The 144179-nt window shown below is 37.5% G+C and overlaps 3 protein-coding genes across 7 annotated transcripts in view; 2 read left to right on the top strand and 1 right to left on the bottom strand.

The window, feature by feature from the left end:
* Window positions 1-51032, top strand: part of CNOT2 (CCR4-NOT transcription complex subunit 2) — a gene marked incomplete at both ends in the record, with an annotated part of 67971 nt that extends 16939 nt beyond the window's left edge. The window contains 14 exons of one of the 5 annotated variants that reach the window (XM_084255805.1): window positions 10828-10950; window positions 20070-20136; window positions 29224-29371; window positions 30076-30258; window positions 32500-32579; window positions 35046-35171; window positions 37009-37133; window positions 38092-38212; window positions 38303-38459; window positions 40793-40854; window positions 40943-40992; window positions 43079-43179; window positions 44839-44983; window positions 50946-51032. In XM_084255805.1, the coding sequence (XP_084111931.1) occupies window positions 10828-10950; window positions 20070-20136; window positions 29224-29371; window positions 30076-30258; window positions 32500-32579; window positions 35046-35171; window positions 37009-37133; window positions 38092-38212; window positions 38303-38459; window positions 40793-40854; window positions 40943-40992; window positions 43079-43179; window positions 44839-44983; window positions 50946-51032 (1575 nt within the window). The remainder of the gene's footprint in view (window positions 1-10827; window positions 10951-20069; window positions 20137-29223; window positions 29372-30075; window positions 30259-32499; window positions 32580-35045; window positions 35172-37008; window positions 37134-38091; window positions 38213-38302; window positions 38460-40792; window positions 40855-40942; window positions 40993-43078; window positions 43180-44838; window positions 44984-50945) is intronic. The other 4 variants (XM_084255802.1, XM_084255801.1, XM_084255803.1 and 1 more) reach the window with 4 other exon arrangements.
* Window positions 51033-63987: 12955 nt separating this feature from the next.
* KCNMB4 (potassium calcium-activated channel subfamily M regulatory beta subunit 4) lies at window positions 63988-114232 on the top strand (the record flags this gene model as incomplete). Its single annotated transcript, XM_084255982.1, has 3 exons — window positions 63988-64323; window positions 87029-87156; window positions 114064-114232. The coding sequence occupies 3 exons, from the start codon at window positions 63988-63990 to the stop codon at window positions 114230-114232; spliced, it is 633 nt and encodes a 210-aa protein (XP_084112108.1).
* A 26671-nt stretch (window positions 114233-140903) lies between these two features.
* The window catches only part of PTPRB (protein tyrosine phosphatase receptor type B), a gene marked incomplete at its 3' end in the record, with an annotated part of 93565 nt that continues 90289 nt past the window's right edge, over window positions 140904-144179 (bottom strand). The window contains exons 24-26 of the mRNA XM_084255981.1: window positions 142776-142937; window positions 142345-142465; window positions 140904-140926 (exon numbers count right to left, since the gene is read on the bottom strand). Coding sequence (XP_084112107.1) covers window positions 140904-140926; window positions 142345-142465; window positions 142776-142937 — 306 coding nt within the window. The remainder of the gene's footprint in view (window positions 140927-142344; window positions 142466-142775; window positions 142938-144179) is intronic.

Genomic DNA, 144179 nt, shown 5'->3' with positions numbered 1-144179 from the left:
ATGTAAGTGTTTGAAATGCAGTATCTAGCACATTACATAGAAGATGGTCACTGAATGTTTTTATTGAATTAAATTATATGGCAAGGTGTTTATTAGTATTTGAAGGTCCTGTGTTTCCTTACTGAGGGATATTTTTCATTTTTAACTGCTTCATATAACTTAGTTCAGAATTCTAACAGTCCTATAAAACATTTGCCACCTTCAATAATATTTATGTTATTGGATAGACATTATCATAAAATCACTTAAGCATCTATTTTTATTTGCTTTAGTATTCCTTATAGTCATAATCTAGTTTTTCTGAATCAGTAACTTTATATTTATAAAACAAGAACTCACATTATTTAAGTCCTATAACTGGATTGATTTGTTTAAAATACTGTTATCTAGTATGGTTAAAATTATTTTAATTGAGGACTCTTTGTTTTTATCAGAGTAAAATGCTTTTAAAAAATTAATTTCCTCCCAGTGAAATACACCTATGCCAAAAGGTATCCCTGATTTTTTACAGACTCACCGTTCCACTTTTAGAAATTTAAATATCCATGTAGTCCAGTAGTCATTCTGCTATTTGATGTTATCAATATGTACAAGAACCTTACATGAAATGTTGAATTCTTAGGAGAACAAAGAAAACAGAAGTGGCCAGGCAAAGAATTTTAACAGTGTCTTAGATATTTTCGTGTGGCCAGGTTAGCCCTATTTGTACATTTTCTAGAAAAGTATGTAAGTTTATAAAAAGCTCTGTCCCTCCCCAACTACTTTCTTGATTAGTATTTTGAATCAGTCTGAGAGAGAAGATTGTGGGGCTGAGAAATAATCGGGATGTAAGCAGGGATTCGTAATGTTGAAAATGGACATTCGTATCTTTATAGCATGATTTCCTCATTTTTCAAAGAGCAGAAGAATCCCATTGTTTTTCGTGTTCTGGTTGGACTCCTTTCTTATTGTTTGCTGGAGTTTGAACTTCAGAGCTATGGTTATCAACCCTGCTGTAGTATCTCAGGGGAACTCCTAGTGTGGGGCTGGTACCATGGCTCAACCTCCAACCTTTCCTTCTTAACTTCAGCCTCCAGCTCTGATTTTTCTAATCCCCAGAGTAGCAAATGTTGAAAGTTGTACAGGTAAGTTTGGTGGGAAAGGCTGAGGAACAAATGCTACTGTCATTAGTATTTCAGAGGTAGATGTTGGGCCATTTACCAGCGAGTGATTTTGTTTGTTAAAAAATAAATTTCTTATTAATTCTTTTTCTCCTAAGCTATCTCGTTATTAAGTAAAGGAGTCCGTGCTCTAAGAAATGATTTTGCTTCTCGTAAGATATGAAACAGGGAATACCTTAAACTAAATAAACCATTAATATTTTAATGCGGAAGAACGTTGTTAAGTTTTATTTTTAACTTCGTGTGGTACTACAGTGTTTAGCAGGATCAGAAAATTCATTTTCAGAAGAAGCTTAGAAAAAGAAACATTATATCATAGACTAAAATTTTGACTTGTGTGACTTCTCTTAGAAGGAGACATGTTTTAGTTTCCCTCACTAGCTTTAGATCTGCCATTTTTCTCTTTCCCAACATTTTAGGGAAGTACCTATGTTTTTAATTTCTGCAGGAATAAAAATTTCAAACATCTCTTTCTGTGAAGTATAACAAGAAAGACTGGAACATTTCTACCAATATCTAGATTTGAAGTTAACAGAAGTAAGTATAGAAGCAGTGTAGAAGGGCCTCCCTGGTGGCACAAGGGGTTAAGCACCGCACTATGAAGCAATCCGCAGCCTCTGTACCATGAATTCGATCCCCAGCTGGCCAGGGATCAGCCCACATGGTGCAGCAGACCTCTCCTATCTCGCCTTCTGCTCCCCTCAGCAGTGTAGTGTATTTCTGTCAGTCTGCCTGTTCTGTTCCCCACTCTGTCTCTGGTGAATCCTCTCACCCCCCACATCTCTGGCCTGTACCCCAGCTCTTGTTTGCAAAAATAAATAAATCTTAATAAATAAATAAATGAAAGTTTTTTTAAATAAAGTGTAGAAGGCACAGTATCTTATACGAAGTTCATCAAATATTTATTGAATTAATAAGTTCACCAAATTCTTATGTGTATATGAGTAACAGAGGGGAGAGTTGAGTGAGAGAGAGAGAGAGAGAGTGTGTGTGTGTGTGTGTGTAAAATTTCAACATTTCTGGCATTTTCTGCCTGTCTTCTTTCTGCCTAAATATGATCAAACATTATGTTTTTTTCCTTAATTCATTATTTTTAAAAATAATTGTTAGCAGAATAGCCCTGGGTCTGCACTACTTTGCTTATTAATATTATCCTCTTACACTGTCATTTCTCAGCTTTAAAAATTTAGCTCTCCCTAATCTATCTTGCATAGTTCTTATTCATGATTTCTAGATTCTTTTGCACATAAATGATACTCAGAATTATACCCAGGAAAAATAAACTAATATGACATATGATGCTATCATTTCATCAGAGAATGTGTGTTAGGCTTAGAGCGATTGGAACACCAAGTCCCTGTTATTTGGGGTCTTAAAATAGGTTCTTAAAATATAGAATCCTCAGCAATTTATCTTTCCTCTCTCAAATTTTGTTTTGTTTTTGTTTTTAATTTACTGATAACTCTGTATAGATAGCCCCCAGCCGTAATCCAGTTTATTCTGCAGTTCCTTCCTCCCTCTTTATTAGATGGGTTAACTTTTTATCCTCCCCCACCTTTAAGGATTGGTTTTATTTCACCCTTATTTTTAAATTTCCTTTGTGACTGGAGGATTTGTTTTGTATTTTATCTAAACTTAAAGCTTTTTACTATTAGATGTCCCTTCACTTGTGTTTTATAAATTTGCATCTTAATATTTGAAGATAAAATGCTGCTTATTTTAATTTTAGACCCTATTGGCTGAATTCTTAACTTTAGATTATTGCTCATAAGGCATACCAACTCTGGTTGGTTCTTTAGTTGGGTATATGATTGTATGTGTGCTTTTTTCTAAAATGGATTAGCACATTCTGAATGATTATGAGTTTTAATTATATGACACTACACTTTTTAAAGTTTATATGTTGGTGGTTTAGATTTTAATATATAAAGCATATTGATAAGGTGATTTTTAGATTTTGGAAAACCACAAAGTCTGTTTCTTCAGGCTGCAGCATACCTGATGTACTCTCACTAGATCAGAGTAAAGTGATAGGGGCATTTAGAGGCTATGGTAACACTCAGAGAACTCATAGGTTTTCTTGGGTCTCATATAAAGGGATGGTTTTGGGGATATCATCTGAGTAAAGCAGCTGCAGGAACCAGATTTTAGTGAAAGGTTTTTGGATTAGGCTGAGTGATTTGGTCTTCTCTGTGTTCTTCATTTTCTGAGCTGTAGGTTATCCTATTTGTTTGTTTGTTTAATAATGCTGTTTTAAAAATATTCCTGTAGCCACTGAAAAGACTTGGCCAGAATATTTATCTGCTCTGCAAAACACTGCCTGTGGATATGTTCATATAGGCTTCTATTAATAGTTTTCTCCTGAATCACATTTCACAGGAACACATGTTTTCTGAGCTTTTGTTTACCTGTTAACTGTTTTCAGTATTCACGAAGGATTTTATTACTTGTTTATCAGACATTATACACTGGCTAAAAATATGAAATCAATTACTTTTTATTTTCATGCTATCAATTCAAGTGGATGAATTAGAAATTCTACCTTCAAAATTTATCTAAACCCTCTATTTCTTAGAATCCTCCTAAGTAGATTCATGAACTATTCAATATACATTTATCATATTAGAAATATCAAGCCAATAGGCCTCCCTGGTTGCCTAAAGGTTAAGTCTCAGCGTTACCACAGAGAAGGCCTGAGTTCAATCCCTGGCCAGGGAGCTACCCCACATGGCACAGGAGACCTGTCCTGTCTCACCCACTGCTCTCCACTCTTTCTCTGGTGAATCCTTCCCCCCACCCCCGTCTCTCTCTCTAGCACCCACACACACACCCCTCTGTCCTGCACACTCCAGTTCTATGCAAAAATAAAATCTTAAAAAAAAAAATTAAGCCACTGTCTCTTCTAGAACTATAGGACTTCAGGAGTTATTTTTTTTTTTTTTTTAAGATTTATTTATACAAGAACCAGGGTACAGGCCAGATGCACGGGAGGGTGAAAGGATTCACCAGAGACAGAGTGGGGAACAGAACAGGCAGACTGACGAAATTCACTGCTGAGGGGAGTAGCGGACGAGACAGGAGAGGTCTGCCTCACCATGTGGGACTCTCCCAGCTGGCCGGGATTGAACCGGTGCTGCAGAGGCTGCAGACAGCTTCACAGAGCAGCGCTCAACCACCTGCGCCACCAGAGAGGCCTTTTTTTTTTTTTTTCAAAGATTTATTTATGCATACAAGAACTGGGGTGTAGGCCAGAGGTGTGGGGGGTTGCAGAGACAGTGGGGAATAGAACAGGCAGATTGACTGAAATACACTGCTGAGGGGAGTAGCAGGAGAGAGAGGAGAAGTCTGCTGTGCCATGTAAGGTTACCTCCCTGGCTGGGCATCAGTTAGCTTCATAGTGCTGAGACTTAACCCCTTGCGCCAAGTTACATGTTTCTTATTTGAGAAAATGAAGATTATTTGTTCTCCTAAGGGTTTCCAGGTATTAAGGTTTTTTGTTTGTTTTGAGAAACTAGGTTTGGTTTTGGTTTTGTTGTTGTATTCATTACATGTGCAGTTTTCTCCTTTATTTAAGCCTCCTTATTTATGTGTTTTCCAGGAGTGAAATAAAATTAGGATTGTTTGTAACAGTTGTGATGCAGGTTTGGAGCTCAGATTCCTGTTACCAAAAAAGGCAGCTAAAACAGAAATTCCTTGGGTTATAAATATTTCTAGGTTGTTGATGTGAAATTGTTGATTTTATAATGAGAAAACATGTTTCAAGCATGTTAGCAGTAAAACTCCTTGCTACTTTAGAGAGAAAATCCATAAGAATTTTAACCCAGTTTCTAGATTTATCTACATATTTAATCCTGCAGTGTCTGCTTCAGTAGCTTATAAAGAAAGTCAGAGTTTTGTTACAATCATCCAAATTCTTTGAATGACTACATTGTGTTCACTAAATTTAAAAAGAACTTAAAAATAAGATGTATATAATTTTTAAATATTTATTTCTACTTCTCTAAAGTATTCCCTTGATAACTACTTTTTAAGTGGCATAACTGTTCTATTTAACATAATTTTATCTAAAACAACTACTGTCCATTTGCTAAAGACTGACTTTCGTTTTTTACACCTCTGCTCAACCCCTTCCCATAATTCTGCTGAAGAGCTCTTTTTACCCCTTACTACTGCTCCTTTATGAAGCTTACCGTTTGGAGAGAACATAGACATTAAACTATTAGTATATATGTGTGATAAGATAATATAGGGGGTAAAAGGGGAAACTCTAGTAGGTTATCTGCATTCAGAGCCTATCTCTGTCACTTACAGATACATAATCTTGGGCAAATTATCACTAGGTATATGAACTTGGGCAAGCAACCTAGTATCTTTGGTTGTCAGTTTTCTCATCTGAAAATGAGTATTACATTCAGTAAATTATGTAATTATTATTAAGTAAATTATGAGCATTACAATGTCTGGGTACTTGTGGAGAGAGTCATGGTCAGAGAAATACTTAAGGCCTTGTAATTGTACCCTATTTGCAAGCATTTCAGTCACAAGTGCCATGATGAAATTTTTGTTTTATAAATTTACTCTGGCTGATGTAGATTTATGAGGAATAAGAGTAGATTGATTCCTGTTTCAAGGATACTGGAAATTCTTTTGCTGAATAATGACAGATGGGAAAATATGATTTTAATATAAATATTTAGCGTTCGTTTGATCAGTCTGAGTTTTAATTGCTTAAGATCACAGGGGTTATGAGTGGTATTTTTCAGAGATTATCATGATTATGAGCAATATGAACAACACAAACTATGCTGAGGCATAAGGCAATATGAACAACACAAACTAAGTGGAGGCATAAGGTTTGTGTTAGATTTTGAGATAATTATTGCTGCAAGGTTATGTAAAGTCACAATCTCTGGTGTCTTGGTCTATATCCTCTAGGTAGAGCAAATTAACAAAAGATCTGAAAATAAGAGATTGACAAAGTCAGTATAGTGGTGGTTAATATGACACCGCAATAAAAGTGTTAGTTGAAGTCTAGTTAGTTCTTCACCTAGATTTTGTACTTGCTTTCACTCCCTACTCTTGCTCTCATAATCTGACATTGCTAGCTTAGCCTCCTTTGTCTTATCACTACCACCTATTAGACATTCTCCATATTAGCTATATTAAAAGCTATATTGTTTACTGTACTTCCTCACTTCTGAGCCCTTGTACATGCTGTCTCTTAAGTCAAAATTTGCTTCCTCCTCCCATCCCACACACTTTCTTTTTTATCAAGGCTTTTTTCAAACATTTCTTTTATAATAAAATCTTTCAGTCTTCCTCCCTCTAAGTTAGGTATTCCCTTATTTGTATTCCCAGAGCATCTGTATAGACTTTTGTATTGTCATTGTTTTTTTTACAGGTTTTTCCTAAGCTATACTGAGTTGTTTTTTGTTTTTTTTTTTTAAACTTGAGACTAATACTTCTTCAGCCTTTGTCTTTATTAGTACAACTTTTGGCATAATTCATAGATTATACTCTTACTATGTTCATTAAAATATGAAGAGAGACTAGTTAGTAGACTGAAAAAAAATCTAGGCTAGAACTTAGATGATAGAAGGTATTGAAAAAGCAGTTGTGAAAGCCACTGTGAGGGATAGAACAAAGAAAGAGAAGTAACTCAGGAAATAATTTTTAAATATTATGGATTAGTTTATTCATTTGTGCCTCTCAAGTAGAAATATTAGAACCTTGAGTGGTGCCTTGAGTGGCTTTGGACTTTATTCTGTGTAAATGGAAAATAGAGGGTTTGAGGCGGTTTAAAAGTGACAGTTTGGCATACACGCACACACACACACAGATTTTAATGACTATAGTTACTCTGTGAGGAATGGACAAAACAGGTAAGAGAGGAAAAGGTTGATGAGAGATGACCATGGATCATTTAGAACCTTGACTTAAGATTGGAGATAGATTTTTAAATTAACCTACATTTGTTTACAAACAGGAAAACTATCACTCTGCCCTGGGATGTGTTTTTTTCCCCTGGGAAATAGGACTTCATGCCTGGCCTAGCATTTACTAACATTATAGACAATATATGGCCTTGCTGAAGGAAATTTGTGAAAAATTAAATAGTTTGAATATGATCTTAGTTTATTTTTAACCTTTCCCTATTTATCTTTTCAGGTATACATACATATTTTTAAGCACCAGTTATAAACTGTTGTCATTTTCTTTCCCAGACCATTTATAAAGCACCAAGCCTTCCTTATCCCTTCTGTTTTCAATCCCACCTGGACTTCTCTGAAGTTGTTTGCTATGATGATCTCAAGTTGAAATTCTGCAAATGCTTTGTCTCTGATAATTATTATTTACTGCATTTAACTTGGAAATACTATAAATATTGAGAGTATCATGCCTTAGGAATTCCTAGCCTGTTCAAATTAAACAATGAAGAATTATGCTGAGAAAATTCAGCCTAATTAGTTCCTCCATTCTGCTTGTCAGCGTATACTACTTTATTTTGAGGCCAACTCTTTTTAGGGTCAGATTGATTGAAAAGATTATTAGTGTAAGCTAACCTATATATGTATATTTTCTGCTTTGTTTTGTGGAATCAAAGGAAAGATGAAGTGCGTTGATTAAATTATTTAGATCTTACTCAAAAAAGGCTTAAGACACATTGCTTTTGGTACATGCCTGTTCATATTCCTTTGTGGTATAATCTCAGTTTTTATTTCTCATTATAATCATTACAATCATTACAATCTCATTGCAATCATCTGGTATAATTGTTGAGAGATAAGATAGTTAACAAAGTTGATCTATACATTTGATATGTGTACCTGAAAAATTGTACATACCAAAGAATTCAGTGAGTTTTGTTTGTAATTGTGAAATACTTTTATTTTTAAATTCATTTTTTAAATTTCCATTTACCAAATTGACTTTAATATATACAACATAATCAGTAAATTTTGATATAGTGTTGACATACCCTCTTTGAAATGATAAAAATTGATTTCTCCGTTTCTTTGATTCTTTCTCTTATCCAGGAGGCAATTTGAATACCTTTCCCTTTCATATCAAGCATTCATTTGTGTCATCTGTCCTTCAAATACATCTTTTACTCCTGTCATTACCACAGGGTAGTCTGATCCATGGTCATCTCTCATCAACCTTTTCCTCTCTTACCTGTTTTGTCCATTCCTCACAGAGTAACTATAGTCATTAAAATATGCATATGTGTGTGTGTGTGTGTGTGTGTATGCCAAACTGTCACTTTTAAACTGCCTCAAACCCTCTATTTTCCATTTCACATAGAATAAAGTCCAAAGCCACTCAAGGCACCACTCAAGGCCACTCAAGGCACCATAGGACTTGGGCCCCACCACTATCTCTGACTTCAGTTCTACCATTCTCTACTAAGTTCATGTTGCTTTAACCATACTACCCAGGATCTTGCTGTTCTCTACTGAATTTTCTTCCTACACAGGCCTTTGCATGGTTGGTCCTCTTTCTTCTTTGCTTGATTGTTACTTCCTACTTTCACCCCTTCTGACTATTCTAAAATATTTTCATGTCCTGTTCCATCAATCTATATGGAATGAAGGACAGCCCATTTAAAACTAGCTTTTGTAAAAAACTGATTATGTTATCTGTTTTTCTTTCAGATTCTGCCATGTGTCAGAGAATTCTGTTTCATTCCAGTATCCATCCCTTGATGCTCTTTCATTTGGATAGCAGCATATTTAGTTTTTTGGGGTGTTGTGGGGTTTTTTCTCTTCTGAAGTCACATAAGAATTAGCACTTTCACTGATGTCTAATTTCTGTGTTGAAGCACACAAAACAAAAACAAAATTCTGCATATTTGTATTCTCTCTGACACAAAACAGTGAATCTGGGAAAATCTGGTATTGATGGAAGAGTAACATTTCTGTTTTCCTTTCAGGCATTTCTTATGTTTAGTTTTGCTTTCAAAACAGTAAAATCTTCTTTGTACAGTATTAGCAAGAACTTTTTTATTCTATGCAGTTTCAGTTTTGGAATTCTATGAGTTATTAATTGGTTTTGATGATAAATGTTATACAAGAACTGTCAAAAGAGAAGTGTACTTTGTATCCATTTGAGTTAATTTATGTGTACAAAATTTAATGCGAAATACCCTGGTATTCTCTTGAAATTTTATTACATTCTTTAAGTTTCATGCTAGTTTTCTCATGTCTGTCTAGTTTAGAATTAGAACTCAGTAGTCAAAGACAATTTAAATGAATCCTTAACTTTTGCAAAACAAACTTAAAAAATCTCAGATATAGAGTCTTAACTTGCAGGCCAGAAAGTGCTTTTTCGCACCCTTTTGTGAAATAAAACTCACTAAAAATACTTTCTTCCCTAGTAGGAACTTTTTAGGGGCCTTGATGGATAGGGATGTGGAATGCTAATCCTGTGATTGCATTCAGAATTATAGAATAACTTCATGAGATTCCCTAGGGAGGCCACTGCCCAAAGAAAATTGTGTTCTTACCAATTAATAGACCCTTCAAAAAAATATTTCATACCTAAAGAGACTAATATCTTCAAAACTTAGCAAAGTTGTGGTTAAGATGTCCTCAGACCATTGTTCCGATTTAACTGAATGGCTTCTTCTCAGACCTCAATAGGAAGCATAGTTTGCATTTCCTATAAATTTAACAGAGGCCTTAAGATAGAGTAATTAAAATAGCCTGAAACAGACTTGCACATAAAATTTGGCCTTTAAAGCCTGCAAAATCAGTTCATCAAATCTGCTGATAAGCAGTGGTCACTACAGTGTTTCATTTTAAAATGAGAAGTAAAACAAATTTTGTATTTATAATCAAAGAAAATACCTTTCGTCATTTATGAGTGTACCAGATTGATGTTAAACTTGATGTGAGTTTCCTCCCAAAATTGTGTGTGTGTTCAAGTCTTTACAAATCTTTTAGGGGGAAAACACAATGATCTTCAACAACTTCAGTCGGTACATAGTTTTGGAAACTGTAGAGGTCACCTAAAAAAAATAAATAAATAAAAATTAGCACAGATTTAGTATTTATCTTGGTGATTGCTCAAAATTACTAGTGTTACATATGAAAAAAACTTAATAAACAAGTGTAAGCAGGTTATATACACAAGGGAGGTCATAAATTTACACCTTTATCCTTTTGTTTTATGAGTGGGAACATGTGAAAATTTCCAGTATGGCATTTTGCAGCAACTCTAGTAGTGCTTTATCTCAGTAAACTTAGAAAAAGAGATAATTTAAAAAGTAGATATAGTGATAACAAAAGCACTAATGTTGAAGATGCATGTGAACATTTTGCATAATTAATCTGAGGAAAAAAATCTTTGCTTGGAGAAGTTATATTTGAAATTATATTTGAAATTATATTTGCTGTTTTTTAAAAGCGACTTTCAGTTTTTTTTAAAGTAAGTGGAATTATTGCATGAGATAGGCTTTAACTTTCTCCTCTTTTAGAACCTGGAAAAAACATATATTATAGTTCTGTAAAAGTGAGAATTACAGCTTTCTCATGTGCCCCATCAGCCCTTAGTTGATTCTTTATCACAGAAATACTCCTTTATTTTCTCTATTTCACACAGAAGTAAGGTAAAGTCTCACGTTTCCCAAAATGTTACGTTTGATAAATGTAATGTTTTTGTTTAGGTGACAAACAGCATGTTTGGTGCTTCAAGAAAGAAGTTTGTAGAGGGGGTCGACGGTGACTACCATGATGAAAACATGTACTACAGCCAGTCTTCTATGTTTCCACATCGGTCAGAAAAAGATGTAAGTTAATCAGTTGCATTGTATTTACTCAGCAGTTTATGTTTATTTCCTTTGGGTTTTCTGAAATGCAGTATGTGAACTGCTGAGTGTCCCATCTTTAGTTTAATGACTGTGCAAACAAAGATGATGAGCTTATATTCTAATTGGACACAAAAACCCCATGATTCACAAGTTGGGATATGGAAATCCTGTAGGGTAAGAAGTCCTCAAAGACATGAAGTAAACATGGTATTATTTTTAAAGCATTCATTGTTTTTTAATTTGTTTAGTAATTTGTTGTTTTTAATTTAAAACAAAATGTACACATAGTATAGAAAACAGACTTATACAGATGTAAAGATACAATGGCACATATAAATGAACCTTTAATTTTGTTTTGTAACCTAACTGTAATCCTAGACCTCAGGTAGAAAGAACATTTTTCTCTTCAACCATAGGGATGCTACAATAGACAAATTATTCAACAACTATATACAAAATAATGGAAAGTGATATATTATAGAAGCATGAATCAGTGCTTTGGAAGGCTAGTTCTATAATCCTATTAGAATGAAAGGTATTTAGGATCTAGTCAAGTCATAATAAGTTGATAAAATATTTTTAAATAACTTCAGTTATTTTAAATGTGGTAAGCTACTTTCAAATAATGCACTATATATTATAGTTAAACCAGTTGCATTCTTGCACTTTATACTTGCCCAGCCTTTTTTCTCTCTCCAGCCTTTACAGATACACTGTTTGTAATTTCTCTATCTCTATCTATATGGCAATATATTCTAGTTATTAACGTAATGAGATTTTTGCTGATGTTTAAAATACTTATCCAATCCTAAGATATATAACAAACACCCTCATTTTTTTCCATCAAAGTTGATTATTAGTAAATCACTTTCTGTGTCCTTTTAGAATTTTATTATTTTTTCATAGCAAATTGGCTTAACAAGGTTTAAGTTAGGATTTTGGTGGGCTAGGCTTTCCCTTCCTATTCCTATTATTTTCTATATTAGTGTCAGTATCATTTATTTTTACTTGAAGATTATGTCAGTTGCATCATTTGGACTCTTTAAATTACGTGTATGATGGCTTTTTTTTTAACAATTAAAATGCAGTTGAATAGTTCATTGAATAATGTATAATTTTCTGTTGTTTTACTGCTCTTCTGTTTGCTATTTGATATAAATCATAATTGAATTATTCCTTACATAATATAAATGCTTAGATATTGATCTTATAGTTAAAGAATTTAGGGTGTCTTTCCAGTACCTCACTGCAGAAACTAGTAATGGTATATCAACTATCAAACTAATCTATGTATTACTGTGATTCTGTAGTGTTAATTAAGTTTGAAGAAGAAATGGTGGTGGAATGTTGCTTACTGATGAAAAAGCATTCTTATTCAGGAAATACGAAGCTTTCACACTGAAATCTGGAGTAAACTATGTACAGAGATTTTAGTCAGATACTGTCTTCTAGAGAGCAGGAATACTACGTATTAGTGACTTTTAGTCAGCATTATTACAAATGCTCACACACATACATGTTATCATTCCAGTTTTGTTGTTTGTTACACAAATAATTCAGAATAGTTTGCTTCACAAAACCTTTTTTAAAAATGAAGAAGGTAATGAGGCCTAGATATTAAGAAATGGGACTCTAAATGAGTATAGTTACGTTTTTGGGTCTTGACTTTGCATGTTAGCACTTCAGATAGCAAGAAGACTTAATTTTCTCATCTATGGATTAGAATTATATAGTAGTAACTTACAAATTTATGCTGTTGCTATACTTTTTTTATTGCAAAATAGCACAGGGGTATTATACAATTTTAGAAAATATGTGTGAAAAGAGTAAAATAGCCCTAGTGTTGTCAACCAAAAATAATAATTATTATTTACACTGTTTCTAAGATAGTGGTTTTAGTCTTAAATATTTTATTTTAAAAATACATTATTATTTAAAACTCTGGGGTGGGCCTCCCCGGTGTCGCAGCGGTTGAGCGCTGGGTTGCAAAGCTGCCCGCAGCTTCTGTAGTGCTGTTTCTATCCCCGGCTGCCAGGCGAAGGTCCCACACAGTGTGCAGACCTCTCCTGCCGCCCGCTGCTCCGCTCAGCAGTGTACTTCGTTGCTCTGCCTTTTCTACTCTCCACTCTGGCTCTGGTGAATTCTTTCACCCTCCCGCGCCTCTGACTATACCCAGTGCTTGTATAAATAAAAAAATAAATCTTTAAAAATAAATAAATCTCTGGGGCATAATAAGATTTTCTCCTAGAATGTACTAATTTTTACTCTTATCAGCTCTCTCCGTGCTCTCAAGAATACCAATTATTGTCTTTGTAAATAGAAGAAATTTTTGCTAAATTTATAAGCCACACGTAAACACACAGAAGTGGTAGATCTTATCCATGTAGTTATTGGACATTTGTTATTTCTTCCTTCATGTATTACCTTTTTATCTTTGTATTGAATTTGAATTATCAGTCTTTTTTTTTAATGGTATCTGTTTTTGAGATCATACTTGAACTTTTCCCAACTACTTTCTTCTAGCACTTTTGTACTTCATTCTTGATATATAACTTGTGTCCATTGTATTTTATATATAACTTGTGTCCAAATGTATTTTGGTTTAAGGAATGAATTTATTATGCCCTTCCTTCTTTCCATGAGGTTATCCAGTTCTTAAGATCACAAGTCAGAAAACTTTTCTGTAAAGGATCAGGTAATGCCTTTTAATATGTAGGGTTTTATAGCTGTCATTTTTGTTATATTTTTCTGATTGGTTTTGTATGGATATGAAGAATATGTGTGTGTTTGTGTATTTTATAACCAACTTCCTTACTGAATTTTTATTAGTTTTTTAAATTTGGAATGTGGGCTCTAGGAATCCTACTTCATGAACTTATATCTTAGCTACATGATTTACTAGCTCTGTTGTCCTGGGCAAGATTTTTAGTATGTGTCTCAGTGTTCTCATCTGAGAACAATCCTAGTTGCCATAAATAACTGCTGCAGGTTAACACAAGCATGAAAGCTAGGTATGAATTCAAAATGGTTGCTGTTTTATCAAAATAAGGAAGTAGTCTGTGTTCACTACTTTTAAGACTTTTTAAAAAAGTATAGCATCACACTTCCATGTGACAAAAATAAATAATAGTATATGACTCATGGGTTATTGGATGGATTGAAGGAATAACTGCAAAACTTTCAGAAGCTCAGAAAGCAAATATAAATAAATGTTGTTATTAATGTGAAAATAAAGTGCAACATTATTATTCCATTGATTTTCTTCAACTTTTTTATATATATCACATGCAAATAATTTTCTTTTTGTCCTTTATAATATTTTTGAAGAGAAAAAATTTAAATATTTTTGGGGTAATTTTATATTTTTGTCTGTCTGCAAAATTAGAAAATAATCTTAAATTGTAATTTATGGTAAAGCACAACTGACCAGTGGTTGATTGAATCTTGAAGCCCCCTGTTAAAAAAATAAACCAAAAAAATCAGTTTCCCGATTTCTCCTGTTCATAGAACATAAAATGTAGTTTCTTTATCTTATGCATGGCTGTATAAATATTTGGGAAACTGGTTTATTTGAGACGTTTACTAGTTAAATTGACATGTATATGTCTTCTTTGGAATTCACTAATTTTGCTGACATTTCTATTTTGAAGTATAAAAGTAATTTGTAAGTATTATCTGTTACTTAAATGTATTCATGTGATTGAATAAATCATAGACAGTTTTAGTTTTTTTAAATGGTATTTTAATTGCTAACATTTTCTATTTCTAGTTTTATGAGTCTTTGTATACTTCATGGTTCTTAAGCATTATCATTTCAGAAGCAGCCTTGTGGGAGCTTCTTTTCCCTTGTTTTAATACAGGCTGTAAAGACATGGAAGTGTGACACTATACTTTCTAGAAAAGTCTTAAAAGTAGTGAACACAGACTACTTCCTTATTTTGATAAAACAGCAACCATTTTGAACTTATACCTAGCTTTCATGCTTATGTCAACCTGCAGCAGTTATGGCAACTAGGATTTCTCTCAGACCAATTAGTAAAATACTGTATTAAAATCTAGTATAAAATAAGGATATTTTTGATTACTACTGTCATTGTCATACTCATGACTAGTATACTGCAGTTATGCTGACTGACTGCAGCTCATTGAATTTGTTCTGTCACAGGACATTGGCACTTTCTGTTTTCAGATCTATAAATGGTTCTCTCTCACTAAATCTACTACAATATCTTACCTAAGTATGCTTCTCTCTAATATCACTTTTCCTAAGTATCCTTGTATATATACTGTCAGTACTAGTCCCACTATCATTCTAAATTCTTTCTTGCATTTTAGCAATACTAACACCTACCTCTATGTGAAAGTACATATTTATTGTTTAGGCATAAGCCTTTCTATAAATTTGTACTTTGATCTAAAATTCAGACACTATAATACAGTGCTCATTACTATACTTTTCTTCGGTCCCCGGCCGCCGGGTGAGGGTCCCACATGGCGCGCAGACCTCTCCTGCAGCCCGCTGCTCCCCTCAGCAGTGTACTTCGGTCCTTCTGCCTGTTCTGCTCCCTGCTCTGACTCTGGTGAATTCTCTCGCCCTCCCTTGCTATCTGATTTATAGGTTTTGTGACTTAGTCACTGTTTTTCTGCTACTTGTCTCTTCTTTTGGACATTTAAATATATTAATCTTCTCATAGTCTTTTCTTTTGTGCCTGTTTGCTGAATTCAGTGACTTTATTTTTTACTGTTTTTAATTTTAAGATGTTCTTCAGATTCTATCCAAATTTAGCATTTTCTCTCCCTTTGTCTCTTTTTCAAATTTGTAGATATGGTATAGTCAATCATACTTGTTCTGGAATAATAATAGAATGCTAGCAATTATATCATAGCCATATATTTAAGTATATTATACAATGAAATTTTAAAGAACATTTGAAAATTTATTTCATTTTTATTTTATTTTTTTAAGATTTATTTTTTATTTATACAAGAGCTGGGGAACAGGCCAGAGGCGTGGGAGGGTGAGAGGATTCACTAGAGACAGAACAGGCAAAAGTGGGGAGTGGGGAGCAGAACAGGCAAACAGACCAAAAGTACTCCTGAGAGGAGCAGTGGGCGAGACAGGAGAAGTCTGCTCCGTCATGTGGGAATCTCTGTGGCTGGCTGGGAATCAAACCTGCACTGCAGAGCCTGTGGACAGCTTCACAGTGCTGTGCTCAACCCTCTGCGCCACTGGGGAGGCCCTTTGTTTCATTTTTAAATGACTTTTGTGACTTTTGAATCTTTACTTAATAAAACTCTGTTGCATTTTGAAATCATTTATCTTTGTGTAGAAAATGTAGTTGATTTTAATGTTTCTTAAAAAAGGTTTTGTCATTGCAGGTGTATTTATGGGAGGGAGTAATTAAGAAAGGTATCACTATTAGCAGGAGCAGTATTGAATATTTAAAACTTGTGTGATGGCTTGCTAACAGGAGCCAGATTTGCCTTTTATAAGCTTTTAAAATAGACAAATTCTAAAAAAGATGTTAGCTTTTTATAATCCTGGATTTCAGGCTTGAATCTAGTAAAAACAGAAGTAATTTTAAAAACAGTTTCTAATTTGATTTCTTTGATATCTTATATATACATTAAACAAAAAATAAAAGGGTTCTTTGTTGCTTCAAGGAAATAACTTGATTCACCTTACTATTTCTTTTAATTATTTCTTGGTTTTTATTGTTTTACTGAAGTGCATGTTATAGGCTGAGAAATGAGGAAAAGTATAGTTATGATTTTTTAGACTGAAGTCATGATAAATAGGTTTTAACATTCTCCTGATTATGTAATACTTAGTGGTTTCCTACCAGTACCCCCCAAGAACATAAATTCTCTTTATTTTACCTCAATTTGTGATGATGAACTTTCTTTCTTAACTCCTTATGCAAAAATTTATTTAATTTTAGGGTACTCGTCAATAAATTCCCCAAAAGTTGAATAACCCTCTATGACTGCTGTTAATAAGAGCCAGATCTGCATTGGGAGGAAGATTGGCTTATTAGCAACTGCTGCTACCATTTGTTAAACACTTATGCTTACTGGGTGTCATATTTTACTTCATTTAATCTTCACTTTAGCTCTGAGGTAGGTAGTGATATTTCCATCTAATAGGAAGGAAACAGAGGCTAGACTGTCCTATATTTAAGTGGCAGAATCAGGATTCAAACCCACATTTTTTTCCTTACTCTCAAGCTGGATTATTTCTTATTAAGCTGCATTCCCTTCCTTAATGTATCTGTTGATCTAAAGTTCTCTGTTTTTCTAAGAAATTTACCTTTTGGTTATTACATTTCAGCATTTAAAAAAAATATATTTTTATTGTCTATTAATTGTAGTTGTACCAGCATGCATTTCTTGGGTATTTCTTTGCCTTCATAAATAACATTTCCCTCACTTTATTGTGTGTTAAATCCATTTTTAACACTGATGTAGTTCATGAGGCATGCTTTTGGAGTTTAAAATTACACAGTGTTAGGGATTGATTTGATAAGAAATTATATATTTGCATTTTGGACACATTTTAAGCAGTCATTTTAACATGTTTGTATAACTGACCAATGCTTTGTTTACATAGATGTTTTGAAAGTTATAGTCTATTAAACTTAATATTATAAACTACTTTCATATTCCTTTAATTCGGTGTTTACTAATCTTCATGTACCCACATCTAGAGAAAATGATAATATTTAGTATGTCATAATGGTAAATGGATGACCCCAGTGCTTTTGGTCTCAAGTACTTGGCCCTAGGCCTCAAGCCCCTCTGTGGTCATGCTGTGCCTTCCAGTATTGAAAGGGCTGGTATCTTGACACACCTATAATTCATTAATGACTGTGTAACCTTTGTGAAAAAATAGACTAAAGGTTCTGTTCTTTGGAGTTATGTATTAAATAAACATAAATTTCTGTGAAAACTAAGTTTAAGTGGTCCATTCTAAAATGATCACATTATGGATCATTCTAAATCATTGCTGGCCTTAGAAACAGCTATAATCGTTTGCTTTCATTTGTAGTTTGTCTTAAGAATTTTACGTAAACCTTTTACCTGCTATCACCAGTTAAAGTTCATTATGTATTACACATTTCCTTTGATCTTGCAATTTGGAAATGAACCTTTAATGTGTTTTAAATATTTCCAGTTATGTGGTAACGGTAAGGATGACTACACCTAGCAAAAGAATTTGATCAGGTATAAAATGCATATTCAGGTTAATTTTAGATTGCACACCCTCTGCATTTGAAAAGGAGTATTTTTGAATTTTGATGCTTTTTTTAAAAAATTAGAATTTGTTACTATATTTAAATGCTGCTGTTTTTAGGTAGGGTGTAACTGAGCCCTATCTTAGAAGAGTCTGAAGTATATCATTAGTTTCTAACTACTGTTTTATACAATTTTTTGGTGAATTTTAGAATAATTAAAACCACTCAAAATTTTGACTTCAAAACAGCTAAAATTAGTGTTGTATGAAATCTCTAATGTTTAAATATTTTTCCTCATGGTTTGATGTGGTCGTTGTTAGCATAGTTCTTCTCTGGAAACTGCAGATTAGCCTCTGATAGATAGTTCCCTGCCTGGTGCTTCTCCACCCACCTCCTTTTTCCCTGTTCTTTTCCATTTCAGCAGGACAACAAATACTGTTGCTCTACCACCAGAGTGCCTTTCCTTAATGATTTCACTTGTACTGTTCTAGATTAGTATCTAACCATTTCCATCTTTTCTGCTTTTGAAAGTGCCTTTTCAAAGCAGTTTGATAATGTCATTTTCTTGCTTAACTTTTTTTTCCTCTTCATTATCATAGTTGGTAGCCATCTTTGTATGGCATTTAAAAAGACCCTTTACCATCCAACCTCAGTATACTCTCTTTATTTTCCATTCTTCTATGCCCCAGTCTGCAGTGAAGTGAGCCTTATCTCTTTTCCCCAATTATCCTATTACCTAGTCACTCATATATCTTATTTTATTTGTGTTCTGATTCTATCACTAACTTAAATCACACTTGAACTGTGTTTTTTCAGCCTGAAATACTTGTTATCTGTACCTACATCAGATATTACTGCCCTGCAGAGTACTTCTGTTACCTCTCCCTTATTTAGAATTGTCTTCATCCCGTGATGTTTTCTGTTTTCTATAGAGCATGTACTGTATTGCATCTTAGAATGAATTAGGTACATAACTCATTCTGTTATTCCACAATAGCCTTCCACTTCCATTATAACTCTCTTTATGACATACATGGTCCATGCTGTATTTAAGGTGTTTCGATGATTATTATAAGACACAGAATATACAAACACGTACCAGTATTCACAGAGTTCCATTTACTCACCTTAAATATCTACTATGTGCATATACTACCACATTCCATGCTAGTCTCTATGAGGAAATATGAATATAGCTTATTCCAGGAATGTTACATGCCTTCAAACAATTTATGTTCTAGTAGGAAAAAATGATATTGATGCATTAAGTTTAAAAGCAATTGCTGTAAAATTATCTGATAAATAGTATAAATAGTAATGTATATTTTTGTCAGTATTTTTGACTTGTTCTTTGGTATTGTATTTTCTTTCCATTTATTGCATGGTTATGAATATGATTAAGAGATTTATCTACCCATTTGATACACATCTGTTCTTATAAAATACAGAACTTTCTATCTAGGTGATTTTATTTTTAGTTTAATAAAATGACTAGAATTTTAATGTATTATCTTAGAAACAAATCACTTATGTATTTATATAGACTGGCTTTTTAAGATACTGTCTTCTTGTTTTTGTTAGCCTCGTTTCATTTTTTCACAGAAGTAGTAGTGTTCCTGTAGTTTCATTTATAGTAATATGAAAAAACTTCTGTAGTAATTAAAAGTTCATTCCAATCCACACAGATACTTTCATTCAATCTTGGTATTAGGAAATAGCGACTTTATTATATGTTTGTTTTATGTTTTTCTGAACAATGAGAAGTGTAGGTTTGACTCACATGGTATGTACAGATTTGTAAAGTGTAAATGCAATGTTCTATGTACTTTCTTTTATGCTCTAATATAATTAATTTGTTTCTAGATGCTGGCATCACCATCTACATCAGGTCAGCTGTCTCAGTTTGGGGCAAGTTTATACGGGCAACAAAGTAAGAATTTTGTATTTATTCTGGAATACTTTATTTAAAGAAAAAAAACTACCAAATAAAGAAAAAATAGTGCCGCCCTTGTGGGTATATCCTAGGATTTAAAAGGAAAGATAATTAAATTTTCAGTTTTCTTTATTTCACTTGCCATAACAAAACCTCATTATTTCAGTCCTTTCTAATTTATCATTTGTTGTTATTTGGATATAGGATCGATTGAAATTTGTTTCTGCATCTTATGTTCATTTGCAGTATTCTTGAAGAAGAATTTGCTAAACAAATTAAAAATAGACATCCTTTCTGCTTTTGCAAGAGGAAGTTACAGGTTTTTTTGTTGGGGAGAACCGATTGATTAATTTGTCTATTTTTGTTTCTTGGCCTTTTTTATTGTAAAGCTCATTACTTAGCAGTTTGTGAAACATTCTTTGTTTAGCAAATATTTCTTCCTTTCCCTTAGCTCAATCCTGGCACAAAATTTATGTTTTGACTCACAGATCAAAGCTTTTTCTATATGAAAGATTTATTTCTTTTAAAGTATTGAAATACTTTTATAGCGCTTAGCACAGTGCCTGGCGCATAGTAAGCGCTCAATAAATGTTACCCACTATCATAAAATTTTTATAAAACTAAATTATAAAATCTTGCTATTTTTGTCAAATTAATTTTCCCAATTATATAAGATTTTATCATCTCTGTTAATGTCAGAGACTGCTGATCTCTCATCTCTATTAATGGGAAGGGGAGTGTTAAAAGGGATGTAAATTCCCATTAAAGATTACAGAATAATTGGGTAAACTGGAGATGACAACTTTAATGATTGTCTTAACCAGCTTCAAATGAAAATCACTTATTTGATTTGAAATGCTTTACCAGTATAATAAAAGGCAAAGTTTTGGCAGGTATCAGACTAGTTTGTCATACCATTTTACTCTTCAAAATAATTTTGAAATTTCGTAGAGGGAAGAAACTTAATTTGTTAGAAAGACATAATTTCCATCTACTTTTTTCTCTCCATCTTTTGTATGTGGCCTTCCTCTTTTGATATGGAACACAATTTTGTTAATATGTAATTAGTAAATTATTAATTGCCTATGGATATTAGCAGTTTTCCTCTAGTTAAGTCAAAAACCTTTTAAAACCATTTTTATTACATAAAGGTGTTATATTTTATCCACAATGTTCATACTACTTGTTGAGTAAATTTTATTAGCTAGCTTTTACCTTTCTGATAAGCCCTTCCCATGGAAATATTAATTATTTTAAAGCTACCTTTTACTTCTATAGCATAACTGCAAAGAGTTTATCTTTTAAAACACGCAATTTATCACAGCGGAAAGTAGATATAGAATGAAGGGAAATTGTATTTGAGAAGGTAAGGTTATTTGATGAAAAAGAATGACAGTTATCTTACAACATAATTAGCTGTATGGATTTTTAAAATCTGACCTAATTTTTTTTAGTCCCAAATGTGAAATTGTATTGGTCTAAGATAAGAAATGGAATGGGTTTGAAATAGTTATTTTATTAATATGATAGACATTTTTCGACCTTTTAATTTTATAAGTGAGTGTGCTGATTAAGATCATACAAAGATAAATACAAAAATAAATGAGCAAAGTTATTTTCATTAGAAAAAGTATTTTAAAGTATTTATTAGTTTAAAAAAAACCATGATAAATATTTCCTTTTGAGTTCAGCATATAGAATGGCTATATTCCTGCAGCATTGGTGAACCAGTCCTTTTATGTATGGCTCACTCTTTCAATTGACATTGTAGTATTAGCCTACAGAAAAACTGAACCTTAGAGCAACTGAAACTGAAATATCTCAAGACTGGGTACAATATTTCCTTTCCAGGATACAAACTAGAAGCCTACAGTTAGTGAAAAAAGAGATTGGATTCCCAGTTTTTCTGTGTTAGAATAGATCTGAGAGGGCCAGGTAGTTTATTTAGCTATAAGTAGTCTGAACACTCACCCTGTCAGAGAGAACACCAGCTGCTGTGTGGAATAAGTTATATTGATAAAACTTGAAGAGCTCACTTTAATAAAGAATGGGGAGATAAAATAAGATGGGAGTAGATTAGTGATAATATTCTTATGGCAGCTGTTTTTAATTGTGCATTGTGTTTGAAAGTTCAATAAGAATTTGTACCATTAGAATGGATGTGTACTATCTGTTGTGTTCTTGATGACTTGGAGAGGTGAGAAGTGGAGAAGGAAAGAGTGCCTTCTCCAAAACTGAGACTCAACTGAGATTAAACAAGGGAGGGAATTCCTCTTGGAATGGATACAGAGCTGCTTAAACCTACATTTTGCCAGGTTTGAATAGAAGTGATGGGGTTTTCATAAGGGTACCCAGAAAATACTGGACTGGTGCTGTTTTGTAAGATCACAGATTCTAGTATAGTATGATTGTATCCAAATACATAAGTAACTTCTCACTCAAGGGTTCATCTGTATAAGATGCACCAGGTGAAAACTATAAAAACCAGTGAATGGAATTTTGTATTCAAGTTACCTGATATTCTTTACTTGTATGGCTTGAATATGTGCATAAGTGTAAAGGTATACTTTACAGGTATATAGACCCCTGGGTTCCAGAAGCTGTCTATAAGTTGGAATGAACAGGGAACCAGGAATTAATTTCTGTTGAATAGTCAGTGCATTGAAATTAAGTGGGTGTGTAGTTGTAATTACTTTTTCTTACTTACCAACAAATATAGTGTCTTGGAGGAGGAAAAGGAAAATATAATTATTGGATGCTTCCTATGTGCTTAGTATTTTATAGTCACATAAGCTAAATAGTTGTCTGGATTAATCCGTTCATATTTGTATCAGAAATTCTCAGAGGAGTTAAGTCTCTGCCTGGGAAAGGAAATATACTTACCTTTCTGGGATCCAAACTCCTTGGTGAGAGCAGTGTCAGAGTCTCATCCTTTCAGCAGCATCCCTTAGTGTCCTGTTTTAAGAACAACTTTGTGAAGACTATTTGTTTGGTGGTATACCTGAGCAAAGGTGGGTAGTTCAGAAGTGATACTAGTGATGGTGTAGTTATCCATATGGCTCAATTTGGCAGTGTCAGGAAATTGTAGGACCATCTTACAAATGCATGAATTAATATTGAATACTCTGGGAGATGTTGCTCTGAAGAAGCACACATTGTAGTTAGGGAGATCAAGATATTTTTATATATAAAATATTAAATAACACTCTACATTGCTAGTGCATAGATCAAAAGGTTGAATGTTGAATAGTACAGGCAAACTTTTATACTCTAGAGAGAAAAACATGGTAAGCTATTATGGTAAAATAAAGCTTCAAAAAAGAAGTAGAAGTGGAATTTAACAGCTACTGAGTGCCTTCTATACATAGTATAACAAGGTAGATATTGTAGATATGTTCTAGAAGACATCACTCACTCTCATGCCACCTTGGTACAGTGTAAATTCTACTGTTATGTTACTGCTCTTGCTTTTATTGCATGTCTTTCATTGCCTTTGTAACCTCAGTACTCTGTTCATGATAGGCACTCAGTAAATGTTTATTGACTATATGATAAGTAAAATACATGTAGTGTAGTAGGATAAGATACACAAGGCATAGGTGAAGTAGTACAGAATTGTCTGGGTATTTCAAAGGCAAGGCTATGTTACATGTCTTGGAGGATTTACATGAGGTTATTTTTGACATTGGCCTTCAAGAGACTATGGTAAGTTTGTTTTAGTAGGGGGAACAACATTCACAGCATGGAATAGGTTTTGGGAGTGGTTCAGCTCATCAGGGCGAAGGAAACCTACTAGGATATTGCTGGTTTCAGCCAGAATTCTGCAGAATTCTGAAGAATAATGTATCTCATAATCTTAGATATTTTTCCAAGTTCAGGAACATAGCTATAGCAAGCATACAATAAATCTGTGAATTTTGAATTGAGAAAAGCAGTTTCAAGTACCTACCCATGAGTAACGTATTATTCCAAGATCTAAGACATTTGGGATAGTTTGGAAATAGAGCTAATATTTTTGGTGATGTGCAGGACATGAAAGAAAGAGAGGGAGCAAGGATTTTGGTTTGTTTTTTTTTTTAAGGTTTGAGGCCTGCATTTCCTTGTGAATGGGTACACTAATCTATAATGGAGGAAATTTATTTTATTTATTTGGTTATTTATAATCCTCCCCTTATAATGGAGGAAATTTAGGTTAAAGATGTACAAAGTTTATGTAGGTGATTGACACAGCTGCTCCACAGCTAGATTTGCAATTCTTGCAGAGGTCAGTGAAATACTATATGGGACATTCAGCTGGTTTTAGCGTAGCAGCTTCTTACAATTCATAATTTTGAAGATAGTTAGCGCTATCCATGCTTCTTACCTCATACCCAGAAGCAAGTCTGCTCCTCCAGTGACCTCATTTCATGAAATTTATGAAATGAGGGGGTTTTTTTGCTGGGGTTTTTTTCCTGACTGAACTGGTCAGAAATTTTTTTTGCCCACCAAGCTCATCACCACTATTGAAAACCTGGCTAAATATCTTTCATTGTTTATTTCATGTTCTTTCTCCTCCAGGAAACCTTTTCTGGCCCCAAGGCCATCTACTTTCATGTCTGAGTTCAATATATATATATATAGGGTGTGTGTGTGTGTGTGTGTGTGTGTGTGTGTGTGTGTAGAGGGGGAGAGAGAGAGAGAGTGTGTGTGTGTATACATATATACACACATATGTATCTTTTGTAGAAAAAAGTATTCTAGGTGGACTGAAGGTTATGAGTAAAGGTGCAGAGGCAGATTGGGGGAGGGAGAAAAAAGGAAGATTTTAAGTAAAATATGTAATATGTAAAAACAGTGTGTTGGGGTGGGTGAAATATTAAGATTAGAAGATTCAGATACCAATTATGTCTTAATAAAGATGGGGAAAAATAAAATAAAGATTATCAGACACTTTGGGGTCCTGACAAAACATTATGGACTAAATTGGAGTTGGATTTTAATGCTGTAGGATAGTGGCTTTCATTCCTGACTCTGGAAAACTTCAGCTCTGGGAATACCTGGAGAGTTTTTAAAAATCTCACTGCCCATGAATTACTCAGATACAAAGGAAGTCATAATTCTGCATATGGGGCCCAAATATTACAGTTCCCCAAATGACACAAAAGTTAGCAACTAGTAAGAAGTAGAAAGTGATTGGTTGGGGAAAAAAAATAGAAATAGAAGTCAAGAAATTGGATCATTATTTTTATTTTTCAGTAATTGTTATTTAATGCCTGATGTTAAGTCTTCCTCTGTAATTTAATTGTATGACCTTCCATTGGTAACTTAGTTGGATGATCTCTGGAGATTTTTGTATTTCCAAAATCCTTTGATTGTAGTGAAGGAAATTGCATAGTGAAATAATGTTACAGGGAAGATTAACCAGCAAGTACAGGACAGATTGGAGGTAAGATGATTTGATTTATTCTTTGTTGGTGTGGGCAGGATAGTGAATTCCTAGGGGAAACTAGTTGCTTTGGGAATGAAAAGGGGGACACTTTAAACACTGTTGCATCAGTTAAAGATTTTCTTTCTTAGAAAAGATTTTAGGAGATTTAAGTATGAGTATTCAGGGATTTGGTTGCTATGATTAAATTTTTTCTTAAAATTTTCTTATTAATACATATTTTTACTGAAAGATTGAAGGGCATATTTTGCCACAGGTGTTTAAAGAATGTGCTATTAAATCAGTTGTGTGGTGGAAATAATTCATTAAAGCATTTCTTTGCATTTTCCAATATATTGGAAATCTTTTCCTATGATTGTTTCTAATTATACTAGTGAAGAATAAAGTTCTCGGGCCTCCCCGGTGGCGCAGCGGTTGAGCGCTGGGTTGCGAAGCTGCCCGCAGCCTCTGCAGCGCCGGTTCAATCCCTGGCTGCTCCCCGGCCACTGGCGGAGGGTCCCGCATGGCGCGCAGACCTCTCCTGCTGCCCACTGCTCCCCTCAGCAGTGTACTTCGGTCCTTCTGCCTGCTCTGCTCCCCGCTCTGGCTCTGGTGAATTCTCGCACCTTCCTGTGCTTCTGACTGTACCCAGTGCTTGTATAAATAAATAAATGATTCTTTAAAAAAAAAATAAAAAGAATAAATTTCTCCTTCTGATCCTACGCAATTGTACTAGTTTGATTAAAATAACACATTTAATGACTCCAGTGTATTTTGTTTTCTAAAGAATAAATCTGCATATTTTCCTATTCAGTAATAATCTTTATGTTCTAAAAGAATTAGTTTGTAAATTACATTTAAAATAACCTGATGATTATTATCAAGTATTCCGAGGCCAGTCATCCACTTTGAAATTCATGTACTACTCTCCACTCTTGTCTTTCAATACCTACTATTTTAACAAAGTGCAACTCAAATCTTCTGAATTTATTAGCTGTTTTTATGAAGTAAATAATGTTGAAGGAAAATAAATACAAAATCTTTGTTCTTCATGCTGTCTTCCTCTACTCTCTGGACTGTAATTAGTTCAAATATGCCAATCCGTAATTGACCAAATAAATAGCCTTCTTTGTTCTTGTTTTCTTCTCCAAAAAATTTTGTGCCAATATTCAGAGAATCTCCAATTTCTAAAGTATTACAGAAATTACAATTTTTTTGTAATATAGCACAGTATTATGTGTTATATATATATGTTTATGAAGTAAATGTCTTGCAATGAGTCTTTTGTAGTATTTATAGATTATTAGAAAGGAGCCAAAGATACAAGATTTTTGGAAATGTTTGTCTATAATGGTGAAGATGTAGAAAGAGTGCAGAGGAAAGGGAAAATAGATCTAGAAGAATAAAAACTTGACAATATAGAGAAAGAGAAAGAAAATGGAAGAGAACAAGAGGTGGAGGTTTAAGAAAAGTGAAGAAAAGTAAACATCTTCGAAAGAGAAATAGCGAGAAAGAAAATAGAATAAAGAATTGTTATAATTCAGTAGGCACCCACATGGGTACTAATTGTTATGTTGGAGTCCCATTGTGCTACTGTTAAGACACTAGAAGTTAAGAGATCTAAAGTCTAGTCTTGTTTCTTTATATATCACCTTGGAAAAATCAGTTAACTTATCTGAGACACAGATTCCTCATCTGTAAAATGCAAACATTGAATTAGGTGATCTTTAAGATCCCTTTCAACTCAAATTGTGTAGTATTTCTTGGTGGTCAGTAATGATAAGAAACACATTTCTGTGGAGAAATTTGCAGTTATAGCTTACTTTAAGACAGCATGTTTTGGGAGAAGGACGGATGTAAGCTCCCTTGGGTTAGATCCATTTTTGTCTGTTTTTCACTACTGTGTTCCCAGCAGCTAGCACAGTGCTTTAACACATAGTAGGCACTCAGTAAATGATTGTTGAATGAGTGTTGTTAAAAGTGTCACTTTGGTCGTTTATTAGGGGAGCACCTAGATGGCCTGTAGAAAAAGAGAGAAGGAAAAAACAGATTTCTTCTGAAGAAATCTTAAATATGAGCTGATATATAATCTCTTGTTCTCCTTATTTTGTCCCACATTCAATGAAAGTGGCCACAGCTAAGGGGCAAGCTCATGGTCACAATACTTGTAATAACTAGAATATACATTAATGTTGTGTCAAAACATGACAACATATAGTCTATGCCAGTTCCCTTTGAGTGACTTAAAGAAAAGCGGAACCAAGCTCAGATCTTTATGAAAAATGAAGAGTACACTTGGAATATAGTAGCTATCTAAATTTCAACTGGGTTCCTTGGCTTTATTCAATTGAGAAGGAAATCTAGACTGAGTAGTGAGTATGCTAGATTGTAGTAGTTACATATCAGTGTACTCTTTGTGATTCACTGGTATCCCTAGGTTTGAAGGTATTACAATGACATGCCAAAAGGTAAATTTTGCAAAGATATGTAAAGGAAAACATACATAGCACTTACAGTACTATAATGTTTTGAAAGTTACAGTTTCAAAGTTTTCAGGTGTTTGAAATTCTTGGATCCAAAATTAGACCCAAAAGCAGGGGAAATGTCACCATAAATTCCTAGCTCAAGTCATCTACTTTTTCATTAGCTCTCCATGTTCTCACTTTTATTTAATCTCTAGTTCAGAATAAATTTGGTTGACTGATGTGCCATTCTACAGCAGATGATAAAGTGCTAGAAGTTGCGGGTTAGAAAACTGAAGGCATAGAGACATTCATAGGCAGATAGAATGATAATATAAGTGACAACTGAACATCCTTACTTTGAGGATAAAAGGGGGGAAAAGAAATATCTAGAACACTAGCTATCTACGACAATTATTCTGGATCATCTAAAATATAGTAGTTTATTGTTTTATGATATATTTGTTAGTAATTAAAAGCAAAAAGTATGTCAAATTTTTGAAGTAAGTTAATCCCTGTGGTTAATTTTTTTTTAATTGCTTTGTGTCAGAATGGTATATCTCAGTAGTCTTAAAAAATGCATCTATTGAAACACATCTATCCCTTTATGTGACCCCAGGAGTACGAGACAAATAGAGGGTCATTGTACTTTGAAATCCTTTTAAATATTTGAAATGTTTGTCTTTTAGATCTACATCAGGTTGAGTTTTTAGTACTTGCTGACATTTTATGTTAGATTTATAAATATTAATGTTGAGGTTTATGAATGTATAAATAGTAATAAAGAGATTTTTTTCTTAACTATTTTAAAAAAGGATCATATAAAAATTAGAGCTATTTCAGTAAAACAGGGTTAAATGTCTGTGTACCTCAGTTAAGATTTAAAACATAAAAATACAAGATTATAAATTTAGATAATATTTATACAATGATTTTATTGAAATAATTCATCTAACTTTTTATAGTCATTGACAGTGTAAAACAAATATGAAGATAGAAATAGGAAGGCGATACTCATAATATTAAATTTCAGACTAATGTATGTTTTTGTTAAAATCAGTATTCCCTTTGAAGTGAATTGAATATGAATATATCTCTAAAATTTTTATATTAAAAATCAGGTCATTTAAAACTGTTTTAAATTGCCAGTTCCAGAAGATGGATAACAATTTCATTCCTGATGGCAATGAATTTCCTTCTTCTGAATTTTTTTAATAGGTGCACTAGGCCTTCCAATGAGGGGGATGAGCAACAATACCCCTCAGTTAAATCGCAGCTTATCACAAGGCACTCAGTTACCGAGCCACGTCACGCCAACAACAGGGGTACCAACAATGTCACTTCACACGCCTCCATCTCCAAGCAGGTATTTATTGATGGACCAGAATATTTTCAGAATGTATCGTTGTAGAATAAGCAGACTTTTTAGTTTTTCAATAAGGTAATTATTTGATTTTTCTGGTTCAGTGCCTTTCACTGAGGAAAAGAAAGTTACGCCCTATGCTTATTTCATTGCAAACTGATAAGTATAGTGCAAGACATGTTTATCCTGCAGCTAGTACTGGTTGTCAGCTGGGTGGGTATGAAGGGTTAATCACCACATGGGGATCTCTTTGAAAGCCAGCTCCTTCTTCAAGGGAGGGTGTGCAATGTAAAATTACTCCTCAGGTATTTCTGATCATTGCTCTCTTACCCACACATCCATTGCTTTAGCAGAGTAAAAGAAAACAGATTATATAAATGATGCATATTAATAGGAAGATACAATGACATACATTTGGAATGAGAATATAAATACATGTATGAAATTTGTATTTTTCATCCAGTCACATTATTTCTTTCATCTTAGATATCACCTTTATATTAGTCTCACTGTAATTTGCCCTTTCTTGTTGATTTAATTTTTCTTTTCAAAGAACTAGAATGACTAAACAAAAGAAGTACATAAATAACCATGCAATTTGAAAATATACTTGAGCAATTTCTAAGATTAGACCAATTGATTATTTATAGAGAATTTTAATGAGTGATTATAGAGAGCTTATTTAGTATACTGGACTTCTCTTTCAGGGGTATTTTGCCTATGAATCCTAGGAATATGATGAACCACTCCCAGGTTGGTCAGGGCATTGGAATTCCTAGCAGGACAAATAGCATGAGCAGTTCAGGGTTAGGTAGCCCCAACAGAAGCTCGCCAAGCATAATATGTATGCCAAAGCAGCAGCCTTCTCGACAGCCTTTTACTGTGAACAGGTAAGATGCTTATTGATACTGTGTATAATTGTCTTTTTTGGGTATTGTAAAATTTACTTTTTCATATTCAGCACTCTGTTTCTTGAGTCTTAGCTTCTTCTGTTTCATAAGCGTGTTTCATCATATAATTACAACCAAAGATTTTCTGTTTCACATCACAACTTGAACATCCCTAAACTAAAGATTCGTTTTTTGGAAAACCATTTCGATTTTTAAAAGCATATCAAAACTTTTCATTGTTCTTAGAAAAGGATTGTTGTTATGATGCCATCAGGCAGAATTTTGTTAGTATGTCTTGCCTCTTATATTAAGTGAGGTTGGTCACCTGTGTGGTAAGATTTCCAGACTTAGTAGGACTGGAGACGTTTGATTATTACTGCCGTTACTTCTCTTATGGTTAGGTACCTTTTCAGCCAAAATTGAGTTTTGTGCTTTGGAGATTTAACGACTAAAATCCAAATACATCTACAGTGTTTGAAGAGTGATATATCCTAGGATTTAAAACAAAATTAACTGTTGTGCTTTTTCACTCCTTTTGTACTCCATTGCATACACTGCTATGCAAATAATAGCAATATGAAGATCACTTATCTACTTCTTTAGAATTTTTAAGCAGTTTAGATATTTTATGAGATTTATCTACAATAAAGACTTTCTTATTAAAATCTTAAGCTTTTTTGCCAATTTTTTTTTTTCTAATGGGGAACTTTGGGAGAAAAGGGACCTTGATCTAGTTACTATCAAACCTGTTTAAATTACTTTCTTCTATGTAGTACTTGTAAAATCTGATTAAAATGGGCTGTTAGCACATTTCTTCATCTCATTAACTCCTATTCTTTTGTTTAGATTTATGAGCATATCTTTTATAATTCTACCGCTTTTTAAATTTTTTTAAATGTTGTTTGTAAAGGGTCATCAAAATTCTCATCTCCTTGATAACTTCTTAATCATATAATACTTCTTGGGCTTTATCACAGTTTTTCTGCATTCTTCTAGTATTGTTCATTGAATGTATATTAAAAAATTTGCCTTTCCATGTTTTTCAAATTTTAATTGTTTTTGAAAAATACTTTGCTTATAAATTGTCAATGAAACACAGGTTTCTAAATTCCTGCTTATTATTGTTGACAAGTTGTATTATAAAATGTTTTCATATCTTCGTATTTCTTTAATGTTTGAGGGTACACCTATATCACCAGCAATTCCAACATGCTATTAATAAGCAAAAGTTTCCATTGGCTTTCCTATCCTTCTTTAGAGTATTGTTGTTTCACTGGCTACATATTTTATGAAAATATTGTTTGACCATAGTTAACAGATATAGGTATAAATCCCTATTTTCAGTTTTATCCTACTCATAAAACTGATAACACTTTTATCAAATTATTTGATGTTAAAGATGTACACTTTAATTGTAGAGTTGAAATTAACAGTTCTTTTTGATTTTCTTAATTACTCCTGGTCTTTTTAAAGTTCAGTCCTAGTACCCTCCCCCACCCCTGTTTAGGCTTGTGCACAAAAAGGGGGGTGGGGAATTCAGTACTAATTGTGCATTAATTTAATCAAGGGCACTGAACAGAGATTTTTTTTTTTTCCTTTTAACTAGCTGAAAGATTGTGTTTAGATAGGAATATGCTTTGGAACACTTAATTCATTTAATTTAGCATCATTTAAAGAAAAGAACCATTTAATTCAGGTCAACTAAATATTGAGGGTCTATTGTATCCTCCTGATTTTAAAGGTAGAAGATGCAAAGATGAGTATGACATGGACTTCATCCATGAAGAGTTTATATTCTAGTAGGGATAGTCACATTCTGCATAAAAAATTATTTGTGAAAAGAATAATAGCACACTGCACCATTAGTCAAGGCAAAACAAATATTCAAGAAGACTAGTCTTCCACTAAACTGTGTGTTTTGAAGTTAGTTACTTCTTCCAGTATATTCAGTAGTAAGTTGGCTCTCCAAGTACAGAAGAGGTACCCTTAATCTTATATATACATTCTTTGATTTTGTTTTTTTAATTAATCTGTTTAAGATGTTTTGGTTCTCAGTTGCTCATGGAAGGACTTTTAAGGGAGTTTTTTTTTTTATGAAAATAAAGATTAAAATTAAAATTAGTACTTGTTTTTAAACATTGCTGTTTTGTATGAGAAGATCAAAAGTATACACTTTTGTTTTTCTTCATCTGTAAGTTAGTGTTCTTACTGTATATCTAAAATTATTTTCTATGTACCCAGTATGTCTGGATTTGGAATGAACAGGAATCAGGCATTTGGAATGAATAACTCCTTATCAAGTAACATTTTTAATGGAACAGGTAAGCTTATTCTGGAGCTAGCACCCTATTAAAAATACAGTAGAGCTTTAAAATATAAAGCAATTCAACCTACTGGTCTTAAAATATAGAAATTTTTTTTATGTTAAATGGTAGAATTTGATTTAGTGAAAATTTGACAGGAGTAGGACTAATTTGGTGAATAGTTGAAAGATATTTAAATATTTTTTGCATTTGGCGAGGTAATGGCATGGTGTTAAAACATCAAGATCATTTCCTTTAACAAGTACAGAGAGGCTAAATATTACCTTAATCTGTATTTATGCCTCAATCTTTTTGCTTCAAGAGCTTTTCCTATCTCAGTCCTCTCACTGTGAGAACTACATTCTAAAGGAGGTTAGTTGGTATAACATTCTGACTATAAAGACCCAGATTGAAGAAATCTTTAAATTTATATGGAATATTTCCCATTTTTTCTTACTAGTTTGAAATTGATTTTGGCGTTAACCTGTATGAATTTTTCATCCAGATTTATGTGTAAAATTCAAGTTTTAACATGGACTACCAATTTTGATACTGACAATAGAGTCCTTGCCATCTGTTGGTTTATTTCTTTTTTCAACTGCTTCAGACAGAAGAGAACAGGAAGCTTTGTTGCTATTCTGCTTCTCTCCAGGCCCTTTTTGAAAAATGAAATAAAGGATTTTTGATCATAGGAACAAAAATGAGTAAGATTGTTGAGAGAGAAATATACGTAGAGGGAGTGGAAAGTGAAAGAACGAACAGCAATATGAAGCATATGTAGAAGCAGAAGAGAAGATTCAATAATAAAGTGTTATTTGTGGCTCTGGGCTTTTAATTTTTAAATGTTAATATGTATTTAGTAGTGTAGAGTGATGAGATTCTGAAATTCTAAATTTCAGCATTTGAAAATAACAGTTTTGTGATCAAGAAGTTAAAATAAACTGAATACTATATTCCATTGTTTCTACAAAACACATTTTCCATGTTTTATTTCTGAAATTAGGCTGCATATCTTAATTGGCAAGTTGTTTTCCTAAATGGGACATAAAATAACAGTGAGTTTGACAATGCCAGCTTATATTTTCATTTAGTTTATACATATCCATAAACTCAGAATTATTTTTCATTCATTTTTAACTAAGTATATTTTATACTAGGAAAATTTGTTCCTAGGTCTCTTCATAAAAATATAAATGTGGAGATTTTGTCAACTTTTAGGGAAAAATATATTCTCAAATATTATATGACAATTTAAAATTCCATCATAGAGGACTCTGAACATGTGTTTTAATACATATATTCAGTTTATAATTATAATCAGATAATTTGAATTACTTTGTAAATTAAACCACTGAATTGTTAATTTCTATTTTATTGTCTTGTTTATATCATAATAGTTTAATTCAAAATTCATAAACCAATGTTTTTAAACAATGAATATTAGTAATTTTATCTTTTACACTTCAGTTGTCACCTGACTTGGAATGTTAATAGAGTGTATTGTTTTTCTATCAACATGTTAATAAGTTTCTTTTTGAGATTCTTCCCATTGTGAAACTTCAAACAAAGGAAAAACTAACTGTAAAAAAAAAAGTAAAATAAATTGAAAAGTTGTAAAACACTAGATGAAACAAAGATTAAAAAAATTAGTATAGGCTAAAAGTAAGGTAGAAAATGAAGTTCTTCGAAATTTAAGAATACAAGTAGTGAGAATAATAGAATAATAAAAGTTGAGAAGAAATCAATAGAATGATTAAAATTGGCAAAGTTGAAAACAGGATTATTTTTAACTTTTAAAAGGAAGCAGGCTTACCTTTTAAATTTAAAATAAACAAAAATAAATTGTGTTTAATAAATACTTATTGAGCGCCTACTATGTAATAGGTAATATAGACTTTTGGGCTTTGTATCACATTCCCATACTTAACCATTTGCCAGACATGGGAACCACATGTATACCCTACCTATTCTGTCCTACTTACCCCCCTCAATTACAAAACACGGAAAGAAATATAAAATGCGTGCATGCACATGTACATATTTGTATGTGGGGCTAATAAACCATAGGATAGCAGGTTTTAGGGCTTCTGCTTTTTCCTGTTCCTCAGCTACACAACAGAAGCTCCAAGCATTCAATATAGATCTTGTGTTTTGATACAGGGAAAAGAACAGCTACCTTACAACAATCTCCCTCTTGTTAACTATTAGTTATAACTTTAAATTACCATCTTTCACAGGGGATGTAGTCTGTAGTGTTTAGAATTTTGGATTTTTATTATATTGGTTACATATTGCTTTGCTGAACTGTTCATAAAATTCTTTCACATGAAGTAAATCCACAAGAATTTATCAAGTACTTACACATATACCTACTACTGTGCTTTGCATTATGAACTGTCATTTCAACTTACATCATGGTTGGTCTATATGATCTCTTTAAAATATTTGTAGAATCAATAACTCGTATGCTTTCTTATTATTTAGATGGAAGTGAAAATGTGACAGGATTGGACCTTTCAGATTTTCCAGCATTAGCAGACCGAAACAGAAGGGAAGGAAGTGGTAACCCAACTCCATTAATAAACCCCTTGGCTGGAAGAGCTCCTTATGGTAATTAAGCTTTATAATGATGACCATCAGAAACTTTCCATTTCCAGATATAACATAATGCATGTGTGTGCATTCATGTGTGTGTGTTTTCTAATCAGATCGGTATAATTTTGTCAGAGTTAATAATATGCAAAGTGATTTTTTTTTTCTCCCAGAATACCATGATAACAAAATTAAGTGAGAAATTTTACTTTGCACAGAAACCTCAAAAGGAGGTCTTCCTTGGTATGCAGAAGTGTTTTTTTTTGTTTTTGTTTTTGTTTTTTTGGGCTATCTCTGCTTTAATATACCTTAAGTGGGTATTTTTTGTTCTGCCATTTCTTCTCAATTTATCACACATTTTGATAAAAGAACACATTCCTAGGGGTTAATAATGACTGACTATACAGTGAAGGTTTTTTTTTTTTTTTTTTTTTAAGTAAACTTCCATACTGACATTTGAGTTAGATAATTCCTTGTGACTTGATGGGGGGTGGGGGTATGGGGAGGTGTTGTCTGAGCATTATAGAATGTTGAGCAACATCCGATGTTTAACAGCCTCTGCCTGCTAGAGGTCAGTAGTACTCCCTATCCTACTCCCCTGCTCCCCTTGTGACAACCACAAATGATTCTGAACATTGGTCTTTTTTTCCATCAGAGGAAAAAAAATTGCCTTGTGCTGAGAACCACTGCTTGTGGGTGGTGCATAGTTCATGTAGACTTTTGTTTACCATTAATACTTTTGTTCACTATCTTTAATAACTAAGAGATTTGGCTAATAGAGCCTAAGTGAAAAGATAGGGGCAGCATGAAATGCATGCAGTAACAATTTAGAAATGAAAATTATGTAACAGCAATGTAACCTAGCTATATTTTAATTTTTTTATCCTTTGCACTTAGTTGTTTCCTGTTAGGAGAATTAGTCGAGACCAGTAGTAGAAACAATGCGCATAGAAGAATCATCTCACCCTTTATCTAAAATAACTTTTTCCCATTTCAACCAAGAAGGACTTTCCATGGCCTTCAGAATGTGAATACTAATAATAATATATGAAAAGGGAAAAATTTATTACTCATGTACTAAAATTTCCAAATCAGTCTTCCAAAAATAACAAAAAATGATCTGCCCTGGAAGTTGAGTACCTAGCTACTTGATTCTCAGTTCAGACTCTAATGTTGTTAACCTTTCCTCATAGGTCCATTTTTTCATCCCTTTAATCATTCCCGTTGCTCTCCTTGGACCATCTCTAGTTTCTCCATATCGTACTTGAATTGTGGAGCCCCAAACTGGATATTGTTCTCCAATAAGGGCCTGACTAATGCCAAGTATAGTGGGAGAATTACTTCCCAGTTCTTGCATGTCTTACATCTATTACATGGAGTCCAAGAAAATCAGAAATAATATGGAGTTGTTTTATAATTGATTGCAATTTGCTCACTCTGTAAGTCACTTTCAAGTAGAATACTGACATGTTCTTTTAAAATTTATTTTGTTCATTTGTATTTGACAATTAACTAGTATTTATTTATATTAGCTGGTCAAATATTAAATCAAGTTTTAAACCAAAAATGTTAATTTTTACCAATGTCAAATTATATTTTAAAGCATCTATGTATGACATTAGATTAGCATTGTAGGATTACCACTTATTTCCCTTGTATTATCTTGCATATTGAGTTATTAATCAGCATGTAAAATTTAGTTCTTCATAGTCATCCTGAATACTAATTTTTGAAGTGTGCTTTCATAGCATAATAAGAAAAACCTTTTGGTGTCTTGTAAGAAAAGTTAACTATAGTTTGTAGCAAAACATCATAAATATCAATTACAATTCTCTGGATTATTTTCATTACGTAGTTGGAATGGTAACAAAACCAGCAAATGAGCAATCCCAGGACTTCTCAATACACAACGAAGATTTTCCAGCATTACCTGGTTCCAGTTACAAAGATCCAACATCAAGTAATGATGACAGTAAATCTGTAAGTAACTGAAAATTACGTATGTGAGTGATGTAGTTTTTCCCTTCAGATTTCTCTTATATTAACAGTTTTATAGACGTATTAAGGATTTACTAAATACTATTAGAAAATTGTTTATCTTGAATATCTTGTAATAATCTAACTTCTGAAGAATGTGGAAAACCTTTATAACGTAGAAGATAGCCTATTTTTTTCCTATTTCATATAGGTTTGCAAATTTCTGTTGAACTTCTCAGAGATAATTTAGACTTTTATTGTAGTCCCTGTCAGCTGGATCCCATGAAGTTTGATATTATAGCCTTCTAAGGAGCTGTGTTTTTCTTGAGTAAGTTTTCTCCTTGAAGAATCTTTATACACATTTTTATTCCTGTGTTGATTCAGCCAACTCAGCTTCCTCTTTCTGCCTTAACGAATGTATTTATTTCTTCCACATTTCACTGAAAATAACTTTTTGTGTGTGTGATGAGATTTTGTATATTGTTAAAATAATTGATGAAGAAGATTATTGGGTAAGAATTAAATTTGAATTTTAAAAGTTCACATATTCTAACTCACCTTGGAGGTTTTTATGAAGCTATTTTAGGTAATGTACTGTATTTAGTTTCTCTTCCAAATAAAAGTATTGAGAAGTGGTCAAACTTTCAGTGTATCCCAAAGCATAAAGTCCTGGGAAAGAAAGAGACCCACAGACAAATTTTTTTTTTTCCTGTTACTGAAGACTGAGCTAGATAAAAGCATATACCATACATTTCTTGTCCTTTAAATATTCGAATGTGAATAATACAGGATTTATTTGTATGCTATGGGAGAGTTGTGGAATCAAAAATTTCATGTAGAACTTAAACAGGTAATACTTTACTATCAATTCAAATAAAATAATTAAAAGGTACTAATATGTGAACTTGAATTTTTTACACTTAACAAGTATTAATGTCACATTTAATCTTTTTCATGTTAGAATTTGAATACATCTGGCAAGACAACTTCAAGTACAGATGGACCCAAATTCCCCGGAGATAAAAGTTCGACAACACAAAATAATAACCAGCAGAAGAAAGGGATCCAGGTGTTACCTGATGGTGGGACTTTATGACTATGTAAAACATGTTGTAAAATGTATTTTCTTTACTTTTTCCGCAAAGATAAAAATGACTTTGTCCTTTATCCAGGTCGGGTTACTAACATTCCTCAAGGGATGGTGACGGACCAATTTGGGATGATTGGCCTATTAACATTTATCAGAGCAGCAGAGACAGACCCAGGAATGGTACATCTTGCATTAGGAAGTGATTTAACAACATTAGGCCTCAATCTGAATTCTCCTGAGTAAGTATTTTTCTTTCCTTCCAAATTTGTGTATAATACCTACCAGTTTTTAATTTCATGTTTTCAATTTGTGTCACCATTCATTGTTACTGTTACCTACTGATTCTTTGAATTACTTCTCGTGTTAGCTCTTGAACCAGTGCCACTTAATATTTTTCCTCTTATAATTTGGTAGTATTAATATACACATGTCTGATCCTTGGCATCTTGTATCATAACTCAGCTACTCTCTTCTTTAGTCATCCCTTTGACCTTACCTTTACTAGTAACTGCAGTTCTCTGTAATTTTGAATCTGTTACTCATGTCACTTCCTATTTTCCATCTTTCTCCCAGTAACTCTTGTAATTATTTGGCTCCACTGAGACTTTTAGTCCATTGATTCTTGTACCTTTTCACTGTTCCTCAGCCTGCCTCTTTTCCTGTGATGAACTCACTTCTTTCTTATACAGTTAAATTATTAAATTATAATTGCTCATTTACATCTCTGACTATTTTGTCCCTCTCTTGCTTTGTCATTCCTGTTTAATAAAAACCACAACCCTGGTTATATCTGCCTGTTCCATTCTTTACCTATGCTCCTGAGCCTGGCTAGAGAAAAGCAGTTTCAGTGCCTGATCTCATGATATAGGAACCTCAGATATGTTCCCTTAATTCTGCCAAGTTACCATACCTGGCATGCCTGCTCCATTCACTCTTTTGCCGTCCTGTGCAACTGTTTTACTCTTGCCTCTTCAAACCTCGCCTACTCCTTTTTTCCCGTCCTTATTCTCAGATGATGATGTTACTAAATATTTGTACTTTGCTAAGAAAGATGGACCTAAATCAAAAAGAGAATGTCTTTGTAGTCCTGCCATCAAATGTAGCTACCTACTACCATCTGCACCCACCATATTCTTAACTTAAACCCTGTTACCATAGTTAATCAAATACTTTGTACTTAACATTCCCCTCTTGATGATATGTTTACTCTTTGTTGGATCATTTCTATTAGCATACAAATAAGCCATGACTTCTTCCATGTTAGCAAAATACCTTCCCTTGATCTAACTTCTATGAGTTACTGCTATCATGACTCCCCTTCCCATTTCTTTATTCTCTTTGAAGTAAAATTCTTCAAAAAAGAGTCATCTTGGTATCCAGTTTGTCTTTTCCCATTCTTTGTTGAACTCATTTTGGTTAGGAAATTGCCACATCCCCATCCCCTCCAGTAAAACTTCTCATCAAGATCGCTGAATGACCTCTTTGTTATTAAAGTCACTATTCACTTCTAGAAATACATAGTCCTTGACCAGTGAGGAGCTTTTTACATAAGTGAATCATTGTTTTTTTGCTTCTTAATACTTTAATCTGTGATCACCCTCATTTGAATCATCCTCTTTCCTGAATTATTTCATTAATCATTCACCAGATATCCCTGGTTCTCCCTATGTCCCTTAAAAACTCATTGTGTGTAGCAGCCTGGACCGTCTTTTTTGAATAAACTAATTCTTAGCTCAACACCCAGTAAGGATGAGAGGCTTGATAAAATTAAAGCCCCCCCAAATCTTTACAGACCTGCAAGGTCTTGCATGATCTGTGTGTCTATGCTTACCCTCTCCTCAATAGTAAATTCTGTTCCAACTTTACAAGCCTTCTTGCTATACCTCAAACATGTTCCTTCTATTTCTGCCTTAGTTTCTGCAGTAGGTCCTTCAACCTAAAATAATCTCTTGGCAAATAATTGATATCATTATATCCTTCACACCGTTCACATCTCATTTCTTCAATGAGATGTAATTTTCTACCCATTATTTAATTGTGCAGCCAGCTTCACCTCCCCACCCTTTCACTAACATGGATTTTTTGTTTTTTATATATATGTGTGTATATGTGTTTGTATGTTTTATGCTAATTGTTTTTATCTGCCTCCCTCCAATCTACTTTTCCTCAGCCAGAAAGTAAGTTTCATGTTGCTGATGATCTTTCCTTTGTTTCCCAAGGTACCCCATCACCTAGAACTGTGACACACATGAAATAGGCACTAGTAAATAGTTGGTGAATTTGAACCTTTATTTTTAATTGCTAGTTTTTTCCTGGCCATATAATTGGGAATGTAAATTTGTGTGGGGGCATGAATATAAAGCATTCTGAGTTGAATAGTATATTATTTAACCTTGTTTTAGTTTCCTGCTATATAAGTCATAGTAGATACAAGAAAGGAAATTAGAAGTAAATAAGCTCATTTATATTTGAAATAGCTGGGTTTTTTTTTTTTTTTTCTGATTTCTTAAAATAAAATTGGAAATCTCTTTTCTACTTTGGACTTCAGAGTATTTTTTTCCCCCTTATTTAGAAATCTCTACCCCAAATTCGCATCACCCTGGGCATCTTCACCTTGTCGACCTCAAGATATAGGTAGGATAATCTATTTGTGTTTATACCCTTTTAAAGATATTTGTAACTGAGAATCAGTTAATAAGGCTTTTTTCATTTTATTATCCAGACTTCCATGTTCCATCTGAATACTTAACGAACATTCACATTAGGGATAAGGTGAGTGTAGTTTATTATTCTATTAAGTCAGCATGACTTTATTTTTCAGGTATTGTGTTTCAGTTAGACAGTTAATATTTTTGAAATAATAATCAGTGGTCTTGGGTATGTTTTCATATGTCCATTCAGCTAGATGTAACAATTTTATTTCTATTTTTGTTAGTAATTATAACATTTTGATGATATCCTGGGTTATATTTTTAAAATTTTCAGAACAAAAAATGTTAGGACTGGCAGACAGATAATGATAAAAGGGTACAACTATAACTACAGTTGATGGGAATAAACTAACTTGGATAATTTGATATATTTCCTATTGATATTCTCATTTTTATGCCCTTATCAATTAGATTTTTCTTTGCAAACATTACAGTGTTTTTAATGGAAATAAATATAAAGGTATTTAAAAACTAAGACCTTCAGCTTTTTTTCATTTTTTTTTTTCCATTTTTGAAATACCTGAATTTCTAGTTATAAAGTAACTGTTAGCACATTGCTGCTTTTATCTATTGTCTTTTTCATTTTTTTTAAAGATTTATTTATTCATGCATACAAGAACTGGGGTGCAGGCCAGAGGTGCGGGGGGTGAGAGGATTCACCAGAGACAGAGTAGGGAACAGAACAGGTGGATTGACTGAAATATACTGCTGAGGGGAACAGCAGGCGAGACAGGAGAGGTCTGCTGTGCCATTTGGATCACCTCTGTGGCCGGGGATATAACTTCCATTGCAGTAGTTGCAGATTGCTTCATAGTGCTGACCCCTAACCCTTAGCGCCACCAGGGAGGGCCTTATTTTCTTTTTAATCTAAGAAATAAAAGGGTAAATGCTTTTTAGGTTTAGGGGAAAGAAGTAAGAAATTTTGGTCTTGTGACAGGATAAAATTTAGTACAACATACATGTTTATATTATACATATATTTATAAATGTATATGATATAAATATATATAAATGATCATGTTCTGTGTCTGTACCATACAGTTGTGTAGTCAAATGGATGTTGAGGTTGTAAACAGGCAAATAAAAAGATACCCTTCTCAATAAACCTTTTAATACTTGAGTAGACAGAAGACAACAAGTATGAGATAGAGCAGGCTAGTTTTTTCTGTTTATAATTGTGTGACTTTTTGCCACCTCCACTACAGAACTCTTTTGTTGTAATTACCTAGTATTCTAGAACCTATTTTTTACGGCAATTTAAGCTATTCCAATTTAAGAGAATTTGTTGAAATTGGAACTGTTGCCTGACGGGGATAATATGAATGAAGGGAAAAATTACAAAGAATGTGTAACAGTCAAATAAACATTGAGAATACAGGATTAGGTAAAAAGATGAAAGTGTTTTTTTTATTTTGTTGAGCTTTTAAAAGTTTATCTTAGCATGAGAATCTAAGACTGTTGAACTCTAGTTTTGTAGTCTGGTGGGTATTTATGTTTCTGTTTTGTGGAAGAAAGTGTGAATAGTCATCTTTTAGTCATTCATTTGAACAAAATGAAGAGCTGTCCCATTATGATATTTGTACTTAGCATCTGTGATTTATTAAAAAGGCTTAATGAACTAATTCATGATTCACTGTCAGATATAGATTCTATTAACATTTCTTATAAATCTAAGTCTCAGTCACTCTATACTAAGGTACCTTCATAAACATTGACTTAATTTTATGTATGTTCTTACTAACCCTCATAAATTTCACTGTGCACATTTTATAATTAAAATTCAGAGACATTAAATAACATGGTCATGGCCACTTTAATAAATAATGCACCTAAGGCTTATAGAATATAAATTCTTCACCTTTGAGCAGAGGATTCCCTATTATTGCCACATTGGGTATTAATACATCCCTAAAGTTAGACAGTTAGCATTTGATCGTCTTAGAAGTTTTTAGCTTTTTTCTCTGTTAGTATATAAGTGTACCAGAAGTAATTATTAAGTGGTTTTAGTAGTTTAATTGATGAATTTACTTTAGAAGTACCTGTGTAATCATGTTGATAGCAGTGTCTGCTACTTCAGTGGTAGCAGTTATATGTTAGGACTTTAAAACTTGTTTTACATTTCAGAATAATGTATTTCTCTTTTTCAGCTGGCTGCAATAAAACTTGGCCGATACGGAGAAGACCTTCTCTTCTATCTCTATTACATGAATGGAGGAGACGTATTACAACTTTTAGCTGCAGTAGAGCTGTATGTTCAAAGTATTTTCAAACACTTTTGTATTATAGTGGCTCTTGTTTATTCTGAAAACGTCTTTATTTAAATGATGGATGTAGTTTTTGGCTTTTGTTTTTAAACTGGAAATAGTTCAAGAAGTTTAAAGTTGTTTTATATTTAGTGAAATATTTTCAGTTTAGGTTGAATCCATGGCTTCATAATCACTGTATATATAAAAAGAACTTGAAACTTAACCCTAAATTTGTAAGGTAAAAAATCTACTTATGGGTTTGGTGAATCTAATAACATGGAAGTACAAGATATGTTTCATAACTGTGGCTCATCTTACTCCTGTGGAACCACATATGTTAATGACAGTGAATTTCATCATTTAATAAACATCTATTGAGTATTATATGGGCAAGACACTGTGCATTTTTGTTGTGTGTTGATAAAATAAAGTCTGCTTTCATTATCAGAAGCCTATCAGCCAATTTAAATTAATATAAGAAGTTGGTCCACTGGATGTTTCTTTTCTGAGCATTTCTGTTTTTATGTGATGCTCTAAGAATAAAAGTTTTATGTCATTTCTCAAATGTCCAGTCAGTAACATATTTTGTTACCAATAGGCTATTTTATTAATCTTGTTTACTGTAGAATGAATTGTTACTGAAAATTTATGACATTATGATTGGAAGACCTTTTTACCTATTTATTTTCATAATCCTAATAACATTTCTATAAATGACCTTGAATCAGGTACTTTAAAATGTAAAGCTTACTGTAACAATAATAAATTGTTTTTTATTTCTCAGTTGAGAATTTGTTTTTTTCCCATGTTTTCTCTTCATTTTTATAAGATAGCAATTGTTATCTGTTCTTTTTATAATTACAAGTAAATAAATTCATTCAGTCATTCATCCATCCATCACTGGCAGTTCTGTTTCATATATTATTTATGTCTAAAATTTACCTCACTGTATTCAATAGGAAGGAATGTGTTTCCTGGAGGTTCAGTCTAACAGATTTTTTTTTTTTGGTGGCACGTTACCTCCTTTGGATGTTACTTTCCCAGTTTACAAGTGTTATAAATCCTCAATGATTCTTGCATGAATTCTAATGGCTATCTTTTTAGCTTTGAAGAATTTAGGATCATTGAGATATGAATAAAAATAAAACTTTCGATGAAGAATTTTCAAAATGAATGTTTTCAACAGTTATAAAATTATATGACTTGAAATAGTTAATTCAAATAGAATACATATTTAGTACTTACAAAATAATACAAATAGTTGGGGGTTTTGTTTGTTTAATAGATAACTCAATTTTTATTGAATGTTAAGAAGAACAAGAAAGGACTGAAGTTTCTGAAACACAGTGTATTTTTATTTTGTCTTAATTTTTTATCACATTGCTCATAGAGCTTTTAAGATCTCATTTTGCTTGCATAAAAAGTTTCTTCCATTAAAGATGTGTGTATTAAAGTGTGGTTGTGGGCAAATTAAGAAACTATCTTCCTATATTTATTTCACTGGGGTTGTATTTCATAACAATAAAATTCAGGATAAAGAAGCATTCAGATTTGTGTATTTTATGGGTAATTATCTTCTGAGAAAAGTTTTACAAAATGTAGAAAATGTTTTATGTGAGCCACAGGAAAAATTAATTGTCTTTTTCTCTTAAAAATTGAAGTTTTAACCGTGATTGGAGATACCACAAAGAAGAACGAGTATGGATTACCAGGGCACCAGGCATGGAGCCAACAATGAAAACCAATACATATGAGAGGGGAACATATTACTTCTTTGACTGTCTTAACTGGAGGAAAGTAGCTAAGGTATATTTTTTTCCATGTGTAAATGTATAAATCTAGACTTTGAAAAGACATGTCCTCTTTTTTGTTTATATGTACCCAATACATCCATTCCAATGATGTGCCAGATATTTTGCTTAAGTCTTTTGTCTCCACCTCCTTGTCTTGATTTAAACTCTAGGAGAATATCCACAAACGGTTCATTTCACCAATAATTAAGAAAATGGTTGAACTTGGTAAGAGATTTTGTAATTTTTCACAAGCCTTGGTCATATTTGAAATGTTTTTGTGTCTTCTCAGTTGTAAAATAAAGATACCCCCTCTTGCAATTCCAATCATGTATTCTTATATTATTGTTACTTTAAATTAAGCAAATTAATGAGATTTTTCCTAAAACCATCATTTAAGTATATACTGACTCCTTCAAACATTGGCATTCACCACAGGAAAGATATCTCAGTTTTTAGATATAATTGATAAACGGAAAAAAATTGCAAGTGTTAACTATAATCGTTTCTATGATTAGTATGCTAAGTAAGAGAAATGTGAAAACAGTTGATTGTTTTGGTTTGTTTTAGCTTGTAAATTTTCCTGACAAAAACATCTTTCTAACTGTCCCATGTGTAAAATTTTCATTAGTGTCAATACATAGTTAACATCTGTATTCAGTACTTTAATGTATGTTGTACTTACCCAGTAGAGACTATAACCCACATTATCTAATTTTCTTACTTCAGGTTTTTCTGAATGCCTCTTCCATTAATGATTCTTAGGATTAAAAAGTAAAAAATTTTTTTTGTTTGTTTTAAATAAATTTAAAAATGAGAGAAATACTTGATAGTTCATTGCATAATTTTTTAGTTGTTGGTTTGAGCTTTTTCATTCTGTTGGATCAGCTTTAATAAACTGGATTAAATGGTAAACTACTTTAAGACAGGGCAGAATAAATACTAGATATTTATCATAAAACAGTTTATAGCAAATGAAGATATCACATAAAACAACATAGGAAAACAACAAACACCACAGCTAGACATATCAATAGCTTAAATTTTTTAATTATTATTTTGGAGTGCTTCTCAATGATAAAAGTTTTTTTCTCAGACCAAGTCCATATACTTCACACTATATTTGAGTTATTTTAACAATTGTAATTAATGCTCATATTGATTTCCAAAGGAATATATGTGACCTAATTTTTAGTTAATTACACATAGTACATGAGACATTGGATATGTTAACTATTCTTTAAGTAGTATAATATAATAGAAAGCCAGAGTCTGTATCATGGATTTGAATTTAACTCCTATTTCTATTTATTCTTTGACCTTGTGCATGTTTCTTTTCCATGCCTCCTTTGAAACTGAAATATCTGCCTCTAGATTATCATATAAGATTAATCAAGATACACACATACACACTATACACACAGAATGTGTAGTGTTTGCCATGTGTTGCCTATTTGAGATACAGAGTGGTGGTGGTAGTTTGTTAACTGTTGTTTTTATGATCTTTGTTGTTACAGCTTATTAATAATAGTCTTCCAAAGATGAAAAAATTGTAACTCACTGTTAGGTTAAGTCATTGGTTCTCAAACTTCAGCTTGCATCAGAATTATTGAAGGCCTTGTTAAAACACAAATTGCTGGGCCATGCCTCCATTGTATCTGGTTCAGTAAATCTGTGGACAGTACCTGGAAATTAGTATATCTACAAGTTAACAAGTTCCCAAGGGATGTCATTGATGATGCTGGCCTTTGTCTGGAGTCATTCATTGAGAGCCTCTCAGTTGATTCTAAAGAAAAAATGTTTTGACAGGAGGGGAAATCTATATTAATAATTAACTGATATTCTGCTCCAATTTGAAGATTTTTGTAAGTTATTCTAAACATAAGCACAAAAGAATGTTTATAGTAGATAGATGTATAATTGTACTTAGATTTTAATTCGATGTATTTGAAGAAGTCACCTTATGTGAAAGCAGTTTTTTCAGAAATAAGTTCTCCCCATAAACTTAAAACACAAGTTAATATTAATAGGGCCCCTTTATTTTCCCATAAAAGCCAATTCCCTATATAGGTAAATGTCATTTTAAAGAAAATTGTTTATATATAAAAATAATAATTTCAGCTGATAATTCCTTGAGCTTCTGTTGTAAATTTGAAGTACATCACTAAACTATTCTTTAAGAAATCTCTTGAGATAAATTGCTGGCCATGTGCACAGACACTTTTCAAAAAAAATTATTTTCATGTTGATGAAAACAAGCAAAATTACTGATTTCTGTCAACTATTAATATAGTTCATTTGGTTATGTCAAAATACAAATGCATGAACTTTTAAATTCAGAATAACGTTTTCAGAATGACTTGGGGTTTTTTTTGTTTGTTTGTTTTTGTTTTTGAGAATGTTTTCAGTGGTTTCCCAGAAATTGGATTTGGATAAAAACTTTAGTTCCATTCATAGTATATTTATTAACAGATTTCTCCAGTGTACACAAAATCCATTAAAATGCCTATTCCAAATTAACTTCATTGGCCTCACATCTGTAAAGTTGGCTGTGGTTTACTAGTCAGAGGTAAAGAATATACATTCAACAGCTTAAACTTATTATGAAAAGCAGTATGAATTGGTATTATAGTTTGATGATAATATGATATCATTGAAAAGTATTAACCTGATCTAGACCATTATCAGGTCTCCATTCACAGTATCTTATATGAAGTTCTTTCGTTCTCCTGCAAATCACCTGATACATTCAGAGACATAAAGAATTGTAAATTAAAGGGTTAGATGACTTAAATCAGAAGTATTTCTTTTCCCCTAAAAATTCTGTGACTGAGTTCTAAGATCCACCCCATACTTAAGTATTTCCTATGTGTCAATAATCTATGTGCATTAAAATTCTGACACTCTGTTCATTCTCCCTATTTAAATGATCTGGTTAGTAAGGCTGTATTTTCTGTCCAATGTAATATAGCTGGAATTACTCATATCCTACTAATTTAAATTAGGTAATTCAGACAGTATATGTGATCATTTTGTGTGTATGTAATCTTAATGTTTTTATTTTCATCCATAGACATTTTTTTATGGTGGGAGGGGGGATGAAATGGGTATCTATCTGTTACCAATAGTTTTTCTTAAACTAAAGACAAAAATTTAACAGTTCTTTGAAACTCAAGTTCACCTGTGGATCCAACGCTGTATAGAATTTTTAATACTTAGGATATTTTTAATTTCATCATAACCTGATAGAAATGTGATTTTTCTTTTCCACTGATTTTACTGGAGTACACCTTTATACTTTAATAAGTAATATGTGCTTTTCACCAAAATAATAAAAATTTTTAATAATTATATTTAAGGTAGTTTGCTATTTCTTTCCTAAAATTTAACTTGAGTATTTTTGTTAAGAGAAAGCTGACATTTTTGAGTACTTGAGGAACCATTCCTTTGGTGGGTGTTTCTGTAATTACATCAGTGATGATGTTCATGCTTTTGTAATGATTTGATCGTTTGAATCCAGTATGTATTTTTCCACTTCCCAGTAATCTTTGGAGAATATATAGCCTAGTTTTATTAATAGAAAAGCTAAGACATCAAAAAGATGTTTAAATAAAAGATCTAGAAATATTTTCAGCCTTTTAAGCCATAGAACTGATGTAAAAAAAATCCCCCTCTTCCATTAATAGCAAATTTATACATAGACCTCCTAATACCTTTTTGCATACTTTTAAAAATTGTTTTCCTAAAACGATAACAACTAGTGTTTATTAATCAGCCATTAGTTACACACCTGCACTAGGCCTGGCACTAGTCCAGTTAGTAGTTAGTGGTATACAAAAAAGACACACTTTTTGCCCCTACAGATTATACAAAAGTGTGTGTAAACATGAACATTTAAAAGAGATGTTATTAATAAAGCAAACAAGGAGATAGCAGTATATTGTCAGTTTTAAGGAAACTAAAAATACATGGAAGACCAAAAAAATATTTTAAAAAAATAGAAGACAAAATTTGCCTATATAAATTCTAAAATCTGATATATAAGGTCTTGGAGATTTTTATACCTAGCTTTAAACTGATTTTGTTTTAACTAGGTAGGGAAAAGGTTAGATGTATTGACAATGAAGTTACTCTACTTTAAATTCTAATATTAAAAGTTTGTTCACCAGTGTTTACAATGATGACAGGATAATTGAACAAAATTTTTATTTTTATATAGCTTAGATAGCAGGGTATATGATTTATCACACTCACAAATAAGATTTTGAGCCTATACACATATTTTGGAACCAAAAGGCCAATTTCAATTTCTAAAGAATGGTATAACAAGATGCTCTTCCCCTCCCCCAACTAATACAGATATTCATCTTCAATAAGGCAGTAATATTATTTTAATGTCTCCATTGGGGTGTGGGAAAGAGAACGATGTCTACATAATTCATTGTGACTGCTGTGGTGATCCTGGTGTTCACTGGATTCTGCTGCTGAGCGCCACTGTGCCTTATTTACCCTATAGGTCATGTAAAGTGAACCATTTTAGCCTATACTTTATAAACAGTGTACTTTATAAACACTTGTCAGTACACTGAATTTTTTCAGCATTTCTGGATAGGGGTGTAATGAAGTATTTCTATTTTGGAGACTTAGGCTAAAAATATTTAATGTGTCCTGCAAGAAAAGACATGGGCTTTAGTTCCACACACCAAATCCTAACCCTAGATCTTCTATTTAGTATAAGACTTGGGCAAGTTACTTGGAGCCTTATTTTTCTCAGTACAAAATGAAAATACGACATTTACAGTATAAATACTAGAATAAAATGATTTCTGTCTCTAGTTTTGATACATATTAAACTGATAAATTATACTTGCAGTTAATATAATGTCTTTAATTTTTAAATACTTGGCTTTTCTACCTCCAAATTTAATCATTGTGGCCTAGGTTTTCATTATAAAATTTTCACATAATAACGGAAACATCAATGATAGGATAGATTTGAAATAAAACAGATAACGTAAAATGTTAACCCTTGGTGCTAACATTGCTTTTGGCTTTTTTTAAAATACGTAATACCGAGTGAGGTTCATAATTCTTACAATGAGATTTATTAAAATAGTTTGTGCTGATTGAATTCAGGTCCTGGAATTAGTAATTTTAGAACCTCTTTGGATTTATAAATGTACTTTTTTTCAGTATAACATTCTGTATCTTTCCTTGGTCCTGGGGAAGTATTCAGAAAAAAATTGCTTCACCATTCTCAAATTTTAAAACTCAGTTATTTTGAAAGTTTGATTAAGTGATTTGTATAAATAGTCTTTAAATGTGCCTACGATCAAAATCACTGTCCTGTTTTTGTAACAGTTACATCATCTTTAAGTCAAAGTATTGGGTTTTTGAAAATTCTGGAGATGTGCAGGTGTAAGTTCATTGTCTCCCTCAAATTTCTATGAGGTTAGAATAACTTTTAAAATTGAAGTAGCATGGCATTTTAACATGTAAATTCCAAGGGTGCTATAATAACTTTTTATGTTTGATTTTTAAAAAATGCATGATAGAGCAAATTGGAAAGTTCTTCCAAACTCTTCATCGGAAAGATTAAGTTTTAGGTTTTATATTCACTGAAGGAGGCTTAACTTTAAATATCCTATAATATGCAGTGCTTTTTATTAGTGATACAGTGATTGGTTCCTTCAAACATTTTTATGCAAAAAGAATACACAGAATTTCAGTTCTGTAAAATAGATCTCAATGAATAATATCTGACTTTATGCAGAAAGTCTGTATTTTGTTCTTAATCAGAAACTCCAGGACACTTTCTTCAAGCTATATTTAACCTAGAGAGAGAAAAAATTGATATATCTGTGCTCATTCTCACACATGTAGGTATTTTATTTGTTCAACTAATAAAATAGATTTTGACAAAAATACAAGATCAGAGGGAGAGGAAATCATCTAAATTCTTAAATTTGATTTTATAGGAGTTCCATCTGGAATATGACAAATTAGAAGAACGACCTCACCTGCCATCCACCTTCAACTACAACCCTGCTCAGCAAGCCTTCTAAAAAGACTTCCCTTTTCTTGGGGTATGGCTGTCTCAGCACAATACTCAACATAACTGCAGAACTGATGTGGCTCAGGCACCCTGGTTTTAATTCCTTGAGGATCTGGCAATTGGCTTACGCAAAGGGTCACCATTTGAGGTCCTGCCTTACTAATTATGTGCTGCCCAACAACTAAATTTGTAATTTGTTTTACTCTAGTTCAAGCAGGGTCTGGATTTTTTGTTTTCTTTTTTTGCCAGCAGACAGACTTGGGTCTGTAAAGACAAGCAAGTACACTGACAGAAGTTTACGATTTAGTTTCTAAAATGTAAAGAAAACCCACAAAAGACTCAACAAAATTAGACCACAAAAATTGCATTGTTCATTGTAGCACTATTGGTAATAAAATAACAGATGTTTGTGCATTTTTATGTGAAGATCCTTCTCGTATTTCATTTGGAAAGATGACCAAGGTCTGCTTCCTTCATTTTACTTCCCCTTCTGTTTTTGAAAGGCAGTTTCGCCAAGCTTAACGCAAGAATATCTGACTGTTTAGAAGAAAGATATTGCCACAATCTCTGGATGGTTTCCAGGGTTGTGTTATTACTGAGCTTCATCTTTCCAGAATGAGCAAAACACTGTCCAGTCTTTGTTACGATTTTGTAATAAATGTGTACATTTTTTTTAAATTTTTGGACATCACATGAATAAAGGTATGTATGTACGAATGTGTATATATTATATATATGACATCTATTTTGGAAAATGTTTGCCCTGCTGTACCTCATTTTTAGGAGGTGTGCATGGATGCAATATATGAAAATGGGACATTCTGGAACTGCTGGTCAGGGGACTTTGTCGCCCTGTGCACTAAAGGGCCAGATTTTCAGCAGCCAAGGACATCCATACCCAAGTGAATGTGATGGGACTTAAAGAAGTGAACTGAGACAATTCACTCTGGCTGTTTGAACAGCAGCGTTTCATAGGAAGAAAAATAAAGATCAATCTTGTATTTTCTGACCACATAAAGGCTTCTTCTCTTTGTAATAAAGTAGAAAAGCTCTCCTCACTGCAGTGTTGACTTTGATTTGAGTTTGTGAAATTATTTCTTCAATATGAAAAATAGAGAAAGAAACCCAAACTTTTACAAATACCAGTTGAATGCTGTAACTAAACATAAAATGTCTCCTTTTTTGGCCTTTGACAAGTAATTTAAGGGAATCTTATACCACTTCACTTGTAGGTTTAAAATGTAACATTCTTAATCCAATTTCAAAACAGAAAACTGTTATTTAAATGGATTATGGCAACATTAGATATCAAACTTTCTGGACACTCTTGGGACCCAATGAAAATACTTTTTGTGAGAAAATTTCTTGATCTCTAAGATTTTAATCTAAGGAGGTTATAAACAAGCCAAAAGTGGTGGTGGGATAGAAATTGCTGACATAGCTATTTCATATTTAGAAGTTGATGGGTTCTTACCCATCTAAACACAAAACACTATTTCAAAATGTCTGAAAACTGAAGCTACAAAAGCAGCACGAGCTAGGTTTTAAAAGGTGAATTTTGATGCTTTACATTTTCATTTTTAGCTATTCTGTGAAGAGGAAAGTTTGTTGACATTTACTAAATTGTGTTTGAAAACAAATCATGACTTTACTGTTTATCAAGATTGATTGATTTATTCATACAAGCACTGGGTACAGTCAGAAGCACGGGAGTGTGAGAGAATTCACCAGAGCCAGAGCGGGGAGCAGACTGACGAAGTACACTGCTGAGGGGAGCAGCGGGCAGCAGGAGAGGTCTGCGTGCCATGTAGGATGCTCACCTGGCAGCCAGGTATCGAACTGGTGCTGCAGAGGCTGCAGGCAGCTTTGCAACCCAGCGCTCAACCGCTGCGCCACCAGGGGAGGCCCGAGTTTTACTTTTTTCTATGTATTTTGAGATAGGAAAAATTGAAAACATTAGGATTTTTAATCTTTCAGATTTAAACCAGAGCTGCTCCTCTGTGGGGAAGATGGCACATAATTATAATTGAAACTCTTGTGCAAAATTCCTTCACAGAACACACATTTTACACAAAAGAGTCAATTTCCTTTTTAAAAATGACATTTTCATGATTAATTTGCAAAATTCTTTTGCAATTTATTGTGCAAAGTGTAATTTTTCCTACACAACCATGAGAAAGAAAAAATGGAAGCAGATCTTTTTCTTGTGAGTACAAACAAGACTATATAAAATGTCAACTGAAGCATGATCCTGATTGTTACTACATAAATGACTCAGAAAAAGAAGATAGCTCATGTCAAGTGATCTGTTGTCTAGGCTCTAGTTTTGGGGGATTTTGTTTTAACTGCCACATATAAAGTTCCAGTTCTTTTTATTGTGAATCACATGAGAAAACTGCATGTAAGTCAACTTTCTGTTAATGTCAGAAATCACCATGCTCTTCAAGTTTCAAAATTTTGTTTGAAATCTTTACTACATTAACCTTTGATATAACACATCTGATTTTATATCTTATGGTTACACAGATGTTGTGAAGAACTAATACTGCACATTTTAAGTTTGTTAATTTTTCCCTATGTAGTTAACATACATGCATGTGTACTGTGTCAAAAAATTTTTGTGATTACACTATAATTGAAACAAGCCACTGCATTGCAAAATGGAGTCCTTTAAGCTATTTGTTTTTAACTATTATGTGTTTTTTGTGGTGATACTATATATGATATAGGTCATATATGTATCCAGGTGTTTTTAAGTCATATATATCCCTTCCTCAGGGATATTTTAATGCACTGTTGTTCACTTTAGGTATGTCTAACAAGTGTAAAAACAAAGTTTATTTGAATTTTTACCAGTATATAAAAATCCAAACCACTTAACTGGTCAATTTTTTTTGGCCACTGAACATGGTTCAAGGTAGGTTTTTGATAAATGTCTGACATTAATGTTTTTATAAAAATTGATAATTCAATTTAAAAATAAGATGTACAAATTCAAGCATTGAGCTCTAAAATAATTTACTATTTTTTGCTGTAATTTCATTTTCAAAAGTCTTTTAAAGCATTTTCAGTTAACTTTCAAATTTATCTCACTACCATTTCTATTTGATTTTTCATCCGAATCATCCATCATTCAAAACCTATGGATCTTCCATTCTGGGGCATCTAAGCATAACTGCAAAGGAAGACTCACATTTCATTTAACTCAGATTTAAGAGCATCAGTGTTGCAAAGAGTTGCTGAAAACATGCAAGTGTGTTAACAGGATGCTTATATTTAAGGTTCTCTTAACCATTGTTAGTTTAGTTAATACAGATGAGACCTAGAATTACCTAATTGGTTCCACTAGGACAGAATAAGACACACAAACGTCATGTCCTTTTAAAAGGTAAATCTTTAATGGTGTGTAATAAAGCATTCCTTGTGCTAGCACTACTAGTGAATTATGTCATGAATAGGTGACAGATGGAGAAAATGAAGCAAATAAATAGTCACAATTAGGATCTAAATCTAACCTGGTTATTTGTGTGTGGAGTTGCATCAATAGGATGCATTGAATCAGGATAGTTTTGCCTGTCAGTTGCTGAAACTAGTAAAAGATGGTGGACATGACTTGTGAGTAGTTTATATGTAGAACCATGCAAATTGAGATTCTATTGCCAAAAATACAATGTCATCTTTGGCTACCTTAATAAAAACAATGCTCAGAACAGGTAGGAAATCTGCTACATTTTAAGAGCCACCATATTTGGAAGGCAGAAGGAGAATAAGATGTGGCATACTTTCTAACTGCCAAACAATTACCAAGTGTTTTACATGTATTACTGCTTCCTGTCTTCAGCATAGCGTCATGAGGTAGGTTTTAATATTTCTGTTTTATGTTAAATTTTATCTGTCACAAAAAAAATACCAAAGAAGTAGGGCTATTTGGCACTAGGGAATAAGCTGACAGAAGCACTAGGCCTAGGTAGAAAGAGATTTTAATGTAATATGAAAATTCCTGAAATGATTTTAAAAAGTAATTCCTGAAATACTTTTGTAAGATATTTGATTCAACCTCAGAACCATAACCAAGGAGAGACTGGCTAGTGTTCTATGTCGAAGGTAAGGAGTTGAACTGGGTGGGTTGGTCTTGAATGTCTCCATCATTTATTGAAAAATTGTCATGGGAAATGAGATGACTATTTCAGCAAACGTAATTGCCAACAGTTGTAAAATATACTTATTTTGTTTACCACCTAGGAAGAAATGGTAGCTCACGCTAGTGACGTCATCACAATGTATCCTAAGTTCAAAGATACTTTGTGTAGGGAGAATGCATCTAAAGTTGAGCTGTAGACCTTTGGAGAAGAGACAACTAAAGACATCTAAGGGGAGGAATGAGAGCTGTCTTCAAACAGGAAGAACTTAAGGAAGAGGGCAGGTCAAATCAGCCAGTGGAAGCGCAGAGAGATTTTGTTTCTACGTATTAAAATGCCACTGAGCAAACTCCATACAAGCTTTGTGGAGTCTACCCTCACTCCATCAAGGCACTGGGAACTACAAATCCCATGATCCCCAAAGGAAAGTTGTGAGGACCGAAGGGTGGAGTTAAGCAGCCATTTTCTCTGTTTGTAAATAAAAACCAGCCATGTTCGTGGGGTCTGGGGCACTTGGCTTGTGCTCTTAGCCAGGCAGATTTGGTCTCTGCAGGTGATACAGGATTTCAGGACAGTGGAATGGTTCGGGCACATTTAAGAATTTATCTCCCTCTTTTCTCCCTGAGTTGTACATTTCCTCATTCCCCTTCCCTTGTAAATAAACCTTTGTTAACCTTTTGTGTGTGCCTGTCGTGTAAGTCCCTTTTAAGCATGCGGGTGAGGACCCACAGCCAGGCAACCCGTTTTAAGAGTGGGGTTTGCCCTGTAACATTTCTACTAAGCATTGCATAAAGTTTCCATCAACAGAAAGAGGTTCTAGCAGAAACTGGATGCCTGAGAATTGCTACAAAGAGGATTGCCTTTTTTAATGAAAAGCTAGATTTGATCCTTTACAGGCCTGTTTTTAGCTCTTTAAGGTGGCGAGGCCCTTTATATGTAGTTGAGGGATATGGTCCCAGAACTAAAAATTACATACAGTATTGACCTAATCTAAAATATGCTGTTTTGTGGGTCATAGATAAGCTTTACCTAAAATTATTGCTGTATTTTTGAAAAGAAATTTAAATCATAAGACAACTTAATTCATTTTTTTAAACATTACGTATTGGAACATGAAACAGTAAAAGCATAACAAATAATAAATCGTGTTTGTGTGTTATTTACCAGTTATATGTGTATTTTCGTTCTACATTCCAGTGACTTAACAGTTTTTAAGAAGTTTCAAGGATTTGGCCTGAGGTTGTTTATACATTTCATTAAAAGGCTACAGATTTAGGGACCTCCCTGGTGGCGCAGTGCGTTGAGTGCTACGCTGTGGAGCTGTCTGCAGTCTCTGCAGCATTGGTTCAATTTCCGGCAGGCCAAGGACATTCCCATATGGGTTGGCAGACCTCTCCTGTCTCTCCCACTGCTCCCCTCAGCAGTGCTTTTGGTTCGTCTGCCTGTTCTGCTCCCCGCTCTGTCTCTGGTGAATCCTCTCACCCTCCCACGCCTCTGACCTGTACCCCAGCTCTTGTATAAAAATAAATAAATCTTAAAAAAAAAAAGCTACAGATTTATATAACTTGAAGAGAAACCATGTATATATATTCACTGGTGTGCAGGCTTCTGTTTTCTGCTATAGTACTGATCACAAAAGTTAGGTTAAGTAATAATCATTCCTGTTTTTCAAAAGTGATCATTACATTTGCTGCATAAAACTTCATTTGGATTGAGATAGCTACAAGAACTCACCAAAGTCAATTAACCCCAGGTTAGGTAATTCTCAACCTCAATGTGCATAAAAATCTAGGGAACAGTTTAAAATGTCAATTTTAGGTCTCATTTAGATACTTTGATTTTCAAATGTCTATGGAGAGGCCAGGAATATACACTTTAGCAAATGCCACAAGTTATTTCTTAAAAGTTCGTAAACTACCAATCACACTTCAAGACAACTACTTTGCCTGCTGTATAAGCACTAATTGAATAAAGTTTTAAGTTTCTGATAAAGCCCAATAAAATTATCTTAGAGTAATACATTCCTATGCATCAGGCATTTGTTTACTTTTTCCTGTATCAATGTTCTAGTGCAGAGATGTATTTTTTCAGTAGTATTAGAGCCAAATACAAGGATATTCTAATTCATTCCCAAGTATAAATACAGTAAAGTTTTTTGTGAGTATTATTGCTAGCCTAGATCTAAGATTTCCACTTCAGTTTGTATACATGAAAATCGAGTGGCAATTATATTCTTATCAATTCTATGTTCATTAATTGAGAGTTTTGTTTTTTCAATCTAGTCACACTTTGTTGTACATATACCATAGATAAGATTTCAATGTTTTTTTATAAGACTTCAGTTTCAAAGCGAATCATTTTCACATTTGCCATAGTTTTTCCTCAATCATGACTTCTTGAGGATACTAAAATTTACATGATAGTTGTCTTCATTGCCATACTTTTCTGTCAAAACCCCAAATTATTTGCAGTCTGATAACTTGTGATCATCAGTTGACACATGCCAAAATTCTTTTGCTAATAATCTACTTATCTGTTATATAACAAAACTAATTTTTCATTCTTCGTGAGATAACTGATAGTCATCTGCTGCACCATAAATATGTTTTGACGTTGTTCGGGGGTGAAAAAAATGGTGACCCCAAAAAAGTCCTGACTATTCCAGAAGTGGTCATTCCTTTAAAGAATGATTGAAGATACCAGCTGAGGGAAGCAAACATAATGTTTGCATCAGAGCCGGTCTCTAATTTTCATAATTGTGAAACAGAATGTTCCGGTAATGTGTATATTTAGCCTACGTGACATTTTGACCACATAATTTAATTTTTAAAACCTTTAACAAAGTTTTTCTTTCTAGCCAAACTACTATTTGGTATATATTGAATTTTAGCAATAACATTTACGCATTGTGGAAGAAATACATCACATTTCAAGGGTGCCCTGATGTCAACAATGGCTGAGTCAGTTCGAGTTTTAGGCTTAGCCTTACCAATACTTTTAATGGAAAGACTGTTAAACATTGATTATTCAAACTACAGCTCAATAGAAAAAAATATATATGTGCAAGAATGACAAACTGTTTCATCTTAAATGTAAAAATAAAGATTTGGGGCAGCCAGAATGTTTGGAAGCTACCTTTAAATCTGTTACATACCGAACATTTATTTTAAGCTGTAGTTTTAATTATCATATATAACAGTTGCATGAAAAATGTCTTAACATTTGAGCTGTTAAGTATTTTCCCTTAAGAGAGTCAGACATGTTTGATTTTTTATTTTAAATGTGTTAAGTGATTTATGTTCAAGTGGTAAATAATATCCAAATATATAACAAGGTTTATTCCTTTACTGAATACCTCAAAGTTACTTTCAGATATACCTTTTTTAATATCTAAAATTTTAAGTAATTTTTTTCCAGCTCACGAAATGATTTAGTCTGAATATTAAATTAGCTGACTAGCACATCACTATTTGGAAATGAAATTCTGCCTAACAAAGATGAACCAAAATAATTTTCCTAGCTTCTCTAGTTGCAATGACATTATTAATTATTTAGAACAAAACTCCTCATCCCAGAAGTGTTTGCAGTTTGGACAGAATGAGAAAAATGCAGACTTTTGTCTTTGGGAATATTAAAACTGGGTACCCTTTCCAAGTCTAAATTATCTATTTCTCTTAGTATTTTGGAGTAAGGATATCACCTTTGCTTTCTAAACTATATCAAAAGAGAATACTAAAGGAATTGGAAGGAAAAATGTAGGAGGGAAATGACGGTTGTCTTCCACATCTTAGTGGAGTCATTTGTAAAGCATAATAATCTTGGTTCTACATAACACCAGAGGGAAAAATAAAGACCCTTATGGATATTATAGTGAGGCAGGTTTCAATTTACAAGAAAGAACTATATATATATATATATATATATATATATATATATATATATATAAAGATCCCAAAATCAAATGGCTAACATTAGGAGTTAATGAATGTTACATCACTGGAAGTATATGATAATGAAGTTCTGCATTATGAAGATAATCATATGTAACAGTTCTAGTTCTGTCTAGAACTAGTTAATGACTTCTTTTATCAACACCTAGTTGTTCCTGTATTCACTTTTTTTTCACTTCTTTGAATCTAGCTTGAATTTCTAACAGATCTGAAATCTAAATACTTATCTCCATCATAAAACAGTACTACTATTTGCTATGAGTCTGATATGTTATTTTCAACATGTGATTCTGCATGAAATTAAACAAGTACCAAATTAAATCATCGGCTCCATTATCCTCTCTACTCACCATCCCCTTCCAAAGTCAGGTTTCACAATATGTAATTTGATCAAGCCTAATATTACTTGAATTTAAGTATCTAAGCACACGTTTAAATCTATCTGTATTACTTACACTTTTTTTTAAACTAGAGAAATTTCTTAGAGGTGAAATGGTAGAAAAAAGATGGCTTTTGTAATCTAGCATTGTCACTTTTAATGTGTGTGCTGCCTTGGAAAAGTTAATTTCTGATTCCCTCTTCACCTCATAAGATTAAATCAGGCATTGTCCACATTAGGTATTCAGTACATGTAAGTACATTTCTCCAAGGACATTCTCCCTGTTAGCCATTGTACTAACAGTCTCCATATTTTGGTATTATTACAAACCTTTTTAACTTGTTACAGAGTTAATACCCAAGTTTTGGGAGAACAGAGCAAGAACAACATCAACTAGGAATAAGAATCACAGAATGTTAACACTATCTTTTGATTCAACCCTTTCATATGAGAAAGAGGAAACAAACAATTATTTACCTCATGTCAAAATATTTCCTATTAATGCTGGGACCAAAACTTCATAGCTTCTTGCTTTCTAAATTCCAAAGCTGATGTCCCTTTTATGACATATGTGTATATATCTATATATTCCATAGAAGTTCATTTACATTAACATGAGAGACTACTAACAGGTAGTGAGAAATTTACTTCAAAAAATATTTTTAATAATCATTCTTTGCTATTTCAAACAAAATACAAAGCATTTAGAAGCTTTTATTTTAAAATACTGAACTATAAGTAATATTTAAGATTCCTTCCTGTTATACATATCTAGAAATACTAAGCAGTATTCTCAATAATAATTATACACTCAATATACTAAATAAATCTTATGGATGGGAAGCAATAAAAATAACTAGAAAAACTAGTGACCAGATAAAAAATTTATTTTGAATTTTAAATTCTCAGAGTAATAAATAGTTAACATTCACAATGAAGCATGGTAAGGCAACTAATTTCTCTATTTCAGCAACCTGGAAATGCTTTAGTACAACTAAGTATTTTAAAGATAAGACCAAATGGAAAGAAAACTTAGTTTTCTATGACAATATCTACAAGTATATGAGTTACGACAGAAAGAAAAAAAATTCTATGTTGTCAGATCACTCATTCGTTCATGTTTATTCTTATCTAATTCTAGTTGCAAACATCAAAACCTATCCAAATGTGAATTTTAGTGAGAAGAGGTGATGATACCCTACTGATTTTCTCACCTATGTATTTTAGCTACTGAAGAGTGCAGGGTCAGTGTTACTGAAAAACTTCAGTGTGCCAATTTTTGAAAGTTTATAAACATTTCCCAATATGTTTGATATTCCCTTCTATTCCTAGAATACCAAAACCCTCCTTCTGTTAGTTCTTTTTAGAATCTTTTAGTAAAAATATACATATGAAAATGCAACTTCAACAGCAGTCGCAGGGCTTCTGGAAGAACATTGATCGTGAGAAGGAGTTACAAATAACAACAGTTTTAATCTTGTTTAATGTCGTCGTTTAGTTCTAAACAGAACTTCATCGAGATTTGACCATGAGTCTCCTGATAATATTGCTGCAGACAATGATGTACATCAAATACATTAGTATCGTTCTGAATATTACATTTTAAATCTCAATTTTAATGGGTAGACAACTATGCAAAGAAAAGTCTTTTTCTGTGCTGCTGCTAACCCTCCACAGGAAACAGGAGCTTGCTAAGTGACCTCTGAGCTTACCTTCTTTGAGGTCCCCGGGGGTTATTACTATTCTAAGAGAGTCAATGGTGACCTGTTTTGAGAAACCCAGGGGCTGACGTAGCCAGTCTTTCCTTGGGAATGTGATAAGGCAGCCTCACCTCAAAAGTAACAAAAACAGTGTTTTCATTATGGATAAAGTAGAAATTGTGAAATCCTTTGACAAGTTTGGTTATCAATAAGAAAAACATGAAGATAATCCCAGGGTTCATTAAAGAAGCAAGCTAATTTAAAGATGGGAAATAAGAAAAGTAACTGTTTAAAAAAACAAAAGGCTACATGGCAGTGGTTTCTTCAAATATTTTAAGAATAATTAGAAGGAAAGAAAGTTACTAAATGCAGAACTTGAAAAATGAATTTAAAAGTACTTAAGATTTTAGATTAAGACAGAATTTTCTGACATTTCTTCTCTCAACTTAGACCATTTTGCTTTAGTTTTGAGGCAGAGGGTTCATTCACAGAACTTCTCAAGCTCTGGAAATGCCAAAAATTTTATTACATTTAATTATTCTTATACACCCTCATCGCTGTCTTATGAGCCCTAGTAAAGAGTTAATCCAGTCTCAAGGTTAAGCTTGAGCATACCAAGTAAGATAATTGGATCTCGTTATTTGCGTACCACTTCCTCAGATCTTATACTCCCTTTAGCCTTCTTGAAAAGCAAGACATATTAACCTGCACTTGGAAAGTTCATTGTGAAGATCTGGGAGCCCAGGTTAAGTATTTCAACTATTAAAATGAAGTTTCTTTCAGGGAATGTAGTTACTAACAATGGTCTTTATGCCAACAGGAAAAGAAGAAAATAATGATCCTAAAGTAAAGAAAGAAATCTACTCTTTGAAAACTTGAAAGATATTAAAGTATAGCGGCTCCCTGGCATCTTCTTATTCAGAAAAAATAGGATCTTCCTGTCATTAAACTTGATTTGCAGAGAAAAACCCAATAACTTGATTTGCCCCTTGAATGGAAATACTATTACCTATCACATAAAGGAATGTAGTACTTCGAAGGAACATATCCCATTAAGTAACACTGGAAAACCAAGGAAGAGAAGTCAAGAATTTCATGATTAGGTGTTTCCACCTTCACCAGGAACAGAACTGAATGCAACTAAGACATTCCTTTGGGACTTGCAAACCAAGTAATAAATGTTTATATATTTTGCAAAGAAGTAAGCAATCTGATTCTTCAAAATGTAGGTCGAAACAGTCAAGTTTAATACGTTAAAAGTGTGGTTTGGAAAAAAAAAATCTTAAAATTTTATACATTAAAAAAAAAAAAAAAGGTGGAGGGAGCAACGGTAAGAACTGAGAGCAGAACGCAGCTCTAGAAACGATACCTGTCCCAAAGTGGGTCTGCACACGACTGTCGCCTTGCACAGCGCTCCTGGAAAGCTCACCTACCAATCCCCGGGCGGGCCAAGGGTGGCAGCCTCCTAAAGAGGGAAACAGAACAGAAAGGATGCTGTTCTCGGCAGTCCTGGAGTTAGGGGACCGTCCTGATGGGGAAAAGTGGTGTCTCGGGGCGCAAGTCTTTCGTTTCCTCCGGTGCTACTCAGTCAGCTTCAGCTTTGGGGCAAACAGAGTCGGGGTCATCTTGGGTGCAGAAGGCCTCAAGCTGCCTCAAGAGCCTCCCAGGGCCCCAGCAGCGGTGTCCACATCTGGCCAGTTGCGGGCTCCTGCCCCGAGCGCCTCCACGGCCAACGCCTCCGGACGCGCGGGTCTCGCTCCCCGCAGCCGCACTCGGGGCGGGGCCGGCCGGGTCCCGCGCTGGTCAGCGCCGGGGCGGTTGCAAGAGGCGGGACCCCGCGGCTGGACCGTTACCCCACTCGCTGCCGGCGTGGGGGCTGGGGGCGGGGGCAGCGGACCACCCCGCGGCGTGGGAACCGGCGGAGGGGCGTCCCGGGGCGCGTACCCGCACCCGCCGCCGGCCGCGGGGCCTCCGCGCCGGGGTCCCCCGCGCTCCGGGCGCGCCTCCCGGGAGCCCCCCGCGGCGGCAGGCCGACCAATCCGCGCCCGGCGTTCAAGATTCCCGCCGCGCCCCGGCGCTGCGCCCACTCGCGCTCCGCTGTTTTCCAGACTTCCACTCCCGCGCGGCCGCGGCGCTCCCGGGCGCGCCCCTCGGACCCTCCGCGCGGACGCCAGCCGCGCCCGGGGCGCCCGCCGCCAGCCCCCGCCAGCCCCCGCCGTCCCCGCCGGGGCGCGCCAGCCCCTGCCCACCCGGGACGCCCCCAGGCGGGGCGGGGCGGGGCGGGGCGGGAGCGCCCGGGTCGGCCGCGGGCGGGGCCGGGCGGGCGTCGCCTCCCGCGCGGGGGAGCCCCCGGGCTACCCCCCGGCCGCCGCCGCTGGCTTCGGGGCCGCTCCCGGGCTGGTGCGCGGGGCCACCGCGGGCGGGCGATGGCGACGGGGGGCCGCCGGGCGCGAGGAGGCGGGGTGGGGGAGGCGGGGACAGCGCGGGGGCGGAGGCTGGCAGGGGGCGCTGGAGGCCGGAGCCGCCGGAGCGCTCCTCGCGCCCGAGGGTGCTGGAGGCTCTGAAGCGGCGGCGGCACCGCGAGCCTCCGGGGCCCGGGCGGCGGCGCGGGGCGGGGGGCGCTGCCGCCGCCTGGGGCGTCGCCGGCGCGGCCCCTTTGTTCTCGCGCGCGCCCCCTCGCCGCCCACTCCCCTGCTGTCGCGCGGCGGCCGCGGCTCCTCCCGCCCGGGGCGGTCGGGCTGGGCGCCGGGGGCGGGCGGGGGCGGGGGGAGCGCGCCAGCCGCCCGAGCGGGGGGCGATGGCGAAGCTCCGGGTGGCTTACGAGTACACGGAAGCCGAGGACAAGAGCATCCGGCTCGGCTTGTTCCTCATCATCTCCGGCGTCGTGTCGCTCTTCATCTTCGGCTTCTGCTGGCTCAGTCCCGCGCTGCAGGATCTGCAAGCCACGGCGGCCAACTGCACGGTGCTGTCGGTGCAGCAGATCGGGGAGGTGTTCGAGTGCACCTTCACCTGTGGCGCCGACTGCCGGGGCACCTCGCAGTACCCCTGCGTCCAGGTCTACGTGAACAACTCCGAGTCCAACTCCAGGGCGCTGCTGCACAGCGACGAGCAGCAGCTCCTGACCAACCCCAAGGTAAGGACGCCCCGCGGGGGCGCCTCGGCCCTGCGCGGGCTGGAGGTTTGGGGAGCGTCCGAGGGAGACCTGGCGGGGGAGGCGCGGCAGCCCGAGCTGGACTCAGGCCCCGGGTGGGGGGCACCTCCAGGAGCCCCCCCCGGCTCTTGCCTCGCGGAGCGGCTTGTGCGCTCCGAGGCTTTCTGGACGCACCTCTTTCGCCTGGTTTCGGAATTTGAGGTCAGCGCCCAGGTCGGGGCGGGCCCCTCCCTGCAGGACGGGTTTGGGGGACGTGTAAGGAGCCGAAAGTTAACTTTTGCGTGTGTTGAAGCCGGTGGGTGGCGGGGATCCACCTCCTCCCTGGAGCCCTTAGTTCCGACCCCTCCCTACTACTAGCCGCGTGGAGAACTCATCTCGGGAGGTGAAGGGGGGCTTTCAGCACCCTGGAAGGTGAGGCTCCCTTGCCTTTTAACTCTGGACAGCCGTTTGCAGCTTGGAGTCCAACGATGAGTTTTTGAGGCTTGACAGGCGAAAATCAGGCGAAATTCGGTGTGGGTTACTTGGGGAGGGACCGAGGGCTCCTAGTATTCATGCATAGAGTCTCGAAAGGGTCTACGAGGAGTCTAGTGACTCTGTGTGTCTACGGACTCTCAGGAACCATCTGGAGAACGGTAAAACACTGGAAATAGAACACCCTCTGTGAAATGTACCGAATATTCTTTCCCTGGCAACTTTTTTTTTTTCGTTCTCACGAGCCAAAAAAGAAAAAAAAAAAAATAAAACCTGGTTAGGGCTCCAGGGATGGAGAGCAGAGAGAGGAAGACTTAGAAAATTGTTCCCAGTAGAGGAAAAACTTATAAAAAGCAGTGTCCTGGGTCTGTGAACTAATTCAGCTTTGTAGTACACCTGGTTCTGCAAGGATTTTCTCTGCTTTTCTTGGTCTTTTTTACTGTCCTTGTTGTTTCACTCTCAAAGTAAAGGTGTGTGTCTTCGTTAAAGTTACTGACGTTCTCCCTTTTTGTAAGGACTGTGTGTGAAGATCGAGCAGGGAAGCCGAGTGGAAAGGAAGGAATCTGTACAGACAGGGCAAATGTGACAAGTTTATATGCTTATTGCTCAGGGATTTCAAAAGAAATCTGAGGGGTTTAGAAACATCGTTTTGGTTTTGTTTTTTTTTTTTTCCAGGATTAAACCATTATTATGAAAGAAAAGGGCCAAGCAGTAATAATTATTTAGAAAATTGTATGGTAAACCATCACTTAGGAGGTGTTACAGTTGATGAAACATTACTAATTACTTTAAGATAATTTGTCAGGCACTCATAAATCATGCAAACAGACCAGTAAATGGCTACTAGCTAAACAAGATATTGAAAAATTTTAATTTACTACAAAAAGGCTATTTCACAATTTCCAGGCAATTTTGAAGACTCTGGCAGATAAACTGTGATCTTTAGAACATAGATTTATGAATCACTTGGAAACAGTCATAATGTTTTATACAATAATGTTTTATGCAATACTAAGATTCTCTTTCTCATTGTTGCAAATAATCTTTCTTCCAATGGCAGTTCACATCCTGGCAACAATGGTTTTGAAGAGGTAGCCAAGCAAATTAGTATTTTACAAAGTGTTCAGGGTATTGCAGAAAGACATATTTATGTTACAGAAAAGCGGTCAACAACATCCCGGTCGATTTAGTTAAGGTTTCCTCACCTAATCAGCATATATCTCTCTCCAAATCATGATTGCATTGTAGCATTTATGGAAAAATAAGTTTGCAGTTACTTTTCTACTTTTGGACCATTAAATTCTCAGTTTTGAAGCTCTTGTAAGCAGGGACAGAAAAATTCAACGTGACCAAAATATTGTGCCAGAGTCCAGTCCATAAGCAGAATGTTTCCACTGTGTCAACACGATTAGGGAAACTCCATTGCCTATACCTGTTGCATCTTGACTGCCTAGAGCTTTCTTTACCTTACCTGACCTTACCTTTCCTTACCTCTTGATTGAAAGCTTAGGTCCTCCACCCATAGTCTCTGTAGAATATTTCGATTCCTGACAATGTCATGGATCCTAATCTTCAAACTTTTTAAAAAAATTATTTATTTATGCATACAAGAACTGGGATACAGGCCAGAGTCAGGAGAGGTCTGCTGGGCTATGTGGGTCACCTCCCTGGCCAGGGATCAAACTCATGCTATCGTGGCTGCTGATAGCTTCACAGTGCTGGGTCTTAACCCCTTGCACCACCAGGGCTTTCCCCTACTCTTCAGACTTTTCTTCTTAATGTCCCACTACCACAAGAACCACACTTAGAGAACAAGACCAGCGCTCCTCCCTTGAGTTTGGTGCATTAATTAAAGTGAACACTAGGGAAGGGGAAAGAATATTGCAATATTTCTTAGGCCGTAGAGAGCCAAAGAATATAGTGTGAATAATTTTGATCTTTTACAAATAATTTCTTTTAAATTCCTTTTAGTCCTATTCAACTTATTTGTGGTTTGAATCACATCCTTATAGTCTAAAGTAATCACTGTATCCAATCATATAATAGATAATAGTATTCATGTCAATAATTATCCTCAGGACAATGTGCTACTCCATGAATTAACCACAGCAAAATCTTAGGGTCCACTTCCCCGTGCTGCTATTCCCTTCAACACATTATATGTCTGTGTGACTCATAGTCGTGCCTGCTGAGAGCATTAGCTCACCACTTGGTCTGCCCCATAGATTCACATGGGGTACTTTATTTTTTTAGGTATCTTTCATTTATTTTTTATTTTTTTCAAAGATTTATTTATTTATTTATACGAGCACTGGGTACAGTCAGAAGCGCGGGAGGGTGAGAGAATTCACCAGAGCCAGAGCGGGGAGCAGAGCAGGCAGAAGGACCGAAGTACACTGCTGAGGGGAGCAGCGGGCGGCAGGAGAGGTCTGCGCGCCATGTGGGACCCTCCTCCCGTGTCCAGGGAGCAGCCGGGGATCCTCCAGTGGCCGGGGAGCAGCCGGGGATTGAACCGGCGCTGCAGAGGCTGCAGGCAGCTTCGCAACCCAGCGCTCAACCACTGCGCCACCGGGGAGGCCGCACATGGTGGTACTTTAAAAAGAAATTCTGATGCCTGCGCCCATGCCTCAGAGATAGCAACTTGCACTTGGGTTGGTCCAGGGCACTGATTTTTTTTTTTTTTTAATTTCTAAAAGTAATTCTAACACAGAGAAAGAACAGAAATAAGTGGCTTAGAAAATGCATTCATTGGGCACCCCTGGTGGTGCAGCGGTTGAGCGCTGGGTTGTGAAGCTGCCCACAGCCTCTGCAGCGCTGGCTTGATCCCTGGCCGCCGGGGAGGGTCCCACAAAAAAAAAAAAAAAAAAAAGCATTCTTCTTGGGCCTCCTTCATGGCCCAAGGGGTTAAGCACAGCACCGAGAAGCTATCTGCAGCCTGTGCAGCAAAAGTTTGATCCCCGGCCTGCTAGAGAACTACCCACATGGCTCAGCAGACCTCTCCTATCTTGCCCATTGCTCCCCTCAGCAGTGTATTTCAGTCAGTCTGCCTGTTCTGCTCCCCACTCTGTCTCTGGTGAATCCTCTCACCCTCTGCACCCCTGGCCTGTACCCCAGTTCTTGTATATACATAAATAAATAAATCGTTAAAAAAAAAGAAAATACATTCATCTTTTATGCAAGAAAAGCACAATCAGAACCAAGAGGACTCATTGTGATTTATATTTCTGTTTCTAGGTTAAAGGATATTACCAATCCAGCTGAATATAGGGAGCTAGTGTAGAGCAGGGATTTCAGGGAATTCTGAAGGAAAAGAAGAATACCATTTCATATTAGTGTGGAAATGTTCGTTTAAAATTGGTTAATTTAAATACACTTATGCAGTGCAAGACATTTGCTTTTATATTCATACATTGAATGACCAAAAAACGATGATTTTTAAAAACTGACCTCTTGCATGTGGAACAGAGTAGGTGAATATGTTGATTTTGAGGTGTTTTTCTTTTTCTTTTTTTTCCTGCATCATTCCAATTTTTAGTATATGTGCTGCCAAAGTGAGCACTTGAGGTGTTTTTCTATCTCATATAAAAAACCTAGAAACAAAGGACAAAAATCTTTCTCTAAGAAGTCAGTACTGTAAAAGTGAGAGAAACACATTGACGAGAAGAGAAACAGGTGGAACCAGAAGAGGCTTTAGGCTTTAAGTGCACCACTTGAAACTAATTTACAGGCCTTCCTGGCTTAAGGTCACTTTCTGGGTTTTCTTCACATCATGCTAATGCCCCCTTCTCCCTCCCACCTCCAACTTCCCTTGTAGATGGTGTAATCTAGTGGGGTTAATTCCTTTTTTAAAATTTTTTAAAAAAGATTTATTTATTTATGCATACAAGAACTGGGTTGTAGGCTACAAGTGCAGTGGTCGGGGGTGAGAGGATTCACCAGAGACAGAGTGGGGAGCAGAACAGGCAGAGTTACTGAAGTACACTGCTGAGGGGAGCAGCAGCAAGACAGGAGAGGTCTGCTGTGCCATGTGGGTCACCTCCCTGGCCAGGAATCATGGAACTTGTGCTGCAGTGGCTGCCAATAGCTTCATAGTCCTGAGACTTAACCCCTTGTGCCACCAGGGAGGCCCTGGTGGGCTTAATTTCTGCACTCCATCCTTGTGAATAAATGTTCAGTGTGATATGCTTTGTTCCCTTGGGAGGTACATCATATCAAAATGAAGTAAAAAGGCTCATTTGTAATGACTTTGCTACCATCTTTATTTCTCCATGAAAAAGTGGTTTATTATGGTTGTTTTATCACTGATGATTATATTAAATACTTTTTTTTAAAGATTTGTTTATTTATATATACAAGAACTAGGGTACAGGCCAGAGGTGTGTGGGGGTGTGAGAGGATTCACCAGAAACAGAGTGGGGAACAGAACAGAAGGATTGACTGCTGAGGGGAGCAGCGGGCGAGACAGGAGAGGTCTGCTGCGCCATGTGGGTCATCTCCCTGGCTGGGGATGGAACTCGTGCTGCAGTGGCTGAGGATAGCTTCATAATGCTGCGTCTTAACCCTTGTGCCACCAGGGAGGCTCCTTAAGTACTTTTTGGTATGTACATAAAATTCAGTTCTGCAAATACTTCTTCAGTATCTATTATGATTCAAAAAATCGACAAGAAACAAGAGGACACAGAAAGAAGATTTTATTCATGTGCACCTATTTATTAAATGCCTGCTCTGTGCTCTGCATGCTTTCAGGTTCTGAGACTAGAGTAGAGATCAAAATAAAGTCTCAGCCCTCGTTGTATTTACATATTCAAGAGGGTGACAGACAAAGCCATTTATAATGTGACAATATGTGTGTAAAGAACATTTGAGCAGCATGAGGGTAGAGATAGTGGTGGAAGAAGCAAAGGGCTGCTCTTTGCATAGGATAGTCAGGGAGATGGCTGTGGTGACATTTACACAAAGACTCAGAGCAGGAGGGAGCAGTGGAGCCTAAAGGATGTGAAGGAGTGAATCACGTGTCTGTCTGCAGGGTGGGCCACAGCCTGAGGGGACAGCAAGTGCAAAGGCCCTGAGACAAGTGACTGCCAGACTAACAGTGAGGATGACAATGAGGTGAGACCATGGTGAACAAAGCAAGAACACTGGGAGAGGAGCTTAGGGCTTTAGAGAACAAGATAAAGATTTTGGGTCTGTTCTAAACACGATGATAAACTGTCTGACTTTAAGCAGAACTGAGATATAATCAGATTTAGATAGACAAAATTTAAATTATGCCTCTGGCTGCTGAGCTGAGAATAGAATTTGTGTGTGCGTGTGTGTGCGCGCACGCGCACACACATGCATGCATGTGGAAACATGCTTGCTTGTGCAGGGTGAGAGAAGGGAGCTAAGGTTGGAAACTGGGAGTCCAGTAGGTGAGGGGAGCTTAGAGCAGAAGGTAGTATCAGTAAGGGGTGCGGATGGGTTAGATGTGAGGAATGAGGGAAAGGGAGCGGAGGATGACTCCAGGGTTTGTGGAAAGCACCACTGGATGATAATTTTTCTAGATGGGAAAACTAGAGGAGTTTGGGGGTTTGCATGAATGCCTGACACACAGACAAGTGAATATGAGGCCATGACTTTCTGCCCTCCAAGAGATTATCTAGCATTGGAGATGAAGACACAAATAACTATCCAATAAGCCAAAAATGTCAGATTCTATAGAGAAGCTCAATCTGTGAACATCTAGAGGAGAGAGAGTACAGGAAAAGCTACTTGGAGAATGAAACACTTGCCATTAAATTTTTAGAATGAATAGTATTTTTACCGTGGTGGGAGGGCAAAGTGGGAGGGAATGAAAAGACCATCAGAGAAGAGGAAACACGAGGATCGGAGCTGTGGAGTCCTGCAAGGGTGGCTTGTGTTTCCCCCATTTTCAGCAGCTAGACTGCGTGGCTGGAACGCAGGGCGCAAAGAGCAGCGTCTTGGGAGTGAGGCAGGAGAGAAAATTGGAGCCAATGATGTGAAAGTCCTTGAGAATCATGGTGGAAGGATAATACCCTCACCCTCAGCCCCACCCCACGAAGTCCTCATCCTAGAACCTGTCAATATCTTGTTACTTGGCAAAGGGGAGTTATAGGTGCTACTCAGTTGGTATTAACATGGGGAGATTATCCTGGAGGGCTCAGTGTTATCACAAAGTCCCTTATAAACCTGAAGAAGGAGATCTGAGTGATGCAATTTGAAAAGGACTTTTTGGCCACTGCTAGCTTGGGATACAGAAGGGGACTACAGTCAAGGAATACAGCAGCTTCTTCTCTAAGAAAGTAGATTCTTCCTTAGAGCCACAGAAAGGAATATAGCCCAGCTGGTGTTTTGATTTTTCACTCAGTGAGACCCACTTTGGAATTCTGACTTCCAGAGTAGTGAGTGAGTGTTGTTTTAAGCCATTAAGTTTGTGGTGTAGCAGCAATAGGAAACTAATACAGAAGCCAAGGAAGGTTTCTGTGTTGATGGCTCATATGACCAGATAGTTAGAGACTTGGTCAGAACATATTAAGATCCAGATATATTATAGCTCTCTAGCAACAATTTAATCTGCAGGCTGCTAGGATCTTTCTGTGTCATATCACTTTCCATCATTCACTGTTAAATCTTTTGTGGGTGTTACTAATGAAGATCTCATTTGTTTGTAAGCTGTCCAACAATGATGTATTTAAAGCACTAATCATGTTTTTTTGTTGTTTCCTTTTTTGGGCTATCCCAATTTGTTTTAGATATAGTTTGGGGAAAATGCATTTATTTTATCATAAAGTTGTCTCGGACTTATAAAGCTCATTTTTGTAAATTGTTGACACATTTTGTTTATCAAGAATGCTTTTGGCACTCATTCATGAAGTTTTATTTACCTTGGATTGATTTTTTTGTCATTTTCTAGCAGAGTTTTATATTCAGTTTAGTTCCTAGATAAATAGTATCTTTATATTTACAATAAACCATACTTACAGTAAAATATTGAGCAGAATGATTTTTATTATTGCATAGTTGTCATGTTGTGCCTTAGGGATTCTCTAAGTTACATATATTAGTGTGTAAAAATTTGTACTTTTGAGTTGTAGTGGTATCTTCTTTTCTTTTAAAATAACAGGAGTTATAAATTGAAAATCATGTGTTTATAAAATTATTTATTTTTGTGACTATTTTGTAAATGAACAAATTCAAATGCATCCAAGTATTTGCTTTGTTCAGCATCAGAACCCAGCAGATTGGGCCACTAGAAGGTCTCTGTATACACAAGAATGTTTGACGGAATAAATGTTCATTTAATTTTCTTTATCATTCATCTAACTGATGTAATAGACAAAGTGGACTTTGAAACCTTATCCAAGGTCCAATTTACTAGTTATGATCTAACTGTGCTGCAGCCATATATATTGATACTGTATTTCACTAGAGAAAATTAAAGCCCTAAATCATAGAGGTTTAATCTAGTTTTTTCCTTTGTTCTACATATATTTATATAATTGTCTTACCAATGCAACTTTGTTTGAGAATAATTCTAAGGAATGGAAAATCAAGTAGTAATACCATTTAGTGAGAGCTACATCCTCAAAATGCAACAAAATTTATCTTTCCCCCAAACTTGCTTCTATCCTGGATTATTGTATTTCTATCTATGGTGTCATCATTCTTTGCCACTCCCCTATAACAGGACATTATCATTTACTTAAATTATTTCAATATCTCTTCACTGGTCTCATATCCGTAGTCTACTTTGTCTTTCCAAACCATTGGTTCTCAAAGTGTGATCAGTGAACTAGCAGAATCAGCATCATCTGTGGACTTGTGAGAGATGTGCTTTTTCAAGTCCTATCCTAACATACTGAATCAGGAACTCCACCCACTTTCTGATTTAGTAGGTTTTTGTTAAAGTTAGGGATTTATACAGTAGGCAAACAGAAATCGGTAACTACCAACTGTTAATAGGTGGGGGAAAATGAAATAATACAAAGCAAACAATTCTAAAAAAGTCAAGAAAAGAGGACAAAAGAAATGTGGACGGGTGGAATAAATAAAAAATAAGATAGCAGATTAAACCCAAATTTATAAATAATTACATTAAATATAAATGGGCCACCTCTTCCAATGAAAATATAGAGATTTTAGAGTGGAAAATACAAAACCAAATCTGTGCTGTTTTCAAGAGTTACACATAGAACATAAGAATACAGAAAGGTTGAAAGATAGTAGATGGGAAAATATGTACCATATAAATATCTTCCAAAAAATAAAAAAGATAAAAGAAAGGAGAACTGAAATACCTTTAGTATAAGAAACACAATAGACTTTGAGGTAGAAGTGTATTACTAGAGTTAAATAGGCACTTTTCATAATTATAAAAAAATTGGTCCAACAGATATAACAATTCTATAGGTATGTGTCTAAAAATATAACCTCAAAATACATAAAAATAAAAAAAATTAAAACAACTCAAGAAGAAATATAAAATAATGTGTCCAAAGGCAGGATTCATCAATGGAATGAACATAAAATAAAAAAAAATTTAACATAGAAAAATTAAATTTGATACATACTTCACACCCATAATAGCAGATTCCAAAAAGAATAAAACCTAAATGTTAAACAGAAACTATAAAACTTTAAAAAGATGGCATAGGAAAATATCTTTAGGAAATAGACTAAGAAATATTTTCTTAAATGAAGCTTAATCAACAAATTATAAAAGGAAACGATAACTTGAGCACATTAAAATGACTTCTATATATTTGAAATTCTTGTAAAGTGAAATGTAAACTACAAATTAGTAGAAAATAATGGCAAAATAAGTAATTAATGAATGAGTATCAAGAATTTATGAAAATATCTCTAAAACTTTGAGAAAATCACTTATAACATATTGGGGAAACAGACAAAGGCTCTGTATAAGCTATTCATGAAAGAAACACAAGTGATCAATAACTGTTCTAAGTTGTTCAATTCCCATAATATAAGGGAAATTCAAATGGAGTGCCATTTCACACACTTCAAATTCACGAAACCTTGTATGCTTCATAAAACCAAGTATTGGCGAGGATTTGAGAAAATGGCAAGTCAATGCTCATTGCTGGAAAATTACTCATGGATTAGAAAAATAATCACACATACTGAAAAATGAACTGCAAAACTGACAAAATCAACAATTTCACTTCAAGGTATTTACCCTAAAAAAAAAATCTAACACATGTCCAAGGAAATGTATGTGAAGAATTTTGTATGAAAATGCCCAGAATAGCCAAAATCTTGAAAAAGAACAAAAGTGGAAGACTCACATTTTCTAATTTTAATACTTATAGAAGCTACAGTAATCAAGACTATTACTGGCATAAAAATAGACATACCAATCTATGAAATAGAATTGAGAGTCCAGAAATAAGCCAATACATGTGGGTTATTGATTTTTGACAAGGTTTTGAGAGTATTCGACAGGAAAAGAACAGTCTGACTTTTCAACCAGTCTTACCGAAACAACTGTATATCCACATCCAAAAGAAAGAAGTTTGAACTATTACTCATACCATACAAAATCAACTCAAAATGGATCAGAGACCTAAAATACAATATCTATAACTATAAAACTCTTGGGGGAAAAATAGGTGTAAATCCTTCTGACTTTGATTTTGGCAATTTTGTAAATATCAATAGGACACAAAAAGCACAAACCACCAAAGGAAAAGTAGGTAATTGGACTTAGTCAAAATTAAAAACATTTGTGCTTCAAGGGAAACCATCAAGAAAGTGAAAAGACAACCACAGAATAAGAGAAATCATCTGTCATCCATATATCTGAGAAGGGTCAGATATACAAAATATATAAAGAACTTTTACAATTCAAAAACAACAAAGGCAAATAACCCAATTAAAAAATAGGCAAAAGCTGTGAATAGATACTTTTCCATTGAAGATATACAAATGGCCAGTAAACACAGGAAAATACTATTCAACAGCATCAGCTAGCAGGGAAATGCAAGTCAATACCACATTAAGATACCATTTCCAATCCACTAGAATGGCTGTTTTAAAAAAGTGATAATATGGGAGACTCCCTGGTGGCGCAAGGAGTTAACACAACACTGTGAAGCTATAAGCAGCCTCTGCAGCATGAGTTTGATCCCTAGATAGCCAGAGAGCTACCCACATGGCGCAGCAGACCTCTCCTGTCTCACCCGCTGCTCCCCTCATCAGTGTATTTCAGTCAGTCTGCCTGTTCCATTCCCCACTCTGACTCTGGCTAATCCTCACCACCACCCCCCCACCGCTGGCATATACCCCAGTTCTTGTATGCATAAAATAAATGAATATTAAAAAATTAAATATGACAATATGAATGGAAAATGGTCCCTAACCAGCCAGTGAGCCCTCCAAGCTTGATCTCCTGTACTTCAGTCTTGTTCCTCATGCTGGGAGTGGGAGGAGCTCTGGTGATACTAGAGATAAGCATCCAGTGTCCAGAGAGTATACAGGATTTGTCTGGTATTGTAAGCAGACCTTGTGCTAATGCCACATGCTCCTGGAGTCAGAAGGGCACCATGGTAGGGTGAGATGAAGAAGCTGAAATCCCTGGATACTGGAGAAGTTTCCAAACCCATTCTTCAAGGCTTGTCTGATTGATGTTTGGGATAAATATTGGTAACTGTTTTGGAAACATTTATCTACACCATGATTCTTAGGCTTCTAAATCTACTGTAGCATTTTTGGCCTGATGAACATACCTGTAGTTCTCCCTAGTTGAAACTGCATGAAAGTCATATAAGTCTTGCCTATATTTTTTAAAAAGATTTATTTATTTATTTATACAAGAACCCAGGTACAGGCCAGATGCGCAGGAGGGTGAAAGAATTCACCAGAGACAGAGCGGGGACCAGAACAGGCAGACTGACGAAATACACTGCTGAGGGGAGCAGCGGGCGAGACAGGAGAGGTCTGCTGCGCCATGTGGATTTTCGCCAGCCAGCCGGGATCAAACCCGCGCTGCAGAGGCTGACTGCTCGCTCAACCACCTGCGCCACCAGGGAAGGCCCTGTTGTATTTTATAATAAAAGACAGTAACTTGCATTGGGGTGTGTGGGAAAATTGGAAACCTGATACATTGCTGGTAAGAATGTAAAAAATGCAGCCACTTTGGAAAACAGTTGCCAATTCCTCAAATACAGAGATATAGAGATAACATAGGACCCAGCAGTTCCATTCCTAGAGAGTGAAAACCGGTGTCTATACGAGAGTGTGTCTGTGACTGTTCGCGGCAGCATTATTCATTTTAGCCAAAAAGTGGAAACAGCTCCAATTTCCATCAGCTGATGAATGGAGAAATAAAATGTGCTAGGCCATACAAAAATGTGATTCAGGTACAAAAAGGAATGAAGTGTTGACACATGCTGAAACATGAGTGAGCTTCAAAAACATACCAAGTGTAAGAAGTTAGCCGCAAAATATGTGTTATATGATTCCATTTACATGAAATGTCTAGAAATGGGGAAATCTGTCGGAGGATTGGGAATGATAGCTAAAGAATACAGGGTGTTTGGGCCTCCCCTGGTGGCACAGCGGTTGAGCGCTGGGCTGTGAAGCTGCCCGCAGCCTCTGCAGTGTCAGTTCGATTCCCGGCCGCTGGGCCAGGGTCCCACATGGTGCTCAGACCTCTCCTGCTGCCCGCTGCTCCTCTCAGCAGTATATTTCGTCAGTCCACCTGCTCTGTTCCCCACTCTGGCTCTGGTGAATTCTCTCACCCTCCCGCGCTTCTGACTGTACCCAGTGCTTATATAAATAAATAAATCAATCAATCTTAAAAAAAAAAATACAGGATGTCTTCTTGGGGTGATGTAAGACATTTTCAAATTGATTCTAATAGTGGCTGCATACCTGTGAATCTACTAAACAATAAAAAAATTGATAGTACACTTTGTTTTTTATTTGCACAGAAGAACTGGGGTGTAGGCCAGAGCTGCAGGGAGGGGAGGGGTGAGAGGACTCACCAGAGACAGAGTGGGGAGCAAAATAAGCGGATCTACTGAAATACACTGCTAAGGCGAGACAGGAGAGTCTGCTGCGCCATGTGGGTCAACTCCCTGGCCAGGGATTGAACTCAGGTTGTAGAGGTGATAGTGCTAGGATTTAACCCCTAGGCCACCAGGGAGTCCCAAAGGTACACTTTAAAAGGGTGAGCTAAAGAGTATTGAATCACATTTCAAAATGGCCGTTAACTACAACGACCACAACAAACGATAGGAGATTTACTTTACAAATTTTGGCATTTTTAATGTAAAGAGATGTCTTAATAAATGCTGTCAAAACCGCCCAATTATTTAAAAACATATATTGAAAAGCTGTTTTTCAAATAAATTTTATTTCCAAATAAAAATTATTAAATTTTGATGGAATAAGAATTGTAATTTACAAAAATAAACTGATAATATTAAATAAAATATCATTAGATATTTACTTAATTTTGGGGGATGGAAAAACCTAGAGATGACACCAGGGGACACACTGATTTATTTAAAAACTTTTAAGGAAAAATACTAACATTGAACAAAAAATGACAAATGTAGAGAATATTAGCACCACGGTACAGAAATGACCCAAAACTCAAGATATAAAGAACGCTTAGATCAAATGACCATCCATTTAACAGAAAACCAGGCATCATGGCTAATTATATGTGCCCAGGATATGCAGATAGCTGGGAAAAATTATTTCTGGGCATGACTGTGATGGTGTTTCTGGAACATTTGAACTGGTAGAGTCAGTAAGTGATACCCTTACCAGCACTTGTTTTGGCTGGGACATGACATTGGCACTTGTGGTTCTCAGACCTTTGGACTCGGATTGGGACTTGATCATTTGCTTCCCTGGTGTTCAGGCCTTCAGACTCGATTGGATTATGCTATTGGCTTTCCTGGGCCTCTGTCTGGCAGACAGCATGCTGTGAAACTTACCAGTGATCCAAACCCCCTTAATAAATCTTTTTCTATATGTCCAGAGAGACAGAGAGAACAACAGAGAGAGAAAGAAATACATAGATATATAGATGATAGGTAGGTACAGAGACAGAGAGACAGGCACACACCATTCTTTTTATTCTAGGCTTGCAGTGTATCTTTTCAGTTTTGGCCTCCATTTTCACAGAGATCTTTCCTCCAAGGACATCTTCTCTCTGTGTATGTGTCTTTGTATCTCTGATTTCTCTTCTAAAGATAGTCATTGGCCTAACCCTAAAAGGGAATGATCTCATCTTAACTAACTATATCTGCAAACACTTTTCAGGTGAGATCACATTTTGAGGTACTGAGTAGACATGAATTTGAGGGAAGACACTGTTCATCCTGCTACAGTAATACCGGTCCCAGTAATGCAATTTCTGACAATTCATCCTAATGAAAACAAAATTATGGAAATGTTGAAAGAGGTAGCTATAAATATATTATTTGCAGCATCATTTAAAACATCTGAAACAATTTAAATGTCCAGTCATACAGTGCCAGTTGTAGGAATCAACACAGGCGTACATTTATATGATGAAATAGTATGTGTGAAATTATATTTTAGATATAGATTTTTGACATAGAAGGATATTTTTATGACATGCTATTGACAAAATGTAGGTTGGAAAACAGTGTGATTCCATATTTGACAAAATAAGAAGTGTTTGTGTATTTATTATATGTGTGCACAAACCAATAATTTTCCTTTTGACTGCTTCCAGCTTCTAAAATTTCTCCTATGAAGATGATTTACCTTTTTAATGAGAAAAAAACCAGAAATGTTACTTTAAATTAAGTGCTCTGTGAAACACACGGGAAAAGCCTGAATAATACAACCGAGTGGATCAGCATATTTAAGATGAAGCTTCCTACTGGAGCAAACCACAGCACCTAGTACTTGTATCCCTGCCTACACATCCCATTGACATCAGCTCATTGATGAAAAAAATGGAAATTCCTCTTCAACAGTCTCCGCTTCAGGGACCTCATCTTCTGTGTCACTCGGTGTCCAAGGCAGCACTGTGCACACAGCAGGTATTTAAGTCCAGTATAATGGAAAAGGCTGTGGCATCCCCTTTCTGGTGTCTGCCCGTGCAGGAAGGCGTGTAGCTGTAGGCCAGTCATTTAACTTCTTAATCCTTAGTTTCTTCAGACTGAGGGTTATAGAGAATACATAAAATGTTCCAAGAAGGTATATATATTTAGGGAATAATTAAACCATGGCATTTGCCTTGGAAGTTACTGAGGTAGCAAGCGGGAAAATTTCATAGATGAAGAAAGAGTTAAGGGACTTTGTCACCAATGTTATTTGTGATATTGAGGCAACATCACAGCTCTGATCTCTCAAGGTCGTCTACCACCTCCATTCCTTGATCTTCACAGCTGGTGAAAAATATCTACTTGGACAAATCATGACAGGTTATAAATATTGGTATAATCATCAGAAGTTCTTGGAAGTCGCACAGCACCACTCTTATTGTGTCATAGACTCATCCATGTTCTAGGAAAGGGGAGATACACCTGCACCCCTCAATAGAGAATTGTCAGTGTCATGTAAGAACATGTGAAACGGTTTAAATGTTGGTGCAACCATCTTTGGAAAATATATTCTGCCACAAATAAGAAACATCAAGTTTTCAGCACTGTCATCCATTAATCCTGGTTCTGGTGGACTTGTCAGGGATGGAGCTTGTTGGTCTCCTTCAGGCAAAAATGACATTTGTAATATTTATTAATATTGTATATATACATATTGAATCTGTGTACCTTATGTAATACAGTATACAAATAATGCCATCAATGTGGCATATCTGAATGCATGCAGAGCAGCATTTAAGATTTTATTTCATTTTAGTGTTCTATTTTGTTATAAGAGGATTGTCTATCTCCTCGAGGATTTAAAATGGACATTATAAGCCACTGAACACATTTTGACATGTACTGTCATGCTTGTTGTAAGTATTCGCTATTGAGCATCCAGTTTAAAAATATGATTTGTTGTATTTAGATTCGACCTCTGTATTTTTATTTTTGTAACTCTGAAACTGTATGAACTATTTTCATTTGAAAGTAGAATGTCATTCCAAACTTTTCTCAGTTTTAATAACATCACCAAGTTAGCATTCTGCTCAAATCCAGAAGTTAAATAAGTAGTGTTACTTTACGAAAACGCAGGTATAGTATCAGCCTTGATAATGAGTTCTAACTAAAGGATCATTGGTGGGTATTTGGGAATATTCTGCAAGAGGTAGAGAGCAACTTTGCAGGGAAGCATTTAAGGAGAAAGCAGTTCTTCAGTGAGCGGTAATTTAGATAATTGGGGTCTTTCCAACACCACATGCCCTCTGTCTTCCAAGAGCATTAGATAACACAGTCTTTCTGGACCTCTATACACAGTCTTGGCACATTCTACTTCTTGGAATGCATCTTCCCAACTCATTATCTGAGAAGCATGTTCCTGTTCAACCATGAACCATGAAGACAGAAATCAAATCATCTCTTCTGTGAAGTCTTCTCATACCCCCAAGCCAAAATTTCCATGCTCTCTTTTATAACCATGAACCACTTTGTGGATGTGCCACCATTAGTGTATTATGTGCTTCTGCCAATGGAGGAGAGAAAGGGGCAGGGAGTAGCGTCTCGTCTTTGTACACTGTTGCCTAAATTACATATGTTTAAAAACTACCATTTCAAGACAGAGTTGTTAAAAGTGTTGTTTCCTAGTCTACTGAATCAGACTCTCAAGAGGTTGGATCTTTTTGACAAACAATCCAAATTGTCTGAAACATACTTTGCTGAACACTGTTCTAGTGCAGGCACGTCTCTGGATCTGCCCTCCCTGCTCTCTGCAAAGAGCTCATTCTATTTTCTGTTCTTGGATAGTTTTGCTTTTCACATTTTCTAAACCATTTTTTTTTTTACCCTCAAATTCTTCCATGAGATTATTTTCATTTAACTTTCAGATATGGTATACATTCTAGAACTCCCTGCTGTGGAATTTAAATTTTCAGCTGATATACAGTTTCCTGTGTTTGCTTTAGCTTACATTTGTAGAAAAGCATGTGTGTGTGCAATGAATGGACGCTCAGGGCATGTTAAACATTGTGGAGATAAATGACCCAGTTATACTTTTTATTCCACAGTGCTCTTCTAGTTGTATCTACAATTATCCAAAATGTCATTAAAATTACAAGTCATAGCTGAACCAGAGATGACTTACAGAATTTCAGAAATGGGGGATAATGCTATAAAATTAGATTACGTCGTATTATACAATGTCTTAAGAACTTGTTTTCTAACCAGATCCACTTTAGAAACTATTTAATCAGCTAGAACCATCCTAGTATTGTGTTTTTCAATACTGCTTTCCCTAACTAAGTGGAGTCAGAAAAGAAACTGGAGGAAAAAAAAATCCAATTCTCCTTTAATGGTTCTTAGATAACGCCTAACACAGAACCTAGTCCCCAATGTTTAGTTAAATAGACCACGTGTTTTGTGCAATGTTTTTCTTAAATGACTCAGTAGAGGAAGAAAATGAATTCTGCCCACTCTTCCCACATGATTGAAATGCAATCCTTATGACAATTATCACAAAGAACCCACTCAAGAAGGGTTCTATTAAAATACTAATCCATTGTGGTAGGCTGAAAAAGATGCTAATATAAATCTTGATAAACCCTAAAATAAGATAACGGAAAAATAAGTAATAAGTACATTATCAAATATTCCATGTCAAGTAATGACGGTATCTTTCCTTAATTGACTCATGGGAAGTCCTTACATCGATACATTCACAATAGCCCACTCAATTCTATCAACTTTGTTCGTGAATGCAAAAGTCAATCTTTTTTCCCCCCTAAAAAATAAGGATTAAACAAATATATTTAATCACATGCCTCTTTTTCTCCTGACTTTTTAAAGAAAGTGATTTCATGCAAGTTTAGGCAGCACATGACACAAACACTAGTGAAGGTTATTCAGGCGATAATGATGTTAGGAATTAGGAAATGCTGCCTTTGCAAATGAAAATCAAAAAGGTCAGAACTATATGAAGACATTTCTCCAGGAGAATAATCATTGTTCTCCATGATCAAAGACATTGTGTCTGTATCACCGAAGGGAAATTACATCTGTGGCACCAAAAATCTACTCTCAAGCCAAACTGAGACGAGAGGAAACAAGCAAAGACTTCCATTACGGTTCTCTGAGAATGTAGCAGGAGAACGAAGGACTGCACCACACTGCTCCAGCCTGCCAGTCCTCCAGAGGACCACACCAACTCCACTCCCAAAGAGAGACTACCCTGGATCCCCAAGAGAGGGAAGCAAAAGTCATGGCATCTCCCTTACCCTGGATGAAGGAGCTTCAAAGGAGAAAATGGGGAAGCCCTATAGATAGAGACATGGAAGGTGGTGCACCCCTAAATTTACTATGGTAACTTCAGGAAGTTTTCCTTAAATGCCTGTGCCCCTCAATTTTCTCATCTATAAATTGGGAATAATTACAATACCTGCTCATTTGCACTAAATGAGATTTGGATTAAGGAGATGTTTAGCATATAGTCAGTAACTTGTCAACCACCATTGTGACGATGATGATGATATGCATTATTATTTGTGCCTGTCCCCCAAACAAAAGATACTCATGGTGGAATTTTATGGAACCTGGGAAACCATCAGGCTTTAACAACCTAGAAAGGAAAGGAGTGTCTATGACTGAATTTCCAAACTTTTTTCTAGAACATGCCTTTGAATTATATATAAAAATTCTAGCACTAAGTAGTACTAGTCACTAAGTAGAACTGAAAAGTGATCTAGGAAGAATCTGCATTAGGCCACACAGAAATTTTAAAGACAAACTAATTGGAGAATCAGCAGAAAATGCAAATGCACAATAATGCTTTTCAGAACATAAAGCGTGACCTTTTAAAAAATTTCCTTTCAAGGCAGTGTGAACTTTAAAAGGTAGAAGAATATTGTAAGTTCATTACTTAATCTATGCTACTCTTTGAAAATAATGCAGTCCATGAAAAAAATACCTGAATTTTGATGTCAGATTTGTTTTTCCCAATGAAAACTGTACTTTGCTTCCAAAAATTCACCCATACCTTCTCAGAGTTGCTTAAAGGCAAGAAGTGTTTCTTTTATCCCACATGGAGCCACAACATACTTAATGCAAAACTTTACACACTCAGTGAAAGTTTTATCTGACTTTTTCAGCAACATGTAAGTGTCAGTCTCCTAGTCAGGTCATAGATTTGTTATGTGGTAGAGGTTACTTTCAAAAACCTTATCTTCTGGGCCTCCCCGGTGGCGCAGCGGTTGAGCGCTGGGTTGCAAAGCTGCCCGCGGCCTCTGCGACGCAGGTTCGATCCCCGGCTGCTCCCCGGCCACCAGAGGAGGGTCCCACATGGCGCGCAGACCTCTCCTGCCGCCCGCTGCTCTCCTCAGCAGTGTCCTTCGGTCCTTCTGCCTGCTCTGCTCCCCGCTCTGCCTCTGGTGAATTCTCTCACTCTCCCGCGCTTCTGACTGTACCCAGTGCATGTATAAACAAACAAACAAATAAATAAATAAATAAAACATGCCTCTATTTAAAAAAAAAAAATCTTTAAAAAAAAAAAAAAACCTTATCTTCTTCTCCAAAAAACTAACAAATAATTCAAACTATCCCAATTTGCAGTACATTAAAATCTACTTTAATTACATTTTGGTTAGTTCCCTAAAATGTTTGTTATATACCTCTTTTTTTTTTCAGATTTATTTTATTTATGCATAGAAATGGGGTACAGGCCAGAGGTGCAGTGGGGGATGGGGGTTGATAGGATTCACCAGAGACAGAGTGGGGAGCAGAACAGGCAAATCTACTGAAATACACTGCTGAGGGGAGCAATGGGCGAGGCAGGAGAGGTCTGTTCCTTGTGAGTCAGCTCCCTGGCCAGGGATCGAACTTGTGCTGCAGTGGCTGCCGATAGCTTGATAGCACTGAGACTTAACTCCTGCACCACCAGGGATGCCCCCTCTTTTTTTTCTTCTTAAAATTTTTATTGTAGGGGCCTCCTCTGGTGGCGCAGGTGGTTGAGCGCCGCACTGTGAAGCTGTCCGCAGCCCCTGCAGCGCAGGTTCGATCCCCACCAGCCGGCGAGGGTCTCACATGGCGCGGCAGACCTCTACTGTCGCGCCCACTGCTCCTCTCAGCAGTGTATTTCAGTCAGTCTGCATATTCTGTTCCCCACTCTGTCACAGGTGGATCCTCTCACCCTCCAGCACAGCTGGCCTGTACCCTGGTTCTTGTATAAATAAATAAAATCTTTAAAAAAATTTTTATTGTAATGTTGGTTTACATTGTTGTTTGTATTTTTTAAAATTTATTTATTTATGCATACAAGATTAGGGGTAGAGACCAGAGGTGTGGGATGTGAGAGGATTCACCAGAGACAGAGTGGGGAACAGAACAAGCAGATCTACTGAAATACACTGCTGAGGGGAGCAGCAGGCCAAACAGGAGAAGTCTGCTGCACCATGTGGGTGGCTCACTGGCTGGCCAGGGATGGAATTCATGTACTACAGAGGCTGCGGATAGCTTCACAGTGCTGTGCTTAACCCCGTGCGCCACCAGGGAGGCCCTGTTGTTTGTATTTTGGAAATATAGGAGCCGCCCTTCAAGTGTAGTTACCGTAGCGCACCCACCACCAAACACCCATATAGTCCACCACCAAAATCCACTGTGCTCTCACCACTTTGTGATCGCCCCTCCCCACTTATACCTCTTGTGGGGTATACTTATTGCAAAAAGGGCTCTGATAAATTTTTCTACCTCTAAATCTAGAAATTGCTCCTTCCTACAAAGAGTGCAACCAACTGGCAGCAATCTATACTCTTCACTTTATGAGTGAATTTACTATGACATAGAAAAAATGTTTTAATAGAAAGAAAGGAATATTCAATGCATTATAAGACATAAAAAAAATCACAATTTTAAGGGCTCCTAATGAACATTTCCTAATGCAAAATATAAATGCCTTCCTCTCTTGTCCTTTTGCTGGTTGCAACAGTAGCTTAGTCAGGCTTCCCAGCCACCGCTCCAGTGGGGGTGGTTCTCATCTAGGAAAAGTACAGCAACGGTGTCATAGTCTGTCTTCTGCTGGATCCGTTCTCAGTATACCTCGAAGAAGAGAATCATAGAAGTGTAGAGCTAGAGATTATTTTGGAGAATAAAGAAACCCAGGGTCCTCCCTGGTGGCGCAAGGCATTGAGCGCAGTGCTGTGGAGCTGTTTACAGACTCCGAGGCACCGGTTCGATCCCTGGCTGGCCAGGGAGATACCCATATGGTGCAGCAGACCTCTCCTGTCTCACCCGCTGTTCCCCTCAGCAGTGTATTTCAGTCAGTCTGCCTGTCCTGTTCCCTACTCTTTTTCTGTTGAATCCTCTCACCCTCCCACACATCTGGCCTGTACCCCAATTTTTGTATGCATTAATGAATAAATCTTAAAAGAAATCCAGAAAAGGGAAGTAATTTATTCAGAACCAAACACCAAACAAGTAATAAGCTGGAGCCCTCGCTGACACTGTCCAGGTATCCATGCCCAACTGCTGTTTTGGAAGAACTCAGAAATCAAAATTTCACAGAAACTTCTAACTTTATCTTATGCTTATTAATAGAAGTGGAACTGTGTGTGCAGAGGTTAAGTATCCAGTGATTCAATAACTAAAATAATATTTGCATAACATGTTAGGAATTTGTTATATATAACAAATAACCAAATTTATTAAAATTTAAAATGTGTTTGTGTTGTTTATTTTTAAATGTTTAACCACTGTGAAAATAGATTCATCATCTTGAATAAAAATGGATCTCTGTTATTAATTAGTTCCACTAGCATTTTCAAAACTTCACAGTTACCAGGCATAGTCCTAAGTGTGAAGGTACAGAAAATATGAGAGTCATGTTCCCATGTTGCCAGAAAATTGGGGAGATGGACGTAAAACAGAGGAGAATGATGGTGATTCCAAGTATGATCACGTGGGGTGTGACACCTGGGGCAGTACAAATGAGGGGGACCTAACAGAGGAATAAGAAAGACAGGTAACACCAGAACTGCATCTCGAAAGTGGGGAATTCAGGAAAAGGAGCATTAAAAGGAGAGGACAGCATGTATCAGGCAGGTAGGTGTTACAGCAGGTGGCAGATTTGGGAAGCAGATGTTTTCTGCAAACGGCTTAAGTGAGAGTAAGGGCAGGTGGGGACCAGATCCTCAAGAGCTTTGTACATCGTGCCAAAACATTTGTATTTCACCAGGAAATGGAAGGTGCTCACATTATAAAATCACCAGAATCTAATTCCAGCTGTAGAGCTGACCTGTTGATTTCCTCATCTATAAAATGGTGATTATTTACAGGGCTGTTGTAAGAAGTATGTGCTTGAAGGCTTGTTAAGCATTTATTATAGTATCTGGCATATTATCAGCTATAACTACAAGGTGGCGTTTTCTTCATGGTCATTATCAAAGACCTTATTGGAGAAAATGGATTAGAATGCTTACTTCCTTTTACATATAGAGTTAAGAGCAGTTTTCTGATTCTACTGAATCTGTGTCACTTAGAGTAATCAAGTTCCATTGGAGAGAACTGCTTTGTAAGAGGCATGTGTAGGAAAAGCCATTGGTTAGAGAGATGCGCTGCATTGATTATGTACTTGGAGAGGAACTTTCCTATTGATTTTGTTGTCCAAGAGAATATACGAGAAGAAAAGTGCAGTTTCAATAGCTGAGTGCAGCATCTGAGGAGAGCCGCGTGCTTGATTTATTAGTAAAAGGTGAGAGAGGAAAATATCAAGGCATATATTAATAGAAATTGGGGGTAAAAATGAACTTTTTCTTACTTTCCTCTGTTGATTTTCAGACTCTCAAAAAGAGACAATAAATTCTGCTTTCAATTTGCCATAAAATCGTAACTGTTTACAATATGTCTTTACACGGTAATGATTGAGAATTTTTTTTGCTGTAATTTTGTTATTGAGATAGTTTCTATAATTGTGCCAAATTGGAAATTTGCTGTATAGTTGAGTAATTTCAATTTGGTTATATTAAAAATTAAGTAGGTCAAAATTAAATGTACTATCTGCATAATGCCATCTTTATAAAAATGGACTAAATCTGAATATCTTATAGAATAATAGGTTCACTTTCTGTGTTTTGTTTTGTTAGTGCTCCTATATTCCTCCCTGTAAAAGAGAAAATCAGAAGAACTTGGAAAGTGTCATGAGTTGGCAACAGTACTGGAAAGATGAGATTGGTTCCCAGCCATTTACTTGCTATTTTAATCAATATCAAAGGTAAGCCAATGTTTACATGTGCATATTAAAATTATTTGTAGACCTATAGTTTATGACACTAATAAATTATAGATTGTGCTTACTTGACAAAATAGGAAGCATGGAAATAATCTCTACTCTTTCTAGCATGTCATTAGGGAAGATCCCTTTTAGGCCATTGCGGGGAGGTATGTAAACAATCTGCCAATCAAAAAAAAAAAAAAAAAGAACTTGCGTCATAGAGCTTACCCTCTGGATACACTAAAAAAGTGCCTTTAGGAGGAAGCTAGTAGTGTTCCTGGAGAATTACAAACTAATGCACGTAAACTAAATGATGTATAGTCCTGTCAGCATTTTGGACTGCATCAGATCTCTACCTTTCTATTCTGAGGAAATGTAGATAAAATGAATTCACAGCATTTAAAACTGTACTTGAGAGGGCCTCCCTAGTGGCTCAAGGAATTAAGTGACAGCACTATGAAGCTATCAGCAGCCACTATAGCACAAGTTTGATTGCTGGCTAGGGAGCTGACCCACATGGCGCAGCAGACCTCTGCTGTCCTGCCCTCTGCTCCCCTCTGCAGTGGATTTCAGTCAGTCTGCCTATTCTGCTCCCCACTCTGTCTCTGGTGAATCCTTTCACCCTTCCCTGACCTCTGACCTGCACCTCAGCTCTTATATGCATAATTAAATAAAAAATTCTTGGGCTGCGAAGCTGCCGTAGCCTCTGCAGCACCGGTTCAGTCCCCGGCCACCGGTGAGGGTCCCACATGGCGCACGGACCTCTCCTGCTGCCCGCTGCTCCCCTCAGCAGTGTATTTCATCCATCTGCCTGCTCTGCTCTCCACTCTGACTCTGGTGAATTCTCTCACCCTCCCGCGCTTCTGACTGTACCCAGTGCCTGTATAAATAAATAAATAAATAAATAAATAAATAAATCTTAAAAAAAAAACAAAAACCAACTGTTATGCACTGTAACAAGAGCTCCTTCAACTATTACAGCACAGAACACCAGATTAATCTTAGTAATTTATCCATCAAACTTTTGTTTAGTTGTCACAACTCCCTACCGTACATCTCCACTTGGATGTTCCAGAGTAGCCTCAAATCTTCTCCTCCCCTATTCCTTCTCTTGATGACAGGCACTATCACCCACTGGTTGCCGAGGACAGAAACCTGAGTGATTCTTCAAGCACTTTTCTCTTTTAGACTCTATAACTTATTTTCGCCATCATGTTGATTTTGCCTCTGTAATGACTCTTCTTTGCCTTCATTCTGCCAGTTGTGATTCAGAGCCACTTTGTGTCTCAGCACTATTAATATAATATTAATAGATTTCTATCAAGTTCTTCCAGAAAAAGATAAATATCAGATGGTTTCACTTATATGTGGAATACAGAGAAGCCAAACAAAGGGTCAGACAAAGACAAAGCTTGAAAGCTGACCATAGATGTGAGGCATCCAGGAGGAGAGGGGCTGCGGGGGGAGTGGAAGCACAAGGGAATATGGTGATGGGTCACTGGTGCTTTGGTGGTGGGAGAACTATGGTGACTGCACCTAAGGGGAGGAATCTTATATTGTCCAAAAATTAACAAGGGTGTAAGAAATAGGAGAGAGTGCATACTGGGAAGATGTAGACCAAGAAGAGAAATGACAGGCTTTGAGGCCATCCCCATTTAAGTTATTGGGAGAAGATGAAGAGTGGCTTAACAGTGAGAAGAAAGTCAAAGAAGACTATCTTGGAAGGGGAGTGTGTTAGGGAGGAAGGAATAATCAAGAAAAACTGAGAAGTAATGGGTTTTGGTTATTTCAAGTCTGTTAGTCATCCTGGTGAAAACAGTTTCAATACAGTCTCAGAGTATAGGGGGATAGAAACCATTTTCTGTTCACCTGAGCTGAGAATGCGAAGGCATTCATAAGCACAGACTACTCTTTGGAGAAGTTTGCCATCACTGGGATAAGAATTTGGGAAGAAGGTGAATAATTGAGAAGGAAGCAGGAATGGATAGAGAAATGAGCCTGCAATAGCAAAACTGCTGAGGAAGAAAAAAATGTTGAGTATAGATTAGTAAGTTAGGCAAAAAATGAAGCATGCCCTGAAGAAAACAACATAGGCTGAAATACAAGGTTAAGAAATAGGGGTGTATATATATAAACATCTATTTCTTTTTCTTTTCTCTAGGTCAGGAACCTAGTATCAGGGAATAAGCACCAACAATGGACAGTTTGATATTAAACCCACCACTCTGAATCAGGTGATCTGGTTCCAGATTATGGATGAGCTTGAACTTGCAGTTGGAAACAAATAGGAACACAGGGTAATTTTAATCAACTCCAGGGTCTCCCTGGTGGCGCAAGGGATTAAGCATAGCACTATGAAGCTACCTGCAGCCACTGCAGCATGTGTTCAATCCCCAGCCAAGGATCTACCCACATGGCTCAGCAGACCTCTCCTGTCTCACCCGCTGCTTCCCTCAGCAGTGTACTTCAGTCAATCCACCTGTTCTGTTCCCTACTCTGTCTCTGGCAAATCCTCTCAACCCCCACACCTCTGGCCTGTACCCCAGTTCTTGTATGCATAAATAAATAAATCTTAAAAAAGAAAGCTTTGTTAAAAAAATTTTTAAATAAACTTCCTCTCCCCATCTCTCCCCAAACTCAGGCACCAAGTTCTCTCCCTCCCCCAGGAGAGATGCCTCCTATGAGGTCAAGATTTCCCATATCCTCAGTGCCATTCAAGAAGACGCATTTCTTTAGAATAATGAGACTAATGCCACTAACTTTAAGCCCATTGTCCTGTGCTCAGAATAGATACCCCTTTCCTCTCCACATCTCATTGTCCCATTTCCAAACTGTTAGGGTGTAGAGAGAAATCCCCATTCCACGACAGAAAACTTCTCTGTAGTATCAGCCTTTCAAACAGTTCTCCATCTTTGCCTCTCTGGCTTCTCCTTGGGGAGACCATGTCCCATTCCCAAACTGTTGGCATTTAAATAGAAGTTAGGGGTGAATTGTCACAACCCAACAGCATTTGAAACATGATTCTAAGTGACTCCAGGAAAACAGAAGTTTAGAGTTTGGCTCTTTATCATGACATATGCAAGAGGAAACAAGAGCGCTGGTTAGAGGTGTGAAAAATGGCAGCTCCCTGGTGTCATCAACTCTTCATTCACTTTTTACTACTGCTAAATATGAAATAAAAATAGACTTACTGTAGAGACTCCCAGATGCTCTTGATAAAATGAACTTTATATGTAAAATAACCTTTAGATTTCACTCAAATGCAGGAAATTAGGGAGAATAGTTACCAAGAAGTCTCCATTTTCAAGAAAAGGATCTTATTTTTAACATCAAAGATAACAATTATTGGAATCTTCAAGGCTGTTCACTGTTTAAGCCTTATTTAGGCAAGCGGTACTCGGGAGCAGAATCTGCAGGGGTCAGAGCAGCCACCAGCTGGGAAGGGCCACCCCCATGTGGTTACTCTTCCTGCACTCAGGGAGGATGCTGGTGATGTGCTTTTGGTAACTTCAGACCAAGGACTCAGAGCCTGGCTCTGGCTACTAAGTTCATGCCCTTCTGTGTAACCTCTCAGCTCTTTGCCTCTCTCAAGCTTGGGACTCACAACTGCTTCCAATGTGTAGATTTTTATTTCACTCATTTTTACTTAGGTAAGGGCATGCTTACCTTCCCTGTTCCATTTTTTTTTTTTTTTTGTCTCTTGACCTTTCGTTTCTCTGTGTCCTCTTACCCTTTAAAATACCCATTCCATCACCAGAAAACTTCTCTGTAGTATCAGCCTTTTCATGCAATTCTCTCTGGCTTCTCCTTGAAGAGGCCAGGTCCCTGTAAAATGCTTCCTCATTCCTCCATTCCCTCTGGTTCTATAAGTCAGGCAGAGTGATCAGTCTTTATTTTTTGAACTTTTTCTCTTATTGGGAGTATAGCGCTATACAGATTTACTTTTTTTTTTTTAAAAAAAAAAAGATTTATTTATTTATGCATAAAGAACTGGGGTACAGGCCAGAGGTGTGGGGGTAAGAAGATTCATCAGAGACAGAGTGGGGTACAGAATAGACAGATTGACTGAAATACATTGCTGAGGGGAGCAGCATGCGAGGTGGGAGAGGTCTGCTGTGCCATGTGGGTAGCTCCCTGGCCAGGGATCGAACCCATGCTGCCGAGGCTGCAGACAATCTCACAGTGCTGTGTTCAACCCCTTGTGCCAGTAGGGAGGCCCCAGATTTTTTTAAAATTTTATTTTATCTGGAATGGATAGTCCACAGAATGCACCGAGCACACTTACACCCACACACACTCATCAAGTGAACAAATACAGCCACATCCCCTGTAAAGTCTTGTCCTTGAATTTATCTGGGTTCGGGCTCTTGGTATTGCTCATTTATGTGGTTGAAATCATACTTAACTGGTCTTTCAGCCGTGGCCTTGCTCTTGTCCATCATTCACATTAGATTAGGTTCTAGTTTGTTCTATTTAAGCTCCCCTTTGAACATAACACAATCCTTGATTAAATTGTTCTGACTTGTTATTGTCCATTGGCTAAAGACTGTGTTCTTTCAACTCTACCTTAAACTTCCGCCATCTAGTTATGTGCCAGTCATGGGAAACAAAAACAAAACAGAAAGGGAACAGAAACAGACATAGTCCTTGCTTCATGGGATTTAGAGTCTGTTGTTAACGCCATTAGACAGATAATGACAAAGTAAGGTAAATGCTGTGAAGGGGAGTTGAAGGCTAATAGGAAATATTATAACAAGGCAGGGAGTCTTTTTTATTATTTTTATTATTTTTTAAAAATATAGATATCTCTTTGAGGCTGTTGTTTATTTTCTTTAGCGTATATACGAAGGAGTGGGTCTATATGATGATACAACAGTTCTATTTTCTTTTTTTCTTTTTTCTTTATTTTTTTTATATTTTTACATCATTGTTCATTTTTAAACAATATTTGCTTCCTTCCACCCCCTCAGGTGTAGTCCCCATAGAGTTGGGTTGTTTCCAGGTTTTACCTATTGTAAATAGTACTGCAATAAATAAACATAGGGGTACAGGTGTTCCTTTGAATCAATGTTTTTGTGTCCTTTGGGTAGATCCCTAGTAGTGGAATTGCCGGGTCATATGATAGCTCCATTTTTAGTAGACTAGGAACCTCCAGACAGCTTTCCATAGTGGTTGGACCAGTTTGCACTCCCACCAGCAATGTAGGAGAGTTTCTTTTTCACCACATTCTCACCAACATTTGTTGTTGCTTGTTTTTCTGATATGTGCCATTCTCACTGGTGTAAGGTGATATGTCAATATGGTTTTGATTTGCATTTCCCTGATGATAAGGGATGTTGAACATTTTTTCATATGCCCATTGGCCATTTGCATTTCCTCTTTGGAGAAATGTCTTTTAAGTTCTTCGGCCCATTTCTTGACTGGATTATTTATTTTGTTTTTGTTGAGCCTGTGAATTCTTTGTATATCTTTGTGATCAGTCCCTTATCTGTTGAATGGAGTGCAAAGATTTTTTTCCCAGTCAGTGGGGTAGGTCTCTCTGTTTTGGTTAATGTCTGTTTGGCTGTACAGAAGCTTATCAGTTTGATGTAATCACAGGTGTTTATCTTTGCCTTCACTATCACTGCTTGGGCGATGAGTCTTTAAAGATGTTATTGTGATGTAGGTCTTGTAGTGTTTTACCTATATTTTCTTCTATATATTTTATGGTTTTGGGTCTTATGTCCAGTTCTTTTATCCATTTTGAGTTGATTTTTGTGCATGGTGAGAGGTAGTGTCTAGTTTCATTTTCTTGAATGTGGAGGTCCAGTTTTCCCAGCACCATTTATAGAACAAACTGCCCATGTTCCATTGCATATTCTTTGCTCCTTTGTCAAAGATTAGGTGTTTATGTAACTGTGGCTTTATTTCTGGGCTCTCTCTTCAGTTCCATTTGTCTGTGTGTCTGTTTTGTTCCAATACCAAACTGTTTTAATTATTATGGCTTTATAGTATAGCTTGAAGTTTGGAAGTGTGATACCTCCTTTCTCCTTTGTTTTCATCAGCAGGGATTTGGCTATTTGTGGTTTTTTTGTGGTTCCATATTAATTTCATCATTATTTGTTCTGTTTCTTTGAAGAATGTCATTGAGATTTTTATTGGAATAGTATTGAATCTTTATATTGCTTTTGGAAGGATGGCCATTGTAATAATGTTAATTCTTCCAAGATATGAGCAGGGGACATCTTTCCATTTCTTTGTGTCTTCTTCAATTTCTTTTAACAGTGTTTTATAATTTTCTTTGTATAGGTCTTTCACCTCTTTTGTTAGGTTTAGTCCCAAGTATTTGATTTTTTTGGTTTCAATTATAAAAGGGATGGTTTTCTTGATTTCTTCTTCTTCAGATTGATTGTGTATAGGAAGGCTACTGATTTTTATGTGTTGATTTTGTATCCTGCTACTTAGTTTTTCTGTGGAGTTTTTAGGGTTCTTTGTGTATATTATCATATCGTCTGCAAATAGTGATAGTTTACTTCTTCTTTCCCTATTTGGATTCCTTGTATGTCTTTCTCTTGTCTTATTGCCCTGGCGAGGACCTCCAGTATTATATTAAAGAGCAGTGGTGAGAGAGGACATCCTTGTCTTGTTCCTGATTTTAAAGGAATGGCCTCCAGCTTTTCGCCATTGAGAAAAATATTGGTGGTGGGTTTGTCATATATGGCTTTTATCATGTTAAGGTATGTTCCTTCTATCCCGAGAATTTCAAGGGCCTTCATCATAAATGGATGTTGGACTTTGTTGAATGCTTTCTCAGCATCTACTGATATGAGCATATGGTTTTTATTTTTCTTTTTGTTGATGTGTTGGATTATACTTATGGATTTTCATATGTTGAACCATCCTTGTGCCCCTAGGATGAATCCCACTTGATTGTGGTGTACTATCCCTTTGATGCTTTGTTGGATTCTGTTAGCAAGGATTTTGTTGAGGATTTTTGCATCAGTGTTCATTAGAGAGATTGGCCTGTAATTTTCTTTTTTTGTGCTGTCTTTGTTGGGTTTTGGTATTAGTGTAATGTTGGCTTCGTAGAACGTATTTGGTAGTATTCCTTCTTTTCAATTTTTTGAAAGAGTTTGTGTAGGATAGGCACTAATTCTCTGCTGAATGTTTGGTAGAATTCATTTGTGAAGCCGTCTGGGCCTGAACTTTTGTTTTTGGGGAGTGCTTTGAATATTGCCTCAATTTTGCTGCTTGTGATTGGTCTGTTTAGTTGTTCTATTTCTTCTTTGTCCAGCTTTGGATGATTGTATCATTCTAGGAATTAGTCCATCTCTTCTAGGTTGTTGAATTTGTTTGCATATAAGTGTTCATAGTAATCTCTGATTATTCTTTTGATTTCTACTGAGTCTGTTGTGATTTCTCCTCTTTCATTTATAATCCTATTTATGTGTTTTCTCCCATTTTTTCTTTGTGAGCCTGGCTGGAGGTTTGTCTATTTTGTTTATTTTTTCAAAGAACCAACTTTTGGTTTCATTGATCTTTTGGATTTTTTTTTAATTTCTATTTCATTTATTTCTGCTTTGATTTTTATTATTTCCTTTCTTCTACTGGCTTTAGGGGTTTTTTTGTTGTTCTTTTACTAGCTCTTTGAGATGTGAGATTAGGTTGTTTCTTTGAGTTCTTTCTTGTTTCTTGATGTGAGCCTGTATTGCTATATATTTTCCACTTATTACTGCTTTTGCTGCATCCCATACACTCTGGAAAGTGGTATCCTCCTTGTCGTTCAACTCAAAGTATTTTAATTTCTTCTTTGATCTCCTCATTAGTCCGGTGGTCTTCCAGTAGTGTGGATTTCAATCTCCATGAAGTGGGAGGGTTCCTTGTTCTCTTTTCATGATTTATTTCTAGCTTGATGCTTTATTATCAGAGAAGATAGTTGGAATGATGTTGATCTTCATGTATCTGTTGATGTTTGTCTTGTGGCCCTGTATGTGATCAATTCTGGAGAATGATCCATGCACACTTGAGAAAAATGTGTACTTGGATTTTTTTGGGTGCGGTGTCCTATAGATGTCTGTTAAGACCATGAGTTCTATGTCTTTATTTAGGGCTCTAGTGAGAGTGGGGTGTTGAAGTTTCCCACTTTATATGTATTTTTTTTAATGTCTGTTTTCAGAGCTGATAATTGTCTAATATATTTTGGTGCCCCTTCATTTGGTGAGTATATGTTGATGAGTGTTATATCTTCCTGATGTATTGTCCCCTTGATCATAATGTAGTATCTGTCTATGTCTCTTTTTACCTTTTTTAATTTGGAGTCTATTTCATATAAGTATTTGATATAAGTATGGCTGTTCCTGCCTTCTTTTTTGGTCCATTTGCTTGTAGGATTGTTTTCCAACCTTTAACTTTCAGTCTATGTTTATCTTTTGTGGTTAATTGTGTTTCCTGGAGACAGCAGAAGGTTGGATTTTGTTGGATTTTTAATCCAGCCTGCTACTCTGTGTCTTTTTATTGATGAGTTTAATCCATTTACATTTCGAGTTAATATTGATATGTTGGCATCTGTATTTGCCATGTTGTTTGTCTTTGTGATTTTATTCCTTGCTTTATTCTGTTCCTCTTGTTCATTCCTCTGTTGGTTTTGGCTTTAGGATTTCTCGTAGAATTTTTTGGAGTGGGGGTTTAGTTGTAAAGAATTTCTGGAGTTTCTGTTTGTCTGAAAAGGTCCATATTTTTTCTTCATAGAGGAAGGAGAGCTTTGCAGGGTAAAGTATCCTTGGTTGGCATTTGCTGTGTTGAAGTTTGTTGAATATATTACTCCATTCTCTTCTTGCCTGTAGTGTTTCTTCAGAGAAGTCTGAAGTTAACCTGATTGGTTTTCCCTTGTACATTATCTGTTTCTTCCCCCTTGCCAGTTTCATTATTTTTTCCTTGTCTTAGACTCTTGCAAGCTTTACTATCATGTGTCTTGCTGTAGTTTTCTTTTCACTGTGGTAATTGGTGGTTCTTCTCTCTTCTTGTATGTCTATATTCATCTCCTTTTTCATGCTTGGGAAGTTTTCTTCATTTATCTCCTTAAATAATTTCTCAGTTCCTATGTCTCTCTCCTCACCTTCTGGAATGCCTATAACTCTTACATTTCGTCTCTTCATGGAGTCTGATAATTGTCGAAGAACACCTTCATGCTTCTTTGCAGTTCTTTCTCTTTTTCTCTTTTGGCTCTTTTTATTTCTGTATCTTCGAGAGTACTGATCCATTCTTCCATTTCATAGATTCTGATTTCATTGTTTTTCCCTGAGTTTTTTTTAATCTTCTCTAGTAATCTTTTAATCTCCTGCATTTCTTTTCTTTCCTTTCTTGAGGTCTCAATTTTGTTCTTCAGTTCAGTGATTATTTGTCTCAAATCATTTTTTTTTCCTTTTTGTTTTCTTTCTGCTTTTTAATCATGATGATCATTAATTCTCTTTTTGACAGACCGAGCAGTTCTTCCATGTCATTGTTGAGCTGTGGTGACTGTTTTTCTTTTTATGTGTGTCCTCTTCCTGTGTGCTTGCTTGGTTATTTATATTTTTCCTTTTCCCTGCTGTTTGCTTTCTAATTAGTTCTATATGTTGAGACGTTGTGCCACTGCTGTTGGCGGACATCTCTTTGGGGTGCACCTTCAGTGGTGTCAGAAACTGTTTAGCAGACTGAGTCTAGCACTGTATGCCAAAACTCCACCAGGGTGTTGATGCTGTGGCTGTGTTGCTGGGCACTGTCCCTTACAGTTCTCTCCCTCTGTATTTACTCAGTTCTAGCAGGGAATCAGCTAGTTGGTGATTTTGTTCTGGTCATTAGGTAGCGCCAGAGACCTGTACTTGTTGACTTGTGCTTTTTCCCAGTGGTTCTCTTGAGAAACGGAGTGGTGGGGAGAGAGGAGCACCTCAATACAAGGGCTCTTGTTCAAGCTAGGTGCCGTGTCTGCCCTGTGTTCACCCAGTACTGTGCCTGCAGCTGTATGGATCCCACACCCTAAATTCTGCGCTCTAGGTCTCAGTTCCAGGACTATCATATCCAAAATGCTGGCTGTCACCCTGTGCAGTGCCCACTGTTATGGCACATCTCACGCCCTGATCCTGTGTCTAGCTCTCTGTTCCAGAATGGGGTCTTGCTCCATGCCTTGTTTCCCTTCTTACCCCCATTTGCATGGCCCACCCTGTCTCAGAACCTCAGGGTTGTTTTGGGATCCCTGCCTTCCAACTATCAGGAAGTTGGTGATTTTGTTCTGGTCACTAGGTGGCACCAGAGATCTTTCCTAGTATCCTTCCAGAGCTGTGCTTTTTCCTCGTGGGTCTCTGGGGAATAGAGTGGGGTGGTGTGGAGCGCCTCAACGGTGTGGAGAGCTTTGTCTGCCCTGTCTGCCCTCTGTCCTGCCATAGTGGGGATCCCAGGCCCCGAATTTCATGCCCCGGTTCTCAGTTCCAAAGCCCTCAGATTCAGGGACGTGGGCGGTAGACCAGTTCAGTGTCTGCAGAAATGGTGCCTTTTGCACCCCGCTCCCATGCCCAGGTGCCCATCAGGGTCATTCACCTCAGTGACAGTTCCGGTGCAACTCCCCATGAACCTAGATCGCGGGCGCAGGGACCTGGCATCTGCAATCCATGTATGCTTTTCAAGCCTGCGTGTTTTTCTGCACAAGCTTACCGGCAGGCCTTGGGCTATTTGCTGGTCTCTGCCAAGTCCTTATCTTCCTCTAATGGTACCCAGAGCCATTTGCTCACCTCCATGGCGATTCCTGCACGGTTCTCCACAGTTCCTGTTCATGGGGTGTAGTGTCTGCAATAGTTCCTTTCTACTCACAGTCCTGCTGATCTCTAGTTTGTTCTCATTGTTTTTTTTGTTGTTGTTGTTGTTGTTTTTTCCTCCTTTCTGTTGGCCAGAGTGAGCCGGCTTTGTGGGTGGGGGAGGGTAGCAGGGTTCTGAGCTTTCCTCTCTTCTTGTCCTCTTTTATGGCAACTTTCCTCTTCGGGCAGTTTGCCAGTCATCTTTTTATCTTCCTGTGTCTCGGTTCTCACAGGGACCTGCCGCTTTTCCTCCCTGTAACTTTTTTTTTTAATGGGAGGACTTATTCGCAGCATTTTCCCACTGCCATGTTGATCCTCTCAATAGTTCTATTTTTCGTCTATTTTATTTTTTAAAGATTTTTAAAATTTATTTATTTATAAAGAACTGGGGTGTAGGCCAGAGGTGTGGGGAGGGTGAGAGGATTCACCAGAGACAGAGTGGGGAGCAGAACAGGCAGACTGACTGAAGTACACTGCTGAGGGGAGCAGTGGGAGAGACAGGAGAGGTCTGCTGCACAATGTGGGTTAGCTCGTGGCTGGAGATCGGACTCAGGCTGTAGAGGTTATAGTGCTGAGACTTAACCCCTAGGCTACCAGGGAGACCTCAAGGTGGGGCATCTTGAAGATCTATTTGAATAAATCTTAATTTGGTGGAGACAACAGAATTTTCGTAGTCACTAGGTTAAAAGTGGGGAGAATAATATTTCAGAATGCGATCCCACCATTTCAAAGGCTCTAAGGCAAGGAGGATGTTGGTGAGTTTTAGAAATTGAAAGACCAGCAGTGGCAAAGGAACTGTGAGAAGGACAATGGAGAGAGTTGATACTGAGAGAGAGAAGCAGACTGGGTTTAGATTCCTCTCAAATGTACTGAGGAGCCAGCGCTGGGCTGCAAGTAGAGGAGTGGAAACATGATCTGACTTAAATGTTTTAACCTTTACTCCAGGGGTTCCAGTCACCCCAGATTACTTTCTGCTTCTCAGGCTCTTATGCCTTCAGACCTACATGCCTTTGCCTCTATCCTGCTGCTCTCTTCTTAGCTGGACACACCTTCATGTTTTTTATTCCTCTCTTCTTAGCTGGACACACCTTCATGTTTTTTATTCCGGAAAATTAGCATACCACAGTGGTGATAGGAGGAGTAAGTATACTGGTAGCCTGTGTGGTCTTGGAAATGCTGCTTTCACTTCCCTTTTGTAAAAGGGGCAAGTAATAAGGTAGGTTGTGTGAGCCCAGCAATAAGAAGGTGTGTGCCTAAGCCGTAGTAATTCCTATAAAAAGACTTCCTTCTAGGGTCATGGGCAGCCTTCTCACACCTCTTCAGGTGTAACTACAACTTCTTCTGCGCTCCCACACTGCTTTGGTTGCTTTTGTCACCTGTTAGATCACCAGTTGAACATGTACTTTTTCCATTTATAGGTTTTGAATTCATCAAAGGTAGCAACCCCGTGACACCAGACCTCTGGTTTCCATTCTCCTTTGCCACTTATTAACTGTGACTTTGGCTAAATTGCAGCTTCTCAGTCTTGGTTCCCTCATCTGTGAAATGAGAGTGATGTAATCCATCCTGAGGGGTTTTGAATAAGATCTCTGTCTGCATAACAGTGAGCACTTAGTAAATGTATGTGCTTTTCCTCTGTTCCCCTGTAAGAGGCTAAATTTTCCAGCTACAATTTCTAACTAGGGTAGAAACAACTAATCAGTGAACAACCTGATTATTCACTGATTGGAGGCTGTGAAGTGTTAAATTAATAAATAGTAGGGATTTTATTAATGAGTAAAGCAATAGAACACACAAAAATAACTAAAAAGAAGAAATTATATAACATTAAATAACATTGATATGTTGTCTTCTGCTACCAAACAGACATATTTTAAAGTTTAAGTTCATTGAAAGTATGTTTATCCTGCAGTATGTATTTTTAAATTAAATCTGTCCTTAGCATTTTAGATAAAGATAAACATAATGGCCAGAGCTAAAATTGAGTAGAGTGCTTTGCAGAATATTTTTTGAAAGCCATTAAAAATAGAAGATTAAAAGCAACCGATTAGAAACAGACGGCTCACTTACTTAAGGCTTTTCTTATCTATAAAACTTGATTTAGACCGACAGGTTAAATAATCTCTAAGATTCCTTTAAGTGCTCAAATTTTATAGCTTTGTGATTTTCTGATTCTGAAGCCTGTACAATTATTACCACTGAAGGTGCCAGATAAAATCCTAATGGTGGAAGAATAAGAAAATTAGCAAAGAATGAAATGGTTAATAGTCTAGAGCCAGTCAATAGAGGAGCAGACAGTTCTCCTACATCAACAGTAATTGAGTTTCATAATGATGACACTGTGTCATAAAAAAAGGTCAAATTTGGCTCCATATACTCTCCTTAGAAGGCAAGGGATGTAGGGCCTCCTTGGTGGCTCAGGTGGTTGAGTGCAGAGCTGTGGAGCTGTCCGCAGCCTCTGCAGTGCCAGTTTGATCCCCGCTGGCCTCGGAGCAACCCACATGGTGAGACAGACCTCTCCTGTCTCGCCCACTGCTCCCCTCAGCAGTGTATTTCGTCAGTCTGCCTGTTCTGTTCCCCGCTCTCTCTCTGGTGAATCCTCTCACACACACACACACACACACACACACACACACACACACACACCCGCCCCGGCACATCTGGCCTGTATCCCGGTTCTTGTATAAATAAAATAAATTAAAAAAAAAAAAAAAACAGAAGGCAAGGGATGTATAATGCATTTTTGGGAAACAGTTTCACCAGTAGTATTGTAATATTTGTATTAGTTTTTATTCAACTTAAAGGAAGATTAAGCCTCGGTTATTTGGAAAATTTGCTTCTGTGAACATGTTCTCCCTCTCCACAAAGTCAGCAATCTCACTTTAAGTACTACAGAGACCTTCCTGCCACAAAATAACTTTTCATTATTCTCTGTGGTGTTGCTCTTTTCCATGTCCTGTATTTCACCCATGAAATTTCTGTCATTTCATTTACTCTTTCATTTATCCAGCAAGCATTTATTAATGACCTATTAATATTGGTTATTATGCCAATATAATATGTTGTATGTCAGGCAGTAGTAGTCAGAGATAATAAGACTATATCTCTAACTTCAAGGATCTCACTGCTTAGTATAGAAGACAAACATGTGTATAAGTAACCAGATGCACTACAGTAAATGCTATACTCATGGATGGATGGATGGATGGATGGATGGATGGATAGATGGATGGATGGATGGATACATGGCTTTTGAGGAGTGGAAAGAGAAAAGCCTTTACAAAGGAAGAATGTGAGTGGAATTTTAAAGAAAGAGTAGGGAGTTTCCAGATAAATGATGTCTAGGGAAAGGGATTTTAGGGGAAATAATAGCATGTTGAGGCCTCTCAGATTTGAAATATCATAGGCCCCCAGAAGAAATGTAATGAACTTCATATGCCTGGAGGGTGCAAGAGGTTGAATCAGATAATCCTGGGCCTCTGTGACACCTGCATTTAGATTTTATTCTCTCTGAGTGTGGAGGAGTGACTGTCATGAAAATACAAGGCTGATGGCTGCAAGGATAGTTGGAGAAAGGGTTGGAAAATGGTGAAGTTGGGAAAGGTGAAGAATTTGGATGATTGAATCAGTGTATACAAGGGATGAAAAGAGGAGCTAAGGGAAGGAAAGGCAGGAATGGACATGAGACTTTTAAGAAAATGGAACCCACAAACTTAGAGATGCACATAATGTTTGATGGGGCTCAGGTTAAGAAGAGAATAGAGTTGGGTGACTCTGAGTTCTGTACTGGGCGAAGGTATTAGAGACAAGATCAACTTCTAGGAAAACTTTTGCTTCCCTCATATAAAAGCAACTGCCTCCCTTTTTCCTACTTTTGTCCTGGTGGAAGAGTGGATCGGTGGCAGGAGTGCAGGTGCCACTCTGTAACACTGAGGTCACGGCGTAAGAAGAGTAGAGCAAAAAGAGAGAGAGAGAATCAGGCTCCTGGCACCATCGTTGAGACACTGCCCTGGCCTGCCTGCTTCTGGATTTCCTGTTGTGTGAGATGGACACTTACATGCTTAGATAAGTGTCACTGAATGCACGTAATCAGTCTGGAAAAGTGATTGGTCTATTGTTGTTGATTTTTGTAGTGTCTGTTCATTCATTTTTGACTTAGAATATTCTAAAAACAGATTTTTTGGAATATATTTAAATGTTGGGTTTAATCAATTGGTTGCTGTGTTTTTCCTTCTTAGTTTTTTATAGTTTGTATTCCTTAGGAAAAAACCTTGTCTTTACTGACAAACCTGTTGGGATACAGATGGGGGAGGTGTGGTAAATGTGCATGAAAACATAAGAATTGAAATTTTCATTAAAATTCATAGGGTAATTTTATTGACTTTTGAATGAATTACTAGATATTAAACTCAAGATTTGGTGAAAATTGAATTTCTAATAGAGCTTTTCTTTTGTTTTTTTATTTGCTCTGCAAAATAGCCTTATAAGCTATTATTAAATAAGACACTGGTTCTGTAGTTATTTTTTAAAGGAACATACTGGTTTTCTCTTTAGCTATCAAGTAGATATATCTTGAGTCTTAAAAACAAAACAGTAAATCGAGAATCTTACCCACATTGAGTCTTTTCCATATACATTTGTGTCTGGCTCCATATTAAGAGAGATTACATCAGAATTGATAGTTCTCTGGTCTCCAAATTAGTATCTTTTTTTTTTTTTTAAAGCAGTGTTTGCTGTGACTTCTCCAGTGTGCTGCGGAATATGTATGGAATCCCTGCTCGTGTTCTTTAGAAGTCTTATATCCAGACAGTTATGCATTACTCTCAAATGTGAGGGTCTGTTTTTTGATGGTTTTTATGCTTACAACTTAACCTAACAACTTTTTTTTTTTTAATTTAAAGATTTATTTATTTATAAAAGCACTGGGTACACTCAGAAGCACGGGAGGGTGAGAGAATTCACCAGAGCCAGAGGGGAGAGCAGAGCAGGCAGAGTGACGAAGTACACTGCTGAGGGGAGCAGCGGGCGGCAGGAGAGGTCTGCGCGCCACGTGGGACCCTTGCCCGGCGGCCGGGGATCGAACTGGAGCTGCAGAGGCTGCAGGCAGCTTCGCAACCCAACACTCAACCGCTGCACCACCATTGAGGCTCAGCCTAACAACTTTCATGATTATGGCCACAAGTTAAGAATTTGACAAGATTAACTCACTTTTCCTTTAAGATAGTTTGCGCAGCCATCTAACAAAGCTCTGATGAAACTGGGTAAGAAAACTACAAGATCCTCAGGACAAGTAGGTCACAGAGCACAGCCTCTACGGTGGAGTGGGGAGTGCAGGGCAGAGCTGTGCACCAGGAGACTTCAGTTCTATCCATAGCCATGTATGACCTTGGGCTACTTACTGAAGTGTTCTTCCCTCAGTTTCATCTTAGATGACATGGGTGCAGAACTGGCTTTTAACACAGGTAGAGGGTCTGTGGAGTTCTGAGACACACATACTCTCCAGTCTGAGACATGCCTTCCAGTCATTTGCTCCACACCAAAGTGAACCCCCTTGCAGTGAAGTTTTTTCCCTTCTCTTTACTACTCTGGTGACAGTAGACAACAAATCGCTGTGAAGAAACCCATTCCATTCCCAAACATTTTTAATTGTCAAGAATCCATCTTGGGAAATACCCAGAACGGGCATATTTCTTGAGACAGAAAGTAGATTCGAGGTGATCAGGGATGGGGGAAGAGGAAAATGGCAGTTACTGCTTCATGGTTATAGAGTTTCCGTTTGGGATGAAGAACAAATTTTGGAAATAGATAATGGTGATGGTTGTACAATAATGTGAAAGTGGAATAAATGCCATTAAACTGTGTATTTAAATGGCAAAAATGGTGAATTTTATATACAGTGTACCGCAGTTAAAAATACTTTATCATCTTGGTTAGCCTATGGTCTCAATGGGATGGTAAACCATGTTACCTGAGTTTTGTGGAAGAGGAAGCAGTCTTTAGGGTCCCATAGCCAGGGAGGAGCTGGGCACAGATATGAACCAGAGTCCTCCAAGTCCTCACTATTGTCACCATTGAGTCTAGACTAGTTCTTGTCTGTGGTGCTCTTCTTACTGTGCCTTGAGCTGTCCTGTGCAGAGGATGACAGAACATTTTTGCTACTGTTCAATATAGAGATTAAAACTCAGTTAATGAGGCCTGATACAGCACTGGCTTTTTTTTTTTTTTTTTTTTTGGCAGCCACAACACACTGTTGATTCATACAGAGCTTACAATTAATCAGATTTGCTCCTCCTACCTTGTCTGTTTCATATCTGCTTCTCTTAAAGCAGGTTCCTCCCACTTTTAAGCTTGTGAGAATGTGTTCTGGATTTAAATACAAGATTTTAAAAGTTAACCATTATGTAAATATATATTACTGTTTTTTTACTGCTCCACTCTCTCATGATTATTTTGAATCTTGGTTCTGGCAGGCGTCATTTATGTCTTCCGTCATAAGATGTTATCTTATTATAAATCAAAGTGACGTCAATCCCCTTATCCAAGTTATTAATAAAAATGCTAAAAAGGACTAGACAGAGATCTGACTGTGCTCTTTCACTGATGGTCTTCCTCTGACCTCACCCAGAGCCCAGAAGAGCCAACACCTCCATGTAAATGCTTATTCTGTTTGAGAAACTGCTCAAGTGCTTTATACATTGAATCTCATTGAATCTGTACAACACCCATACGAGGAATTATTGTCACAATCTTAATTTTATACATGAGGGAACAAAGCAAAGAGAAGTCAAGCAACTTGTCCAATTGTACAGCTAGCAAGCCGCAGAAGCAGAATTCAAACCTATGCACTCATCTCCAGAGTCCACGTCCATTAGCATTTTGCTGCACTGCCGCTGACACCAGCCAGGGTTGCAGCCCATATTGGGATACACTCACATAAGGGACTCTATTAGGTGATCAATGAGGTGGCTATTAGATTCTCTAAGTGGACCATTGGTGACAAAATACTCTGAAACGCTAGACCAAAAGCTCTTGTGCATTTGTATGTGCTGTATCTTCTACCAAGAAACCTGGATGCTAAATTCTCGTACTTTTTTCATATCTGCTCAATGGCAGTTTCCCCAGGCTCACTTAAGTACTCCTTTTTCTTTACCTCTGCACTTTGTACAAATGTCCACTGCATTTTGAAACATAGTTCAACAATGGACAAACAACAAACATTTATAGGGGTAGAGTGTGTTCCTCGCATCTTGGGATGCAGACTGACTGCTGCCCTGTGACAGCCAGCCAGTGAGAGCCCACACCCCAAGACCCGTTCCAGCACCTGCTGCGTTGTCCATGTTCTGCGGATATTGTTGAGTGATTGACTCAAAGAGAGCTGTGTAGCAAGAAAACCTTTTAAAAACCCTCAAATATGCATTTGTAAGCTGTTTTTATGCTTCACATTAAGCGAGGACTAATTTTAACAATGACGGCTGAATCTACTTAGAGAAACTGTAAGATGCCCAGCTTATACCTGTGTATTTTGATCAGCTTAAACTAGAACTGTAAGATGCCCAGCTTATACCTGTGTATTTTGATCAGCTTAAACTAGATTGTGCTGTGGTCACAACCTGAAAATATCAGCCACTCATCACAAGAGTTTATTTCCTGCTTACAGTACAAGCCTGTCTTGAGTCGGAGGCACCTCTGTTGCAGGCTGGTATCACTGTGGGGCCTGGCTGAAAGAGTAGCCCCTATCTGGGACATTCATGCCAGTCTCATGGCAGATGAAAAGAAAACAAATATCCTTAGGAGTACCCAGGCCTATCAATTTTTAGTGATTTTAAAATCCTTATGTTTACTCCAATAATCTGATGGCTTTTTACTTGTATTTTCTCGAATTTTAACTCCTGTGCTTCTGGGCAAGTTAAGCTGCGGGCACATCAAAGAAAAACTTTCAGATTGACTGATAGGATCGTTTTATTAGTTGTTTTAAAAATTCCATTATTATATCACAAGTCATTACTTTAATGTTACGCATAGTTCTCTTTCAAACTTTTGTTCTTAAGCATTTTATCAATTAGGAAAAGAGCTTCAAAACGAATGTAGCTACTTTTACTGTGCACAGTATTTCAATATCTCTTCAATGCACTTTACCAAGAGAAATAACTGCTTACCAGACTACAATAAAATGGAATGTAAAGCTATTATTCATGCATTCTTTACTATATAATTTAGAGGTTAGGATGAATGATTCATTGCTAGCCTTGATAGAAATGCTAGCCTATGTCTGTCTTCCTACATGCAGTAGCAAAGTATATATACTTTACCACTTAATTAAAAAAATAACTGTTGCATAACACATTTCAATGAAGTGGGAAACTTCTAGAATGATAATATTATGAGGTAGCCCTGTTTCCTTTGTGCTTTCATAATAATCAAAAAGACATGCAATCCACATCCCCCCATCCCAATACATTTTTCAAACCCTTTCCTCAGAGCTACCAAAATAATGAAGCTGTACTGGTGCGAGGGAGATATTTAAAAAAATATTGTGGCAACTGACTGATTAGTGTTCATTGAGGATCTAATTACAAGGAATTAGATATAACTTAATCAGAGATTAATGGTGATCTGAGAGTAAATTGTTTGAATGAATTAGTGTGGAATAAACTACAGAATCTTTTTCAGAGCTTTGGAAAAAATGGAACGTCTGGTTTTTGTTTTTGTTTTTTAAAGATTTATTTATTTATGCATACAAGAACTGGGGTGGGGGTTGAGAGGATTCACCAGAGACAGAATGGGGAGCAGAACAGGAAGATTGACCGAACGAAATACACTGCTGAGGGGAGCAATGGTCGAGACAGGAGAGGTCTGCTGCGCCATGTGGGTCACCTCCCTGCCCAGGGATCAAACTCATTCTGCAGTGGCTGAGGGTAGCTTCATAGGTTCCATCTTAACCCCTTGTGCCACCAGGGAGGCCCATAAAAGGGAATGTCTGTTGCTGCTTAGACTCATTTAGCATTGGCCTAACTAGGCCCAGGCAGCTTGTCCTAGTGTGCTAGGTCCCCAGCAGGGACGTGTCAGGAGCAGCAGTGTTGGCACTCTTTGCTAGGAGGGTAAAGCCCCTACGAGGGATGGGACAGGTGAGTTGAAGGAACAGGAACCACTGGTGACAGTAGTTACACACACGTGGGTTGGCTGAGCTAGAGAAAGGTTTTTAAATAACCAAGCAAGGAGAAAAGAAAATAAATTTTGCAGTGACAAAAAAGAATAGTAAACATGATCACTCTCTCTTGGAAATTATCTGAAAATAGTTGGCACGATCTATAAAAGCACAAGCAAATACACATGACTGTTTATGCAAATTCATCTATGGTATTTACAGTTCCAAACAAATATAAATGCCCTTTGAAAGAATTCCCATGAAGTCTAAGATTCTGCCTTTCCTCCACCTTCTCTGCACTCCCCACTTTTGCTTAACTTAACTCTGGGACACGGGATTTTCATTCCCTTCTTATTGCACTAACGTCAACTGACCTCTCACTGTCAGCTTAGCACAGTGGAACGCTCTTCTAGGTGTGTGGACCACTGGAAAAAGGCCAGGCTTTGTGGGCTTGAGCAGATCTGCTGAGACCATGTTTCTTTGCAGGGGGGCTTTTATTTGAGCCCATGGGGAGGTGAATGAACTCTCCTTGCCCTGTCCCCACTTCACTTTTACTAGTTAAGGAGTCCCTGTCATCTTGAAATAACAAGAAAACTCACGAGGAAGATGTTTCTCGACCTCCTTTTAAATGCCACATCTCCGCAGCACACAATATGCCCAGTGTTGTTCAGATGGTGAGAAGATACATTGACATTTGAGGGGGGGGGGATTCCTTACCCGCCCCATTTCCTTGAGAACCAAATTCTGAAGCTCTTGCCAGCCTTCCAAATACCTAATGGAATCCCTGCTCATGTGCATATTTTGGGTGCATCAGTATGTTTGTCATTTTCTCCCTGGAAACAGTTTCTCACACCCACGTTGCAACTGTGTGATCTGTGATTATATCTCCTGCTAGTTTTCAGTGTCCTCTTTGCCTGGAGTGAGGGCTGAGAGCGTGATTCAGCTTGGGGAAGGGATAGAATATAGCTGTTAGTTATCTTTTAGAAATCTTTTGCTATGTGTGAGGTTGCTGTGCTGGGTGTAACCCCTGGTTCCCCTCACCTGAATTAATAGAATCTGAACACTAAGATTTCAGAATGATGGTATCGGAAGGTCTTAGAAGACACTGGCTTAATTTTTAAGCCCTCGGGTAGCATATTTTACTTAACTTCAAAGGGAAGCCTCCACCCTGTTTTTGAAGTTTTTAAGAAAAAGGCACATGAACATTTTGCTCAGGTGGTTCTTTTTTAAATGTTTACAGTCTTTTTTATAAGAATTTCTTCCATTTGGGCATTTGGTATTTGGCTTTGTTGTGCCCAAGATCGGCGGACTCGGCGAGGATAGCCTCCAAGAACCCAAAGACAGCCGATGCAGATACAAAAGGGAGTTTATTACAGACTCGAGTCCGGGCTCATGGCACCTACCAACACAGTGGCAGGTATCGAGAGGCCCGACCAAAGGAAGCAGGGGTTTTTTATAGGGTTACAAGCAGGTTTAAAAAATTAAATCATGCTGGCAGTTACTCATTGGCTACAAGGATGTGTTCTTCAACTTTGTGCAGCAATAATTCTAAGCTGATTGGTCCGGCCGAGATGCTGCTCCAGTTGTGGCAAGTACGCCCTTATTGGTGACTGGAGGGTAAGGCTGGAGTGAGGGTCGAAACTGTTGAAACTATCTCTGGAATGCAGTCATCATTCCCGGGACAGGAAAACCTAAAATTCTAAAATGGCAGTTACACACAAAATGACAAAGCAATGGCTAAGAATACTTATGTCTGGTTCCACATTCCCGCAGCTTCACCAAGTAAATAAGGGAAGGTCTTGTTTTGTCTTCCTCAGTGATGGGGAGACCAATGTCCTGGCTGAGCTTTAGTCCCTGGGGCTTGTTTGGGGGATCCTTTTTCTTTCACTCTATTCTCAGACTTGCCAACTCAAAAGTACTTTTTGATGTTTAAGAATTAGTGCTTCTAGGCCTCCCTGATGGTACAGAGGGTTGAGCGCAGTGCTGTGAAGCTGTCCGCAGCCTCTGCAGTGCAGGTTTGATCCCAGCCTGCTGGTGAGAATCCCACATGGTGCAGCGGACCTCTACTGTCTCGCCCACTGCTCCCCTCAGCAGTGTGTTTCTGTCATCTGCCTGTTCTGCTCCCCACTCTGTCTCTGGTGAATCCTCTCACCCTCCCCACACCTCTGGCCTATACCCCAGCTCTTGTATAAAAATAAATAAATCTTTTAAAAAAAAAGAATTAGTACTTCTAAATAAGTAATTGAAAAACCAGAGGGTGTTTTGCACATTAACATCATGAATCAACATTTCCATTTCCCGAGGCCTTTTCTCCAGGAATAGGCATTGCTGAGGTGGAAAGGGAGCCTAAGAGTCTTCCTTTGTGAACTTAATGGGTCATCTTTAAGCTTCTCCACTTCTGGCTAAAATCTGATTTAATAATACAGTACTGATCTTCAAAAAGGGGGAAATAATTGTATGGAAGAATGTGGGTTGTTAAGTAACAGTTTTCTCATTCTAATTATATTGCACTTGCTTTTTACTGTCAGTTTAAGAGTTTTGTTGTACTTAAGTCTTTTGTTTTTATTAGTATCTATTTCAGATTCTTTTTTTTTAAAAGATTTATTTATTTATGCATACAAGAACTGGGATACAGGCCAGAGATGTGGGGGTGGGGGGGTGAGAGGATTCACCAGAGACAGAGTGGGGAACAGAACAGGCAGATTGACTGAAGTACACTGCTAGGGGAGCAGTGGGCGAGATAGGAGAGGTCTGCTGCGCGATGTGGGTTGCTCACTGGCTAGCCAGGGGTCGAACTTGTGCTGCAGAGGCTGCAGATTGCTTCATAGTGCTGTGCTCAACCCCTTGAGCCACCAGGGAGGCCTCATTTCAGATTCTTGTAAAAAGTAGGTCATGTTATAAATAATAAACAGGATTTGGAGTAAGACTATATATCACTTATTCAAAAGGTCGTGAGAATGAAATTGTTCCTTTATCTTTATTTTTTGGTCATTTGGTATTGCTTCTGGCAAAGGACCTGGTATATTGGACTGACATTGTACCTACAATTTTATGATCATGGTAATAGAGAAGCATTTGTGGACTTTAAAGTAAGATTTCATCAAAATACATAATTCATTATTATTATAATAATGCAGTATGTTTTTTTTTCTCATAGAAATATGGGTAAAGCTAGACTACTAAAAATCTTCCAGAAGTTACTGTATACCTGATATGTAAATACCTGATATTATATACCTGATATGTAAATGATTGGTATGCTTATTCTAAGAAGGACTTAATGAGTGCTCTATTGATTCATATAATTTAGCAAGATGAAATAAATTAGAAACATGAAGAAAATAAAACAAAGTATGACAGGTCTGTGCCACAAAACAATCATATAATCTTGCTAGAGATGGGCCAAAATTTTAACCTTTAGCAGCTAAAACTCTGATAAACAAGTATTTGTGATGATAATACTAGAAAGATTTCTATTACCTATTGGATATTGTAGAGAAAGCACTTTGAAATAATCTTACTTCTTCATTGGTACAATTAACCATCATGTCATAATAACAAATTATAATGCATTTCAAATATTTACATGAATTTGTTAAGGAATTTTTCAGTCCATTAAAAAAACAGTTCACTATTTTCTCTTCCAGTTAGCCACAGAAGAAGCTTTGTGAGATGGAAGAAATTTCATTTGTTGTAACAACATCAAAATAAATATATTTTTTACTTTAAGGAAGGTATACACCAGATCTTTGTTTCTTTTATCTGATATGCCTGGGTGTGCTGTGAACCTATGAGTTGCCTTTTTGCCATTTAGAACAAAGGATTCCCTCTGGGCAAATCTAGCATCAGGGTTTGGATTCCCATCCCCTAAGTTTCCCCCAAGTTCCAGACCCCTGCCCCTTTTTTCTTATTCCAGGGCACCTCCATGCAGTGCACATTCCAGACAAAAGTGAGTAGAGGTCATGAAAATAACCTGGATAAAAGAAGCAGTTAAGCAATTTCAGAAATTACTTTGTATTTTGCCTGGGGCTGTGCATCCTCACCAGCACCCACCTCCAGGGGGCGCAACCTGTAACAGTCTTTGGCTTCAGCCCTGGTTACATAAGTAGCCTCATATATTTACACCAAAATTTTATTACTTTGTTGGTTGTTTACATATCTATATAACTTCAGGCGTACAATTTCACACCTCGGTATGTACACAGCCTCACTCACCCTCCGTCAGTACTCTTGAGCCCATGACTTACTCCTTTCCTTCCCCTCCCCCCTCCTTCCTGCTCCCCATTCACTCTGGTGACCAGTTTATTTTTTCTTTTTCATGAAGTCTAAGAATTATTTTTGTTTTGTTGTGCTAGTGTGCACCCTTTGGTTATTTATATTCCACAAATAAGCAAAACCATCAGGATCTGTATTTTACTTTCTGATTGACTTCACTTAGCATAATCACCTCAAGATCTATTCATTTTGTTCCCAAGGGCATTATTTTATATTTTTTTAATAGTTGAGTAGTATGCCATTGAGTATATATATTCCATGATTTCTATTTTTTTAAAAAGGAATCTTTTTTTTTTTTTTAAGATTTATTTGTTTATACAAGCACTGGGTACAGTCAGAAGCACGGGAGGGTAAGAGAATTCACCAGAGCGAGAGCAGGGAACAAAACAGGCAGAAGGACCGAAGTACACTGCTGAGGGGAGCAGCGGGCACAGGAGAGGTCTGCGCACCATGTGGGACCCTCACCGGCGGCCGGGGATCGAACCGGTGCTGCAGAGGCTGCGGGCAGCTTCGGAGCCCAGCTCTCAACCACTGCACCACCAGGGGAGGCCCTCCATGATTTCTATTTTTATATGTATTTTAAATTATTTTTATTTTTTATTTATTTCAATTATTTACAATGTTTGATTTTTCCCCTCAGATATAATCCCCATAAAATTCCCACCACCACATGAACTGTCCCCATAGTCTCTTGTATTCCACAGTTTCTTAATCCAGTCATCTGTCCTTGGGCATTTAGGTTGGCTCCATGACTTGAATAGTGTGGACAGTGCTGCTGTGAACATAGGAGTGAATACATCTTTTCATAGTAGATTTTCATATTCTTTGGGTAAATGCCTAGCAGTGGTATTGCTGGATCATATTTTTAGTTTTTTAAGGTAGCACTATCCTGTTTTCCATAGAGGCTACACAAAATTACATTGCCCCCAATGATGGATGAAGTGTTCCCTTTTCTCTACACCCTTGCCAACATTTGTTCTTCCCATTCTTTTGACTCAGGCCACTCTCACAGGTGTTAGGAATATTTTTTTTTTGCATAAAAACTCTGTAGGCCAGAGTTGCAAGGATGTGAGGGGTGAGAGGATTCACTAGAGACAGAGAGGGGAGCAGAACAGGTAGATTGACTGAAATACACTGCTGAGGGGAGCAGCGGGCGAGACAGGAGAGGTCTGCTGCGCCATGTAGGTAGCTCCCTGGCCGGGGATTGAAATCAGGCCGTAGCAGTGATATCACTGAGGCTTAACCAGAAACATTTTTTTTAATGTCTGTCTTCCTTGAGGAAGTGTATGTTCAGATATTTTGCCCTTTTATGGCCTGCGTTGTCTTTTTTTTGTTGTTAAGCACTTTATATATTTTGGAAGTGAAAATTGCTTGTAAGGCATGTGATGGACAGATGTTGTCTCCCAGTCTTTAACTTGCTTTTTTGTTACTGTGAAGTTTTTGAGGTACAAAACTTTAGTTTGATGTAGTCCTACTTGTTTGTTTTTTGGTGATTGGTTTTCTTGCTGTTGGGGTTACATCCCCAAGTACATCTCTGTGGTTGATATATCACCTATGTTTTAAGTATTTTGTAGTTTCAGGTCTCTTATTCATATCTTTAATCCAGTTTTTTTTTTTAAGATTTATTTATTTATTTATACAAGAACTGGGTACAGTAAGAAGCGCAGGAGGGTGAGAGGATTCCCTAGAGCCAGAGCGGGGAACAGAACAGGCAGACTGACAAAATACACTGCTGAGGGGAGCAGCGGGTGAGACAGGAGAGGTCAGCTGTGCCATGTGGGACCCTCTCTGGCAGCCGGGGATCGAACCGTAGCTGCAGAGGCTGTGGGCAGCTTTGCAGCCCAGTGCTCAACCGCTGCACCACCAGGGGAGGCCCATCTTTAATCCAGTTTTAATTAATTTTGTGTATGGAGTAAAGTGTGGATCTACTTTCTTTTCTTTCTTTTTTTTTTTCTTTTTGGCATGAAGCTATTTCCCCAACACCATTTTTTGCAAAGCAAGAACAAGTAGACATATCGCTAAGATTTTGCAAAATGAATCAAGAAAGTGGGCCATGGCTTAAAATTATGGCTAATTCCACCCAAAAGCTGAAAAAGTGTATTAAAACCAACATTCACTTGTCACTAATAAAAGCCTTCACATATTGAAACTGATTGACCCGAAGATTGCACCACAGGTCTCTTATTAAACTCAAACAATAGTCTTAACTGGTTTTTTTTTTTTTTTTTTTGTGAATAAAGATCAGTTTGGCCCCATCTAAGTGCTGAAGTCTAGTTAGGGTTTGTTTGAAAGTGTCAACCCATAAGTAATTGTTAGACTTATCCAAGCCACCTTGACCAACAGACATTAAAGGATGAGTGAGAAAAATGGAAGTAACTTAGAGAAAAATGTTAAGCAACTTAGAATGGGGAATATATTTGCATGAGAGATTGCTACACCCTTGATGCTTTGCAGCATATAAATTATATGAGTCTCTGCACCAATTACTTCATTTAAGATCTCAGAATTTGCCATGGCTTCAGAGCACAAAGTACAGTATCTATAAGCATATTGAAGTCTTCACTTTTGGTGATGATTATTCCCTTTGGGTATGAAAACAAGTCGATGCCCAGGTTGAATAGTCTCCAGTGCCTGCCATGGCAGCTGACCACTCTCTCTTTCCTGTCCTCCACTGTCTTGCAGACCAGATGATGTGCTCCTGCATCGCACGCATGATGAGATTGTCCTCCTGCATTGCTTCCTCTGGCCCCTGGTGACATTTGTGGTGGGTGTCCTCATTGTGGTCCTGACCATCTGTGCCAAGAGCCTGGCAGTCAAGGCAGAATCCATGAAGAAGCGCAAGTTTACTTGAAGGAGAGTAGACTTGCGGAAAGCAAAGCACAGAAGCTGGCCTCCCTGGCGCACATCTACCTGCAGAGCCTGTTTCCTGGCGCAGGAGATGGAAGGGGCTCTGAGAGCTCTCTGAGAGGCTTTCTCTCAATGGCAGCAGAAACGGGCACAGCTGGAAGACTGGAAGCTCATAGACTGTGTTCCTTGTATCGTAGCAATGGCAAAAGGGTCAAGCTCTTAGCTGAATGGAGTAACTGTTTCAGAAAATCCTATAAGAAGTAAATTTTCTTTGAAAAGTAACAGTATATACTTGTACAGTGTAGTATACAAACCATTATGATTTATGCTACTTAAAAATATTAAAATAGAGTGGTGTGTGTTCTTTTCTATTTCCTTTTTTATGCTTAGAACACCAGGGTTTTGAAAAGGGGTCTTCTGGGTTTTATTTGATCCAGATCGATTAAACTTTTACTTAGAGACAAGGATTCCTAGACAAGTTTTGACCTCACTACAGAATCTCCAGTTTCCATTATTAGGGTATCTTCTGACTCCTGCTGAAAAATGAAGACTCAGCCATTAACTCAGACTCCAGTCTCCTCTTGTGACTCTTCGCCAGGGGACCCTCAGAGATTGGGGAGTCATGTCCTCTGACACTTGCCTCTGCCTAGCCATTATTTTTCACCAGATTACTTCTTAAGAGAGGGAGATGATTCTGAACAAGGCCTGTCCTAGTTCTAAGGAGTGCTGTGCAGCTCCATGCGTCTGTTTGTGTGATTCTGAATGGATTTTCTCTCTATGCTATAGAATGTACGTGATGTGAAGGACACTTTTTAGCTGTGCGAAATACTGTTCTCATTTTTTTTTTAGATCAGAAAAGAATATTCAAAGTCAGTTCAGACATTTTGTTTTTATTCCCCTTCTTGTTGCCTTGCTGTCTCGGTAGCACAGTAGAATGTTGCTGCAGTTGTTCCGTTTGTTGGGACAACCTAGAGAGGCAACCCAGCTTACATCCCTGCTGCTGCTGAGTTCTCTGTGCCTTTATCCCCAGTTCATTGAGGAGAACTACTTTAGTGCATCTTTTCAGAAACTGAAATTCCAAATATCGTTCAGAGGTATCGATCAACATCAGACCCAACCTACTTATTTGCCATATAGAATCAAACTTTTGTTTTGATGAGATGTACATTTTTAGTGGAGAAACAGCTGATGACATACTATCAGCTTGCTTCTAATCCCCTTTAGACATGCTTCTAGTAGAATCAAGACAGGAATTTAAGGACAAGCTTCTCTCAGGGTTCTAAGGAAGGTACATATTAGTGAAATATTGATTTCCTGACTGTAGAGCACATACTACTGTCTGTTCCATGGTTGAGTTAGTCATCATTGTCTTTGGAAGGACGTTGGATGAGTATGATCCTTTTTTTCCAAGTGGAGTGTTAGAAGTTCCACTGTGAAAATGGCCTTGAACACACTGACATCCTTGGAGGCAGCAACCGTGCCTTGACTTCAATCCCAGTGTTCTGTTGCAGCATCCACTTCTTCTGTTGTCTTAGCAACACAGTGAACCATTCTGAAGCACACAGAGTGATATAAAACCGGGAATCAGGAAAATCATCATCTTTGCATCAAGTTGCGAGAGATGAAGTCTCTTGGAAGGCTTTTATTCTAATCCGCTACTCTGTAGCTGATTACAGAGAATAGGTAAAAAGATAGTGCATGGGCATATATTATGTGTTGGAAAAAAGGAAAATTGACATATATTGAGCTGAGTTTTCAGTTACTAGTTTGCTGCTCATACATTTATATTAACCTAATGCCTGTTTTTAGGCCCATGGAGAATACATGATTGTATTCTGTAGGTTGGCTTTGGAAAAGAGACGTACAATGAATTGATGAGATCATAAATAGTTTTGAATCATTCTTGCTCACAGCCAGTTGAATTTGAAATTCTTTCTTAATACTTGTTAAAGATAAAACTAGAATAAACAGAGAACATTTTTAGAATCATAAAAGGTAAGCTCATCATCTTGGTATTTTAGATCTTTTTTTTTTTTTTGGTATAATTGAGGAAATGGTCTAAAGTGCTGTAACATACACCCCAAAGTAGGATGGATCTAGAGAGGCTTTAGAGAGAAGTGCATTTCTTCCTCCTAGAGCAAGCCAGAGGTGGCTGAGTCCCAGGCAGGTAGCCCAGTGCTGTTTCACCAGGGGACTCAGGACTTGTCTGGCTTGTTTCTCTCATCACCAGGGGTCTTATCATTCCTTGGTCAAAGCTGGCTCCAAGAAGCATACTCACTTTGCGGCCTGTGAAAAGAGACGAAGTTGGGAGCAAGCACTTACCTCTTCAGGAAATTTCATCCATTTCTCTCCTGGCCCGTTCCCGAGTGCTAACTCCATAATAATACCTAATGCCAGAGATGGCTGGGCCAAGTTTTCTCCAGGGAGGTAGATAGAGAGTAAAAAGGGAGGGAATGAAGGCTAGAGTAAAAAGTGAATGATGGCCAGGCAGCCATGGCCTGTACCATGATGAAAACTGATAGAGCAGGGATGGCTGAGGCCACTTGCCCAGGTAGAAAATGAGGTCCTGAGTCTGTTCTCTGGGAGAAACTCCCTGTCCCTTGTCCCCTGTGGTGCCAAGTTTGACTTCTAGTCACATTTGAAACTTTTGGGGGCCTACTTACTTTTGCCAGCCCCTGCTTGCTGGTGCAGATTTGTAGACCTAGCTTGCCTTAGAGGTTGAGCAAACATAGGCTTTTATAGACCAGGATTATCGTTTACATGGCTGTGGTAGAAAACCAACTCTGTTTCTGATGTTTGCTAAGAGCTTTCGAGTACCCCCATCGCTCATCCCCTTAGTGCTCCCACATCTGGGCAAGCTGATCAGGAAGCCTGGTGATGCCTCCTTTGGCACAGGTGGGAGGTTCAACCCACACAGGCCTGCAAACAGGGACCCTTCCCTTTGCCCTACAACCTCGGTCATTTTGGGATCTGCCAATCAAGTCATTTTTGGATCTGCCAGTAACTGACTTACTCTCCCCAAAAAGTTCTCATTATGTGAAGAATAAACTTTTTCTTTTTCATACCCTTTTGATGTGTTTGTGGTTATTAGTCTTAGCATTTGAACCAAATGTTGGATTAGGGGTCCCTCTGCAGGATACCCACAACATGGGTGGTAAAATTTCACCAAAAATAGGATAAGTTTCTGGTCTATTTGCTTTTAGTTAGTTCATGCGAAGTAACCACAGCCAATGACTGCTTTATGATAGCTCTTACGGCAACAACATCTGATTTCTTAGTCTCTAAACTTGATCTAAATCTCCCTGCCTCCATTTAACAACAGTCATCTGTCGCCTTCTGGAACAGCTAGTTTAGATGGCAATGCAACATCCTTTATCTGCTCTTTTCTGCTGAGCTGACTCCCAAACTAATTTTTTTTTAAGATTTATTTATTTTTATACAAGAACCGGGGTACAGGCCAGATGAGCGGGAGAGTGAGAGAATTTCCCAGAGACAGAGTGGGAAGCAGAACAGGCAGATCCACTGAAATACACTGCTGAGGGGAGCAGCGGACGAGACAGGAGAGGTCTGCCTTGTCATGTGGGATTCTCGCTGGCCTCCTGGGATCGAACCCGTGCTGCAGAAACCGTGGACAGCTTCACAGTGCGGTGCTCAACTGCCTGCACCACCAGGGAGGCCCCGAGGCCAAAACTAATTAATGAAGACTCCTGAACGAAGCTCTACGTAGTCATCTGCTGTTTGGGGTATGGAAGCAGTGGGGCGCAGGACATAGGCATAGACCTTATAACAAGACTGTGCTACCTACTTGGGAGCTGGTTTACATTGCAACTATTTTTCAAAGTACCTTACTAGAAAACAGCAAAAATCAGCCAATACACATCAACATTTCTTTTGTCTAACCATTTCTTCCATAGCTATACATCTGCCTTCCATGTTGCTGCTAGTGATGGTTTTACCTAATGATGAGTTAAAGCATAACACGTTTCTCTTGTTTTCCATCCCCCCATGTCTGTCTCTTTACTTCTGTTGCCTGACCAACCATGTCAAAGCCACATATTTCAAATGTTTGCTATGCCAGTGACATCATGCATACTGCCTTTGTTTGAACAGGATCATCTATCCCCAGCTTTACCTGTGATCTCAGCTACTGCTGGCCGGATCTGTCATCCCTTCCCTTTACCTGTGCTGTGCGCTGAATGTATATTGTAATTGCTCTGATACATTCTTAGGGCTCATCTCAAGCCTAGTGATGAGAAGACAATGCAAAGACAGAATAAATACTGGAACAAAATATCACACACCACGGATGGGGAACCATTTACCTGAGTCAGATAATTTGTCTTCTGAAAAATTACTGAAATCTGTCAAAGCTTGTAACTTTTCTAGCATCACAGCGCTCCTGCTACATGCCCTCCATTCATGTACTCTGAACTCACAGGGCCTCGCATCTGTGGCTGTGTCCCTTGCCTTGGACCTGAATTCTTACCATGTTTACATCTCTGGTTCTTATTCATCAGGTTTGAGCTTAAATACTCACTTTTCCTAGAAGCCTTCCCTAACCAGCCTATGTTAGAAGAAGCTCCTTTCATCCTTTTCACCTTCATTCTGCATTCTTCCTTTGTAGTATTTATTGCTATTTTTCTTTGTTTCCTTGTCTATTATTTATCTCACCCCTTAAATGGTAAGATCCATGTAGATGGAACAATGTTAGATATTTTTCCTACTATGAGCACAGTGCCTGATACATTTCCTAAATAAAATTCTATAGAATGGATAAATGAGTGAATGTCCTCCAGATCTCTTCTGTCCATTGTACATGTTGTTTTCCATATTCTTTAAGGTACAAGTTACTTCTTCACTCCAAACAGCAAAATCACTTCTTTCTCTGCAATTTGTACATACCTCTGTTATGTTAAGACCTGTCTTGTATTAAGATCTTTCCATGTATAGTATGGTTGTTAACCCATTGATTGTTCATTATTTCCCCATCTTGCAAGACAAAAAGTATATTTTATTGATCTTCTTATCCATAACGACAATGATAGTAATAATAATGACCCCCAACTAGCTCTCATTAAATGCTTTCTGTGCGTATCTAAGCTCTTTATGAAATATTCTAAATTCTTCATCAGAGCTGGGCAGATGCTTAACATAGTACCTGGGGCATAGTTAATCCCATAAAAATGTCAAAGAACAAAAAGACATATATTATAATTTTAGTCTTAAAACGAGCAGCTATAGGGCCTCCCCCGGTGGCACAGTGGTTGAGCGCTGGGCTGTGAAGCTGCCCGCAGCCTCTGCAGCACCGGTTCAATCCCCTGTCGCTGGTGAGGGTCCCACAGGGCACGCAGACCTCTCCTGCTGCGCCCGCTGCTCCCCTCAGCAGTGTATTTCGTCAGTCTATCTGTTCTGTTCCCCACTCTGGCTCTCACCCTCCCGCGCTTCTGACTGTAACCAGTGCTTGTATAAATAAATAAATAAATCTTTAAAAAAAAAAGAGCAGCTATATAAATTAGCAATATTTTTGTATTTGAATACCATACACTACTCTTTAAATAAACAGGAGAAAAGTCACTGTATTTATTATCAAATTACCCCAAAATTAAGCAGCTTAAGACAGCAGCAAGCACATTATCTCATAGTTTCTGAAAGTCAGGAATCAGGAAGAGGCTTAGCTGTAATTCTAAATTATACTTGGTGAAATCTTACCACTTAAAGTGTATGGGTTGAGGTTATAGCAGAATGAACATAAGCAGAAGCTGAGCAGAATCACAGTGAGAAATGCTTGATAAGAATACAATTGCGGGGCCTCCCCGGTGGCGCAGCGGTTGAGCGCTGGGTTGGGAAGCTGCCTGCAGCCTCTGCGATGCCGGTTCAATCCCCGGCTGCTCCCCCGCCACCAGAGGAGGGTCCCACATGGCGCGCAGACCTCTCCTGCCGCCTGCTGCTCCCCTCAGCAGTGTACTTTGGTCCTTCTGCCTGCTCTGCTCCCCGCTCTGGCTCTGGTGAATTCTCTCACCCTCCCGCGTATCTGACTGTACCCAGTGCTTGTATAAATAAATAAATAAATAAATAAATCTTTAAAAAAAAAAAAAAAGAATACAATTGCTCACTTGAAAGGCATCTGAGAATAACAGATGAGCAAAATCTAAATTGTCTGCAATTTTTTTTTTAAAAGATTTGTTTATTTATTTATTTATACAAGCACTGGGTACAGTCAGAAGCGCGGGAGGGTGAGAGAATTCACCAGAGCCAGAGCGGGGAGCAGAGCAGGCAGAAGGACCAAAGTACACTGCTGAGGGGAGCAGCGGGCGGCAGGAGGGGTCTGCGCGCCATGTGGGACCCTCCTCCGGTGGCCGGGGAGCAGCCGGGGAGCAGCTGGGGCTTGAACCGGCGCTTCAGAGGCTGCTGGCAGCTTCGCAACCCAGCGCTCAACCGCTGTGCCACGGGGGAGGCCCTTGTCTGCAATTTTTGATTGGCATGAATAGGCTTCCAAAAGAAGTCATTGGAGACTCCAGGAATGACTTTTCAAAAACTTTTGATAGTTTTCAAGGGAAATACTGAATATATGTGACCTTTCCTCTTTCTTCGTTTTCTGTGATAAACCTTAAGGGAATTTAACATGCAAAGACTGAAATTGGAACTAGCCCATTGCCAGATTTGTGACCCTTTTGGGAAAATGTGAAAGAGCCCTGGAGTTCTAAGACTTAAACTAATGTTCTTACAGATAAAGCTACTAGAAGCAGCAACAGAGGAAAATTCTTGGTAAAGATGTTGATAGATGTTGTAAGCAGAAAAGATTGAACAAACAATTGTCTTACAAACCGAATGAAGGTGCTCTGAGAAAAATAAGTACCCAGCTAAGTCATTTACTCTTAAATCCATAGGCAAAAATGTTTTTAAATATTAAATGATAGCTGTGGGGGCCTCAGCTACAAGCTTGCCTGGTTCTCGATGGCAGCTGATGAGTAAACGGGGCATGAAGCCCATAAATGGGGAGCAGGAACAAATCTTTATTATGAAGCAGTGGGAGATATACAGGTAGCACCAGCAGCAGTGCCCAGCAGTGGTAGCACCCCCCCCAGCACCAGCTGCGGCAGTGGCGCCATAGTGGCCAGCAAGAGGCCTCCCCAGGGACCCATATTAGCTTTTATATGATTTATAGGCAAAGCTGGTACAGGGCCAAGTTTAGGCCTACTTTATAGAACTGTGTTTCATGAACATGAACTATACATCAAGGTTACATATTGCTTATTGCTTTCTCTGGGGAATCCTCTTACCCCCTTTCTCCCCCACCCCGCACCTCTGGCCTACACCCCAGTTCTTGTATGCATAAATAAATAAAATAAATCTTTTTTAAAGCTAATTTGGAAAGTAACTTACTGGTATTTTGTGTCCTAATCAAACCCAAATAGAAGATCTTTGTGAAGTTCTGAACTCTTTAGGGATTAGAAATTCTACCTAAATTAGTAGAATCTTTAGGATTGAATCCATCAAGTTTCAACTCTATCCAAGCTTGCATAATAACTGCTAAAAGCAGTAAAGGACTAATACCAAGAGTTGAAAGCCTATTAAAAAAGACTCATGATTAGGTATACTAGTCCTTCTACACTGTCCTCATTGTCTGGAAACACAATGGATGAAAATAGAGAATATAGATTTCTTCAATACCTACTTCCCTGTGTAACTAAACCCTAATACTATTTCATCATATTTCATATTCTAGACTCATAAATTGGTGCTATGCTTTCTTTAGTCCTTTAGATTAGGTTGATGTAGTTAATCCTGTTCACACTTTCCCGGGGAAGTCAACAATATGCTTTGATGACAGTTATGCTCCTTTGATTTAATGAGGATCCCCCCTACATTTTTTTTAATGAGTTCCTGACTTGGTCCTTATGGACCCTAAATTTCCTTACAACTCTATTCTGACCCAATATGTGGATGACCTCTTATAATCTCATGAAGTTGGCTCAGTTCCCGTAAGTTTTTCCCCTTAAAAGAACTGCCTTAAGGCACTAGAACCTAGGTCCTCAAATCCTACACATATTCTTTCTTATTTTCTCTTGTTGAATGACTACCAAGACTTTGTCAAAGTAGTCTCCCTTGCTGCTTTAAATTTAATAAATTCTGCTTTCTTTGCTTAACAGCTTTTTCTGAGCTCTCCAACAAAACTCATCTTGTTGCAGCCATGAAGCAAATTTAGTTTCTTTGAAATTTATTTGCTATTTTTACCAGATTGTTTAAAAAAACCTTTCTTAGAAGTGTGTAAAGATACTTCGAGAAGAATATTTATTCTTCTGGGTCATTTGCTGAAGGTAATTGGGAAAATAATGTGTGGGACACGCTTGAGGCTTAATAAAGTCCCTGGCACAATATGATGTTCAATGAACATTACCTGTATTATAACCCCTAACTCCCCAACCCCTCCTTACCTGGACCTGCAAGCACCTGCAAACTCCAGCTTAATTATCTCTGAATTTGGGGTTCCCATTATAGGTGAGTGGGAAACTATCCTGGTTTCTCCTTTTGACTGATTGGCAGGATCATCTGCTTCTCCTCTCTCCATCCCAGCATTTTGACTCCAGTTCCCCTTCGTTCTCATCAGCAGCTGAAGGAGGAATCTACCTCTACATTTGCCTTCTTACAATCCCCCCCCACTTCCTTGGGGAGGGTTGGCTGAGTGGCAGGCCTCTGTCCAGTGACATGTCATTTTAAAAATGAAAAGTGAAAAATACCCCTGATAATTGAGCAGATTTCCTTTTTGGCCACTTTTACCAAATAAATGAACAAACCTAACAACCTCTCAAAAGCATTTTGGTGGCTAAACGGGACTCTTGATTAAGTTATAAGGTTAATGAAATTGGGAGTTGAGAGGAAACCTCGGTGTATCTTTAATTACAGAGCTCCAGTACCATGAACATAAAAGGTAATTTAGGAAGGGGGACGCCCAGGGAGCTTTTCCATAATGCTTTGTATGTGAAAGACCAAGACAGCAAAAACACTGAAGCATCCACATTAGTTCCTAAAATTCTCCTTTCTGAGACAGCATATCCTAAATGCCAATTCTGTGCTATTGAAACATTCAAATCTACTCTGAAATTTAAAGAGGAAACAGATGAAGTATAAATGTGTGAATAAAATCTTCCAAGCCAAAAAAAAGCTTATAAGAAAAAAAAAATCTACAGAGATGTTTACTTTGCCCTTTCCGATTACTGGTTGAATTGAGGCTGATGGCTGCACTCCAGTAGGATGAGTCGGGTGCAGTGTTTCTGTTTGTTTGGGGGTGCAGGGCGGAAAGTTTACTGATGGGAAGTGGTGCGCTGGGAAATGCTTGACATTCCGCCAGGGGTCAGAGGGGAGCTGTCGTTCTGTGTTTGCGGATTTCTGTGGCATAAATCCTTCCACTGTGGTTGACTGCAAGTTATCAGTGTGACATCATCGAACTCAGAATTTGGAAGAGCTGTGCAGTAGATGCCATATAGAGTTTTCCAACCATAAGATAAATACAAAAATAACCTGGAGAGCAGAGGCAATATTAAGACGTGGCAAAATAGTTAGGAAGTGATGAGTTTTGAGTACTTATTCCCCTTGCTTTTAATATAATTTATGACACTGGAAGTTTATATAATTGAATGTTTACTTTTTATTAAGGTGCATTGCTTTACAATACCATATGATTTAGAGGACTAGGCCAGACCTCCTCAGATGTCTGTGACCACACAACCCCACCATCGAAGCACCCAGAGTCCTTTCCCATAGACCATTAAGCTCCTCCCTTTTTGCTCCCACCCTCTGTCTCTATTAGCATCTCCTCTCTATCCCCCCTTCAGTAGCCTCAATTCTGCAGCCCCAATTTCGAGGGTCCATTTTGGTTTAGTTTTGTCAATTCCTTTGTTTTGTTTTTCTGTATCCCACATATGAGTGAAATTATAATTTTTTTTTTTACTACAGGCTATGTTTACCACAGGCTATGTTTACCACCTGGTTCCAGAATGTTAACATTGGCTTTCATAGGAAAACACCATTATGAGGTTAAGGGTGTTTCTAAGATCTAGAAAGATCTAAGATCTATAAAGATCTAAGGCTACTTTATAGATCTTAGGAACACCCCCTACTGTCCTCTTACAACACATTCCCAACTCTTGCCAGGCTCTTTCAAACCTGGAGATTCAATTTCCCAGCCACTTTTTCTTACTAAGAACTTCTCCCTAACACAAAGCATATGTCCCATTAAATGTTTCAGGGAACAGTTTCTCTCTTTGGGTGAAGAAGGACAACCAGGTGGGCTCATAGTATGCACACTTTGCAGAGGGCCGCTAGTACCTTCAAGATCTGAGAGTTGGTTTGGGAAGGAAGCCTGAGCTATTAATACTACAGCCAAGTGTATTGGGACATTTTGGAGATGCTTATGTGCAAGGACAGAACAAAGGCACTCTTTTTTTCAGAGTGATGTGGACCCGGCTGCTCAAATAAATTAATGTTCCAATTCAAATGACTCATTTTGTAGGAACATTAGGTTCATAGCCAATTTGTCAACATAAGAAAACTACCACCTCGTTTTTTTTAAAACTCAAAAAGTATGGCTTAAATTTTATGAGTATAAATTTCCTTTTGGCAAAAAAGTGAAAAATGCTTTCACTTTTTTGGGGAGTGAAATGCTCAAAGGTGGTATTGGAGCCTTCCTGGCACTGTGTTCGGTTGGCTGCCATATTTTCCAGGGTGGCTAAAGTACTGGAAACTGTCACCTTATGGTTGGTTATAGAAACTATGCTTTCCCTGCAGATGTCTAAAGAAGGGTATCATATCTACTTAAAAGTGTTTGAAACACTGTCATGCAGGAGAGGGATTAAGATTGCTTTGCAAACCTTTATATCAAATAGAAATAGGACCTCAGAATTACAGAGACTTACTTGAGTCTCAATTTCGCCTTTTGATTTTTTAGTCGTATGACCTTGGGTAAATTATATAAATTTATCTGTAAAATTGAGCTTATTAGTTTGTTATTATCATGAATTTAGTGCCTTAAAATTGCCTACATTTATTGTCTTATACACTTCTGGAAGTTGGACTCAGAAGTGGTTCTTACTAGCTAAAATCTAGATGTTAGTAGGACTAAATGTCTTCTGGAAGCTCTAGGAAAGAATCTTTCTCCTTCCCTTTTCCATCTAGAGATCACCTATATTCTTTGGCTCCTGGCCCTTTCTTTTTCTCCCTCTTCAAGAGCAGAAATGTTGGGTCAACTTATTCTCACCTTGCTGTCTCTTTGGTTCTCTTCTGCCTCCCTCTTCAATTTTTAAGAACTCTTGTGATTACTTTGAACTGACCCAAATAATCCAGGATAATCTCTCCATCTCAGAGCCAGCTGATAAACCGCCTTATTTCTTTCTGCAACTTTGATTTCCCTTTGCTATGTAACCCAATATATTCATATTCATGTGTTTCAAGAATTAGGATGTCAACATCTTTGGGGGCCAATTATTCTGTCTACCAGATGACGATAACAATATAATGAACATAAAAATATTACCTGCCCCATAGCATTGTACTGAGGATGGCTACTTTATAGCTCTTAGAGTAAGAACTTCATAAATACTAGCATCTAACACTATTATCTTTTGTAACAATTTGTATTGGTTTGTTAGGTTGCCATAACAAAGTATCACAAACTGAGGCGCTTACACAACAGAAATTTATTGTCTCAGTCTTGAGAGCTAGAAGTCTGAGATCAAGGTGTCAGCATAGTTGATTCCTCTGAGGGCTGTGGAAAAGAATCTGTTCCATGCCTCCTCCCTGGCTTTGTGGTTTGCTGGCAATCTTTGGTTTTCCTTGGTTTGTCTCTGTCTTCATTTCATATGACATTATCCTATGAGTATACCTGTATCCATATTTCTCTTTTTTATAAAGACAGCAGTCGTACTGGAATAAGGAACCATCCTACTCCAGCATGTCTTATTTGTAACTAATTACATTTGTGACAACCCCATTGCCAAATAAGGTCACATTCTGCGATTCTGGGGGTGAGGATTTCAACATATAAATTGGAGGGGAGGGGCCTCCTAGTGGCGCAAGTGTTTAAGTCTCAGCACTGTGAAGCTTTCCGCAGCCACTACAGCACGAGTTCGAGCTCTGGCCGGCCAGGGATCTACCCACATGGTGCAGCAGACCTCTCCTGTCTTGCCCGCTGCTCCTCTCAGCAGTGTATTTCAGTCGATCCATCGACCTCTCCCCATTCTGTCTCTGGTGAATCTTCTCACTCCCCGCATCTCTGGCCTATACTCTGGTTCTTGTGTGCCTAAGTAAATAACTCTTAAAAAAAATAAATTCGAGGGGAACACAATTCAACCCATAACACAATCTAAAGGTATGAGGCTTTATGACTGGATAGAAAGTGCAGACAGATAATATTTGCCTCAGTACAAGGAAATGTTTTCCAGGAGTGAGGTCTGAATGAGGAGGATGGGGTGCTGAGTTCCCCGGCATTCATCATCCATCTAGTGAGGTAGAGATTATCACAGAACATAAGCTTTATATTGCTGTCTTCTTTTGGAGGGAATACATTTTTTGTGTATTAACACTAGAAAGCTACATCACCTTTTGGAGATATATGACATCTCAATTCATTGGTCTGATGTGTACTCCCAAAGGAGTGCACTCTGGGGGGGAGCTATAGCATTCTTAGGGAAACTTACCCAGGATTTTCATTACAAACCATAGTGTGGTCACATTGCGGTAAGTCAAAAGTTGTAGAAATAAGCACTTTAAAACTACTATTAATTAGAATTCAGGGAGGATCTTGATTGTTTGAAGAAGCAGGTTTTGCATTATGCCTAAGTGTGTATCTATGATTCCATGGAGATGATAAATCACATGCTTCCACAGCTAAACTCCAGCTAGTGTCAAATACAAAATAAATTCAGATTTAGATAAAGGGAGATCTTATTTATAAGATTATAAAAAAATTATCTTAAAAAAAAGTATAGCCTAGGGAACATGGTGAGTGGAGGAGAGATGATTGTTTTGTTTCGCTTTTTTTTTTTTTTAAAGATTTATCTATCTATGCACACAAGAACTGGGGTATAGGCCAGAGGTGAGGTGGGGGTGAGATGATTCACCAGGGAGAGTGTGGAACAGAACAGGACACTGCTGAACAAGTACACTGCTGAGGGGAGCAGTGAGCAAGACAGGAGAGGTCTGCCATGCCACGTGGGTAGCTCCTTGGTCGGCTGGAGATCAAACTAACACTGCAGAGGCTGCAGACAGCCCCACAGTGCCACGCTCAACCCCCTGAGCCACCAGGGAGGCCCGGAGGAGAGATGATTGTTATAGGAAAGTGGTCATCACAAGGGGAGAGTGCTTGCTGCACGAAGTCTACAAGCATCCCCAAGGGCGGGCAGAAAAGGGTTTTCCTTTACACTGAGGAATAAACAAGGGTAGAAAGAAGTGAGTGTGGAAAGTGGGATGGGGTCATGATGGCGTGATCTGATAGTTGATGAACATTCCCCCAAGCTCACCATGTTCTTAGGGGAGTCATCTGGAGGGGGTGTATACTGGCTCATGCCTTGAGCAGGTGATTTGTTTCTCTGAACCGTTATCCTCCTTGAAAAATGGGAACAAATACAACACTTGTCAGGGGGGGTTTTGTAGCCAGATCTGTCAGACTAAAAGCTGGTTCTTTTAGAGAAGGAAACAATTACAAAGGAGAACCAATTTATAAAGTCCTCTTTAAAGTTCATTCCTGTTTAAAAAAAAACCTGCAAGATTATTTCCTTCTGAAATTTGGATAATTAGATGAACTCATTATCAAAGAATTTAATGAAAGAACTGTTAAAATTTTGGTTCATTATTTTTCAAAATGACAGAACATGTGTATACTTAGTGATGTGTAACCTTTGATGCGGCTCAGCAATCCATGTTTTGACAAAAGCACTCTAGGCGATTCTGATACCTACTGAGGCTTGACAAGCACTTGTTGAGTGTTGGGAGCACCTGCTCTGCAGTCAGATTGCTTGAGTTTGAATCCTGACTCTGCCATTTACCCACCGCGACCTCTTAGGTCTCAGATTCAAATTTAATATGTTAGCATGCAATAAATAATGCTGGGCCCTTGACTGAAATGTATCTATTGGTATCATATATTACTGTATCACCATTAGCATCATCATAATTTTATATTATCATATGATAACAGAGCATTATCATTCCATGTCTGATATCATTCTCAAATTTGTTTGTATGCTTTAGAGAAACTGTAGGGTAAGGTAAAAGTATCAGGCTTTTCTTCCCTCCCGCCATTAGGATAGATGAGGGAACCCTGTGGTCCTGAATGCATGCCTGATGGCGGGCACCTGAAGTGGGTACACCTGGGCTGAGGGACTGAGTTTATAAGGGTGGCGTCACGGAGATGCCAGCAGAAGCCAAGAATGAACGGAAGCCGAGAGAAGAAGAAGAGAAACAGAGAGAAGGCCAGAGAGCCCAGACAGAGTGAGGATTTGCTGGGGGCTAGGAGGACTGCCAGCCTCCTGGCCCCCCAGCATCCCTGCCTGCCATATGCCTGGTAAATCTAAATAAAAGACCTGCAAAAGCCACTGAGGACTCTGACTCCTCCTTTACCTGGTCTGCTGGATGAGAAAACCTGCCCTGTGGCCGTGTTCCTGTCTCTACAGAAACTTTTCTCAAGAAACTCACAGTCTAGCAGAGAAAATGGAACAAATAATTTCAATATCATATGCCACAGACAGCAAAACCTGTGTCTGTAGTGTCCAGCAGTAATGCCAGGGGGAAAGGGAGTTTGAAGAGCTAAGTTAGGGAACTGATCAGCAATAGTCTCAGAGGTCAAGGGGAGGGGGTGGTCACTGCCATCTGTTGTGGCTTTAGGTAATGTAATAAAATAAACTTTAAATTAAAAAATGACCAAAGAGTTATATAATGCTTTCTATTAAGGGGTCAAAAGGAAAAAAAAAAACTTTCAGTAATAAAATGCCTAAGTCGGGCTTCCCTGGTGGCACAAGAGGTTAAGTCTCGGCACTATGAAGCTATTGCCAGCCACTGCCGCTCAAGTTCTGAGTTCGATCCCTGGCCAGGGAGCTACCCACATGATGTAGCAGACTCTCCTGTATTGCCTGCTGCTCCCCTCAGCAGTGTATTTCAGTCAGTCTGCCTGTTCTATACCCCACCCTGTCTCTGGTGAATCCTCTCACCCCCATGCCTCTGGCCTGTACCCCAGTTCTTGTATGCATAAATAAATAAATCCTTAAAAAAAAGAACTTGGCCTTAAAAAAATAAAATGCATCAGTTATAGGGACAGGATGTAGCATGGTGACTATAGTTAACAATATTGTGTTGTGTATTTGAAAGTTGCCAAAAGAGTAGATTTTTAAAGTTCTCATAAGAAAAAAAAATGTCTTAGTGATCATCTCTTAATTCTTAATCATTATGTCATACCCCTGAACGTAATAATATTTTATATAAATTTATATGTTAATTATAGCCCAATAAACATTTGCCTGTTTTAAAAAGTAATAAGTTTTATTTAAAAAAATGTCTTTATAGGCAGCACTCCATCTGCCCACCTGTGACAATGCAGGTGCTTCCTTTCACCAACTCTCTCCCTCCACAGGGCAGCAGCTTCCTGCCTGCTGGTGACCGGTACCTGCCGAAACTTCTCTTCATTGACCTCCCTCAGTGGAGGTTGCTCTCCTCAAGGCTGCCCACCTGCAACCATGCAGGCCTCACTTAGCAAACCTGTCCCTTCTGGGGCAGCTCTTCCAGTCTACTGGTTTCTATGCAAGTATCTTTCACTCTTCTGTCCCTTTCCCTAATAAACCTGCCCTTTAAATATATATAAAAAACGTCTTTATAATGTATTATAGGTAGATTGACCCAATAATGGATCTAGATTTAAAGTTTCATAAAAGATGTCTTTATTACTGATTCCTATCTGTGTCTCTGTGGCTATACATCAATTTTACTTGCAGATAAATCATTTATTGCATTTAAAATTGCATTTTTTGGTGTATCATTGATTTATAATCTCATATATATCTTAGGTGTGTAGTTTCAAACTTCTACAATGTATGCTATCACATTACACCCACCACCAAAGCCCCAATAATTCTCCACCATAGTCCATTGGGCAATGGGCTGTATTTTTAACCTTTTTATGAGGGTGAGGTCTGGATTAATAACCTCCCATCCTTAGCGCCCTTGTGATGTGTCCCAGGTATCAGAGAAGAGAGGATAAATAATTTAGGGAGACTCTAATTGCAAAGAGGAGTGATTACCCCTTAAGCTGGGAATGAGGCATAGGTCTAATCACAAAAGGCCTTTGACTGAGGCCTAGCACCTACACTGTACTGGGTGGGTAACTGGGAGTCACCAGCCATTTTCAGAAGGACTGTTGTTAGTTCTGTGCTTTAGAGAAACTGGGTGGCAGAATGGAAGGATACTGCAGTGCCAGACAGAGGTACACAGATCACGAAGAGAATATTGGGTTTGGCTGGGATGGTGAGACCAGAACTCAGGCAGAACAGTTATGGAGAGAAGTTTGACTATCTAGAAAGTTAATGGAAATAGCAGGATTTATTTATTTTTTTTTTTAAGATTTTTAAATTTATTTATACAAGAGCTCAGGTACAGGCCAGAGGCGCGGGAGGGTGAGAAGATTCACCAGAGACAGAGTAGGGAACAGAACAGGCAGATGACCGAAATACAATGCTAAGGGGAGCAGCAGACGAGACAGGAGAGGTCTGCCTCGCCATGTGGGAATCTCCCTGGTCAGCCGGGAACCCAACTGTCCCTGCAGAGGCTGCGGACAGCCTCACAGCACTGCACTCAATCCACTGCGCCACCACCGGGGAGGCCCAGGATTTAGAGACTGATGATGACTTTCTCTTTGGGAGGTATGGGTGGGGAAGAGAATTGATCCTTGAGAATACAGTCACACAGCTTTTTAGTGGGTCTGGAATCTATTGTTCTACCTCCAATGCCCGTTTCAGGGCAAAGAAAAGTGTATGCGTGACCTAGACTGCTGAGGCCCTGGAAGCTGCTCAGAGGCTACTGGTCCAGGGAAATCCCATGAACCAAGAAGACGACCCCTTTCTTGACCCAGGTTTCATTTGTTGAGTTTTGATTATTATCTTGCTTCAGTCCACCAGCTGTCTCTTCTGATGCATTGGTGCTTAGCTTTATCCAAATGGAAGTGAATAGCAGCATTTATCACACCTTCCTTGCTCATGGCTTGGGGTTAGGAATACAGGGGTAATGGCATCTTTGGCCTTTCTGTCCCTCACTTTCCCCACTTTTCACAGCTTAGGTAATGCTTGCTTTCTTTATCTTACGTTGAAGGGTTGTAGAGGCCCAGTCTTATTTTCTCTCTTTTTCCAGATGGCTCAGTGGTCAATTGGGACTTTTCTCTCCTCTAGTGGTTAGATCTCTGAGAGTTGGAAGCTTCCTTTTAGAACCTTTTTTTTTTTTCCATCTTATTTGTGAATTCCTCTTTGTGGGTATTTCTCTTTCCTTATGTCTCCCGTTCTGAGTTGACATGCCAGTTCTGTACAGGGCAACTACTATCCTTTGCCCTAAGAATTTACTGTCACTCTGAGAATTGGTTAGCATTATGTCCCTGGGCACCAGAGGGAACAGAGAATTGAATTTAGAGTAGGTGATTGTGTTGTCACATTTAGTCCAAAATGCTTGGAGGGACATCAACATCAGAGCTAATATACTAATGTGCCTTTTAGAAAGAGTTAGTAGCATAAGGGTGTGGGAAAGTGATTTGTAGCATGTATGTATGTCTGCAAAACTGAATTGAAAGCTGGAGGCCCAAAGTTGAATTTAAGTTTTAGATCTTAATCAACATTTTCTCCAACCAAAGATACATGATGAGGTGGTTAGAACACAGACTCCAGAAATACACTGTCCATATTCAAAATAAGGCTCTGCCATGGGCTAGCTCTGACATCTAGGGCAAGATACTTACTCTTTCTGTGCCTCAGTTTCTTCATCTGTACAATGAGAATAATCAAATTCCTGCCTTATTTAGTTTTGAGAGAATTGAATGAAAAATGCAGCTAAGGCATTTCAGAGTACTACCTGTTATAATAGTAATAATAAATAATAATAATAATAATAATAAGGCCTTCCTGGTGGCACAAAGTGTTAAGTCTCAGCACTGTCAAGCTGTAACCAACCACTGCAGCATGAGTTTGATCCCCAGCCAGGGAGGTGACCCACATGGTACATGAGACCTCTCCTGTCTCACCCGCTGCTCCCCTCAGCAGTGTATTTCAGTCAATCTGCCTGTTCTGCTCCCCACTCTGTTTCTGGTGAATCCTCTCACCCCTCCCCCCATCCCCACTCCTCTGGCCTACACCCCAGCTCTTCTTTGCATAAATAAATAAAGGAAATCTTAAAAAAAATAGTTACAACAACAACAATAGTTGCTACATATTTAAGAGCATATTGTGCACTAGGTCTCAAAAATATTACACATTACTGTTCTTCTTTGTCTGGGTATGAAAGTTTCTTCTTGAAAAGTTAAGAGTTGACTGATGAGCAGCTACATAGCAGAGAAGCTATCCAAACTCCACCCAAAACAAGAAAAGCATACATCCTAATGATTCTTTGGGGGGAGGGGGGTGGCTTGTTAAAAACACTGGTTGCTGGGGATCATGCTGAGGCTCTCAGATTCAATGAGGTTGTCAGTGTGAGGTGGGGAGTGAGGGGGTTATGTGGGTGGTGGTGGGTCTGATAATTTGCATTTCTTCTTTTTTTTAAATAAACTTCTCAAAGATATACAATTATAAGCTTTATTGGTCTTTTTTTAAAAAATATTTATTTATTTATTTGTTTGCTTATTTATTTATGCATATAAGAACTGGGATGTATGCCAGATGTACAAGGGGTGAGAGGATTCACCAGAGACAGAGTGGGGAGCAGAATAGGCAGATTGACTGAAATACATTGTTAAGAGGATTGAATTCAGGCCTTTGGTGATAGTGTTGAGTCTTAACCCCTACATTGCCAGGGAAGCCCTAATTTGCATTTCTAACAAGGTTGCTGCTGGTTTGGGAACCTCATTTTGAGACACTGGCATAGCGATTAAGGTCACATTTTGAAGTCAGAAGGATTCACACAGGAAGCTGAGTTTTGATACTCTGTAGACTTGGGCAAATTACTTTTTCTTTAAGCTTCAGCTTCCTTACATCCATATACATCTGAGAATGAGGGTATTTGAAGAGAGAAATTAAATGTTGTATAGAGACTGTTTTGGACACAGTATTTAATGTGCAATTGCTATTGTTCCTATTCTTCTGCTGAATTTTGTGAAATTCCTCATATCTCTGTGCCTCTTCTTATCTATAAAGGGGAGCACTGATGAATCTCTGGTGGAGGAAGGTGAAGGCCCTGCATGAGACAATAGCCTTGAGCACTTTTTAAATTTTATTTGTGCATAGAAGAACTGGGGTGTAGGCCAGAGGTGCAGGATGAGAGGATTCACCAGAGACAGAGTGGGGAGCAGAACAGGCAGATCTACTGAAATACACTGCTGAGGGGAGCAGCGGGAGAGAAGGGAGAGGTCTCCTGCGCCATGTGGGTCAACTCCCTGGCTGGGGATCGAAATAGTGCTGCAGTGGCCGCCAGTAGCTTCATAGTGCTGAGACTTAAGCCCTTGCACCACCAGGGAGGCCCAACATGAGCACTTTTTAACAGTAAAAAGCCCTGACAAAATGTCACAACCTTCAATGAGTGTTCTAGGATCAAAGGCACAGTTCCTGTCTATAGCACTTTAAACAGGACTTGGAATGTCTTTATCTTGGGATAAATTTGAAAATCCTCTCCTATCAGAGGTCTAGGACTCCCATTAGCACCATTTTAGTTCTCACCTTTAATTTTATTCTTCTGTTGCTGCCTCCTTAGTTTTCCACCAGAGCAGGGTATCATTATGAAAACCTCAGAAAGAAAGGCATGCTTTACACAGATCAGATCAACAATTCTCTACTATAATAGTAAAACTTTCCTTGGAAGATAACTCAGTTGGGGAGATATTTTAGTGAGCCTGCGCTTTGTTCTCTTTTGGTGAGGAGGTGAATGTTTGTTAACTCCTACACAGAGCCATCCTGGCTTGGATGTCTCTATCTCTAAGCCTAAATTTTACCATTTAATTTTTGCTCTTCCCTTGTGAATGCTCCTTTTACTGGTGATATCAAAAGCCTTGCCAATTCTTTCAAAAATCTAGCAGCAAAAACCTCTTGTGGATTTTAGGTATCTTGATTTAATTAGTTTTAATAATGCTTTATAATAGTATTATAATATTATGCTTTCTCTTTTCAGTAATATTTCAACTTTGAGATTGTGATAACTTACTACATAAGGTGTGACTGTAAAAGACAGTCTGAGATTTGTTAAACAATTGGGGATCTCCAGACATAAGAGGTACAGAAATAAGATTAGTCTTACAAATTGTTGAAAAGTTTCACTAGAGTTCAGTGCTGGAGATGACTGTTGCATCCAGGGACAACTGATGCTTTCAAATTTGTCTATTTGTCTATTTACATGTAGACAAGCCCTCCCCTGCAAGTAATAGGAAGACCAAGCTCAAGACAAGCAAATGTCTTATTTTTATTGTATCACTTTTAAACTTGAGTCTTGCTTACTTTCATTGTCGATCCCTAGGGTGGCCCTTTTGGCTCTAACTTTTTATGATTTTGGAAGATGTATCAGCAAATTACCAATTCATTACTTCAGATTCTATTATTCTCTTTAAGAATTAATATTAAACAAACAGCTGTTTTGGGGAGTGGGGAGGGCAGGTCCAGCTTCATAGGTCAAATTACTTTCTTAACTTAATTATTTGAATCCACAAAAGCTATTTTTAAAAGAATTGCTTTGATTTAAATGCATTATATGCAAATGTATTATTGTACATATTTTTTAAATAAAGATTTCTATGAGTGACCTGTGGAAAATTGAAACTCTGGCATTATGAAGGACACTGATCTTTCAACTGAAATATGAAGAGGTTAAAGGGCAAAGTAATAATTCTGGAACTAAGCATAGTAGCTCTTTACCAAATGCCACACCGCCCGCTAATGTGTGAAGTGCCTCTGAAGGACTTGTGGTGACCCAGCTGGGCAGTGCCTCTGGGAATACACCAGGGGCTATTGGTAATGGATGACATTTTGGTTACTAATGAGCTAAAGCAGGGAAATGTAGAGAATTCAGCTGGAGAGAGTCAACTGGAGAGTCTATTAAATGTATACAATACTCAAGGTAATCAGCTCAGCACTCACAGGAATAAAGGTTAAAACCACCATGTTCTTCATGATAATGGCCTGGAAGATTTTTCTCATTTAAAAGCAGTCACTTCTGACCTTTCTTCTGAGCAGGAGGACAAAAATTGATAAATGAGAAACAGGTGAATTGAAGACAGGACACTTTCCTTCAACAAACAGTTTTATTCCTGTATTGAGAAGGTGCATAAGATAGATACTATATAGTTTTGCCATAATCACAAATATGAAAATATATTAAGCAATACATTATTTAAATAGAAAGACTAATAAAGTTCTTTGTTCAAATAGAGTTGGTTAGAAATATCGTGGGTAGGTACTGTGGTATGAAAAAATAGAATTATCTACTGGCATTTTAAATAGCCAGGTTTGCAGAGAAAGAGAGTCCATGATATTAAAAACATAAAAGTGCTCTATTATAGAACATAATAAGTTCAGTTGCTGGCTATATTTACAGTATTTATTTAAGTTTCAGACAAATCAAGGAATAGCCAGGTGAACTTCCATAGTATTGAGACACTGACTATCCTAATACCTAAAGTATTAGCCCAGGAGCAATTCCACTTAAAATGTATATGTTGTATATCTGTGCGCTGTATGCTAATTTGGGTAGAAAAGACTTGGCCTTTGTCCTTGCAGAATTTATATGCCTGAGGAGTGTTGCATGGCAGACCAGAGATCAAGAGTCTTCAGGTGCAAACACTGTTGCACCAGGTCATCAGGGTGGTAAGATTAGGAAATTTCATGAAGGTTGCCGCAGACTCTCCCACTAGCTTGCAGGTGGAGCACCGGCCAAGTCTGCTACCAAATCCTAACACCACAGTTGCACAGGCTCCTTTTTTACTGGAATGTTTATCTACTCACTCAGCTTTTAAAACACAACATCTCAAATATAACAGAAAACTAGCTGTTAGGTGAAGATAGTGTTTCTTAAGAGAAATTGCTTAAGGCAGAAAATAGCCATAACTAACCTTTCTTGTGAATATTCTGGAAGGGACACATTACATTTGTCTGGCATTATTCACAGTTTTGAACAACTTATTTTGGTATCTTATATAAGATCATATACATTGGCATATAGGTTATAAATATAATCTTTGGTAAATCTGTTAATAGATCTCTTATTTCATTACATAAACCTCTATTTTTGAAGTATTCACCAACAGTTTCCTTATTTCATGAATGTATCTATATAGACAACCTTTAAAAAAATAAAATGTCTTATTTTGTTGCATACATTTATTCCTAGGGAGCCTCCCCATAAGTCAAGAGTATTCTTTTAGTCAGAAATATTTCCATTGCTAGAAACATTTTTAGCACAGAACAGATTTTTGCTATTATCATGGCTGCATCAAATGTTACCCTGCATTTTAACTAAATGGCCAAACATTTTCAAAGGCATCATCCACTATAAGAATCTAAGGTAGTATGTTCAGAATTCCAAACCCAGTCAGTATATACAAACATGTGGTGAATTCACAAAACTAATGAATCAGTTCAATAATCAGCTTCATCATCTGTCAATGTAGTCAACATGGATGCCCGAGAGGATAACATGTCCTAATAGAAACATAAGACATTTTCAAAAACAGTCTGGACACAAAATGGATGCCCTTTTTTTTCTCTTCCCGATGATGCCTCCTGGTTAGATCCCTTTCATCATTTTACTTGCTTTCTGTAGTCAGGGCTAACAGGTTTTTTTTTTTTTGGTTTTTTTTTTTTTTCTATGTGAAACATTCTTTGAATACTCAATGTGACTCAACATCTTGGGTAAAAAAATACTCAGAAACTTAACAGGGCATTTGGGCAAATACTGACTCTTCAAAAATGAGGTAGGGTTGCAGGCTTGCTCACAGCCATCGCGGGAGAGGACCAGGTGTTGCTTCTTACCACTCTATCTTGGCCAATCAATTGCTTTCATTTCCCCATTGAAATGGAATGTAGAAAACCCTTGAACCACTACCTCAAACATGCAGCTTATTGACTACTGTTTATCCCCAGGTTGAGTTTGGGCTGACCCAGGAAGGGGACCTAGTTCTAGAGGTGTCCACAGTTGGGTCCCAGATGCTCCCACTCCTCTTACAGAGATTCGGTAATCCGGCATATTGATGATGTCATCAATCTCAAAGATCCATAAAGCTAATGAATGAGAATTTAGTATATGACCAGTAATTTTATTACAAAAGTTAAAGCATGTTTAATTAATATAAAAAAGCTGGATCCTAAGACACTAAGGCTAGAGAACCAGTGTGAAGCATAACATAGAAGCTCTATTTTTGTATTGTTGGGCATCTGTTTAGTGGTTTCATATTATTTCACATGTCATTTTGGGCTTTCTTTCAAGAGGTAATAACAAAATTAATTAAAGACTGTCCTCAAAATGTATGTGTGCTGTGACCATTTCACTGTTTACAAATGAAACCATAGTCTGTGAAATACCAATGGGTATACAATGGGTATAAGGAGATAGACGAACAGAAAATAAAATCACATTTGACTGGAAAGCAAACATATTCAAAAGGGAGAAGGGGAAAGAGAAGTAAGAGAAGAGGGAAGCCAGGAAGGTTATGGGATGGTGAATTTCTTAGGATAGGTACGTGCAAGTCTAGTCAGGGAGACAAATCTTTAACAAATCTGATTCAAGAGCTGAAGAGTTGGCCGCTATCCAGAGAGCAACAGAACGATAATATGAAATTGATTTAATGAGTAGAGATTAAAGGAGTTAATTATAAAGAGCACGGATAAATAATTATTAAGATGCAAGACAGGACTCTCCCCAGATTTGATAGCTCAAAAGTACTTTGAAGTCTTGATCATTAAAGAGCCCTGCACAGGTGCAGAGACAGGATGCCCACCACGACAGGAAACAGGGTGTTTACCAAGCCAGAGCACACGATGGGATTAAATTAAAATGCAACCAATTGAGCTGAATGTCAAGGAAACCTTTTTTTCCTCCTAAATTTAATAAACAGATCAACTAGATTATGTATTTAGTCTGTAACGGTGGGGAGAGAAGATAGTGAAATATTTGTTGCTAAGGAGATTTAAAATTAGACAGGTGGAGGATAGGAATAAATATTTCCTGGATAAGACTAAAAGAACAAACAGTTTTCCCTTGTCATGTCCATTTCATACCTTATTCCGCCCCAGATACACTAAGGTAAGTGAATGTTACTTAGGATTACACACACATGTAGTTTTTTTATGGTTTTAATTTTTGGTTTGTGCAACTAATTGTTTTCTCCCTCTGGATTCAATGATTTTGCTCTTACTTTGAGCACTTGTCATTATGGCCTTGGAGGGCTGCATGGCTCACTTATCTCACTGAAGCCCTCTTTTAAGCTTAATTTAAAATAGTAACCATAACCTTGACTTGATTATTGTGATGCATCTTCTTTGTGTCAATTGGTAGCAATGTGTAGTTTCTAGGACACTGCCAAGCAGGTTGCAGGCACTTACTAAAAGTTTTCTGAGTGATGAAAAGCCCAAAATGAATTTATTTTTCCATGTCTGAATGTGCTTTGCATTGAGATATTAGTTTAAAAATGTTTTCATTTTTACTCTTGCTTTTTCTTTTTAATATACTGAACTTTATTCCTAATAGATCCCACATTTCAAAAGCCTCTGACCTACATTTTCTGGTATGTCTGTCACACTTACATATATATTTTTCCTTTTTTAAAAGATCCACTTAGTTCTATGAAACAGAGTCAGAACCCAGCACTGCCAATTTACAAGGACACTGAGAACATTGAAGCCGAAAGCTTGCCATCCTCTCAATACGCTTCACATTCATTCTGATAAAATATTTGTCCTGCTTTTAAACTTCAAATAACCCTGTAAAAATTTTCCAGTTGGATTAGAGATTAAAAAAAACTCAACTATTTGAGATGTACTTAATGACTTTTAAATCATTGTGCCTCTTACCTATAATATCCCTTATGGGACTTTATGGTGTGGAGCAAAAATATCTTCTTTGAAAAGATGTGTTCTCTTTCTGTAAATAAAGCTGTGAAATCAACAGATCTGACCTCTAATTCTTAAATTTATTACAGAGACATTTGTAGTGAGAAGAAGGGCATATATTTCCAGCTGGTGTGGGTGTGAGGATTCCATACAATACAGGGCCTGTCAAGTTTTCCTCAAGAAGACCCTCAGACCTGGGTCTTGAGAAGGCCAATACCTACTTTCTGGCTTACTGAAATTTATTACAGTCAAAATAGGCACAAATACCGAACACCAAAGTGGTAGAACATATTGTGCCTTTTATATGAAATGCAAATGAGTGACTGCTTGATATTTGGTCTTCAATGATTTACTGAAAAAGTCTTTTGGAAAAATTGTATACCAAGTACCGCTGAGTTTTGTTTTTGTCCTTCAAAATTATTTAGCGCATTTCTGGGCATGCCACTAAAAACGTTGACATTAGGTCTTTTGATTGGGGGTATTATCTGTCACCATCATTTTTTGAAATGGGAACACCAAGTATGACTGGCATAATTTTGACTATTTCAAAAATGCAGCCAAGAAGATGCGTGTCCAACAGATGCACTCACGTGTGGGCAGACACTTCACACTCCACACCACGGATGCAGTGGAGTCACCTCTCATCTCCGTACGGGGGGCTCTGCTCGTGATGCAGTGTTTCCAGCCAGGAGAATGTGTGGCAATGCTCTCAACACAAGTAACTCATGACTTCCGTTTGTCTGTTCTCTGTCAGAACTTTCAACCCTCCAGCCTGGGCTGACAGGGCAGGTTACACTGCCCCTATGCCCACTGCTTCGGCTTGAATCTCTGGGAAGGAGGATTGGGAGAGAGTAACTAGTTCAGGCACAACCACCTCCACGTTGGTGCTGCTTAGCCACCCTCCCCCCATAATTTTTTGTTGTATTTGCCCAGATAGCCTTTGGATCATATTTGCATCCCAAGTTTTATAGAACAATGCAGTAAAGTCAGACAAATTTACCCTCTCCAGTCCTGCCTTCTGCTCAGCAAATATCAAACAGGTAAAAACCATGGTCTGAGTGATGATGGCCCCTGCAGCCTCCTCATACTCATTTTGCCAGTAGACCTGTCACACAGGTTGAGTTAGTTTATGTAGAACAATCCATAAACACTTTAGTGTGGAAAAATAGTATTATATAAAGCTTAATATTAAACATTATGAAAAAAATACATATTTACAGAAGGAACTACAAAATACAACTATGTACAATAATATCTGTTACCTTTAAATTACATAAATTCTTTAAAATTCTCCAGATTAATAAATTATACACAGTATCAACAGAACAGCTGGCACCTCTGTAGGGCATGTAGCAAGATTTTTTTTTTAAATCATGCGGTGAATAGCTTTTCTCCAGGAGATTTTCGGGTACATTCTTAATGCCTTGAATAGCCCGCATCTGAAAAGGAAGGACAGTGTAATTACAGACTGGAACAGGATGTGTTAGAGTTGTGTATTCTGTTAATGAAAATTACAGATGGGAAAGAGCAACAGAAATGACTCAGTTCAACAGGGTTTAGGATGAGAGCATCCTGGGGGGCTAGGCCATTCCATTAGAAGCACAGATTATGGGGTGGGAAGGAAAGGTGATTCTAGTCACTTCCTCTGGTTTACAAGTTAGCCCACAGAGAGGCAGCATAACTCACTCAGGGTTGCACAGCTTGATAATGCTAATTAGCTGCAGACCCAGGACCTGGATTTTAACTTTCAGAAATGCTGACTATAGTTAGCGTCATTCAGAAGCACCCAATATTACTCTTAAAAAAGTCTTGAACAAGTCAAAACAAGAGAAAGAAATCACCAAGATCCCCCAGAGCTCCTTCCATCCTGGAGCTTTTGAAAGAATCTGGCGTGCAAAATATTTAATTTGCTGTACAGATAAATTAGAGGGTACTTATTTACAACACAAAAAGACTAAGTGATTTACAACAGGACTCACTTTAATAGTAGCTCTCATGCACTTGTGCTTTACAGATTATTACCTTTTCACATATTGACTAGGTGGGTGGGCTGAGGGGTGCAGAGACTAAAGAAAAAATGTCAGCAGATATTGAAAATTGAAGATCATTTAGAAATGGAGATAAAATAGCTCTAAGATAACGTTTGTCAAAAAACCAATTTGATTTGTAGGTGAATGTGGCTTCATGTAGCCAGGAACTGAGGCCCTTGACCACAGCCATGTGAGTAACCAGCCATCTTGAATGGGTCCTCTGCCCCCACCGAGCCTTTGGATGCTTATAGCCCCAGTCAAATAGCCCTTAGCTGCAACTTCTTGAGATACCCAGGCTCAGAACCACCCAGCTAAGCTCCTCCCAAATTTCTGAGCAACAGACACTGTGAGATAAGAAATAACATGCTAAGCTTACGGGTAATTTGTTAGGCCGTCATAGATAATGCAATGCAACATCAAGTTTGCAAATGCTTATGTGATAAATGAAGTCATAATAATGGTTCAGAGTGGGACAGTTTATGAGGGTCCTTCCCTTACCAAGTCATTATTGTCTGATCAGAGCAGTGCCTTTTAGAAAGTCACATAATTTTTTTCAACTGAAATTTTCAGTTAAAAGTTTATACACTTGTTCTAGAAAATTTGGGAAAAACATCACATAGAAGAGTCCAACATTATTTTACTGCACAGAGAACCTTGTTTTACTAGGGTGGTACATTTCTTTCCACTGTCTTCCCATCCTTCCCCTCAAGCCTTTGGGTAGGGGAGAAATGGATAGCACATGATGGAAGAGCCATAGGTAATTAATACTTTCCAAATCGAGTATATCTTGATAAATGAACTTATAAGTTAGTGAAGTAAGCTCCTACCTCTGTGATACTCTGGATTCACATTTTCATAGATTGGAAATAAGGGGTTTTCTTGCTCACTTCGTAGTTTCCTTGCTCTGAGGACGTCTCTTACACACTGATGTAGATACACGTACTGACACTATGAAGAAGCAAAAGATACAGTCAGAGTGTCCTCAAGCATCATTAAATAAGCAAATTATGCCAGGCTGTACTATGCATTTTACACAAATTATCTCACCTGAACATTTTGATAATTTGGTGAAGCAGAGATAATCATCCATACAAGTAGAGATTCAGAGAAGTGTTAAGGAACTTCTCCGAGGGTACACATCTAAACAACAGGGAACCTTGGACTTGGTCCTGGGTATGTGACCTTCATGACACCAGTCTCCTTAGATGAATTCTAATTTCACTTCATTATTGAATGAAACAATCATTTCACTACATACTTTTGTTCTGTTCCCTTTTTTAGGGATATAGTGGGGGAAAAAAGGAGGTGTATATGATAGACCCCACTGGATTGGCAGTTCTGAGAGCAAAGTCAGTGTCTTCTCCATCTTGGGTCTCTTGGCATTCGAATCTGGCTCATGGAACAATCTCAAAGCTATTGGCTAATCACAGAGAGCAATAGAGGGTTACACAGTAAAATAAATACAGAAAAGTCAGTATTTTGGTAACCATAAAGAACCACAAAGGACTCAACTGACAACAGAAGCTCAGTCGCAGGCAGCTAAACTTGTGCATTGGTCTTTTTCTTTTCTACCAGCTGACCTCCTTAGTAAGGGAGCAGATGTTTGTGTAACCTTGGTACTTGACCTTGGACTCTGCTTTAGGACATAGCAGTGGCTCAGAGCCCAGAGAGAGGGAAGGCTGGTGGTAGAACATAACACTGTTGGAGGGACAGTGGATGTTAAGTCTGCCTCCAGCTGGCCTAGGCTGAATCAAGAGCTTTCTTGGGATCTCAGTTTCCCCATCTGTGAAATAAGGAGGCCAAGGGTTCTTCTAGAGCTAATACTCTTTGCCCATGAAAGGGCATATAAAATGCATCAGCCTGCTGTCAGTTAGATGGATATTAAAAAACATATCTGGGCCCATGAGTAAGGTGGTCAGTGTGGTCAACCTTAAGAGTATTTTAAAGAATTTGAGATACTGAGACTGTAAGAGCTTTCCTTACCAACAATCTTTAAAAGTGAACAAGTATTTTTTTTGGGGGGGTTATCACTAAGCCTTTGCCCCTGATTAGAAGCTAGCCTAGTCATCTACTCCTCATGATTTATAATGTAGGCCTGGTATAGCCATTAGATTAGGACATTTTGAAAAAAAAGTCTAACTAATCTCTATATTTCTGCTCACAAATCCTGATTTATGCCACCTTGAAAAAATGAGGTGTATCATTGTTAGTATGGGCAGTCACTTTTTGCCATCTTGAAAACAATCAACCAAGTTATAGACTGATACCTATTTCCTCCCATCTAAACATGCTTCATATTTTCTAAGATATTAAATTACTTTGGGACCTTGGCGTTAGCTTCCTGTGAGCTCTATTACCTCTATGCTACACCTTATTAATAAATTCTTCAACAATGCTCCACCATATGCTTTGAAACCAGTAAATAGTCATCAATTTGCCTTTAAATATAAATTCTTCTTTTTCTAGTAGGAAAAAGAGGGTCCTTTTTAGTAGAACCACTACTAACACCTTCATATTGTTAATGTGCTTCCCTCTTTATTCTTAATGAAAAGTAGACAGTCTGATAAATGAAACTCAGATAATAAAAGACAATTTTTGCTCTGTCTAGATAATTTGTGAAGCCCCAATTCCCTTCAATTTCACCAAAAGTTATAGTACCTGA

The sequence above is a fragment of the Talpa europaea genome (genome assembly GCF_964194135.1).
Source record: "Talpa europaea genome assembly, chromosome: 15".
Taxonomy (NCBI): Eukaryota; Metazoa; Chordata; class Mammalia; order Eulipotyphla; family Talpidae; genus Talpa; species Talpa europaea.
The sequence above is the reverse complement of the archived record's forward strand: the minus strand, read 5'-3'. Positions and strand labels throughout refer to the sequence as shown.